The 143,370-nt window shown below is 41.4% G+C and overlaps 9 protein-coding genes and 1 long non-coding RNA gene across 12 annotated transcripts; 4 read left to right on the top strand and 6 right to left on the bottom strand.

Annotated features, from left to right (window-relative positions):
- Window positions 1–30,665: 30,665 nt before the first annotated feature.
- On the bottom strand, window positions 30,666–33,380 carry LOC139433097 (uncharacterized). Its single transcript, XR_011642662.1, has 3 exons — window positions 33,281–33,380; window positions 31,261–31,342; window positions 30,666–30,719 (listed from the first exon to the last, which is right to left on the bottom strand). It is a non-coding gene; the product is annotated as an uncharacterized lncRNA (long non-coding RNA).
- A 2,136-nt stretch (window positions 33,381–35,516) lies between these two features.
- Window positions 35,517–38,348, bottom strand: eif2b2 (eukaryotic translation initiation factor 2B, subunit 2 beta). The gene is made up of 8 exons (XM_034076105.2): window positions 38,060–38,348; window positions 37,234–37,354; window positions 36,713–36,864; window positions 36,412–36,575; window positions 36,216–36,311; window positions 36,001–36,138; window positions 35,855–35,921; window positions 35,517–35,716 (listed from the first exon to the last, which is right to left on the bottom strand). Exons 1-8 carry the CDS (start codon window positions 38,229–38,231, stop codon window positions 35,559–35,561), a joined length of 1,068 nt encoding a protein of 355 aa, XP_033931996.1. The 5' UTR covers window positions 38,232–38,348; the 3' UTR covers window positions 35,517–35,558.
- Window positions 38,349–39,490: 1,142 nt separating this feature from the next.
- On the bottom strand, window positions 39,491–45,424 carry tmed10 (transmembrane p24 trafficking protein 10). Its single transcript, XM_034076114.2, has 5 exons — window positions 45,177–45,424; window positions 44,039–44,159; window positions 43,673–43,746; window positions 41,387–41,513; window positions 39,491–40,907 (listed from the first exon to the last, which is right to left on the bottom strand). The coding sequence occupies exons 1-5, from the start codon at window positions 45,351–45,353 to the stop codon at window positions 40,786–40,788; spliced, it is 621 nt and encodes a 206-aa protein (XP_033932005.1). The 5' UTR covers window positions 45,354–45,424; the 3' UTR covers window positions 39,491–40,785.
- Window positions 45,425–50,150: 4,726 nt separating this feature from the next.
- LOC117440362 (protein c-Fos-like) lies at window positions 50,151–52,516 on the bottom strand. The gene is made up of 4 exons (XM_034076687.2): window positions 52,266–52,516; window positions 51,680–51,901; window positions 51,462–51,569; window positions 50,151–51,339 (listed from the first exon to the last, which is right to left on the bottom strand). The coding sequence occupies exons 1-4, from the start codon at window positions 52,398–52,400 to the stop codon at window positions 50,665–50,667; spliced, it is 1,140 nt and encodes a 379-aa protein (XP_033932578.1). The 5' UTR covers window positions 52,401–52,516; the 3' UTR covers window positions 50,151–50,664.
- A 3,976-nt stretch (window positions 52,517–56,492) lies between these two features.
- On the top strand, window positions 56,493–59,741 carry LOC117440361 (protein c-Fos-like). The gene is made up of 4 exons (XM_034076686.1): window positions 56,493–56,706; window positions 57,248–57,466; window positions 58,043–58,150; window positions 58,308–59,741. The coding sequence occupies exons 1-4, from the start codon at window positions 56,578–56,580 to the stop codon at window positions 59,010–59,012; spliced, it is 1,161 nt and encodes a 386-aa protein (XP_033932577.1). The 5' UTR covers window positions 56,493–56,577; the 3' UTR covers window positions 59,013–59,741.
- Window positions 59,742–69,619: 9,878 nt separating this feature from the next.
- LOC117439951 (jun dimerization protein 2-like) lies at window positions 69,620–80,791 on the top strand. The gene is made up of 5 exons (XM_034076100.2): window positions 69,620–69,750; window positions 70,800–70,852; window positions 77,640–77,857; window positions 79,229–79,333; window positions 79,893–80,791. Exons 3-5 carry the CDS (start codon window positions 77,663–77,665, stop codon window positions 80,082–80,084), a joined length of 492 nt encoding a protein of 163 aa, XP_033931991.1. The 5' UTR covers window positions 69,620–69,750; window positions 70,800–70,852; window positions 77,640–77,662; the 3' UTR covers window positions 80,085–80,791.
- Window positions 80,792–81,591: 800 nt separating this feature from the next.
- On the top strand, window positions 81,592–91,885 carry LOC117439574 (leucine-rich repeat-containing protein 74A-like). Of its 3 annotated transcripts, none has more exons than XM_034075518.2 (15): window positions 81,594–81,845; window positions 82,195–82,389; window positions 82,487–82,662; window positions 83,070–83,177; window positions 83,329–83,422; window positions 83,547–83,596; window positions 83,716–83,797; window positions 84,560–84,645; window positions 84,732–84,926; window positions 85,018–85,113; window positions 89,509–89,637; window positions 89,807–89,911; window positions 90,027–90,112; window positions 90,492–90,568; window positions 90,701–90,719. In XM_034075518.2, exons 1-14 carry the CDS (start codon window positions 81,755–81,757, stop codon window positions 90,511–90,513), a joined length of 1,515 nt encoding a protein of 504 aa, XP_033931409.1. In that variant the 5' UTR covers window positions 81,594–81,754; the 3' UTR covers window positions 90,514–90,568; window positions 90,701–90,719. The 3 variants fall into 3 exon arrangements, with proteins under 3 accessions (XP_033931410.1, XP_033931409.1, XP_033931411.1); XM_034075520.2 differs by lacking the exon at window positions 81,594–81,845 and adding an exon at window positions 81,993–82,065; XM_034075519.2 differs by lacking the exon at window positions 85,018–85,113 and having other exon boundaries at window positions 81,592–81,845; window positions 90,701–91,885.
- A 1,657-nt stretch (window positions 91,886–93,542) lies between these two features.
- On the bottom strand, window positions 93,543–101,192 carry LOC117440035 (dihydrolipoyllysine-residue succinyltransferase component of 2-oxoglutarate dehydrogenase complex, mitochondrial-like). Its single transcript, XM_034076242.2, has 15 exons — window positions 101,043–101,192; window positions 98,509–98,542; window positions 98,215–98,257; window positions 97,893–97,957; window positions 97,734–97,808; window positions 97,583–97,638; window positions 97,359–97,467; window positions 96,685–96,810; window positions 96,505–96,578; window positions 96,313–96,410; window positions 96,059–96,189; window positions 95,857–95,930; window positions 95,680–95,763; window positions 95,392–95,559; window positions 93,543–94,706 (listed from the first exon to the last, which is right to left on the bottom strand). The coding sequence occupies exons 1-15, from the start codon at window positions 101,103–101,105 to the stop codon at window positions 94,572–94,574; spliced, it is 1,335 nt and encodes a 444-aa protein (XP_033932133.1). The 5' UTR covers window positions 101,106–101,192; the 3' UTR covers window positions 93,543–94,571.
- A 989-nt stretch (window positions 101,193–102,181) lies between these two features.
- LOC117439570 (prospero homeobox protein 1-like) lies at window positions 102,182–109,161 on the top strand. The gene is made up of 4 exons (XM_034075515.2): window positions 102,182–103,408; window positions 103,795–103,896; window positions 104,472–104,666; window positions 107,550–109,161. Exons 1-4 carry the CDS (start codon window positions 102,182–102,184, stop codon window positions 107,778–107,780), a joined length of 1,755 nt encoding a protein of 584 aa, XP_033931406.1. The 3' UTR covers window positions 107,781–109,161.
- A 1,907-nt stretch (window positions 109,162–111,068) lies between these two features.
- Window positions 111,069–136,536, bottom strand: ylpm1 (YLP motif containing 1). Its single transcript, XM_034075690.2, is given in 23 exon segments — window positions 111,069–111,352; window positions 112,214–112,390; window positions 112,585–112,706; window positions 113,264–113,315; window positions 120,158–120,241; window positions 120,330–120,413; window positions 120,520–120,603; window positions 120,690–120,866; window positions 120,965–121,084; window positions 121,232–121,294; window positions 121,390–121,544; window positions 121,637–121,827; window positions 122,669–122,849; window positions 122,934–123,023; window positions 124,384–124,522; window positions 124,715–124,838; window positions 125,120–126,722; window positions 126,787–127,985; window positions 128,206–128,717; window positions 128,945–129,133; window positions 133,320–133,544; window positions 135,664–135,783; window positions 135,785–136,536. Coding segments are annotated over 22 exon segments (6,132 nt in total). The 5' UTR covers window positions 136,256–136,536; the 3' UTR covers window positions 111,069–111,352; window positions 112,214–112,243.
- Between the last annotated feature and the right edge of the window lie 6,834 nt (window positions 136,537–143,370).

Below are 143,370 nucleotides of genomic sequence, written 5' to 3'. Positions count from 1 at the left end.
CAGTTTAATACTGGCAACTTCTTATTATGGGAAATACGAAAACGTCTTTTAAAACTACAACTCCCAGTAGAGACGTGCCATAGATAGAGAACATGTTGCGAAACAGAATAGCCAGCATGTGTAGTTCTGGGGACGGGGTGGGGGAGGGGGGGACGCGGTGGACCCGTTCAAATCCAGTTTTGGACAGTCTGCCGTGGTTCCATCCCATTTCAAGTGCTGTTCGAAGCTCGGCGTAACCCTCGGAGCACACTCTCCAATCACAGAGCTTGAGGACTATCATGGGGTTTGTCAAACAGAGCACATGGTGTAGTCCAAACGATAGCTGGGGATTCTGGGTAGTGTAGTGTCTTCTGCCATCCTTTCCTCCGAAAAAATATTTGTTTCTCCGAATCGAAGGGGGAAAATACAAAAGCATTGCACACAATTTAAACCAATCAATGTTGTGTAATTAACAAGGATAATCTGGTGTTTTTTAGTCGATGAGTAGTGCAGATATCACTGTAAAATTAATCGACAGTAAGGGGAATACTTACTTCCGGGTGTACAATTCTCCGTTATCCAATGAGAATGGACACTCACATTGCCTTTAAGGGCAGCTGACACAAACGAATGCCGTGCTTCCATGAGCGTCCATAGAAGCATATGGACATCCCGGAAAGCTGAAAATGGACGCTAAGGGCCCCCCCCTTGCGTTGAAAATGGACGCTAAGGCCCCCCCCCCCCCTTGCGTTGGAAAAAGCCGACACAGGGGAATTGACATAACGTCAACATAGGCCGACCTGGGAGTGAGGATGTGTTGGTTTAGCATAGGCGGCGCGTGAGGCTGTAACGTCTGAATGAACACAAGTGGAGGACTCAATAGCACGACTCGGAGACAGAGGATTAGGATGCAAAAAGGTCTTTATATCCAAGGTTCAGTACACGGGAGATCAGTCAATAAGGCTAACAAAACAGACGAGGAGTAGACAGGAACCGGGTCAGGACACGAAGCTGGGTCAGGTACACGTGGAATCAGATACTAAGCAAAATACTGCTGGAACGCTAGGAATAACTAAGACGAACTGGCACTGAAGGGACTGTGGATGCAGACTAAATAGACAGAGGGAGAGATGATAATGGGGCACAGGTGAGGCTAATTAGGGAAGGGAAGCAGGTGGAGTTCAATCAAGGGCAGGAAAGCTGAGACTGAAATGAGAGAAACAACAATGAAAACAGGAACAATAACAAAAACATCAGCATGCTGGCTAAACCCTTACAGTACCCCCCCCTCTAGGGATGGCACCTGACGTCCCAGGTTGTTCAGGATGTTGACGTTGAAAGTCTTGGATGAGGTCCTTACTGACATTACTGGTGGAGACCCATGACCTCTCCTCAGGACCGTAGCCCTCCCAGTCAACCAGGTACTGACGTCCCCGGCCTCTAGGTCGAACTGCCAAGAGACGTTTCACAGTATATACAGGTCCACCATCAATAAACCGGGGGGGTGGAGGGGGTCTGGAGGTGGGGACCAGTGGACTCACTTTAACTGGTTTGATGCGTGACACATGGAATGTAGGATAGGCCCTCAAGGATCGAGGTAGTCGAAGCCGTACTGCCACAGGATTGATGACCTTGGATACCGGAAAGGGACCCACAAAACGAGGAGCCAGTTTGCGAGACTCCACTCGAAGGGGCAGGTCTCGAGTAGAGAGCCACACACTTTGTCCAGGTTGGTAGGCAGGAGCAGAGATACGTCGGCGATCGGCCATCCTTTTATAACGGGCTGAACTCCGTAGTAGCACCTGGCGGGCCCGGCTCCAAGTGCGATGACATCGGCGGATGAGGGCATGTGCAGATGGAACACTGACCTTCTTCTCCAGGTCGGGGAACAATGGTGGTTGGTATCCATTGGCACACTGAAAAGGTGAGAGACCAGTAGCAGAACTAGGCAAAGTGTTGTGTGCGTACTCCACCCAAATCAGATGCGTGCTCCACGTGGCAGGGTTCTGAGACACCAGGCAGCGTAGACAGGTCTCAAGCTCCTGATTCAGCCGCTCCGTCTGGCCGTTAGACTGCGGATGATGTCCAGAAGAGAGGCTGACTGTGGCACCGATGAGTGAGCAGAAAGCCTTCCAAAACTGTGAGGTAAACTGTGGGCCCCGGTCTGACACAACATCCCTAGGGAAACCATGGAGACGGAAAACATGGAACAACACTGCCTCTGCTGTCTCTCTGGCAGATGGCAACTTAGGCAGCGGGACAAAGTGGACCATCTTCGAAAATCTATGCACAATTGTCAAAATAGTGGTGTTACCTTGAGACGGCGGCAACCCTGTGACGAAGTCCAACGAGATGTCAGACCAGGGCGATATGGCACTGGGAGCGGGCGCAGAAGACAAGAAGGGGGCTGACGGAAGTCTTGTTCCGGGCACAAACTGAACAGGCTGCCACGTACTCCTTGACCGACCTCTCCATGGAGGGCCACCAGAACCGCTGCTTAATGAAGAACATGGTGCGGCGAACACCAGGATGGCAGGAGAGGAGGGAAGTATGTGCCCAGTGGATGACCTGTGAGAGAAGAGGGTCAGGAACAAACAACCGGTTCTGTGGGCAACCGTCGGGAACCAAAACATTAGCACTCGCCTGCCTGACCCTCTCCTCAATGTCCCATGTGACTGCCCCCACTACACAAGAGGGGGGAATGATTAGTGAGGGAGTGCGAGGAGCTGGATCGGAATCAAACAGGCGGGATAGAGCATCAGCTTTAGCGTTCTTAGAACCGGGACGGTATGACAGGGTGAAGTTGAATCGGGTAAAGAATAGGGCCCACCTGGCTTGTCTGGAGTTGAGGCGTCTTGCAGATCTGATGTACTGAAGGTTCTTATGATCGGTCCAGACTAGGAAAGGGTGCTCGGTTCCCTCCAGCCAGTGGCGCCACTCCTCCAAAGCCACCTTAATTGCCAACAGCTCCCTGTTACCCACATCATAGTTTCTCTCGGCTGGGGAGAGTTTCCGAGACAGGAAAGCACAGGGGTGGAGCTTGTTGTCCTTCTTTGACCTTTGAGAGATGACTGCCCCAACGCCCACATCTGAAGCGTCCACTTCGACCACAAACTGCTGAAGTGGATCAGGAAGCGTGAGAATAGGGGCCCGAAGTGAAGCTCCTCTTAAGCCTCTGAAAAGCCTGTTCTGCTAGGGGGGACCATTGGAACTTCACCTTGGGGGAGGTTAAAGCATGCAGTGGGGCAGCCACAGAACTATAGTTTCTGATGAAACGTCTGTAGAAATTTGCAAAGCCCAAAAATCGTTGCATGAGTTTCTGATTGGAAGGTGTAGGCCACTCAGTGACTGCACTGACCTTTGCTGGGTCCATCTGAATGCTGTTCTCCGAAATGACAAATCCCAGGAAAGAGACGGTGGAGACGTGGAACTCGCACTTCTCTGCCTTCACAAAGAGTAGATTATCCAAGAGACGCTGCAACACCTGGCGGACATGTTGGATGTGGGTCGTCTCATCCGGAGAAAAGATGAGAATGTCGTCGAGGTAGACAAAAACAAACTGGTTGAGCATGTCACGGAGAACATCATTAACCAGAGCCTGGAAAACAGCTGGAGCATTGGTTAACCCAAATGGCATTACGAGGTATTCGTAATGGCCACAAGGGGTGTTGAAAGCAGTCTTCCATTCATCCCCCTCCCTTATCCTTACCAAATGATAAGCATTTCGAAGATCAAGTTTAGTAAAAATCTTTGCATCCTGTAATAGTTCAAATGCTGAAGAGATAAGAGGAAGGGGGTACCTGCTCTTTATGGTAATGTCATTTAGCCCTCTGTAGTCGACACATGGACGAAGAGTCTTATCCTTCTTGTCGACGAAGAAGAAGCCTGCTCCAGCCGGAGAGGAGGAAGGCCGAATTATCCCGGCAGCAAGGGAGGAGTCAATGTATCTCTTCATTGTTTCCCTTTCGGGGCCAGACAAGGAGTAGAGATGTCCCTTAGAGGGAGAGGTCCCAGGGAACAAGTCAATGGAGCAGTCATAGGGTCGATGGGGAGGCAGGGTGGAAGCACGAGTCTTATTGAAAACCTCCTTCAGGTCCCGGTAACAGGTGGGCACCCTGCTAAGATCCGGAAAATCAGAGTCTGCTGCAGCTTGGAGAGGGGTAGAGACAGCAGTAGTCAGGGCAACAGTCACATGGGTGGAGGGCAGAGGTCTCTCTGGAGCAGGAGCAGAAGGGAAATATGTGGCCAAACAATCCTTATGCCAACCCAAAACTCTCCCGGTGGACCAGTCCATGTGGGGATTGTGTTTTACCAGCCATGGGTAGCCCAAAATAAGAGAGTGTGAAGGAGAGTTAAAAAGATGAAAACTCATTCAGTGTGGCCGTTAGCGATGATTAGTTGAAGGAGCCGAGTACGGTGAGTGACTCGGCACAATAAACGTCCATCCAGAGCCTTTGCTACAAGAGGCCTCAACAGGGGAACAAAATGAAGTCCAAGTCTCTTGGCTAATCTCCAATCAATGAAACTCTCATCTGCTCCGGAGTCAATTAGAGCAGCATGCGACAAAGTCTGAGTAGGAGTAATTAGCTGAGCAGAGGTGAGAGTACGAGAGGGACAAAAAGAAACAGTTCGACTCACCAGGACCCTCCTACTTACTGATGAGCCTGGTCTTTTACTGGGCATCTGGCTACAAAGTGACCCCTCTGTGAGCAGTAAATGCACCTCCCCTCCCGTAGGCGGCGCTGGCGCTCCTCAGGAGTCAGCTTTGCTCTTCCCAACTGCATGGGTTCCTCCTGGGCAGTAGGCGGCGCTGGAGAGTCGGTCGTCTGGAAACGCTGCTTGGGGAAAAAAGGACTGGCCTGAGACTGCCCTCTCTGGCCTGGCGGAGAAAACACAGCTCTCGACTTCTCCCTTTCTCTCTCTACGAGGCGAGTGTCAATTCTTATTGCCATAGCAATTAAACTATTCAGGTCAGAGGGAAGCTCTAGAGGAGCCAACTGGTCCTTGATGGGGCCAGACAGTCCATGGCGAAAAGCGTCAAAGAGGGATGAATCATTCCAGCCGCTGTGTGCAGACAAAGTGCGGAACTCCACGGCGTAGTCGGAGACACGTCTCCCTCTCTGGTGTAAATCCATTAGAGCTCTCGCTGCTTCCCTGCCTGGAGTTGTGTGATCAAATACTTTGCTTAAAGTCTCTGTAAAACCTCTCAGGGAATTACAGACTGGGGAATCTCGAGCCCACTCCGCCGTAGCCCACACTTCCGCTCTGCCGGTGAGGTGGGAAACGATGTAGGCTACCTTAGCCCGTTCAGACTGGAAGGAAGATGCTTGCAGCTCGAAGTGCAACCCACACTGGACCAGGAACGCACGACAGTTATCCGAGTCTCCGGAAAAACGCTCTGGTCTGGAGAGGTGAGGAACCGAAGGCAGCGGTGTCGGCACGGTGGCAGGAACAGGACCGGGAGCTGTAGCCGGATCCGACGCTGGAAGCGGAGTAGCAGAGCGTTGTGGATTGAGATTTGCCACCAGCTGCTGGATCTGATCTGCCAGCTGGCAAACCTGGCTGCCGATGGATGACTGGAAACCCTCATGCCGATCCGACAATTCTCTTAATCCCTGGCAGACAGCGGTAAGTTGTTCATCTTGTAGGTTAAGACGAGCCCCCTGGGATCGAATAGCAGACCGCAAAATCTCAGAGTCGGCTGAGTCCATGGTTCTGGCCAGTTCGTACTGTAACGACTGAATGAACACAAGTGGAGGACTCAATAGCATGACTCGGAGACAGAGGATTAGGATGCAAAAAGGTCTTTATATCCAAGGTTCGGTACACGGGAGATCAGTCAATAAGGCTAACAAAACAGACGAGGAGTAGACAGGAACCGGGTCAGGACACGAAGCTGGGTCAGGTACACGTGGAATCAGATACTAAGCAAAACACTGCTGGAACGCTAGGAATAACTAAGACGAACTGGCACTGAAGGGACTGTGGATGCAGACTAAATAGACAGAGGGAGAGATGATAATGGGGCACAGGTGAGGCTAATTAGGGAAGGGAAGCAGGTGGAGTTCAATCAAGGGCAGGAAAGCTGAGACTGAAATGAGAGAAACAACAATGAAAACAGGAACAATAACAAAAACATCAGCATGCTGGCTAAACCCTTACAGAGGCTCAGGTTTGGGAAGGCTAAATCACTTTTTTTACCTGACGCTGCCCGCCTCCGGCGTCTATAGAAAAGAGATCAACTCAGTGAAAGCACCGCCTGCTGACCAATCAGAGCTCAGTGTGCGGAGTTTAAATCTATCAAGTCATATTACAGGATAAAGGAAATACAGTTTAATCTGCTGTATGCAGAGAAGACGCCGACGTGTCGCACTTATCATTCATATCACATTCAATCAGATCATCGATCATATAATATCATAGCCTATATTATCTCCTTATCTGAGTCAGCTGAGCCGTATCTGGCCGTGCAACACTCACAGTGTCACATACTGCATGCAGAAGTATTATTTTAAGCAACACATTAGGTTGACGAAACACTCGACTCAAATGTAATTAAAGTCAGATCCACTCGTGTCTTAGATGGGGCAGTGATATCATAAAACTGTTACGCTTTCAAACACTCAGTAGTTTATTTATTTTGTAACCGTTCTGTATTCACCTTGCAGGTGGCTTGTATCCTGGATTATTATGTTTAAGTCATGGATGACTAATATTAGACAAATATGAACTTTAAAGTTCATATTTGTCTAATATTAGTTTACTTTTCATTAATGAAGTATGACGCTGCGCTGTCAGTACACTTGTCCCTGTTTGTGATTGGTCAAATGTTGCTAACCCCACCCCTTTCACGTGAACGCGCTCTCAGCTGGTGAGAGAAGCCCTGGCTTGATTTACCAAGTTGATATTAACCAGCGTCGAGATCTCGTTTGTTAGGGTTAGTTTAGATAACTCAAACATATCCAGGGTTTGAACTGGCTTCGTAGTACAGGGCACAGGTGGCTGCATAGCAGTGCTAATGTCAAAGACACAAACATTATACATTATATTTTTATTTTACCAGGATGCAGTGACACAAATATTTGGGAAAGCTTAGCCTTCCCTAGCCTACAGCACCCGCCGCCCCTGATGTTTAGTTACTTTTAGATGTAGGCATTCACACCTAATAGTCCGCTCTCTGGTGCGCACCAGACAACGTTTGTTACATTGTTTCATTTTTCAGAAGGTTCGGTTTGCGTTCACACGGGCAAAACTCGAACGGACTATAAACTTTAAACACAAGTCATGTGCTCGGAAATGCTGTTCAACCATTGGTCTGTAGCGCCAGGAAAAGGGAGTCGGAGGCGGTGTATTCAGAACGGAGTTCCACTCTTTATTATCCATTAATCACAGAGAGGTTAACACATCAACTGCTCTGCTTGACGAGCTAGCAGGAATGGAGGCTAACTCTCCAGGTGTTCCCACTAAAGGGTCCGTGTGGCAACACAATAAGAGAGGTGAATTATGTCCCATAACGTGTCACCACACAAGCCCCCCCAGAATTCACGTGTAAACAAAATCCGTATGGCGGGGAGGAACAATCCGCCTGCCCCCACGAGACCTGCGCACCGGAGTCAGTACAGCGACCTCCGCCCGTGCGGCCCCTGACAGAGGAGGGACCGGAACAACAGGTCCACACTCCCTGACAGGAATCAAAGCCGGAGGTCGGCCCCGTCTCGGCGGCCGAGCCAGCACCACCGGCCGGTCCACGTCCAAGTGAGCAGCCTTTACCCGGTCAACCGAGACGTGCTCAGCCTTACCGCCCATGTCGACCACCAGGTGTTTTTCACCGTGTTCCAAAACCCGGAAAGGTCCGTCGTAAGGGGGCTGCAGGGGGCCTCTGTGTGCGTCGTGACGGATGAAGACGTGCCCAGCCGAGCGTAGCTGAGTAGTCGGGACTGGAGCGAAAGCCTCCGCTGCGTCACGCAGAAAAACTCGCTGGGCCGTGGCAGACCAGGGAGCTGAAGCATTTGGGAGGAAATCCCCCGGAACTCTCAGCGGCTGACCGTAGACCATCTCCGCTGTAGAACACTGCAGATCTTCCTTAGGTGCGGTCCTCAGGCCCAGCATCACCCAGGGCAGCTTGTCGACCCAGTTACCGTCCGTAAGGCCGGCCTTGAGGGACGCCTTGAGGGACGCCTTGAGGGACGCCTTCATGGAGCGATGAAAGCGCTTGCAGAGGCCGTTAGCCTGAGGGTGGTAAGCGGTAGTCCTGTGCAGCTTGACCCCCAAACTGCCTGCCACAGCGTTCCAGAGCTCGGACGTGAACTGAGAGCCCCTGTCTGAGGAAATGTCTGACGGGGTGCCAAAACGACAAACCCACGTTGCAATGAAGGCCCGGGCAACATCTGCGGCTGATGTCGAAACGAGCGGAACTGCCTCCGGCCAACGGGTCGTTCTGTCCACCATGGTGAGGAGGTAGGAAAACCCCTGAGAGGAAGGCAACGGACCAACCAGGTCAATGTTGACATGATCAAACCTCCTCTCAGGCACCAGGAAACGCTCCAACGGGGCCTTCGTGTGGCGGTGCACCTTAGCGCGTTGACAAGCCACGCACTCCCTGGCCCAAGTCCTCACATCCTTTTTCAGCCCATGCCAGACGAACTTCGCGGCCACCAAGCGCACCGAAGGTTTAACGCCGGGGTGTGATAGGCCGTGCACCGCTTCGAACACAGAGCGCCTCCAGCTGGCAGGGACGACAGGCCGCGCCAGGCCCGTGGAAACGTCACACAGGAGGGTAATGCCCGCGTCGCCGAACACTACGTCCTCCAAGCGCAGCCCCGCGCCCTCCACCTTCAGAGCCTGGACGCCGGGATCTGTAACCAGGTCCGCCGCCATGCGAGTATAGTCCAGGCCCAACTGGACGGCACCGATGACGACTCTGGAGAGGCAATCAGCAACCAGGTTTGACTTGCCAGCCACGTGCTTAATGTCCGTAGTGAACTCTGATATGTAGGAAAGCTGCCGCTGCTGACGTGCCGACCAAGGCTCCGCCACTTTTGACATGGCGAAGGTGAGCGGCTTGTGGTCGACAAACGCCGTAAATTCACGGCCTTCCAGCATGAAACGGAAGTGCCGCACGGCCAAATAAAGTCCAAGGAGCTCTCGGTCAAAGGCGCTGTACCTGCGTTCTCTGGGCGTCAGCTGGCGGCTGAAAAAGGCAAGCGGCTGCCAAGCGGCCTCCACCCACTGCTCGTGCTCGTGCACTGCGCCGACCGCGTAGTCTGACGCGTCCGTGGTGATGGAGATGGGAGCCGTAGATGATGGGTGTACCAGCAAAGCCGCCTGAGCCAACGCGGTCTTGACCTCAGCAAAAGCGCCGTCCGCCTCTGCTGTCCAGTCGATCGCCTGGACGGGGGTCTTGCCTTTCAACGCTTCATACAGCGGCCGCATGATGTGTGCGGCCCGGCGATGAAACGGTGGTAGAAGGTCACCATCCCCAGAAACTCACGGAGCGACCGGGCTGTGAGCGGGCGAGGAAAAGCCGCAACAGCCTCCACCTTCGCTGGCAGAGGTGTCGCACCGCCCTTGGTGACGCGGTGCCCCAGGAAATCGATGTCCGACACCCCAAACTGGCACTTTGCCGGATTGATGATTAATCCGTGTTCGTTGAGCCGTATGAAAAGGGCTCGGAGGTGGGACAGGTGCTCCTGCACTGAAGCGCTGGCGACGAGTATGTCGTCGAGGTAGACAAACACAAACGGCAGGTCCCGCAGTACCGAATCCATCAGGCGCTGGAACGTCTGAGCGGCATTCTTGAGTCCAAAAGGCATCCGCAGGAACTCAAAAAGTCCAAAAGGTGTTATCACTGCCATCTTGGGAATGTCCAGGGGGTGCATGGGCACCTGGTGGTATCCACGCACCAGGTCCACCTTGGAAAACACCCCCGTACCGGCCAGATGAGCCGAAAAGTCCTGAATGTGCGGCACCGGATAGCGGTCAGGCGTAGTGGCGTCGTTGAGTCGGCGGTAATCCCCGCACGGGCGGAACCCGCCGTTCGGTTTGGGGACGACGTGCAGGGGGGAAGCCCAAGGACTGTCAGAGCGGCGGACAATGCCCAGGCGCTCCATGGTTGCAAACTCCGCCCTCGCCACAGCCAGCTTAGAAGGGTTCAACCGCCGGGCCCTGGCGTAGACAGGAGGCCCCTCGGTAGTGACGTGGTGCTCCACGCCATGCTTAGTGGTAAGCGCAGAGAAGGTGGGCAGCGACAGGTCTGGAAACTCGGCCAACAGTCTGAGAAACGTGTCTGCCCCTGACAGCGAGCCCGACAGCCCGTCGTACGCTGCGCTGCCAAGTGTGCACACGAGGGAAGAAAACGTCAAGGCATCAATCAAACGCCTATTCTTAACGTCCACTAAGAGTCCATGAGCACACAAAAAATCCGCTCCGAGGAGGGGAAAAGAAATGTCCGCTGTCACGAAATCCCAGCTGAAACGCTGTCCTCCGATGCACAAACACATAGGCCTCACGCCGTACGTGCGAATGGGACCGCCGTTAGCCGTCGTCAATCGCGGTCCGTGCCCCCCACGGGCGACGTCTTCACTCGACGCTGGAACTACGCTCCGTTGAGCGCCCGTGTCACACAGAAACAGGCTCCCCGAAACGCTGTCGCTGACGAAGAGGAGCCTGCACGTGCCGCCGACGCTCAGGGCCACTACCGAGCGCCGGCCCCTCCGTTTCCCGGGGGTTTGTAGCTGCACGGAGCGATGCATCTCTTCGCCCTTGTCCCGAAACGTGCGTGGTAAGAGCACTCTCCGGTGTCTCCACACCGGCTTGCCACAGCCGTGTCCGGCCTCCGCCATGCTGTCTTGACTGCAGATGGGCTGCTGCGCGTCGCGGCTAACGTCTCTGCACCGGGCTGTTGTGTAGCCAGGAAAAAACGATCCGCTTCCTCAGCCAAGGCACGCGGCTCCGTGACAGGCGTGTTGGCCAGCGCCGTCTGGACCCGGGGAGGCAAGTGACGCAGGAAAATCTCCGTGAATAAAATCCGGGGATCTTCCCCCCCTAGCAGATTTAGCATTTTCTCCATTAGCTGAGATGGCTTGCTGTCTCCCAGGCCTTGAATGTCAAGTAACTGGCGGGCCCTCTCCTTAGCAGATAAGCTAAATGTCTTAAGGAGAAGGGCCTTAATCGCCTCATATTTGCCATGATGTGGGGGGGCTGCGATGAATCCCACCAACCTGGACGACGTAGAGCAGCCCAGCGCTGCTACCACATGGTAGTATTTCAGGTCCCCGTCACGGACCTGTCGGCAGGCGAAGTGCGCCTCCACATGTGCGAACCATGCCTCCGCGGCGTGCTTCCAGAATTCCGGCAGCTTTACGAACACATCGCGTTCAGCCATGCTCGTTAATTTTCCGGAAACTTTCTCGGAAACGTCAGGGTCACCAGTGTAGCGCCAGGAAAAGGGAGTCGGAGGCGGTGTATTCAGAACGGAGTTCCACTCTTTATTATCCATTAATCACAGAGAGGTTAACACATCAACTGCTCTGCTTGACGAGCTAGCAGGAATGGAGGCTAACTCTCCAGGTGTTCCCACTAAAGGGTCCGTGTGGCAACACAATAAGAGAGGTGAATTATGTCCCATAACGTGTCACCACAGGTCAGACATTAAGGGGGTACAAACGCAAACCCCGGCAATTTCTAGCGGAGCCTCCGCCATGGAGCATCGGCACTTTCGGCAGGTTATTCTCATGCTGCTGTTAGTCTGGAGATCAACAGACATATGATTATATAATCAGACAACGTCCGTTAAAAAACATTATTACATGGCTTTGTTGAATACTCGATTCTGATTGGTCAATTCAAAACACGTGACACGTTTTTAATCCAGAACAGACAGACCGCTGTCAAGGATTTATTGACCGTTGTTAAGGACGCTCACATCTGCACAAAGAAGTCCGTTCGATTTAACTGTAAACAGTTTGGCTGAAACTAACTGACAAGACAAGAGCGACAAGAAAACAGTGGAGAAGTAACGGGCAGAAACCCTCCTTTTTACGCAGCGGTCCAGACTAGGTCAGACGGCGACACATATTCAGTTGCCAGTTACTTTGGCATTAGGGCAGGGATATCTAGATACTTCCCAAGGTTTGACATAATGAATTGTGCTACTTTTAAAGCAAGCAACGATTTTTTAAAATCTGTAATCAAAAAGCTACTCAAAAACGCTATCAGTTCCTGCCGTTGCTACGTTAGTTCAAACAGGAACAACGGACTATTTTTCTTAGCGGATGCATGTACATTTAAATACATACAACTATTTTTTAAATCAATAAAATAATTTTCTAAATCCACAAAAGCATTTCAATTAATATTGGGAGTCATGTCGTTACTTTGTTGAGAATGTGGCTATGTAATAAGCGGGTTAATGTGCAGCAGCGCGGTCATTATGGGGAAAAGAACACCTTCATGCCGATCTAGATCCCTCCGCTTCGCGTCGGGCTCCTGATCAGCCTGTCGGTGTTCTTTTCCTGCTTATCCATGATGCGGCTTTCACACCAGCGCTTTTCAGTTTCTAGCTCCGAGCGGGAGCTTTTCTGGTTCAGCTCCGGTTTCCCTTTTCAGCTCCAGCTCTGTGCACACCGCCCACTGGCGCCCCAGAGCTGCCCTTGCTGCGTCATGACGTCACCGTTTACATCGCTGATTTGCCCCCCAACGGCAGCTCACAACAACAACAACAACTGCGTCGTGTCGATGATCGTGTTGTTTTTAATCACGAAGCCAGAATAAATTGAATAACGACTTCTCCAACCTTATACTTTGCTCCAGAGTGCCGTGGTTCATTGTTTATTAATGTGTTTCTGCAGCATTTACCGACCGCTGCAGTGCTGGCTGCTCTTCCACAGGAGTTTATTCTCCCGTTAGCTCCCGGTTAGCTCCCGGTTAGCTCCCGGTTAGCTCGCACTGCAGCGGCCGCTCTAAAGTATTCACTGTCCGACTCACACAAGCAGCTGATGCATATCCCCAGTTCCCTTAGCCTAAGTGAATGTGTGTCAGTCTGAATTGACACTGTTTGGTATCACAACGCTGTTATGAAAGTTTCTCTGGTATAAAACGGGTGATGTTAGCATAGCAACCGAAGCTAAACTGACTACTTGCATCCGATAGCTGCAATAATACAAAACAACACGTCTGCCTCTCTCCACAATGATCGATAACAGCGAACGGATGGTCAAAGTAAGGCACAAATAAACAGAATCACACAAAGCCTGGTTAGAGTTGCCTGACTTTATAAAGTGTGTTTATAGGCACTACTGCTTGTAGGCAGGCATAACAGTCGACCCATGTTCAGGGGAGGTGGGTTTAGTTTCCTGCACGCCTCGACGTAAGAGAGACGTAAGCGACGTCACCATTTTTTGGAGCTGGAAATGAAGCGGATTCCGGAGCTAAGAGCCGGCGCAGCTCCGGTGTGAACTGGAAAACCCGGCGCTTTTCAGGCTCTAGCTCCGAGCCGGAGCTGAAAAGGCGCTGGTGTGAAAGGGGCATGAGAGACGTTCTGCAGAGGAGGGGCGTTTCACCGACGACAGGTGTTCTTACTTTTATGTAGCGGACGGAGAATTTTTACTTTTTACACGACACTGTTCAACACTTAATTCTGCTTTACTCTTTAACTAAACAACCGCGGATGTCTTGAAAGACTCTTTCGCTAAAGATTTTTGAAGATATCCGCGTTCTTGTGACACGTAAATACTGCGCTTCTTATGTTTTGGTGCGGACTGCGTTCACACCAGCAATGAACTGCTCCAGAGTTCGCAAGCAAGCGCTCCGAGACCACCTATTTTAGCGGACCAGAGTCCGGTTATTTAGTTCACTTAAGAGGTCTCGGACTGCGTTCACACCGACCCAAATGAACCGCACCAAGCGGCTAAACGCACCAGGGTTCGATTCAACCGGACTATACAAGGCAGGTGTGAACGCACCAAGTTGTTAAAACAAAATATAAATCGACACATATTATAGGCTAACCCAGTGGTGTATAAAGTAATTAAAATGAACCCCACTGTTACAGTTCAACATTGAAGTGATGAATACAGGGTAGATTTAGTAATTTACCTTGGGTGCTTAAAGTACTTTCTTTTTTATGAAGGTAGATATGGTGCAAAATGCGAGAGCGTGAAAACCTGATGTGAGCACTTGCAGAAAAAAAATCTGAGCTTGTGTGCATACATTTACACTTGTATAAAATATCCACGTAACTGTGAACCAAATTTACACTTGTAAAAAATATCCACGTAACTGTGAACCAAATTTGAAGTCACAGAAGAAAAAAAAAAGTGTTGTAGCTTGTAGAAAAAAAATTAACTTAGTGATGAAATGTTCACTTGCAGAAAAATACATATTTTTTAAATATATTTTCCATTACAACTGCAACTTTATTTATTACAACCTCTCAAATAAGTCATTACAACTTGACGAATCTGCTCTGTGGCAGTATATATCGACGAATCTGCGGTCTTGACTTTTGCTACACTTCTTGCGATAAATGTGTCGCAAAAGTAATTTTCACCTGTAGATGTGGGGGGAGGGAGGGGGGTTGGAGCGAAGGGGCGGAGCTATCAGAACAATCAGGCTTGGGTCAGTCACAGTCACAGTCAGGTCGAACCGGATGACAGCGGGGCTAACTGTTCGCTAACGGTTCGTGTCGCTACCAGTCCGCTGACATGGCGCGTCAATCAACGGTAAGTTTTGCCCATTACTTGTCCAGTATTACTTTGAATATTATTATTGTGATTGAGGATTAAATCCGCTTTGAAGACCACCGTTTTATATCGTGCAGTTTAGCGGCGAAATAACGTCAGTCAGCCAGCTAACGCTAGCTTTGTTGAGTGTATGCTAGCTAAACAAGTAGTGGTTGTAGTCTATACAGCAGTAATTCATATATTATAGCCTACTGCTTTGGCACTAACGGTTGATAACCGTTTATGAACATAAAACCAATTGAACTGTACTGAAATAATGACAAGTTTTATAATTGTCTTGGGCTCCTGCTGTGTTTTTAAAGCCTTTGTAAATTATCCATGCTATTTTCTATTTAGAACGAAGACTTCAGAATCTTAAAATCCCTTAACGTTTGTATGCAATTGTGCTAAATTCAACTCTGGAATCAAGCAAATATTAATATTTTTGCATGACATTAGTTATTTATATTTTGCCATCACTGAACTATACGTTTAATACATTTAAGTCAAGCTAAGGTACATGTGTTACATGTGTACAGCTAGTTAGTGCTCTTACCTGTGATGCCTCCTCCAAACAGCATAATAACCAGACTGTATCATTAAAACTAAGTACCAGTTCTAGATCCTTGACTTGTATTTAAAGACCAATCTTTATTTGAAGGTGCCTCTTAACCTGAGATATTAGTTATACAGTAATAGTATTGACAATCTAAAAAAACTGAGCAACTCAACAGTCAACGAGAGACAGCAAGCGCATTTCGTGGCATCTGCAGGCAGTGGCAAGTACTTCCGGCATATGCCACAGAGGCCGCTACTCTGTGGTAGCTGTGGCAAGTCCTTCCGGCATATGCCACAGATGCCACAACTTTCCGAGGCATCTGCCGCTGCTCAACGGGAGTTGCCACAAGATGCCAGAGTAAGAAAAGGTTTACTGTAGCTGCCACTCGCCTTCCGTGGCAAACGCTGCTATTTAAACCCGTATTTATCGTGTAAAATGTTGCTGTTTAGGCATGACTTTATCGAACTGATCTGTACACAGGACTGATGTGCGATCTCTGTTTTTCAAAAAAGATTATACATTATCATTTCTATTCAATTTTACTTGGAGCATGGTTTGCTAAAATAAACAAACGTGCTATATTTATGATGAAATATTGGCAAGTGAGGGTTGCAACGCCCTTGGCAATTGTCGCTTCTTGAGGGGAGTTTCCACTGCTTGCTACGATAAACCAGGTGTAGCCTATGACTAGTAAAGACAAATAATTAACAAATACATATCTGTATTGACACAGCAACGTGTACACTGGTGTTATTAGACTTGGCTACAGACTTAGGGCGGCTGTAACTGATTGCAGTTGCCACTGCTAGTGAGATACTAAGGTTTACTTTATAAATTAGGCAAAGGACTTATATTTGCCCCATGCCTTCAGCAGCAGCAGCATTCACTTTGATTTTATCCCGTTATGAAATGTCATCATTTCGACAATAAAGAAATGCTATAAACGTTATCTTGCACGTTTTATCGAACCATCTCCGTTTCTAACTTTCAATATATTTAAAAAGAGATCTCTCTCTCATCTGCGTGCGGGGGCGGGGCCTAACAGACATGCTGCTGCGCTGTGCACACTCTTATTATACATCCATGTGGGCACACAGTTCTGCCGGTAATGAATATTAGGATACATTTTGTGAGGAAACTTTTCCACCAATAATTCCAATAAGTATTCCAAAATGTATTCACTTCAGGTTTACGAAAGTAACTGTATTCGGATTAGTTGTTTATCAAATGTAACGCGAGCTGAATACAGTTAGGCTACTTGGTTTTTGTATTCTGATTACGTAACGCCGTTACATGTATTCCGTTACAACCCAACCCTGTGTACAGATCATCAATCCTGTGTACAGATAAGTTAGATAAAGTCATGCCAAAACAGCGACATTTTACACGATAAATACGGGTTTAAATAGCAGCATTTGCCACGGAAGGCGAGTGGCAGCTTCCGTAAACGTTCTCTCTGGCATCTTGTGGCAACTCCCGTTGAGCAGCGGCAGATTCCTCGGCAAGTTGTGGCATCTGTGGCATATGCCGGAAGTACTTGCCACAGCTACCACAGAGTAGCGGCCTCTGTGGCATATGCCGGAAGGACTTGCCACTGCCTGCAGATGCCACGAAATGAGCCAGGCCCTACTGCAGTCAACTTTATATTTCTTATTGTCTAAAGCAGTGGTTCTCAAAGTGGGGTCCGCGACCCCCCGGGGGTCCGTGGCACTCTGCCAGGGGGTCCGTGAAAATTTTTCAGATTCATTAATTTAAATTATCATGATATCATTTTTTTCTCATTTTTTTTTTTTCAACAAATAATATTTTATTTTTTTTATCTAAAATAGTTCATAGATTACGTTCTAATCTCACAAATAGATACATTTAAAAATCAAGCGCGTCACCCATTACCGTGGAAACAACAATAACTGTTACGTCAGTCAGAGAGCGCCGCTGCAAGCATCATAGAGATATAACACGGCTAGCATACTACGAAGATGGACAGATTTTTTTAAAACGACCGGTTACGGCTACAAATGAAGTAAATGAAAAACAAAAAACAAAAGTAAGGAAATACGATGAGGAGTATCTCCAATATGGATTTATTGAAGTGGAAGGGAAACCGAAATGTCTGATATGCCTGCGGTGTCTTGCCAATGAGGCGATGAAGCCTGCCAAATTGAAGAGGCACCTCGAGACCAAGCATCCAGATTATGTAAAAAAAGACCAGGCTTTTTTTGAGAGGAAGGTGTACCTCTGTCAAATGACACCATCAGACGACGAATTGAGGACATGTCTGCTGATATCAAATCACAACTGATGGAAAGACTGAGAGGGTCTAAATTCGCGGTTCAATTGGATGAGTCCACTGATGTGTCCGGCTCTGCGCAGCTCATCGCGCTGGTTCGCTACCCGTGGGAAGGAAGGATTCAGGAAGATTTTTTATTTTGTCAAAAGTTGACAGGGCGAGCAACAGGTGAGGATATTTTCAATGTTATAGATATGTTCATGGAGACTGGCACTGTGAGTTGGGAGAATTGCATTGCAATTTGCACGGATGGGGCAGCTGCCATGACCGGACGCAATAGTGGGGTGGTTGCTCGTGCCAAGGAGCGCAATCCAATGATGATAGTTACCCACTGCATGCTGCACAGGCAGGCTCTGGCGTCAAAATCGTTGAGTCCTGAGCTACAGTCCGTTCTCAGCACGGTGGTATCTGTGGTCAACCACATCAAGTGTAAGCCACAGTCCCGTTTATTCGGCCAGCTCTGCAGGGAGATGGGCGCAGGACAGGACACCCTGCTGTTCCATTCAGAGGTGCTTTGGCTCTCCCGTGGAAAAGTGCTACAGCGGGTGTACGAACTGCGCTCAGAGCTGTGTGAGTTCATCCAGTATGACAAGCCAACTACTGCAGCACTCTTCTCGGACCCCGAATGGATCGCACAGCTCGCCTACCTCGCAGATGTGTTCAACTTATTGAACGATCTCAGTTTGTCCGTTCAAGGCAGATATGCCTCTATCCTGGAGGTAAGCGACAAAATCCAGGCATTCCGTGCCAAAACAGCGATCTGGAGAAGGCAGGTGCAAAATGGCATTACAGACATGTTCCCCCAACTCACAGAGTTTCACATAACTAAGACTATAAAAGTGTAAAAAAATAGGCTACGTCAGATTATTCCAAGGGACATACATGTCAAATCAATTTTTATTTATATAGCCCAACATCACAAATCAGAATGAGGGGGTCCTTGGTGTATTCTCTATCTTGTAAGGGGTCCTTGGCTGAAAAACAATTGAGAACCTCTGGTCTAAAGCATTTATTATTTTCATTTTTCCCCTCTCATATTCAGTGTGGACGGATTGAGACAGTGTGGTGTCCAGAGGGCTGCAGAGACTTCAGGGAGAAACCTCCGTGTGATGGACGTCCTGTCTGTTGGTTTGGAGAGGACTGAGGGTCTTTCCTCAGCGAGGAGGACCAGGGCTGATGAAGGAGCCCATGCTGGGCAAAGCTGATACCAACTGCACAGGCCTAGTCTGTCACGTTATTTGACTAAATGTGTTTACTTATACATTTAATAGGTTTACACCTTCTGTCCATATGTGCTTTTTATTTAAAACATTTGATTAACTTTTGGTTCACATTTCAATAAATTGTATTTGTATTTGCACTCCTTTTGTCCATTATTCTTACTGAAAATGTTAGATTACACATTCACATCTGACTGAAGATTGGCCCCATTTATTTGTGACGTTGCAAACTCTGCGGTACAAGGCACAAGTGATGTGAAGCTCATAAAGTGAGGCAAATAGAAATAATCAGCTGATGGAGTGTAGATGTGGAAATAGGTGCATTCGATCAGCTGACTATGTTTTTCGCCACACTTTATAAGCCTGACTATAACCACCCCTTCTCTGAGGTGCAGGCAGCGTCACAAACAAATGATGGTCCTGATAGACTACAAAAATATTCGGTGTGCAGATCAATCAATCAATCAATCAATCAATCAATCAATGTTTATTTATATAGCCCAATATCACAAATGTTACATTTGTCTCAGTGGTCTTCACAGTGTGTACAGAATATCAGTATGACAATACGACACCCTCTGTCCTTAGACCCTCACATCGTACAAGGAAAAACTTCCAAAGAAAACCCAGTTTAAAGGGAAAAATGGGAGAAACCTCAGGGAGAGCAACAGAGGAGGGATCCCTCTCCCAGGACGGACAGACGTGCAATAGATGCCGTGTGTAAATTGAAAAGATAATACATTTGCAACATAGGTAGTCCAAATGTTTGGAAATGCATGTGTGTATAATAGATCTTTGTTTTCACAATAAAAGTAGTTTCTTAGTGAATGTCCTGTACTGGTCTTAAAATGTCATAACATCAGCTTTTAATGTTCCTCTTGGATGTTCTTCTTGACCCTCAGAGAAGGAGAAGATGTCGTGTCTTTCAGGCATGTCCTTTCCTAACAAAAATTACAGGAAACATAAAACATTATTGCAGAACAAGTGTGTTATTTATGAAAGAGGTGTGTTTGTGTGTTATGGGGCTGTTGATATAATTATTTTTTAATTGTAATCAGATTATGAATGAACAGTATGAAATTCATCAACATTGAAATATATGTTATTATCAAAATAATATTTAACTGTTATCAAAACGTAGTGCAACTGTAGAAGCTTGCTCTGTTGTCTCACTGAAAGAATAACTTTTACCACGTTTTTTACAGACAATATTGAGAGATAAATAGTAGCAGTTCTCACTATGTGTTAAATATCTTTGCCTTCAATACATTAAATTAGAAAGCTGACAAAGTCATATTGCTTGTTAACATCTAAATGTGACTTTTTGCATGGAAAAAACCCTCAACTTAACTGATGTGTAGGTGATCTAGTATTTAGTATTGTTTAATGGAATGTATATCAGTGTATTAAAATCAATACTTCATTCATTTAAACCAATATCTTTCTTGATTCTGTGTACAGTATGAAAAAAGAGTCTTAGTACCTTTGCTGAAGTTCACTGCTGTGAGGAGTCCAGTTCTGTCTCTCACTCTCTGGTCCAGCCTGTCTGCATCACCTGGACACCTTAAACAAACAGATATATATGTAAAGTACCATGTGTACAAACAATATAACTGATTCTCTTCTGTTGAACATTTTGGATTGTGTATTGTCCGAGTCAGGGTCCTTTTTATTTTACTGTAACTTTAGAAATTGTGTTACCAATGCTTACTGTTTATTTGATATCAATTTGTAATACAATTAATAAAAACAACAAGGTTTGGGTTCGTTCTTCAGATGACTGTGACGTTAACTTGTAAGCTCAATAATGAACTCCAGCTCAACCAACCATATTGTAATATCTAAGTAATCATCTTGAAATATGACATTAATAATTGTAATATACACACATCTTATTGTGAGGTTGATTTCACATACACTACTTCGACGTTAGCTAAATAGAAAATAGCATGGATAATTTACAAAGGCTTTAAAAACACAGCAGGAGCCCAAGACAATTATAAAACTTGTCATTATTTCAGTACAGTTCAATTGGTTTTATTTTCATAAACGGTTATCAACCGTTAGTGCCAAAGCAGTAGGCTATAATATATGAATTACTGCTGTATAGACTACAACCACTACTTGTTTAGCTAGCATAAACTCAACAAAGCTAGCGTTAGCTGGCTGACTGACGTTATTTCGCCGCTAAACTGCACGATATAAAACGGTGGTCTTCAAAGCGGATTTAATCCTCAATCACAATAATAATATTCAAAGTAATACTGGGCAAGTAATGGGCAAAACTTACCGTTGATTGACGCGCCATGTCAGCGGACTGGTGGCCGTTAGCCCCGCTGTCATCCGGTTCGACCTGACTGTGACGGAGCGTCCACACTACAGCTTCAAAAATAGCTTGGAGCTGGGCGTGTCTGGAGCTTGGGGATTTTATTCAAGCAACGCGACCAACAACCAATCACATGAATCTCCCGCCCCCGACATACAAAGCAAAAACCCCCGGGGATTTTATGCGAGCAATATATATATAAACTCCCCAAACAGGCGAAAACCTACCAGTTTCCCCCACTGTCTCTGCCACCTCCCTCCATGCCTGGTTCCTCCGGTTTGTATCCCGGTAGGTGAAGAGGGTCTGGTCATACAAAACCGGGTGATTTGCTACGGCGATAGTTAGTTTCTCCTCCGACTTTTTTTGAAATATAGAAATGAACGGCGGGATATCTCTCCCAGCTTAGACGCGGTTTGATTGGCTACGGCTTCAGCTGTCAGATTTTGGGAAACGGGATTTGATTGGCTGGCGCTGGCTACTCAGACGCCTGAGACGGACCGCTCTGCTACCCACAATTAAGTTCGGCGAAAAAGCGCGGCTACGTGACGTCACCCCATTGAAAGTGAATGGGCAGATTGGAGCTTTCGACGCTGTCGACGCTGTAGTGTAGACGGGCCGTGACGGAGCGTCCACACTACAGCTCCAAAAATAGCTTGGAGCTGGGCGTGTCTGGAGCTTGGGGATTTTATTCAAGCAACACGGCCAACAACCAATCACATGAATCTCCCGCCCCCGACATACAAAGCAAAAACCCCCGTGGATTTTATGCGAGCAATATATATATAAACTCCCCAAACAGGCGAAAACCTAAAACCGGGTGATTTGCTACGGCGATAGTTAGTTTCTCCTCCGACTTTTTTTGAAATATAGAAATGAACGGCGGTATATCTCTCCCAGCTTAGACGCGGTTTGATTGGCTATGGCTTCAGCTGTCAGATTTTGGGAAACGGGATTTGATTGGCTGGCGCTGGCTACTCCGGCGTCTCAAGCGACAGAAGTTGAACATTGTTCAACTTCTGTCGCCTGAGACGCCTCGCTCTGCTACCCACAATTCAGTTCGGCGAAAAAGCGCGGCTACGTGACGTCACCCCATTGAAAGTGAATGGGCAGAGTGGAGCAGATTGGAGCTTTCGACTACACTACAGGCGTCGACTACACTACAGGCGTCTCAGGCGACAGAAGTTGAACAATGTTCAACTTCTGTCGCCTGAGACGCCGGAGTAGCCAGCGCCAGCCAATCAAATCCCGTATATTTAAAAAAGAGTCGGAGGAGAATCTAACTATCGCCGTAGAAAATCACCCGGTTTTGTATGACCAGACCCTCTTCACCTACCGGGATACAAACCGGAGGAACCAGGCATGGAGGGAGGTGGCAGAGACAGTGGGGGAAACTGGTAGGTTTTCGCCTGTTTGGGGAGTTTATATATATATTGCTCGCATAAAATCCCCGGGGGTTTTTGCTTTGTATGTCGGGGGCGGGAGATTCATGTGATTGGTTGTTGGTCGTGTTGCTTGAATAAAATCCCCAAGCTCCAGACACGCCCAGCTCCAAGCTATTTTTGGAGCTGTAGTGTGGACGCTCCGTAACTGTGACTGACCCAAGCCTTGTTGTTCTGATAGCTCCAACCACCCTCCCTCCCCCACATCTACAGGTGAAAATTACTTTTGCGACATATTTATCGCAAAAAGTGTAGCAAAAGTCAAGACCGCAGATTCGTTGATTTATACTGCCACAGAGCAGATTCGTCAAGTTGTAATGACTGATTTGAGAGGTTGTAATAAATAAAGTTGCAGTTGTAATGGAAAATATATTTAAAAAATATATATTTTTCTGCAAGTGAACATTTCATCTCTAAGTTAATTTCTTTTCTACAAGCTACAAAACTTTTTTTCTTCTTCTGTGACTTCAAATTTGGTTCACAGATACGTGGATATTTTTTACAAGTGTAAATTTGATTCACAGTTACGTGGACATTTTATACAAGTGTACATTTGGTTCACAGTTACGTGGATATTTTATACAAGTGTAAATGTAAGCACACAAACTCAGATTTTTTTTCTGCTAGTGCTCACATCAGGTTTTACACGCTCTCACATTTTGCACCATATCTACCTTCATACTTTTTTACCAATACTTTTTAACTTCTAGTATGCAGGACTTTTACTTGTACCTGAGTATTTCCTGCAGAATTGCTACTTTTACTTAAGTAAAGTGAGTAATTCGTCCACCTGTGATTACATGTATGAGTATGAGTCATGTATGAGTTATCTACTATTAAAGATATATTATTAATTCCCGACAACTATTGAAAAACACATTTGAGGTAGTATCAGTCTGGGTCAGGGATGGGGTTCTGCCGCGGTTCAGCTCTTTCTGTCTGATCCATCTTTGTCTTTGTTTGAGGCTCCAGAAATGGCTCTTCTAATCTAGCTAATTGCCATTTCCCAGAGCTCGGCATTTAAGAAGAAGAGCTGGGTCACCAAACAGCCGTTGATCAAAACATCCTATTAAAGTGAAGAAACAAAAGGCTCTCACAGTCCTAACAATGTGCCACTGGTGATTCAACAGTTTGCTTCGTGGCCACAAAGCATTAATTAGGGCAATAACTTCATGCCATTGCCGTTCTATAGTCTCCATTTCTGTATGAGTGCATCTATTTGGGCTCTGAAGTTTGCCGGGGACTCTGACTTGCCGAGTGTGCCACATTCCCTTGTCCCATGTGCAGATGTGTTATTGGCGTAATGAGGAAAATACTTTGGGAAAACGTGGGAGAGAGGCCCCCATACCCCAAAACTTTCCTGACAAAATAATATTCCTCATTGCGGTTACTACCTAACGAGAATTGACATAATTACTCGGGCCCATTTCTTGTCTAATTAGCACACTTCCACAGCGGACAGGGCCTAGCAGCGAGACAGGAGAAGGGAATCGGACAGGCATAGCGGTAGCAACACAAAAAGGGGCCTCTGGTTTCAGCGTAATTAGGTGAGACAATGCCCCTGACTGTTTTGAGCTATGGCTGGGCTCAGAGCTGGGGCCGAGCAGGCGAGCGGACGCCCCGTGAGCAACGTCTCCCAGAGACCCTAATAAGCCCCTAATTGTCTTTTTGTGTTTCACAGGGGCAGCGCTGGCAGACATGAAGACAACCCACTCTTGGTGTCCTGCAGAGAGCGTTTCCCTCGTCCAGCAGGACCGGAGAGATTTGAGTTGACTCTCCCAGGACCTTCACTGTTTGGCCCTCAAACTCAGGACAACTTGTGTTAACGTCCTGCGACAGCTTCCCAAACCTGGAGAGCTGCAAGCATGTTGAAGACAGAGATGCAGGGGCAGCTAGGTTTCTTCCCAGGCAGCCATGGGGTGTCCATAGAAAAATGTCAGATTATTTTTCCGGTTTGATGCTAAGAAAAAAATCTTCCAATCTTTAGATAGCCTTGATAACTGTGTGTGAACACTTTAATCATTTGAATATAGTTAGTCTTGGAATTACAAACAAGACTTACATCGTACACATCCAGTAGACAATGAGCATGAACAACTTCTATTTTAAACTCTTAATAATATTCAACTGTTCTTTAAGTTTTGTTTTGGTTTCCACCAACTCCTCAGGAAACATCTGTCTCTTGCTTCTAAATGCTTCACTGTGTTCCCCAGCTATTTACTAGTTTGGTGCTGGGCAATTAGGGCTCATAAGGTTTATCCGTTTTTGTTTTACCAAAAAAGACGCATAGAGCTGAGGTAAACTGCAGGGATGGTTGATAATCATCTGTGGGGTTGTCACTATCACAACCCCTTTGCTATCAAGTATGTTTGTATAGAAATACTAAAAAGTCAAACTTTAATTGTGGGATGACAATCTTTTTCCAGATTCTGCCTATTTCAATTTGAAATCCATGTTTTTTTCCCACACAATGCTGTTAAAGCCATGGTGATGTTTGTTGTATATTAATGATATTAACTTAATTCAAATATTGAATTTTCTTATCCAGATCTGAACTATTTCTACGATTAGAATCACTTTCTTTTCCCCTTGCAGCTTAAGAAAACTCTTAACCACAAGCAGCTGGACTCTACAGGCTGCATTTCATCACAGTGTTTAACCAAACACACACACACACACACACACACACACACACACACACACACACACACACGCACACACCATATGTTTGAGGCCTCTTCAAATGGCAGGTGGTGTCCAGAAGACTCAATATTTCATCATTCCCTCGTTCTAACATCCCCTGCAGTCACGGACTCTCCGCTCAGAGGACCGTCAATCCGATGTGCCCTCACTCCTTTAATTAGCTGTCAATTAGTGCAAATGAATCAACTGTTCGCCTAATTAAGCAATGCCACCAGGCAGCTCCCAGATACAGGCCATTGTGTGGCAGCATGAGAAAACCCCAGCTAGCAAACTCACTTTGGATCAGGAGTGCAACTTAACGATCACACTTACACACTGTGTGCAGTGTGTGTGTGTGTGTGTGTGTGTGTGTGTGTGTGTGTGTGTGTGTGTGTGTGTGTGTGTGTGTGTGTGTGTGTGTGTGTGTGTGTGTGTGTGTGTGTGTGTGTGTGTGTGTGTGTGTGTGTGTGTGTGTGTGTGTGTGTGTGTGTGTGTGTGTGTGTGTGTGTGTGTGTGTGTGTGTGTGTACTACACGCTACAATGATCTTGCAGAGCTTAATTATTTTCCTAAATCATGTTGAGTTATTTTGTGCATCTTGAGCACCATGGCGGCTTTAGTCCACACCGTTATGGATCTAGGGAAATATTGTTCTTTTAACTTCATCTACTGCCAGCTTCTGTTCATTGGCATATTCAAAATAATGGTATTTATTAGAGTATATAATTAACAAATACTATATGTTTTATCTATTCATCTATCTTCATCTATTTATTTTTTTATATAATGAGTACATGAGTGCTTGTTGTACATATATTTGTATTTTTACTTTAGCAAGTTTAAGTACATTTTTAGCTTCAGGACCTTTACCAGACTAAACTATAGTACTTCTTAAAAAAAAGAAGAGATCTGAAGCCTCGAATAACCTCGACCTCTCAAACCTTTCTGACCTCTTGCTCAGACATACGACAACTTTAGATCATCCGACGCCAACCTCCACACACCTCTCACCCCTTCCCATCTCCGGATGAGGGGGAGAGGGTCTCCTCCTTTACTGACTCCTCCCCCGACACCTCAAACACATTTCCCTCACTCCCCCTTTTTTTTTACATTACAATACATTTCATTTGGCTGACACTTTTATCCAAAGCGACTTACAATAAGTGCATTGAAACCAACTCAAAAGCAAGAATCCTGCAGGTACATTTCCTATTTAAGTATAAACCCAACCAGATTAAGTGCTACTGCATTAGCTTCACTTAAAGCCAAACCCTTTCTAAGTACAATTTTTTTTCTAAATTGCACTCAAACGGTTGCTGTTTTTATCGTTTCAAATGGCCTTCGAGTACCTTCTAAGTGCTTTACAAAATAAAAGTATTATTTTTAACCCACTTTCACGTTTAATAAGGATATACTAAACAGAACTAAAACAGACTCCCACACAAGCACTTAACTCTCCCTTTAGGCCTTTAATGTTTTCTAATCTCCCAAATGTTTCATGTGTGACCCTCTGGAAAGATTTACTTTCACCAAACATGTCACCCATCCCATGCCGGATTATTCAAACTGTCACTGTATTTGGTGATGCATTTAAAATATAAGCTCATGAGCATTTTCAGTATGATTTTCCATCTTTGTCTATAATATTTGTTCTCCTGGTGTCTGACCCTTCCTCGGTGTTGGATAACTTTCTCATTTTCTCATTTGAGCGTGACATTTTTGACACTGATCAGAGTTGTGATTCATACTCTGAATTTGTATGACTTTCCTGGGATGAATACTCTTTGTTTTGCTCCCACTGAGACTGCAGAAAAGGAAGTTGCCATGCAGTCCACACACTTCATTTACAGAGTTGAAATGTAATATCTACAAACATCTGTTCACTTCTGACTCTCAAGACAAGAGCCTGATCATCTTGTGTTCTTAAGAGACGGATCTTCTTCTTTCTGTTGCGTGAATACAATTCTGACTTGACTTTGATTTCCGTCAGTTTGTCCATCAGAGGCATTTAATTAAGCTCTTACATTTTTTATGTATACATAATGGTTGCTTTTTTAACGAGGATGGATTTATAACCAGAAAATTAATTCTAATTCTCACTTAAAAAAAGGGACATGCTTCTTTGCACTCATACACACGATGATAATTATTGATTAACGAATCTGTTAAGGTGTTGAAAAAGGTCAAGTAGGCTACTAATTAAACGATCTGCACCTCACTGTGCTTTTTTCTTTGTGTCGAGAGCATGAGCTGCATGTGTGCCCTGAACAGTTAGCGCAGTGATAAATCAATTAGTGAAACATTAGATGTAAAAATATACCAAATGTTTGTTTTGGAAAGGATGCAGAGCTGTAAATTCAGGATTTAATAAATGCTGACGTCATGAGGGGAGGCCACCCCAGACATGGAAAATAAATTGTTCAGAATAGTATGAATCAGTTATTAGATATTGTTGTTAAATTCTACTTTTGTAAGCTTTATTGAAATTGGGCAGGACTTTTCTCACCTTGATTTCCTCAAAATCAACAGCAAAATGCTATAGCGTCAAATAACTGCCTGTGATTAGTAAGGTACATAATTCTTTGCAGGAAATTAAAACAAAAGGTTTTGTTGACCTGCATAGAAACCGGTTGAAAAGCAGGTTAGTTGGTTTGACTCCAAGTTCATTAAAAGCTTTAATAAATGTTTGGTAAGAGAGTTAGGTTAGGTGTCAACTGTGTGTAGTATTTTTAGTAAAAAGTGTATACTTGTTGGATTCCTGAAATCAATTTCTGGTTTCCACATGTATTTCCCCCTTTTCATTGAAGAATTTCATTTTTAGATTATGATTACTTTGTAACTGTCATCGTTTTTTTTTTAAATCAGGAAGGCTCCTGAGCTAACATCCTCTTGGAGTTGTAACAGTTACCAGTCTGACTGGTTTGTTATATGTCCTTTTGCATGAGTAATCAAGCTAGTTTCCTCTTAGGGACGTATTAAAGTTGTGCAGTCCAAGCAATTCAACAAAAACATTTAAAAACCCTTCTCCACACAGCCAGGAACACATAGGCTACATTGGCCCTAAAATAGTCAAATTCAACATTTGAACAAGCCCTAAAATCCTCCTCGGTAAATGTTTCCAATACTGCAGAACATCTCAAGATTCCCTCCATACTAAAACCCGTCCCATTTTCCACCATCATCACAAAGCTTCATTGAGTCTCAAGCTGGTTCCCTGAACCACAGTGATGAGGAGATGCTTTGTGTCATGAAGAAGCAAACTCATTTTCAGGCACGTGGGCAGTTCAGCCATGCTGCCTCCCTTCCTCCAGCAGCCACTCTGGACCATTACAGGCAGTAATTGTTATTTAATGGATTAAACATTCATCCTTCCTGTGCAAACCCCCAGAGGGCCCGACGACAGCCCCACCGTGTTCACACCGCTAAACATCCCCCCCACACACACTCCAGGCAGCGCTCATTTGACGGCAGTGTTTGTGCTTAAAATTCAATTACCCACTTATTGATAGCTCTCAGGGGTGCTAAAGAAGTGGACACGGTGCTGGTGGAGGTGTGGATGATTTCCCAGGAGGCCTCAGTCTGCTCCACACATCTCCAGCTGGATCTATTTCATGGCTTTACTCATCAGCGGCCGACGCAGATGGAGCAGAAGCAGCCGTCATACACCTGCACACACCAGCGCACGCAGACACACACAGACACACACAGACACACACAGACACAACACACAAACAAGTCATTTATTATTGTACATGCTGACAGTCTTAGAGTCACTAGACATTAAGTGAGCTATCTAACGGGCAAGAAAATGGCCTTTGAAAATATGAAATGAAATAAAAAAGAAATAAAAAGAAATGTATTCATATAAAAGAATATATCCCCAGAACAATTGACCTAACATACAGCAGGAATATATTTTATTTAAAAAAGGGTATATACACTACACTGTACATATATTCTGAGTGTCAGTCTTTAAATGTTAGCGTACAATGTTAGTGTAATGTTTGCATTCATTTTATTTACCCGAGTCCACCATTATTTCTCCACATTGTTATTTTATTAGTCTTATCTATTTTTGTTCTTTAAAGATTATATGATATTTCTTGTACTTTTGTCCATCATGAAAGGGACATCTATGATTTTGGGCAATGCAAGTAACATTTCCTTGACTAAATCTACTTTATAAAATAAATATTGAGTCCAAACCTTACATACATTATATGATATCTAAAGAAAACACAACAAACGTTTGACCTGGGCGCACCACCCTGGCACATGAAGGCAGCCTTGACATACATTATGAATTCATTCCTTACAACAAAATCGACTCCTTGGTAATCCCCCCCTTCTCTGATAATGAGTGTAAAATTGATAATCTATAAAAACCTCCATAAGTCTCCAAACGTTTTAAGGGAAAACTGTTGGTTTTATTGCTGTAGCTTTAGCTCATCAGGGCTTGGCTCAGCACAAAGCCACAGGTAGCCTGCAGGTTAGCCACGCGTCTGAAAGTCCCCAGAGGAGCCTCGGCTTGCCGCTGGCCTCGTTCCCCCCGCTAATTACAGCACTCATCTCCGCTCTCCCATGAGACGCAACCACTCTGATGACAAGACGCCGCACTGTTTGCAGCTCTGCATCAGCAGGCAACAGCTGGGGCCGCCCGCTGCACGTCAATACTCAGAGGGGGGGGGGGGGGGGTCGAGAGGGGAGTAATGACAATGTGTGTGTATGTTGGGGGAACCATGATGCATTCATTCACACCAAGCAGGGATGATTCAGTTGCTTTTTGCAGATAACTCTTGCTACTAGGGCTGCCCCTTCTCAGATGATTAGGCAAGTAATTGGTCGCTTTGCTCTTAGACAAGTCTGTTTTTATGTTTTAACGCTGAATGACTTACAAGAAACTCAATAGCAAATCTTTGTGAGAGTCAAATTGGACAGACAACCATTGGTCGACAAAATGGTATAAATGTTAGTCGATTTCGATTTTTTTTTTTAAGGAGAGGGCAGCCCTAATTTCTTCTCAATCTGTTGAGATGTATTTCTGCTTTGACTCCAGAACTCAATAACATGCAGCCTGAGGTCAGCTATGCCACATCATGTAATCTAACATGAGTTTTGATTGGAACATAAAGATGAATCTTGTTGTCCTTTCATGTGACAGGGTCAGCTTACAGCCTACATGTCCCTAAGGATGTCAGGGGATCGATGAGCTCTGTACATACTGTACTCCTCGCAGTGTGATTGCACTGACTGTTCATTAGCAGGACGCTGGGCTTTAATGGTCTGCACGCTTCTGTCGGCCGTAAATCTCCAAGACTCCACCCAGGTTTGCTCCCTTGTCTCATCAAAGGGCTGTGAAGAATGAAGTCAGTGTGATGAAAAAGAGAATGAGATTTATCTGCCTTCCTCCTCCTCCTCCTCCTCCTCCTCCTCCTCCTCCTCCTCCTCCTCAACGCACTAAGACGAGTTTGTGCCACTGGATGCGTTTGAGATGCTGATGAGCCTGCTGCTGGCCAAAAACAGGAACGTCAGTGTGTCTTTCTGCCATGTCCAAAGTGAGTAAAGTGAGGAGTCAAGAGTAGAGACTCAAAGCAGAGGAGGAAAGACACAAGTGAGGTTTACTTTGTCTGTTTAGACCAGGAGGAAGCAAGAGACAGGCAGCCGCCAAAAGGTACAAATCATGTGGTTGCAGCACAAATACATGCAGGCATTTATATACAAATATATATAGACACAGTAAGTTTATCTAAATATCCCTCCGGCATCACTTTACCCAAAAATCAAGCAAAGACCCACTATCTTAAAAGACATGCTAATTCCTGAACAGCACTTGGACAGCTGGCTGAAATTGTGTGCAAAAACTCCTTTAATAGCCTCTTAAACAATGTTTTTTTTTAGGGGACAACTTGACATTTGACTTCTATTATTACTCCTCCCTTCAAAGTTTGAATGTACTGTATTAGGGGAACCTTGTCTAATAAATATACGGGTTCACACAAATGTTATCCTAAGGAATTTCTTCACGGTGGGGCGTCAGAGTAGCTCACCTGGTATCCTCATAAGAGTGTGTCCTCACTGCAGGGGCTCGGTATCAAATCCTCAGCTGCATGTCTTCGCCTCTCTCTCCAACTGTTCTATCAAATCAAAGATGAAACCAGGGAACAATATAAACAATAGTATGAAGTACTGTCTGTTTTAAGTTAGATACTGGGCCAGCTTTCTTTGCTATTTTCCCCACCAAAAAAAAAATCGATATTTTCTTCTTTTATTTAATTTTTTTAAAACCCTCTTTTAAATATACACCTTAATGACGATTGATGATTTTTTTTGGGACCATTTATCAGATACCTGAATCTTGTTTCATATATCTGCACCAGATCACATTTTTTGTTTTAATTGATCAATTATATTTTTATTTTCAAATATGAACAGCGCGCCCCTGTTGTTGGTCCTTCGTCAGTTGTATAAAGGCAATTTTGTAAATATTTCTTTAGACATTATTTCATTTCATATGCAAAAATTCAAAAATATGAATCATGATCGGCACTTTAACCAAGAGATAACTTTTTTTTGCAGCGAGAAGCAGAATGCTAATAAATAACCTTATGTATTGCTGCATTAAGAGTCAGATTGAATCTCTCTTTGTATAATCCACCAATAAGTATGCAGTAACAACAACAACAACAACAACAACAACAACAACAACAACCTATCAACACCAGTCGGATGAATCATTATGATTATCCATAAGACACCAGATATGTTTCAATGCTGGTTGCAGGTCTATCTATTCATCTTTTCAGAGGGGCTAATTGTGAGAAAATGTTGTTTGACAGTTGGATGATGTCATGGTCTGTCCAGCGAGTGTGGAGCAGTGGAGAGTGAAGACATGTTGCTGCGACCCATTCATTCTGACCTTTTTCATGCAGTTCCAGGTCAAGAAATTTAGGTCAGAGAACAATGCACTCTCTCTGTTAGACCGTAGCGGGGTGCCAGAGACCCTCTCATGCTCCCCTCTGACCCCCAAGCCTTCACATCCAACCACTCAACACAACGTAACTTGGCAGACACATGAAAACACCCTGTGGATTTGAGTTGGGAGAGATGCTTCAGACCGTTGAATAAAGCAGGGTGGGGAGGCACCTTGTGGTTAGATATCACAACTACACGATCTATCTTTCTATCTGTGGATGATGAAGTCAAGTCTTGTGTTTGTGGGAATGTGGGGGTCTCAAAAAGAGAGTTACCTTCCACAATAAAAAAAATAACACATCATTAATAATATATAGGCTGGTTCAGGTATTTATAAGCAGGCATATTTAAATATTTACCCACTTCAAGAGGAGACTAAACAGTATTCAATTAGCCTACATTTTGGTCTATACAATGAACAATTACAAATGAGTTGTTTAGTTGACTGACATTGTCAGACTAATACATTTTACAGCATGATCTACAGTGCTACAATTATTCTAGTAAATGCATTGTTACTTTGTAAAACATATGGGTCATTTAAAATGTGCCCTGGTGGCCATTTTTAAAAGGGAAAGAGGGTAAAGAGTAAATAAAGAATTACAAATGTTCTTCAAGGTTGTGTCTTCCTATTGTAAGTCGCTTTGGATAAAAGCGTCAGCGAAATGCAATGTAATGTAATGTAAAAAGAAAATATATAAAAAGGTGAAATTATAGTCCTGTTAATGTTAAGTTAAACAACACATTAAGGCTACTACACAAGTGCATTCAAAATTATCCCAATGTACTGTATACAAACAGATCCCAAACAAACACAGTTAATTTTCTACAGACCTAACGTGGCAGCCTGAGCATAAAACCGATAGATAAATAAAGATGTCTTTCCAATAGCTTTACCGGAGTTAACCAGAGGACACTGCTCGGACATTAAACAATACATAAACAGCGGCATTACACCTCTCACATTTTAGCAGCAGAAGAAAGAATCACCATGTCAGACAAATTAACATGTATAACAATAAAAACTCCACAGCTGGCGTATTGCAGCTGCAGGTTAGCGTACATACATCCCAATGTGTTTGTTGTACTACTCACCTGTTTGATGAATCGCATGTTTTTAAATGTATGAGGAAGTCCTGCTCCAGGCTCAGTCATCTCGGCCTTTGTGTTTTTCAAACATTTTGAGCTGAATACATCTCTGTAGTCACAAATACAGAGTCCTCTCACACACCTCTCTGAAGGGAAGGTTCTGCAGTGGACACAGGATCCACCTGAGGAGCCACCATTCACGTTAGCATTGTAGCTACGTGAATGGTGTTGGCAACGTATTTTTTTGTTGTGTCTTCTTCTTTATCGGTTTTATGGCGATGTGTTCAGATTGTTTATGTGAAAGAGTGACAATTACAGACAAATATAAACATGTTTTTTGGCTGCAGTGTTATATCCCGCCACTAGATGCCACTCCAGTTTGCTGCTTGATGACGTCACGTTTGTCCAAGTCAAATACCCTATGAGCGAGACTATTTCTCGCCGGGTGCGGTGGCGCGCGCCTGTAATCCAAGTTACTGGGAGGCTGAGGCTGGCGAAGCGTTTGAGCTCAGGAGATCTGAGCTGCAGCGGACTATGCCGATCGGGTGTCCGCACTAAGTTCGGTATCGATATGGTGCTCCTGAGGGAGCTCGGGACCACCAGGTCGTCTAAGGAGGGGTGCATCGGCCAAGGCCGGAGACGGAGCAGGCCAAAGCCCCCGTGCCGCTCAGTAGTGGGATCGCGCCTGTGAATAGACGCTGTAGAGCAGCCTGTGCAATACAGCGGGACCCAGTCTTTTTAACAAAAAAATAAAATACTACAACAACACCACACTCAAAAATTATATTTGTCCACCACACAGCAGCTTCATGACTACCTTTTTATCTTCTTATTCTCATGAAAAACCCTCGTGAAGCAGTTGATCTGCGTGTCCTACACTGCCTCCACCCGGAGGAAACCTGAAACTACATCAACAACACAATACTTTTTTGGACATGACGCATTTCTCAGTAACCGAGTTTGAGTAAAGGAGTTTGTTTCAGTTATCCTGTTTTTGATCATAATTTGGATATGGCGTTTACATAGAATATGAAAAACGTGTTCCTATCCGTGTATGAAGTGGTGGCATGTAGATAATTAGATTTACTCAAGAACTAAGCTTAACCCTTCTCTTGCGTTAGGTCATACCCCCCTTCCCATGCTATTTTCGGTCAAAATAGATGGTTGACATCTCATTTGAACAGTCAAAGCAAGTAGAATCAAGGTATGACAGACAGAATGACACCAGGTGTGAATTTCATATTAGTTTTGGCAGTAAGTTCAAAGATAGTGCTTATTTTACATTACTGTATATTATGAAAATGCTTGCCATGTAGGCTGTGTTTACTGGAGATGGAAATGCTTTAGTTAGTGTTGTAGCTTAGATTCTTCCCGTTCCAATGATGTATGGCATGTATTGATTTGATACAAGCAAGCCAGTGTTTCATGTCATGGTCCGGACCCACCGGTGGGCCCATCAAGTTCAGCATTCACTGTGATGAATATAAAATAAGGCACTGATAATATTTTCCTCAATGAACATGTATTGAAAGAGAAATATACCATAACAGAACGTGTGTGTGTGTTCACGTGTGCTCACACACATGATTGGCAATGCAAAATTGTGGAATGTCACCTCAGGCTCCTCTCCCTCAGGGGCTTCTATCTCAGGGGCCTCTCCTTCAGGGGCCTCTTCCTGGTCTGTTGTAGGCTCATAGTCTGGATCACTGTTGTCTTCCATTTCTGAGACATCTTCCTCTATCTCCTCTTCATCTGGTTCAAAAATGTGTCCCGAGCCCCTCACGCAGAAAATAGCCTAAAGAAATATCTCCACATTTGGTAATTGTTCTGATAAACTGAATGTTAGATGTTCTTTTATGGGTTGATAAACTTGGCTTACTTTTTCAGATATATAAACTATTAAAAAGAAATGTACTTTTTAGAAAGGGGGAAAAATACACATACATATTTGACTGTAGTTTTAATGCATGAACACACTGCTGCTACTGAAACGAAATCATTTCCCAATTTGGGATCGATAAAGTACCTATCTATCTTTAATATAGTAATGGATTATAATTGCATTACTTTTAAAGATAGTAATTTCTATACAGCAGTATGATGCTGAAGAAGGAATAGAAGAAAAAAAATGTTGCCCCAAAATACCTGAAAGTATTACAAAATATTAGCACGTTTCAGAATCTCTCCCAGTAGAACTCATGTGATACAGCATCGTTTTCCTCATCGAAAGAGACACCAAACACTGGATCAATCATTATTTTATTTATTTGTTAAATTACAATGGTTAAAGTTCGTGGTCTTCTGGGTGGTAAAGTTCGCTCATCAGACGGTAGATGTACGACGGTGCATGTCCTCCGATGTTAGAGATGAACAGTGTGATGAGTTCAGGGGGGACATAGTCAAAGACCGGACAGTGCACGTTCACCTTTGAGAGAATCTCACCTGAAATACAAATTGTAAAATGTGAGTTTCCCAGAAAATGTACTAAAAGAGGTACATACATTTTCAAAGTTTATTTTCTAGAAATAAATAGTTAGTTGATTGACTGTTAATAAGCACTTTGTAAGGAATGTCAGTTACCTTCAGTGAAAGGAAGCACTTCATGTGGAGAGACAAACTTATGGAAGGTATCTTCTTCATTCGGGAACTAAGGACACCAAATAGTTTCATCGTCATTTTGCTGTCAGCAGAAATTACAATAATCTGTGAAACTATTGTGTTCTTACTTGAGGCGAGAGCTTGAACATGGGAGCACAAACAATCAGCGGTGTGGAGTGGTGCTTGGCGGCGAGGGCCAGGGTGTGCGTCCCGTTGACGGCCCTCAGACCTCCGTTGGCCAGAACTGTCTGCGTCCCGATGATCACCTGTAAGCAGATTTCCACGCAGGTTAAACCGCATGCTCTGACATGACTGTTTTAAAGCCTTCTTTGGTGTTAAATACCTTATTAACTCGAGACATGACTGCAAATATGGCAGCGTCTGCGATGACGGTTGTTTCAATTTCTGCTTTTGAGAGACTGGTTGCCATCTCATGTCCCTGGTAAGAGGTGAACAAATCAGATCATGTAATCATTCATCTCAAAAACACCATTTGTTATTGTTTTTACTAGCTTAACGAAATCTCTTGATTTTCAAACCTGGCAGAACGGGGCGCACTCTGCCACAATGACGTGGAACTTGCGTTTGCGTGCAGCGTCCTTCAGGAAGGCCTCCACGGTGCGAGAGCGGCCGATGGTCATGATGACCTCGTTAGAGTGGATGTGCTCCAGGGCCTGCATCGAAATGTTGTCAGTGGTTCCCTCTGAAAAGCAAAGTGGTGAAGGGAGAAGCAGCAAAACGTTTTATCCTCACAGAATTAACACAGACATCACATCAATTGTATGAAAACCAGCTGACGGATAATGACCTGATTAAAAAAAAATAATAATAATAACATACCCAGCTCGGTTAGCAGCTCATTGATGGCCTCGATGACGTTTGCTTTCAGAGCGGAGAAATGCTGCCCGAAGTTCTCCTCGCTGAGTTCTCCAGACGTCAGCAGCTTGTGGAGAGATTCCTGCTGGTCCGTTTCTTCACTGCTGCCTCGAGATCTGATCAAGAAATGATCAAATAAAATACAAAAATCTTATATCTCTAAACACAACATGTACTCTTTCAACATTAATTTCCTTTTATTTGATAAATATCTTCTTATGAAAATTATAATGTCATGGAGACCAAACAACTTCATACCAGAAACAAGAAACCATAATAAAAGCCAAAATGTCCTATCAAATATAACGGGCATCACTTTGACTATAACTTATCAGCATCGACTCACATGATTCTTGAGTGTAGGTGCCTCCTATGTGCAATCAACTCAGATATTATAATATAGGGAGTGTGTATAACCAATGGCTTTAATCTTTAACCTCTCCAGCCCAGTGACTTTAACAGCCGTCATACTGTTTAATCCTCACCTGGCATATTCCTCTCTGATGATCTTTAACACCCGTCTGATCATGTTTCCAACAGTGGTCTCTGAAGGCTGGGCGGCAATCATTCTCCTCCCCTCTTTACGGATTATCTCCATCAGATCACCTGAAACCAAGTTCATTAGTTTGGAAAAATGTTTTTTTAAATGTTAAAACTTCTGAGGATTCCACTATTATAGATGACAGTATTAGTATCCATCATTGTTTACTCTATGAGAAAGAAGTGTGGGGGGGGGGGGGTTACCTTGGTTGGTTATTGGCTAATGGTTACACAAGCCAAAAAGACATTATGACATCATAGAGTGGCCAAAATCTGATCAGCTCATTTTCAGACAGGTTTTTATATAAATGGATCAGGACTAAAAGTGAGCGAAGCTTTTTTTCTTGAAACTTTCCGAATCTATTTACACAGAGGGGACACATTTGTATGTATAAAAGACATGAAAAAGTGGATTTCGTCTAATAGGTGACTTTTAAGAATTAGAAATACTGGCTACATACTTGTTAACATCGTTTGGTTATCACATTATCTAGATCTATCTATCTGAAAATATAGGTAACTACGTCTATTTGCTCGCTCAGCAGTTAACTGACAAACTCCTTCCCTTGAACAACAACTACATATTGTACTACATACTATTGAACTATAAGTTACTATACAAATAAGTAACCACATTGTTGACAGCTGTTGTCGTCGTCACAACAGGTTTGCCAGAAGTCCTCACTGTTCAGCTACGACAGCAGGAACTACGTTAGCTAGCTGTAATGTTGAGTTAAACAGTGAATCAACAAAGGGAGTAGCATGAATCACCTGCGCTGCTCCACCGAGGCTGGGCTGTGATTCTGCGGAGCAGGGACGTCGTTTCTCGGGCTGTCTCGGCCGAGCCCCGCAGCGGTCCTGTCCCGCAGCCTCCACGCTTCAGGTCGGACAGAAACGCTTCAATTCTCTCCGTCAGGTCTATTTCTTTGTCTGGGCCCGGCATAGTTGATATATAAAGGACTTGCTACTGTCAGTTTAAAGGCTCGACAACTGAAGTATTTCTACCATGCAATGTTTTGACCATGAGGAAGTACTTTCGGAGTACATCCGGGTGACTTCAACTACGCTTTCATCTGATTGGTGGACTGCTGCACGCATCAATCTGTGGTGTGTTAGCAAACAAGACATCCTGAACAGTGTTTAATGAGTTATTTGGGACTACCTTCGCTACAGTTAAATGTCAATACAATTATATTGTTCGTGTGAGTTTAATTGTTCGTGTTTTTCGATGTCTGACGAGGCCAGGCTAAATAAAACAAGCAGAGAATATAATGAGAGCCAAACACCGTTGTAACATCCAATTCTGTAACTCCTTTATGTTTCTCTTTTGAAATAGATGCGAAGGAAAGGAAAAACATTGACGCATTTAATTTAACTAATCGAAACACATTGTCAAATTGTCCAAGAGTATTTTTAGATGTTTATTTCAGTTTCATGAGTTTAGTTTAGTGCTATGACGTATTGGTTATGTTCATAAATTAAGTCAGGTTGAGTTGTCTTCAGGGGCCCTTTCCACCTATAATCCAGTTGTGTTGTGTCATGTGTATTAATATGTCTCGTAACTTTCAGATTTATCTACTTGTGTCAAAAAGGGTAAGTGTGGGAAACTATTGACACGAAGGGCTGTGGTGGGTGTTATAACCAGATAACTCATTGTAGGATTAAGGCAGAGTCGTTGTAACAGGTTAGGTAATTGAAGTCTATAATTTCCCTCAAACAACTTCATGGTTTGCAAAACCAAATATTTGCTGGCAAATTGAGAAAGTAATGAGTCAGTCATTTTTGGATTTCAGGCTTACCCATCCCTAAACCTAACCCAATGTTGCAATGTTCCTCTGAGGGTTCATTTTGAGATAGGATATCCAAAACATTCCTTTGATCTAAATTGATGGGAAATAAAACACATTGGTTTATTCCCAAATGTGTATTTGGTCCCTAGTTACTTTTCTGAACGACAACATGGATAGCTCTTATTTAATTCTTAAGTATATATCGATGGACCACTTAGATGCATCAGAGTAAGAACGTAAGCTTACTCACCATGTATTGTGGAGCTGTGATAAAACATGAGCAACACCATCACATAATTGTATTAGACACAGTGTATTTAGTAATATTATGAATATTTTAAACTTGAATTCACAATAGTGTTATATTACAGCCTGTTTGTTGTGGGATAAACAAGTTAGACCACACCACTACTAATGTAAATCCATCCAATATTTTATTGAGTAAAAGCCCAACACAAATTTACAAAATGTATCAGTCAACATAAAAATCATTGATTGCGCACAATGCGCATATTCATTGTTAAAACTGTTCCCATGACAGATTCCTCAATAAATCCCTTTCTAAATCAATCTGAATATTTGCAACCACCCACCTTCTCATGTAACCCAAACCTCAAAAGTATTCTAAAGAAAAGAAGCACGCTGGATGGATCGCCACTGTAATTACGATGTGATATTTCAAAAAATGCTAGATAATTAAATATATGAGTGTAAATAAAAGGGGCGCACGACTGAAAGGGAATTTCATAAAGTGTTTGGATTGCCTTCTTCACATTTCCTGTCAAAAGCTTTATTTCTGATCCGACAAAAGAAACTTGCACAACTATATATGAATTGAATCATAAAAGTCAGGTGATTAAATTACTTATAGCCATGCAAACAGTATAATGCTGCAACCTCATCCTAAGGACAAGGTGTTACACTTTTGATCGGTGACAAATTAATGATCAGGTGTTTCAAAAACAAAACTACAACGTGCAAGAGATCATAGAAGTGACCTAATTTATAAATGAGAATATTGCTGACAACTCAAAATCCCCCCCCCCTCCCAAAATATACCTGTAGAAGCAACTAAGTAGCATTTACAATATGAAAACAAACTAAAGACACGGTTAAATTTAGCTACCAAACAAGTATGCAAATTAGGTGACATAACACAGAAGTTCAGTGGTTGCTAATTTTCTCAACAAAGTAACAACAAACCACTTTTTCAAATAGCCTTCACTTGATAAAAGGGCAGCAAGGATGTAGTATGCTTGGCATGGCAAAGAATTTGAATATTAACAGAAGGGCAAAAGACATTCACTCATGGGACATCCATTCGAATGAGCTCAAAATCAAACAACTGTTCAACTGGTTGAAGGAACAAGTTCTTATTCACTAGACTGCAACATTCAAAACAGCGCAGACATAAAAGTGAAGTACCATGAGATGGATGCATCACACTAGTGCAGTGACATACACCTGCCTGGTCTCACAGTGCATTTCTCCCTACAGCGCTTTTCATGTTTCAAAACACTAAATAAGCAGGTGATTTATTTTTTCAGAGGACAACCTTGGTTTCTTTTACAGACCTTGAAACTAGAATTTGAGCCCCTCAACCCCACTCGCTGTTGTTTGCTGAAGTTAGTCCAAGGAGGGTGGATGTTGGGATGTGTTGACTGACTGGCAGGCAGCTTCCTGCAGTGTAAGGAGCCACGAGCCGCTTTACTCGATCAGCTTCTTTGCCTTGAAGAAGCGCCGCAAGTAGAAGACCTGCCATGTGGCCAGGCCAATGAGACAGCACATGGAGAATATGCTGAAGTACAGCACACGTGTGTTGGTGGACTCTAGAGATGGGGGGGGGGGGGTAACAGTATTATTGATCGGGGACAAAAACATTTAGTTTAAGTTTCATTCCCTAAAACCTGATACTTGTCAACACTGGACAGACACTTTGCTTTTTATTAATCTTATATTTCGCTGCTACTAATTCACGATTTAAGCTGCATGTTAAATACTAGAAATATGGGAAAAGCATTTTCAAACTGCAAGACTGTCAGCCATAAACTCTGACATGCTAGAAATCATTGTCAAAGGAAAAAATCCAGGGAAAAAAATGTAGGCGATGTGACCCCTCATGAATTGTACATCAAACAACAACCATCAATAGGGCAGGAATGTACAGGTAGCTGTGGGCAAGCAAAACAGGATGAACATCTGGCCTAATCTTAAGTGTCTGTCGATTTAAGGAAACTAAAAACACATGCAAGGAAGATTTGTAAGTACTTGCTCAGCTCCAACTTCATGAATTGCATTATTTTGTTACCATTGGTGTCCCGCATCTCCTCCTCTCTCTTCTTCATGTAAGCAAAGTCATTGACGATGGACTCCGACAGGTCCTCCAGCCGCCTCAGCTCCACCTCGAGAGGCTTCAGCTTCTCCACCTTGGCAATCTGGATCGACAAAAACAGAAGTTCACAAATTCAGCAAAGTGATGGCAGAGATGTCAATGGTTAAAACGCTTGTGCCGTTATATACTTTGTCCAGCAGGGGTCGGTCTTGGGCTTTGTATTCAACTCAATTGTACAGACACATATTGGACATCAAAAATGTGCCTCTGGGGAATGTACACACCTCGGGTGTTAAAACAAACGTTGTTTTGCTATTTGCTCCCATTTATTTACACTGAAGAGAAGGCTGCATTTGAACTCTGGTGTGAACTGAACAGCTGCACCCACTGAGAAGGTGGAGCAGAGAACAGACCAACCACAGCATTATGAGATACTGATGAACGTGTGACGTGTACAAATTAAACTGTGAACTAACTTTTAAGACTTTTTGGCTAGTTGTGGCAAATATTTTCCCCCTAGAATGAAATTTTCTTCTGTGAAGTGTTGATCATGCAGGACAGGTTACAAAACCTGTTCAGTGACTAGTTTACCTGTCAGTCCATGTGACTTATGTCAACTTGTGACATTTTTGTGTGCGAAGCGTAAAACTAAAAACACCACATTGGTCTCTCTCTTCCCTGGCTAAATTGACCTTACTCTAGCCTTGAATTGTCCAATAGCAACAGACATGGACATTTTCCAATTATTGAATTTGCAAAGGGAAATGTGCCTGATGTGGAGCATGCATCTGCCAATGAACACATGCAAACACATTGTGTGACAGGCAGGAACTCTTTCAGGAAATGTACTAAATACCAAGACATCGTGTACCGGCCAGTTTGCAAATGTGCTCAAAAGTAACACACCCTCCTACGTAGGAGAATACAATCTCAGCTCCACCCTCTTGCCCACAGACAGGAAAGCCCACTTGAGCTTTCCCTGAACAACCTCCTCCTACACACTTGCTCACCGAGTGTGAAAGAACATCATTAGTGCACCATGTGTGGGAAGGGGGGCGATTCTCAGCAAACAGTGCTTTCTTTTCATCACCTCTCTGCTTATTAAGTATTGCCTAGACAGCCACAGTGGAACGTAAAATCTATTCTCTGAAGAAATGATGATGCACAACAGTTGTGCCTATTTTGGAAAATATGAAATAATTTTTGAGGCAAAGAACCTCCTTCACTGATGTTCCTTTTTATACACATATGGATTTCTTGATGTCATTATCATGTTTTGAGAATAGAAGCATGCCAATGCCACTAACGCAGCCCTAGGCACCCACATTGCTGCCGTCAGCCACAAGTATTTAATGAGGCCAAAAGGTACCGGAGAAGAATGTTCTTGTTTCCAATCCTCAACTTCATTTATTAATCTCATTAAGTCATTGCATAATTTGATGTTGTGCAGCAACAAGGAAACAGTGAAGGGATTGTATGTCTCTTGCATCTCTTCAATGGGAATTTATTTAGTTTGTAACGATAGTTTGATGAGTGCCTCTATCCTGACGAGGGATGGAGGCAGCAAATGTAACCAAGTGGTTGAGTCAGCAATTTTTGTATTTAGAACATTTGGGTGCATTCTCACACAGGCTCATAACATATGGCCATTGGTTTAAATGAACCTCTAGCTTATTCGTTTTTCAAACCTGAATGTGTAGTGAAACCTAGGATGCGACCAAAATGACTTTTATACTTAGGAAGGTTCTAACCGAGTGATATGACCCAGAAATATTAAGTCGAGGCCAGGAAAAGAGCAGGTCAAATTCTCTAAATGCTAAGGAAATGTGCTTCAATGCCTTCTAGACCAGCCTTAACTAATAGAAAAACGATAATGCTGTCCCACAGTTCCTAGCGACCGCACACTTTAGGGGTGTGATTGTATATTGGTTAGGCATCCTTACTAGAATTGTACGCCATTGAGTGTGTCAAGGTATCTGTGTTGTATGCATTATAATCAAGTTGCTCTAAAAATGAAAAACAGTTGCATAATTTAAGTGCAATGGTAATGCTTGGCTTCTTCTTATTCTTTAAGAATTGTCAGTCCCCAATCCTAATGTTTTTGACATCAAGGTCAAGGAAATGCGGTTCGGAAAAGAAATAGGATGTAATTATATTTGACTATTCTACCACAGTCCAGTAGCTGCAGACAGAACGTCTTTATCTGCAGTGTTTGATTTATACTAACAAAAGCAAGCAAATTGTTTTGAATCCAACGCTTACCTCTTCATAGTTTTTGGCTTCCACACCATGCTTCATGTCCAGATTGACCAGCTGGTCAGGCACTCTTCCAGTCCCTGATTAAAAGAGCATATCATGCAATTCATTTGTATAGAACATTTAAATTGCAAAGACGTTCTACCTTTCCTATGCAGATGTAAATCATATATAAAACATGCCACCATTTTTGAATTTCTATAAAATCTTTCCATATGACCACAACAGAAATATCAGCTAAGGGTTACATGTCACTGTATGTGTTGTTAGCAGTTGTAGTATGTATATCTATTATTGAAAGAATAATGTCATTGCATTTCTTCATAAATGTTGTGCAAAAAAGGCGTCCTGGTTTTCACAGTTAACACTTACCCATGGGTGACTTGCTCTCAAAGCACACTTCAAACATGTCATAGTCCTCTGTGGTGAATGCAAACTTTCCTTTGATTGCATCTTCCTTGGAGTAAAGAGTGTGGCTGGAGGAATCTGTGATCTAGAAAGAAAGGCAAAATATGTACATTAATAAACTTCATTACTGAAATCAATTCATATAAAATAAATCCTCCATCAAAAAACGCGAGCCAATTATACTCTGGTTACAGCATCTGGAAACTGGGGATTTACTGATATACATTTTATATAAGATGAGGTGTTTGCATAAAAAAAAGCAACTTAAGGATTTCCTCTTCAATTCTTTGAAATTATATTGGGCATTGTTAAAAAACACTTACATTTAGATTAAACTATTTACAAAAATTGTAAACAAATATAACTGACTTGCAGCCAAAATAAGCTGCATGAAACTATTGTCAAACTGAATACCGGAAAACCCAGAAATGGTGGTTTACATTTCACAGCTGTTAGAACATGGAGACTATTTTATAGAACTACATCAGAAATGTTTGTACGATGATTTAACGGGTTCATAATAAAGTGAGGACAGATGCACTTGTATAATAAATGGAAGAAATCTTGAGACCTAAGCATTTAAATGGATAAATAAGAGTCTATTCAAGCTGTCATTGTAGCTGATGTGGCTAATGTGCTAATGCTAGCTTGTGACTGCATTAGCTGAATGGCCAGTAAGACTGACGTGTAACAGCAGCAGAGACAGTGACGGGAATACTTCACATGATAAAACACAAAATAACCGTCACATTTACACCTACAATGTGTGATAAAGAGGACGTTAATTGGCGCCAGAGTAATTTGAGTTTATGTCAGGATGAATTCTTAAAGGATAAGGTTGGCAAGCCCTGACGTTAGCTAGCTTACTAGCAGCTAAAACCAGGAAGACGTGTTTTCGGGGCCTTGGTTAGCTACAATGCTAACAACAGTTGCACACACTTCATCCGACCCCTATCGACAGTTAAGACTATATTAACAACATATATGGATAGTACTTGTAACTGCTAGCCTGATACAACATAGACTTTAACACACTGGCGTCATTTCGGCCTCAACATAGGCTGGTTACGTTGACTGGAGCTAGCCGCAGGTCTGTGCTTACCTTCAGATTAGTTTTGGTGTTCGCCTGTTCGCTTATTTCATACTCCCCCGTGACGAGGACGTCTTTGTGGATCTCCTCTCGTAAACACTTTCTCGAGTTGACCGGTAAAAAGAAAGAAATTGAGAATACCGATTCCATAAGAACCGGTAACAACAGTAGCGCAGCAAATCGAGCCATGGCTACCCCTCAACCAACCGACCAACCAGCCCGTGCCAGCCAAACAGTTTAACACCGAGTTCCAGCTCACACAGCCGGCCGGATGGAGCTCTGCAGCGCCGCCACTGACCCGGAGGAAGAACTACCGTCTCTAACTAACGACTCTCCTAGGTTACAGTGAGATCACAGAGTAAGACCAATGCATTATGGACAGTTGTAGTCCAGCAGCCTCACATGTTAGTGATTTTAAACATTATTACAAATATCGAAACATAATTAAATTGGTAAGGTTTGAAAAAATATCCAGTACACATTGTTATTGTGGCCTACACTTTTGCTGTAGGCTACTTGCACCTCTTTTGGATAGCCTACTTCCATTGTATGCTATTTATATATTCAGTGATGTAAAGTAACTAATTACATAATTTACTCAAGCACTGTCCTACTTATGTACAATTGTGAGGGACTCATACTTTACTTGTACTTTACTTGAGTTACTCAGGTCAGTTTTTTTTAAAATGTATGAAATTGGCAACGTTTGAAAAGAAAGATCCAGCACATTTTCTCAAGTAGTCATATGCTATTGTGGCCTACTTAATTAGGCAGTACGATACTTGCACTTCTTTTGAGTACTTACATTGTATGCTACTTCATTAATAGTAAAGGCTATTTTTAAATTCACCTCATTTAGATATATTATAAATTAAGTAATGAAAAGTAGCCTGTCCCCGTCGAGCTGCAAAACTAGTGATGAACACATTTATTAATCACTCATTTAAATTGTGTAATATAGCCGAATATACAGTATATGACTTTGACAAGGGTTATTCTTCAAAATTAGTACATTGTACTTTAATTGAATCCTTACACTTTATATTTGTTATACTTTGTACTACGATTTGAATACAGGGCTGTAACTTGTAACAATAAAACTTCCACTTAAGTTAAATATCTGAATCTCTTTTTGACCTTTCAATCCCATCTCAATGTTTTCATCAGTAAAGCTGGCTCCAGTGTTATCTCATGATGCCAAGTGGTCTTATGTGGCAGAGTTTGGAGGGAGGGATGATCTTTGGCTACTCTTTTATGTTAGTGTGGGGGGCCCACCTGAACAGAGGACAACATCTTGTCAAGGAGGAAGTAGTTGACAAAAAAAGGTGTACACAGAAGGTACGAATATGTTCCACCATTATAGAAAAGGCCAAGCAATGCAATAAAACAACACATCATGGTGAGATAACAAAAAATAGCAGGTGCTTTTACAATATAACATTACTAAAAAACACTTTGAGACAACCACAGGATTTTAGAACATTGAGCCCCCTAGTGGGTCACAAAAGGCCATATTCCTTAGAATAATTAAATGTGGGAAGACATGTGCGGACATGTTAAGTTGATAGTGAAAGTAGTGAAAAACACTGTATGTTTAGGGGCTTTTACTTATTTAAAGAAAATAATAATCTTAAAAAAGTCTGTTCTTGTTTTACTCCAATCAACATGAGATTTAGTCAAAATTAAGTGTAAACCTGTTTTTCAATAATGTCTGAACAACCATGCTGATGCTGAATGAGCAATACGTGATATACTTCTGTCATTGTACACATTTTAAACCTGCTCCCATAGAGAGGTATACATACTGCAGTATTAAGATTAGAAATCGTATATTCATTTTGTTGGCTTTGTCCTCTAAATATTCACCATATGCCTATTGTTATTTACAGACTTTCACTGCTCATAAATGTCTTTAACATTACAGCAATTGCAGAATAATACATACTGCATGTATTATGGTGAATCTTAAGTTAGAAAGAAACAGACATATCATGCTCGTTGTTGGCTGGGGTATTTAAAAAAAATCCCAAAAGCTATTGTTTTTTTTCTGAAGCTCAGGGATGACCCAATTACATATGATAGAGCTGTCCAGTTTCCAGGGAAACATCCTTGCTACTGATCCCACGAGACGAGACGCGGACACGCTGCTGTGTGTGTGGAGTCTGGCACCAAGTGAACAGCAATTATTGGATAGAGAAATCTCTCCAGTATTGTAGCTTAGTGCGTCAAATAACTGCTAAGAATAGCACGTCACACACTCCTCCATGCAACGGTGCTTTTAGGCTACAAATTAAAGTTTCATATGTGACTACTTTTACACTTTAACATCTCCTAGCACTTTCAGTGATTTTCAATCCTAAAGTATGTTCTGAGAAGCATTTATCATGGACTAAATATTTCTAGGGGTGAGGTTTAGTTTTATGGAAGGATACGTCAATGCTTTTACTATCTATTGACTCATCGCTTATCACCTCTGGGCACTGGTTCAGAATTGCATTTCATAATGAATGTCCTTCTTCACAGAGAAACACTTCCTTAAATCTGCATGCATGCTGACGCAAGTGTCACACCCTTTAATCAATTGCTCACTACGCAAACACAAATCAGACCTCCACTGATAAGAACAAAGAATCCAAACTGAGTTTCTGACTGGTCATGCATGAACACACAGACTGTGCTGTTTACATTTTATATTAAGGACTATCAGCAGTGTGTCAGATGGGTTAGTCTCACTCTGTTGAAAGTAAAACAAATACAGTTAAGTCAGGGGCAGAGGTCATTTTCCTAAGTGTATGTGTAGTTTGGTGTCATTTGAATGTCATCTACAGACTTTTAGCCACAGGTTGAAGACGCTTATGTATTTGTGGTTTTGTAAGCTTTCATATCCTCTCTGGATAAAATAAATGCATCAGAGGATGGGTTTCTGTGAATATGGAGCTCTTGTCGTTGTTGCATGTAGGCGAGCTCGGCTGTTTCATCATCCCTGCTATCCTCGTGTACTCATCATATTCATCTCTCCTCCTCATCCCCTCTCCTCACTCTTACTTCCCCTCCTCTCTTTCTATCATGCTTACGCTGCCTGGTTCCTCCCCTGGGTTGCAGCACCGACGCAGGTTGGCGTCATAGTGGTCTAATTTTACTGCTGTTGATGCTGATGTTAAAAGAAGCAATAGGCACCTGCTATTTCTGCTGCTACCCTTCTCCCTGGGGTTGGCAAAGAGGTATTAATAGACAGAGTTATTAGGGGCTGCATCGTCGCACATAGAGGCTTTATTGAGGAAAAGGGGCTCTGCTTTTGTGCTAAGGAAAACAGATAGGTTCTCAGAATGAGCTGTTACACAACAGCACAATGCTAACAAAACAAGAAGCTTTGTAGAAAGCACAGTTTCAATCCAAATGTGTTGTGCAAGCAAGAATTAAGGAAGTATCATTGTCCTTTTTCAACATTAAATGATATGTATTTTCATTTGGTGATGTTGTACTTTTGTGGAGCAGGCATGTATTGCATAAAAAAGGTGTGTCTGCACTTGAAGGCCACAAACGTCAGAGTGCGTACGTTTTTGTGCTGATAGTCTCTCATCTCGGCATGTGCCTCACGTTCACGCACGCACGTCCTGTGAAAAGACATTAGGCAATCTGCGTTCTGATGAGTTTACACATGGTGAAATATTGATTAAAGTTGAAATGAACAAGTTGGGTGGCAGAATTACAATTACAAGGGAGCGGAGGGAATGGTTTGATGACCAACTGCATAACAATTATTATGGAATTAAAAGATCACCCGAAGTTACCGATTGCGTCACAGCTAACCTCTGGTTTCATTGGAAATTAAATTCCTTACAGACTGTTTTGTTTGGGGTGATTTACTGTCTTCCATTTTCTAAATTGTTCTTTTAACCACCATTTTCTATTTAGAAATTATTGAGAAAAGATGCCAAACTGATTAATTTAACTTTCAAATGTATGCACCTGGACCATGAACCAAATGTTTTAAGTTGAACTACTTCTGTAAAAAGTTTCTATGCATACCTATTGCATTTCTTGAGTCCATCTTGAGTTTCTGGGAATACAATGCTTCATTTTCATTATGCAGAACATCAGTGCATTAACAACACATGGGCAGAAAATATCATCATTCATGGCACCTCAGTATTTATTTTGGCCAAGATGTGCTTCCATGGCTCCATTTAGAGTCTGGTGGGAATGAAGAGTTAAGACAGGCTGAATAAAGCACCACTTTGAGCAGACAGACACTTTAACCTAATGTCCAGCTGTCTGCATGCCATGTCCATTTGCAAAACACAACTGAAATAAATTCACACAATTATTCCTGGGGACTCTTTTCTTGCATTGTGCTATAACTCACAATGTGCGTCTTTCACTGTGGGATTTGATATTTTTGCAATCATCAGAGATCACAGCATACAGGGATGCATGCGACGCAGATCGTGGTTGAGACGTTGCTTTCGATCTCTTGCGAAGTGTGTTGTTTAACCGTGTGCAGCGGTTGTCATCGAGCACGACTGAATACATTTAGATTAGGGAAGCATCGCCTCGTCGGTTTTTGCTCGTTCCACTATTCCGAAAATCAAATGTAATTTATCTTTAGAGAGAAACTCAGACGGGTATTTAAGTGTTTTAGTGGAAAAAGCCCGCCTGCAGTCTCCTCGCAGAGCAGACAGCAACAGCGATTCTTCGTGTTGTGCTATATTTGGGCACGGAAGTAAAACGTCATCGCGCTTGCAAATAAAAAAAATTGGAAAAAACGCAGTGACGTAGGAGCCCTGACGTATAGTTAACCTTGGCAACAGACGGAACAATAAATAGAGCCAGTGGAGCTGCAGGAAAAATACTGCCATCCCTTATGGAGGCTAAAATTAGAAATGATTTTAATTATGTGCTGAATACCAATGTTAATGTATCTAAATCCAAGGGAATTGTTAATGTATGTGTGTGCATATAATAAGAAGTGTGACAAACAGATAGTTCAATTTAAATACCACTATTTTTATTTACATACTTTAAAAACAACATTCATTTTTACTCTCTCTGTAAAAAAATAAATTGAAATTTCATAAATTATAACCAATGTTTTCACAGAAAACTTCAAGATAGACCACTCAGACTATCATGGATGGACAACAAGCATGTCAGTTTTTAAGTTTTTCACAGACAGTTCACATTACTCTCACATTCCATCAACCAGAAAGAAACTGGATCAATAATAACTATTGCTCTGAAAACACATCAACACTACAACAAGTTTTGTTATCTATAGCACCATAAAATCATATATGAACTCATAAAACGACTAGGTGATATAAGTTGAAACATGCTTTTTAACTTGCTACATTGTTGTTATAGGCAAGTATAGATAAAGGCAAATAAATTCATAAATAATTTGCTTCCTGGTTAAGTCCATTCCATAGCCCTGGGATCTGTACATAATTCAAGAAGATGTGCTCAATAGGAAGTACGATTGTTTTTTGTGGAAGAGTCTTTAAAGGGCCAGCAGTGTTGGGGAGCTGAGGGAATCGGAGGACTGGTCGTTGCTGTTGCTTCCTCTCCTGTGGGCAACGCCACAAGTGGAGAAGGTCTCCGCCTCTGGGAAGGTGAAGACAAAAGAAGAAGTGTAGGTGGTGCAGGCCGGAGTGCAGGTCACCACAGGCGTGCAAAGAGACTCAAAGTCACTGCTGTTGGCTGAGGCGTGAAGGGGCTCCCAGTCCTGAGTTGTGTAGAGGGAGTTGGACAGGTCGACCTCTGGCACTGACCGCGCCGTCTCCATCTCTGTCTTCGCCAGCAGATCCAGAGACTCCTCCAGGACAGAGGAGTCCAGGTCTGTCATCTTGACCGCACTGTTGGAGATGGTGGAAGTGGAGAGGATGGAGCTGCTGGAGAAGATGGAGTTACAGGTGGAGGTGGAGGTGAAGGTGGGCTGGCTGGAAGTGATAGTGTTTGCCTTTGGGATGGCGATTGACCGGGAGGACACTGTGGTGGACAGGAAGGGATGAGCAGGAGTAATGGAGACCATATTGAAGTCTGAGTCCAGGTCTGAAGGGATTTTGCAGATGGGTTGATGGGCAGCCAGAATGAACTCAAGCCTTTCCTTTTCCTTCATAAGATTAGCAATATCATTCTGCAGGAGGGATTTCTCATCCTCAAGCTCATCAGTTTCCTGCAAAGGAGAGAGAAATAGAGGAATTAGCTTCACTGCTGGTTTACACTGCAATAAGCATAGACAAGAAATACATTTTGAAGAATGATGGTAAACCGATGGTAAATCTATGGCAAACTTACAGTTTGCAGTGTGTCTGTAAGCTCTCTCCTCCTGTTGCGGCATTTAGCTGCTGCCTGCTTATTTCTCTCTCTGCGAACTCTCTTCTTCTCATCCTCCTCAGGGTTCACCTGCACAGAACACAAGAAAAAAGTTAAGTCTCCAGCTCGTGATAATCAATATAGTGTCACATAGAAGTTCCCACATGTTATGTAACACGTGATGGTCAGATGGTAATTACCTGTTCCATTCTTCTCTTGTTAGAGGTATGAGTCCTGGAAGCAGACCTCATGCCTGGTCTGGTGTATGCAGGGCTGGGTCTGCTGCTGTAGAGGGGGGGTATGTGAGAAGGGGCCACTGAGGAGATCAAAGGCTGGACCATCCACTGCAGATCCTGGCTTGTCGAAATAGCTGTGACGGTGGGGATGAAGGAGGCACTTGATGCTGTCAAGTCAGTGAAATCCTGTAGGCAATGAGAAAGAAGATCATGAGTACATCTGATATAATTTCAGGAGGAGGGATACAGCGTTGCAGGATTGTCTATAAAAAGCTGTGTGGTTTAAAAATATCCATATGATGTCAACCATGACGTTCCAGGTGGATGAATGAAACCCATCTTGCACTGTGTGCAGTGCAGGTCAATGGGCTATTTCAAGCACAACGTCATTGGCTATCTTAATTTTTAAATAGGCTTGTGTTCATTAGGTTAAACTTACAGTTTTATGAGAATAATGTAGTGAGCTATGATGAGTTGTATTTGTCTAACTTGCATTCAAACAAATAGGCTACATTGTAATAAAAGTTGAATAAACATGAACTGGACATACCTGAGACTGGGGAGATCCCATGCTGGAGTAAGATCCTGCCGGGGAGGGATAATATCCCGCGGTGTCCCCGGATGGGGAAGCGGTGCTGCAGCGGGAGGAGGAATCGCACTCCGTGTTGAAAGTGGTAAACATCATCTTTACCAAAAAAAACAGGTAGGAAGATCCAAATAAATGTGAACTTGAGGAAATCCCTCTGTAGGTTTGAGAAAATCTCTTCACTTGCTGTTCCTGATATGTATTGCTCCTCTCGTTGTTCTGCTACTGAAAGTTTGAATGCCAACTGTGAGAACTCGGAGCTTTTTATAGCTTGAGAAGGCAGAAGGAAGGGCTGATGACGTAGGCAAAGGGGCGCGCTATTTACTTGACACCGGGAGGGAAAAAAACACACGAACACACACATAACAACGCTAAAATAAAGCCATATATTTCTTAAACATTGTTTTTAAAACACTAACACGTGATTATACAACGTATATCAGTGATTTGTTTGAAGTTGAAACGTAACATTTAGAAATATTTGTTAAACTCAGTCTCGAGAAATGGAATATTCCAGGGATCCCCGCTACGTCATTTCCCATATATGGTGCATCCTGTAATAAAGGGGCGGGTCCTGATGGGAAGTGGGCTACACCATGTGAGATTGGCGGACAGCGACATGACGTTATGTAAGACAACAAACACAGCGGCTGTTGTGAAAACCAAAGAACAAATGTAGACATCCTACACAGCAAAGTTCATCAAATATTCATTCGAACATTTATATTTGTCAAACAAACGCATTAAAAAACGGCTGGTGTTTTTTAACATTCAATATGAACATTTTGTTATTATAATTATTAAAATAGCCTCTATAGCAGAGCAGCAGTTCTTTTTTTTAAACGTCTCTTAAAATAGCCTTAAATGCATTTGTATAACTCAAAGGCATGAACCAAACCAAATTACGCAGAAATCCCAGCATGCAATGGTGAAACAGCATATTTGGATCTATGCAAAGAGATACCAAAACTAAAAGCTGTAGTCCAAGAATGTATACTCTACATCACCGTCACGAAACAAAAAATTAAAACTAAGATGTGAAAGGATGTCAATTCTTAGATGGAATGCTTAGACCACTTTGCCAAAAACACAACACTAGTTAAGTATGTCTATAACTCTCCTTATTTTTTAGGGTAAGACTCATGCGTAATTTGAATCAAATTCAAAACAACTAGGCTATCTAAACGAAATGGCAGGAACATCATACGAACATGTCAGAGCAGGGGTGATTGCGTGTGCTCTGCCCGCTTGTACATTGTGCGTGCAATCCTCTCAAGGGTGTGTTTGGCAGCAGAGCAAGCTGATAACTGGTTTGGTGTGTGTACTTTTCCACAACAGCAGTTTACCTTTCTCAACGATTTCGTTACAGGCGTGATCATAAAGGTCTTCCCTACAACATGTGGTAAAGGGAATCCTCATGATTTACATAATGAGCTATACCTAGGCTATATGAATCACTAAATGCCACTAGGCATGGAGCAAATATTTTGACTGTATTGCTCTTCAAATTAAGTGTTTAACTTAATTAGCCTACTCTTCACAACTGATTTTCCTGTAGCTCTTAATAAATAGGTAGGGCATTGAGTTCAGTTTTCTTAGTGAGCAATATTCTGCAGTTAATATTACTGTTGACTAAGCATTTATAGAAAGTAAAGAATGAGCAGACATAAGCTCTGGCCACAATATTAATATATACACAACATTTGCATTATGTTTTCCTCTTTCTTTGTATTCTTATTTGTCCTATTGGGGTTGTATCTTTGTTTGATTCATTGAATTTAATGGTATTGAATGTGAAGCACTTTGTGTCAGTGAAAGATGCATTATAAATAAAAGAGACTTACGATGTCCCTCAGTTGCTGGCTGAGTTGTAAGAGAAAGTTTGAATTAGTGTTAACATAATAAAAGGTACAAAGTGTTGATAATGTGTTTTGGTTTAATTGTGTCAAAGTCCAAGTGCATCAATGTAGGCTAAAGCAGTTTTGTTTCCCGCGCTCATGTTATGTTGAACATTCCTGGTTGTCCTAGCAACGCTCCACCCATTCGCGTCAGTGACGTGCTAATTTTGCATAGCAACAACGATCGTTTGTGTTGTCATGACGGCTCACTCAACAGAGTAAAACAGAAACCGTCTCTTAAGCAGTGTCTCATCATAACACACGTAGTAGCGCTCCTGGTTCTGAGATCAGCGTCAGAGTGAGAGCTCTGTCACTGTTGAGGCTCTCAGACAGACAGCGGCGGAATGACAGAGGACTCCGACCAACCCGTTTACCTCCAGGACTGCTGGAGTAGTTTGTTTTACTGGTTGGCAAGAGCAGCAGCTTCCAATTAGCAATGCTGACCTAGACTTTGTGTTACCTTAAGAACAATGTTTAAGTTATTCAGAAATAAGAAGTATTGCCTTTAGAAATAAAAGATTGGTTAGCCTAGCTACAAATAATCCCCAAACGTGTTCAAATTAAAAGAATAAGATTGCAGAAGCACATCTGGAAATAATGGGTGAAGTTGTAGGCTATTAAAAAAGATTGGGGAAAGAGTTCAGTTACTCCAATACATTTTCCAACTGTATTTTTATTTATTCGTGCCTTTTCATTTGAGGACAAATTCCCTCACATGGCAGCAAAGGCATCATCCAGTAGCACAGTTAATGATCTATTTGCCTAATTTACATGACCTTTTAACGCTGATGTCACGGAGTCTATAAATACCCTCACGCATTCACGCTCAAGTTGCAATGATGAAAACAAGACTTTGAGCTGCGAGAGGTGTCTGGCGTGCATGTCCGACCTTTGAACCCTTTCCAGTCTTCAGCCGCCGGCGAATGAATGGGCTCAAGCCGACCACCTAATGATGTACCGGTAAACGAACCCAAAGGGGGCTGTGACTGCCGGGAAGCAGCCGGGAGCGCAGCCCGTCTCTGAACTTTGAGAGGCCCCCTCTATTCACCAACTATCCCTTTCAGAGGATCTGTGAGGTCATGTGAAATCTAAATATAGCATACTATACAATCCCTGTTGTTATAGATGTGCGGGAATACGGTTTACACAATTGGTTTCGATAAATTGCATTAGGAAAAGAAACAGTGCACATTGCGAGGAAATCAACCACCACTCAATTAGTTATTTACAAAAACAGAGGTTTAATATGTTGTCATTCTCTGCAATAACAACCTAATGGTGTGTATTTATAAATGCATTAGGCTACATATATAGATTTTCTGCGTAAATATGCAGTGTGCTATTTATTTTTGATATTAAACCGGTGGGTCAAGTGCAGTGGGCTTCCCTCGCCTCCATGTCCTAAATGTAGCACAATGACGCTTGTATCAGGTACAATGCATGACAAGACTTTTAGCGCTGTTTCACTTTCTTTGTGAGTGTGAGTGAGTGGGCTACACACAGCCACACGTCCGTCTGCGCGTTCTCCGTGCGCCTTGCATACCGGAAACACCATATATGGCTCGGTCGGTCCAATCGGCGATTGGCTGCTTCACTAAAGCGACAATTCTGTTGCTGGAGCTCTATTCATATGCAGAGACAGGTGGAGAAAAAAACAGGCAGTGTGATATATGGATCCACTTCATTTAGCAGTTCATAAATAATGAGCTGGTGTGCTGAAAGATGTGTGTGTTAATTTAATCATGCTGGGTTTTGTACTATTGTTCCAAATAATGTGTTATATAGGACACCTTTGATAATGCACATTTTTGTATCAAGTGTTCTTATCTCATAAAGGCAAATATTTTAAACTGTGTTTTATTGCAATCCCTTATCCTGCAAGAACAGTTCTGTTTCCATACATCATCGGATTATTATACGGTGTATGTGGACGTATGGGAACATAATGTATATGATGCAGATGCTGCATAAATAAAATGACGTAGGCCTAGTTCATTCATGGCGATAGGCACCTCATGCAGGCGGGGGTGTCACTAAATATAGGCTCGATATTTTTTGATACACGATTTAATAAAATAAGTAAAAATAAAAGGGCTGCTGAAGTTGTTGTTCAGACATTCCACGGATTTAATTGTTCAATTGTAAAAACATCTGCTCGCTTTTTTTCATATTCTCCTACCTCTCCCTCTGTGCGATGGTTCGGTCTCACCACACAGATTTCATTCATAAAATTCCAGCTCACTATAAAAGGCAGGGCCTCTCCACTATCTGCACACCATTTATGAACGTGGCAAATGGGATACAGTTAGGGCTTAAGACGACTGTTTTCTACTTAGATCAGATATACTAATCTATCTTTGTGATTATTAGACGAGAACATGCATCCAGACTCCAACACTGAGTTCGACTCATCGTCCAGCTGTAGCACAGCATCGCCTGGCGGGGACACCCCTGGGTGCAGCCAGCATCCTCCTGACTCGCTTTCATCATCAGTGGACAGCGCAAAGGTATAGACGCGGATCTGATCATTCACATTGTTTGTATCCTCACTCATCTTGCAGGATCATTCATGAATAGGGATACGGCTAATTTAGGTTGCAAAAGTCGTTAAGGTACAGGATGTTTACACATATTCAAGAACATTTCACAGCCTTTTTCTGTCCCGTGCTGAAAACGATTCTGTAGACAGTCAATCTATATTTTCTATAGGCCTATAGGATATCTGCAAAGACACCCCACGAATGTGTATTCTTATTTGAAGGGAATTGTTTGTAATATGTTTACTTTGAAAAGACACGTTTTGTTCGTGACCTTTCATTTGAGTGATGATGGTGATGAAGAAAGCGAGTGATTAGGACGTGACGACAAGTCATGCATCTGATTTTGATAGATAGATAGATTTTATGTTTTGGCATCTCTTTGCCAAATGATTGATGTACCATTTAGACACATCTAAAGGTCAGCCACGAGCGTGGTTCCTCACTCATCAGATAAGCTAAATTAGTGTTTGACTGCATGCATATGCCTTTCTGGTGTGGGTTTTTCCAGGATACGGAGACCAGCGGAGCAGACTCCTTTGTTCCGACTGTGACTGCAATCTCAACCTCGCCGGGTCTCATGTGGATGGTGCAGCCGACAGTCATCACATCTGTCTCCCCATCGGCGGCCGGCCGAGCAAAGACCAAATCTCACGGCTCGTCCAAGTCGTCTTCCCCGGCAGGTGCAAAAAAGACAAAGCCCTCCAAAAGGAAAGGGCTGAAAGACAAGGTATGCAAGAAAGCAGGGGGAGGGGCTACTGAAATGTGAGTTTCAGAGATTACAGGTTAGCCAATAAATCAACCAAACAGTCAGTAAAATAATCCGTGTCATATCCCTCCTCTCCCCTGACAGCATTTAATATGAAACATGTATATCGCGATATTTTTTAAATAACGTAAAATAGGAAAAACATGTTTTAATTTGTTTCACTGTTAAAACGTAGTGAGAGTGCAAATGCATTACTGCGGGAATAGCACATGAGGTGATTGGATAAAGTCTAATTGGTGCAGCGAGTGATCACTTTTGGAGTAACGAGCACACAGCGCTGTTTATGAATGGGATGGGAAATTGCATAAAACTGCGCGTTCACGTGTTCGACTAGACCGTGCCAGTGGTGCAGCATTTTAACGCCTGAACTGGAGCAGCGGCTGCACCGAGCAGATCAGTATTCCCAGCATACACTGCAGCGAACATCTTTTTTCTTCCTCTTTTTGGCAAGTGAAATGGTGCTGGAGAGCCAACTGCTGATATGGCAAACCTCAGCAGCAGGATGTCGATTAATAGGCTATTTCTCATTGATTTCAGGCGTCCAAAGAGGAGGAGGAAAGGAGGAGGATCAGGAGGGAGAGGAACAAAATTGCTGCAGCAAAGTGTCGTAACAGACGGAGGGAGCTGATAGACACTCTGCAAGCTGTAAGTATGCTGTTTTATGCCATCATATAGAGCACATCTGCACACAAGCTGAGGACATACAGCACTGCATGTAGTCATTAGGCAGGGATGAAAAAAGAGCAACCAAAGGCAGAAGCCATGACAACTAATTCTTCTGATTTGTTGCTCCTCACCTCAGGAAACGGACAATCTCGAAGACGAGAAGTCTGCCCTCCAGACGGAGATAGCAGAGCTGATGAAGGAGAAGGGGAGACTGGAGCAAGTCTTGATCTCCCACCAACCATCCTGCAAGCTCCCTGCAAATGACAATGACGATGAAGATGATGAGGAGAAAGATAATGAAGATGATGTTGACACAATGCTGCAGGATCCTCCGGCTTCCCCACAGTTCCTGTCCATCTTAGAGGATGAAAAAAGCCCAGAGAGCACTGCAGCCGTAGAAGAAGCATCTATTGGCCAAGACATGGACAGTGTCCCTTGCATCCCTGCTGCAGCCATTTTGGGGAACTCCAACATCCTGCTGTGTTCGAGTGCAGAGGAGGAGGATTTGGAGGATTTAAGAGGAGATGACTTGGATGACTTGGTGCCCAGTCTGGAGATGGCAGAGACTATAGAGATGGCTGCATCCGTCCCTGACATTGACCTGAACGGGCCCTTCGGCCTCTCAGACTGGGAAACGCTGTACAAGTCTGTGGCCAATGACCTTGAAACTTTGAGCTCTCCAGTCATGTCTTCCAGTCCCACTTGTAGCAATTACCGCTCAGTGTTCTCGTTTAATTACTCTGAGATTGATTCCTTCGCCGAGGGCTTCGAGAGCCTCAAAGGCAGTGCGTCTGAGTCGATGAAAGATAGTCTTAACTCTCCGACACTTCTGGCCCTGTGAATGCAAAACTAATTATGCAAAGTTCTAACCAGCCAGCAAGCTATGATATCTCCCTCGAAAAACAATGTTTTGTAGTGTGAGTTTTGATGTTGTGTAAAACTGAACATCAGAGGTTGTGTACATGACATGTTTAATGTGACTGTAACAGGGTTGACTTCCTCCATACTGCTGGTGCAATTCTCTGTAGTGAGACTTTGCGCTGGCGACAAAAATGCATGCAAATATAAATCATCTGTAATCCAAGAAGAGGTGGTATCTTGTGTTTCTAAATGTGATGTGGAGTTAGATCATGTTTAATAGACTAATGTATGTGTAATGCTGTTGAAAAAGTTGTGTTGTAACAAGTGAAATAGCAGGCTTACTAATGTGTAGTGTGAAGGTGTCACATCTTTCTGTAAGGTGTCCCCTAACATGATATTTCCTTTCAAGTTTTTCCATTAAAAAAAGATCACTTCATGTATTTTATCGAGATGTATTTTATGACATAGTTTATTTTTTTACTTATCAAATATGATCAGATGCAAAAATTGTATAACGCTGGAATTAAAATATACCAAGACCAATATCCTGCTTTTGTTATAATTCATGCAGTTTAAGGTAGCAGTCATTCAATTGTAGATGTTTAAAGTGTTTTTCCAGAGCATTTAAAGGGTTTCTTGTCTTTAAAATGTCTAAAATTGTGATCAACTTGTCTCATAATCTGATGATAAATGCATGGTCTATGATTAAACGTTCAAAGAAACTGGTTCTTAATGGACCTTAGTGAAATGCTTTCTTGACTCAATTTATTATTTTGAACCTCGACTTTTTAAGCTTACAAGAAAATCTAAAAAAAAGTACTAGAGAAAAATAGGGAAATAGGAACATACATTGAATTTATTAAGCAAATTACATTGAGAAATATTCTCAATAGCTCCAGAACAGCTACTTAATGGACCTGGCTGCTTTGTGACATTTCCAAGGTCGAGAATGAGCTCAGTTTATAAGCCAAGAGCAAAACAATTGATCCTGAGCATACATTTATATGATCACTGTTTAATTTCCATCTGCTCATAAAACAGATTTCAATTCAATGATAGAATTTAGGCTACTTCATTGCGTCAAAAAGACGGTCAACATAGAACTGAGGAACATTAATAAATTCAGCTGTGTCCATAAAGATGTCAGTGAATCTATTTTTGGATTCAGTGTTACATAAAGTAAAACCACCGGGGATTGAATCGTGTTTAAAATGAGTGGGAGCAGCCGAAGCAGCAGGTTCATTATTTATTCATAGCTCTTTCTCAGCTCCACTATTGTCACGGTCAAGGGAATCCGAATCATCTACAGCGGCGCAGTGCGTGCCACGCCTGACGTCAGGACGCACTTGTCATTCACGTTTCACTTCCGTTGACCATGTTTGGGTAATTGCAGTTGTTTTGTTTCCATGGTGAAGGGGTGTCATATTTCGGGGCCGCTCGGAGAGGGTTACCGGAAAAGCTCGAAGCAGGAGCGAGCAGAAGAGGAGACTTTCTCATCAATTACAGAGTGGTCATCACGTGCATGGTGATAAGTGGTCTAGTTAGTAATGTAACGCTGCCAAAGCTTTCTGGGAATAGCAAAAAGGGCATTTAAAGACCACAGCCTGTGTTGATTCGTCCTCACGGTAGCAAAGCAATAACACCGCAGTGGATGCTTAATGTAACCACAGTCAGACCAAACCAGTAAGCCTTCATTTTATGAATGCATATCAGAAGGCATGGCAACATCTGCCATGTTTCCATGTCGTTGTTTGTGCCAAATGCAGTCTTTCTTTTTCATCAGTAGGGGGAGCTACAACTGTGGGCTTCTCTTGATTTTAGCAACTGTATGCAACAAACTATAGAACATATTGGCCCTGAACAGACTTCCAAACCACAGCAAAAATAGACATTGACAGTAAAGCACAGGTCATTTAATATCATAATATACATACACATTTCAATATCACGTGCATTCTTGTTTAAAATGACTTTAAATAACCATTGTGGGCATATTACTTTGCTAGTCTACTTATTGTAATATATATATCCTACTTACATTTTTTTGGGTTACACAGGTTCAAACCCCACTGCAGTCAGCATGTCATTGTGTCCCTGAGACACTTCACCCCAAATTGCTCCTGTGGGGATTGTCCACAGTATTGAGTATGTAAGTCGCTTTGGATATAAGCGTGTAATGTAATGTGTATATTATTGGATATCATTTTATCCATACTTGATCTCTTTGTTATTATAATAACCTACACAGTTAGGTCACAGATTATGTCTGGCTAATAGAGCCTATTAAATGGAAAATGTTTTAATTGTGTACGCAATAGTTGTACCCAACTATTTTAGAGCGATGATAGATGAGCCTGTTAACATCTGTGATACTGACTCACTCTTTGTTCACATGTTCCAGCAAACTGTGTGTAAAGGAGTGCAGTGTCCTCCAATGCCTGTTTCAAAGCGTTTTATGAAATGTTCCTTACCACCTGTATTCAAGTTGAATGCTTTAAGTATATCTTGATGCTTATTTTGGACATTCACTCAATGAAATAAATGTACTTAGTGTTTATTTTACGTTTACTGAAGTTAAAGATCTGAGCACTTCTTCCACAACTGTTCTGAATCTGCAAAGTAAACAGCATAGCTTTCAAATAAATGTAATGGAGAGAAACAAGGTACATTCCTCTAAGAATAATTGTAATATAAGTACAAAGTGGAATAAGATGAAAATATATTGCATGCCATGCAAACAAATGTACAAGTATCTCATAATGGTACTCTATTGCAGTTCACAGGTATATCATGTACTTTTTGTTTTTTTGACTGGCAGTCTGTGTACACAGAGTCTATATTGGTGTTTATTGGTATGTTTGTATTATTATATATCGCACCATGTACAATTTGAATTCATTGTTAAGCATGGACTTGCCCTGACAATTAAATAAGGAAGCAAAGATGAAGATGTGGTCTTACTGCAGTGATGTTAAGGATGGGATGGCTCACAGCAGCATCAGCACTCTGCAATATGTCTCACAGTCCCTGGTTACAGATCTCTATCCCTCTATTATTTGTTGTGTGCCCACCTCTGTTATCTCATCCTCCTACACCTCCTGACCACTCAGGTTCCTGCTTGCTGTGATATTCCCAAGGAAGTGCTATATTTACAGCAATAAATCAACGTCATACGGGTTTGGTGAGACTGGGTCACCTGACATGAGGAAGGCTATGAGAGAGCACTTGTAACAGAGCCATAGATAGAGTTGCTGATGTGAACATGAACTCAAACAATAAAAAAAAATTCCAGCGGTACACTCAATACGTCATGGGAACAATAGGAAAAACAGGATCTTGAGATGATTTGGTACTTTATTTTTAAATTATTCCATGTAATCTCATTTAGTTACTGACAGTAAAAAAACTCCAAAGGTTGTATTCATTGTGTTCTTCTACATGATACCAGAGAATCTAGGCCGGAGCAATAATAACACTGGGATCTTTTACCAAAAATGTAGCCTGTTTATGTGAGAGGGATGAAGATGAAGAGGGTTTAAAGGCTACACTTGCACACAATTGGTGCACTTAGTGATTGATTTAGTATATTTGAAGGGAGTGGATGTGAGTCTGCTTCAGCATCACAATTCAATCCATTAAGGAGGTCATGTTTTTCTATAAGTACACAGGAGTGTCATGTAGAGTATTTGTTTATTTTTGGAAAAGAGGAACTTTTATATTGAAACTACTTTTTCATTAAGGCACTGATTGTATATATAATGTATAGTCATTTTAAGCAAATAACACTATTTGCAATATGTTGACATTCACCGACTTAAGTATGAAAAAATCCTATTTGCCCCTCTTTACCATTGTTGTTAGAAAAAGGGAAATATCATAATGCACCGTTTCCAAGATGTAGTACAGTGTTTTTATAACCTGCATAATTACACATCGTTAGACATATTTTGACGAGTGTCTGGGATTATTTTGAAAGAAAAAAAGGGAAGGAGGGAAGTGGATTCATGGAGTGGTGGTAAAAATAATGTTTTTCTATAGTACCATCTGCATTGTGGTGAACGATGAGTCAAGACTGTGTCTGGAGGTGTCTGGTTTTGTGGGTATTTCCCAAAGATGTGGTTCAGGATAATATTGTGACAAAAACAATTTAAACTTACCCTGCAGATGTATATCAAGTAGAAGAACTATGAAAAATATGACTGACTTGTTCACATCTTCAAGTAAAGAGCACTATAACATGTTAAGGATATGCTGGTGTTTATGCATAACAAATGACAACACGTGTGTGTGTAAATACCTGTCATAAAACGTTAGAGAGACAGAAACACACATTTCTTAGTTATAAGAAATAAGTTAAAAATCTGTTTCATTGTTTTTAACTTGCCTATTGTTTTTAACTTGCCTTCAGACGCCCACGCAGTAAAGACTCTGCAACAGTTTGGCAGAGCTGCAAAACCACAAACTGCTCTCAGTCGCCTTTCATCATTCAGGCAGCTGAAGGAAAGTGCAAAGAAGATTATGTTTTAATGCAAAGGCTTGCTGGATGATCAGAACAGACAAAAACTAAATGTTTATTCAAAGTTTTTACACATAAAAATGAAAAATAACTCATCACATATTGCCAAACAAACATTACAATTAATCATGGCATCATGTGTATTCAAAAAGGGTCTCTTAAAAAATAAATGCAATATAAAGAAAATCTCAAAAAGAAGCAAGAAATACAATGAAGTTAATCAGTAAATAAAAATAGCTAAAAATAAGGGTTCATTTTGGACATTATTAGAATAAAAGCAGTTTAGCACTTCATCACTTTGTTACATTTATGATAAGTATTTAGAGGGTCCATCAGTTTAAAAAATATGTCTGACTTTATATGAACTTTTGCTGTATTGTTTTCCATTAAGTACACTTTTATTCACGTGTCTTGCCATTAGTAGATTTGGGTTGCATTGACTTAAGCACAGATAAAGTTATATGGACATGCAGCAAGTAAGCCTTTCTACAACTTTCCTATAGACGCTCTTTAAAAACGTTTGTGGGACAAATTAACGTGCTCTGCATACTTGGTCTGCATATCCTGAATGGTATATTTTTTCAGTGTGTCATTATCAAAGCTTATTGTTCTTGGCAGGGACCATTCCCCTCTTAAAGGCTTAAAGTGCCAAACAGGGCAGCACCATGTGTGTGCATGTACTGAGTGACATCTCTGGCTGCCCTCCTGCAGGCCCGAGGAATTCAGCTGAAAGTCTACACCTGCGACAGGAAACCTTGAAACTGTCTACAGATGCACATTTTAAGGGACCCTCCTGTTTTATGAAATATGTCTGCTTTTCGGCTCAGTTCTGCTTTATTAACCCCAAATGCCCCCCCTTTAGAGTTTGTCATCCATGTAAAGTGACGGTGACGCACCCCCCCCCGACCTCCCCTCAGATGCGAGACATAAATCACAGCAGAACCAAATTAGAATCTAAAAAAAGGAACAGAGTGGGGTATTTCGGCGAGCCTCTAATAACTCAGAGGCTTGTTCTCGGTGGAACAGTTGAGATGGCAGCGTGCAAAAAAGAAATCTCTCCTTTGATAATAGTAATGAATCCAAACCTGAGACTTAATAAAAGGTGCACAGGATGAATGGGTTGTTTTTTATTTAAATAACACTAAAACACAATTTTTCTCAGGCAGCTGGAGGATACAACTTGTATTTTTCTCTGAAATGTAAATGCAGTTCAGATGTGACTTTGATATTTGTAAAGTAATGCACCGGTAGATTTGATCTCTCAGGCAAAAAGCACTTTCTTTCAAGATAAGATCCAATCTATTTTCCATCTTTTCCACCCTCTTAGAACCCCCCAGAGCCCCTTCCCCCTCCTCCCTTCTGTCAAGCGACTTTGTTAACTACTTTGAAAAAAAGGTGGATGATATTCGCTCTTCTTTTTCTGACTCACCTTTACTCACCACTGGGTCACCAGTCCCACCGTTCACCCACACAATAACCTCTTTTTCCCCTCTCTCTCCAAGTGAGGTTCTTACCCTCATTACCTCTGCCCGTCCTCCCAGTTGTCCTCTGGACCCTATCCCCTCAAACCTCCTTCAGACTATCGCTCCTGATATTCTACCGTTTCTCACCCATCTCATTAACACTTCCCTAACTTCTGGTCACTTTCCAAACAGTCTCAAGGAGGCAAGAGTAAACCCTCTCCTAAAGAAACCCACTCTCAACCCGTCCGATGTTATAAACTACAGGCCTGTCTCTCTCCTCCCATTCCTGTCTAAAACACTTGAACGCGCTGTCTTTAAACAACTCTCCTGTTATCTCCATCAGAACAACCTTCTGGATCCGCACAAGTCTGGTTTCAAGGCAGGTCACTCCACAGAAACTGTTCTCCTCGCTGTCTCTGAGGAACTGCACACTGCTAAAGCAGCCTCCCTCTCCTTTGTCATCATCCTTTTGGACCTGTCTGCTGCATTCGACACGGTGAATCATCAGATCCTCCTTCACACTCTCCAAGAACTTGGAGTTTCAGGCTCTGCACTTTCCCCCCTCACCTCATACCTCAAAGACCGCACCTACAAGGTAACTTGGAGAGGGTCAGAGTCCGACCCTTGTCAATTAACTACAGGGGTCCCTCAGGGCTCTCTTCTTGGTCCCCTCCTCTTCTCCCTGTACACAAACTCGCTCGGATCTGTCATTAGCCCGCATGATTTTTCATACCACTGCTACGCTGACGACACCCAATTAATTCTGTCCTTTCCCCGCTCAGAGACCCAGGTCGTCGCACGCATCTCTGCTTGTCTAGCAGACATCTCTCAGTGGATGTCTGCTCACCATCTCAAGCTCAACATTGACAAGACTGAACTGCTTTTCCTTACGGGTAAAGATTATCCCACTCTTGACCTAACAATCAACATCGGCCCCTCTGTTGTTTCCCCGACTCAGACTGCAAGGAATCTGGGTGTGACCCTAGATAACAACCTGTCCTTCACTGCAAACATCGCTGCAACAACCCGCTGCTGCAGATACACGCTTTACAACATCAGGAGGATACGTCCCCTCCTGACCCAGAAAGCTACGTAGGTTCTGGCCCAGGCTCTCGTCATCTCACGCCTAGACTACTGCAACTCCCTCCTGGCTGGTCTACCTGCATGTGCCATCCGACCTCTGCAGCTCATCCAGAATGCAGCGGCTCGTCTGGTCTTCAACCTTCCAACATTTTCCCACACCACACCGCTCCTCCGCTCACTTCACTGGCTTCCAGTAACTGATATAATCCACTTCAAGACAATGGTACTTGCGTACCATGCTGTGAATGGATCTGGCCCTTCCTACATCCAGGACATGGTTAAACTGTACACCCCAGCATGTGCATTCCGCTCTGCATCAGCCAAACGGCTCGCTGCACCCTCGCTGCGAGGGGGACCCAAGTTCCCATCAGCAAAAACATGTCGGTTTGCTATCCTGGCTCCAAAATGGTGGAATGAGCTCCCCATTGAAATCAGGACAGCAGATCGCTTGCACATCTTCCGGCGCAGACTGAAAACTCATCTCTTTCGACTCCACTTCGAGCGATAGAATTACTAACAAAGAATTGCTAACAAAGCACTTATATACTAATACAGGACTGGCTTATCTAAAGCCAGTTGAGTAGCACTTGAAATGTTTAGCTCTATGAAACCTGATGTATTATATGATTCTGTTTTCTTCAAGTTTGTATCTTCTTGGTCGAATGCACTTATTGTAAGTCGCTTTGGATAAAAGCGTCAGCTAAATGCAATGTAATGTAATGTAATTTGGCACCATTTATACAGCTATAAAGATGGCTATATTGAAAAATACATCTAGGTGTGCAGAACTTTCAACATTCAAATAGAAAATTAGCAAGAGAAATAGCCAAAATCAATTAGGAATTGTTTTTCAGAGGTTTGTTCTTTTAGTGCTTGAAGAAGAGTATAACTTCATGTCCCCATAATGTGCTACAAACAGACACATTTTAGTTCAATAAAGGCAGAGCAGCAGGATGTAGTGACAACAGGCCACACTAGAGGGAAGCAGCAGAGGGAGATGTTCAGTTTCAGATTTCTGGAACTTTCTGAAGTTTCTCCTTTAGAAGCCATTATTTTGTGCATGTGTGTTTAGTGTGTGTTATGAATCAAGTAACCGCTTTATTAAGTTGAGAAAATAAAAATGGATTTCAGCAGCTAAAGCTACATGTGCAAAAACTCTTCAAGATTTACTGCATTACTTGGGCATTAAACTTTCTGCACCTGAAATAATAAGAGTTCTGCTCTCTGTGAATTTGTCTGAGAAAAGTAATAGTGTGTTTCCCTTTCAGTCTTATAACGCACAATAAATCTACTCAAAAGTCCAAATGCAACGTTGAAAGCATAAAAACTTCCGGGTACAGGATGACAAACAAGGTGAAATACTTTCATTTTTGCCTTTGCATGAACAATCACAGTTAAGTTCTGTTTACCAGATTGAATGTTAATAGTTAACAGGGATATAACAGGAAGTGGTGACTATGCTCTTCCAAAAGATTCATCACATAAAAATGCATATTGATTTTTACAGTAGGTCTTAAATTGGTTTGTGTTTGTCATTTGTAGACTGAATTTTTTTTGAGTAATTTCGGGTTGTTGATAACTCTCATTTCCCTGTAAGAGCTAATTTCCCTATTTTGGGGTAACGCAGTCATTTAACAACAACTTCTGAAAGTTATCGGGAACAAAGCCACATCCTTACACATGTTTGAATAATCTCAAAGACATACTGTATTAGAAAGGAAAATAAATACTTTTGTTGCTCAAAATCCTGTTGATCTCACTGTAAAAATATACTGTGACACAAGTACTCATTATGCAGAATGGCTCATTTAAGAATGCCATATAGTATATAATTATAATGATGCATTAGTCCATTCATCACTTAAATGTTGCAGCTGTTTTTTATTTATAGCATACACTCCTAGTTTGCAAATTACCTCCATGGATCCACAAAGGCAAACGTCCTGTTTTTATCAGAGAGGCAGACTTCCTTTTTAACAAAGCCTTTAGTTAGAGCTGGTTTTAGATTATTCCCTATGTACGTCTTCCTGGTTCCTACATTTTATTGTATTTCTATTGTCTTTTCTTGTATCTTAATTCATTTTATTTACATGTTATACTCTATCTTGTCTTTTATTATTTTCCTGTTTTGTTTACAATGCCGTTTGTTTCTGTAAAGTCCACTGAGACCGGTTTTGGGTTATTGGGCAACTGTGCCACTGTGTAATATGCCATATTTGCTTTTGTTGATTCTATTTTTATAATTTATCTGGATCTACAAAGAAACTTAAAAAGTAGAATATGTACCTCTGAAATGTAGCGGAGTAGATAGTTTAATACAGGGCAGTCCACACTTTTTTTCACTGAGGGCCACATACAGAAAAATATACGAAGTGCTGGGCCACTCACTCGAGTAGAGGTATATTGCTTCATGTGTTAAGTTAAAGGTGGGGTATGTAATTGATTTCAGAAACACTTTTTGTTATATTCCATGGATGCTCTTAACATCCAGATAGCAATGATGAAGTGCTTTGACAATAAATACATACAGAAATGTTCATCTATGGAAGCCGTAGCGCTGTAAAAGTCACGACCAATCATTTTAGCCGGCCCAGGTCAGATAACTGGATGGCCTACCTGCCTGTCAGCCTTCCATCTGTGCACAAACTTATCTCGTGCCCTCATTGGTCATGTGCGCATTTGTGTGTGTTGGAGGAGGGGCTCTGTAAGGAAGTGGCAGATTTGTATATAGATATTTTATATTCTATAGATATTTTCAAATTCTAGCGCACTCGAGCTGGTTTCTCCAAAATTACCTATCCCACCTTTAAGTTATTAGCAAAATCAATCAAAGCCTACATCCCAGTTCTCTATCGGGTTTCATTTATTTTGTAACAAAAGTATTGGCAGCTCATTCCTTGAAACAGAAGCATCAGATTGATTATAATAAGGGGAAATATGAAGGTATATTTCAAGCTTGTCATTTTTATCAACTAAGATTTGTTAGAAAAAAATGTCAACTTTAATTGACAGAATATATTTTAGATGGCTTGGAAAGGGCCTACTAACACATGAATACTACTGTGTAATGTATGTCTAGATATAGGCCTATATTTAAGACGTACAATATAAGAAAAGCACAAGTTTCAGGTGTGGGCCGTAGTCCAATCCCATTAGACTTTTATGGACAACAGGCCGCATTTGGCCCCTGTGCCATAGTTTGGACACCTGTGGTTTAATACTTCAGTACATTTACTTTCCAGCACAATACATACGTTTCCTTAATTATGAAGCATGGTGATGTTAGCTCTAGAGTTTAACCCAAATAATAAAACACCTGCAGCTAACATGAGTGTATTTGTTTACAGCATTATTAGTGACTGGTTTTATGGCTGGAGGCGTGCATTCACTCTCCCTGTCTGCCTCTCTATCTGAAAGTTTCCTCTCCTGCAGTCTGTGTGTGTTATTTGGTTGCTAGGGGTGGAGCAAACAAACCTCCTCTTACATTATTTTCATCTATGCTTACGTCTGGGACAGCAGTTCCGCATTCCTGAGCCCTCAGACAAGATCACACAGTACTTAAACGGGCTGATGCAACGGCCCCTTTTAGTCCCAAAACCTGCATCCGACTCCCAACACCGTTCCAATATTACTGCGGATTTTTGGACGCACACCAGGTAAGACGGAGTGCCATCGCTATTGTTGTATCCCTTTCTTGTTTTAGTGCTAATAGTTAGCTAAATGTTGGTCCAGGCTTGACATTATTGCATATTTTCTACACTTTTCCCACCACGTTGTTAGAGACACGCTGGATATGGTTTGTGACATGTATGCTTTTTAATATTACATATTAATATTTTTTAAGAGGATGTATATTGACTTATTTCTGCAATAAAAAAACCCAGTTTAAATAGTTTTAAAGTTTTCCGTGGTGTTACGGCAGAAGTCTTTTATTTTGCTAATAGGTTGTAGTTATCACTGTTGTAGCAACAGTCGCTTTGCAGCTCGTTATTTGCAGACATGTTTGCTAAATTAAACACCAGCTTGGGACGAACTGGAGGTATTTTCATCAGGGCAGTTTTAATGTCAGTGTTGCTAAACAGGAGAAGTGTCGGTTAGCCTTGTGAAGACGATTATGTAACGCTACACACACTGTGGGGTTTCTACGTAACTGCAAGCTAAGCTAGTCTGCTGCACCAAACTGCACGCGTTTATCCCTTTTACATTGAAGAAATATGCATATTCAATTGTTTTAATGCTGTATTTTTCATGCCATGTGCATATTATGTTGTAACACTATAATCGGCTAGCACGTATACTGTTCATCTACCTTTGTTTTAACTACACTGGAGAGTCAACACTTTGCATGCAGCTGCAAGATGCATACACTAATAATACCAGATTTGCAAAACAAACTGTATACCAGTGAGTCTCATAATAAAAAGGGCTTCAAGTAAATTATCAATTGTATTATGCATCATTTTTTTTAACTAATGATTATTCAGTTTTCCAGAGCCTAAGGTCAGATCAGATCAACCACAGAGAGAGTACATTTACTATGACATAACATAGGAAAAGGTAGAAAATCCTCACATTTAAGAAACAGGAAAAAGAGGATGTTTAGCACTGTTGCTCGATAATTCACTAATACTATTAATCAGTTGTGAATATAGTTTTTGTTCTGCTCAGTACTCACACTTATTCATATCTTATTACCTCTCTACAGCGTCCAAACACAGTTGCATCATTGACAGAAGACGACTGACAACTTTCCTCTGAGTAAGTACCAAGCCTTCAGAATAGTTTAAGATACAATTATTCAGGGAAGCTCTCTTGAGTTTTTACTTCTGAACAGAAAAAAATCTTCTTGGCAAATCTGTTTCTCCTTGGAACACAAGTAATGTAAATTAAGTGTGAGGTTTATTTGGCAGCATGTGAGTAAAGCGAAGAATCTGAGCTCTGATTTGTAATCTTTGCTTTGGCCGATAGTAGTGCACATGCTTTTTATGTTTTACTCCACTGGATAAGGGAAACTGTGTGAGTGATCTCTCCTGTGAATATGCATACTAGAAACAGACTCCAGTATTACTCCTATATCACCACATAAATCCTTTTCTCACTGTTGTTGTTGTGATGAGCCAGTAAATATTGTCCTCTTGTCTACATGATGGTCTTTTAAAAGATTTACACTTGGCTGTGTATCAGTAACTCTATCCAGACCAGAGGTAGCGTTAGATATCTGCCCTTGTTGGCCTGAGGGTTAAAGGCCAATCATGGAATGGGAAATATGATGGTGAGGGCGGATCATATGCGTGCGTGTGGGTTTGTGACTTGCAAGTTCATAGGTTCAATGTTTTCCTGTGGAGCAAGTGCATGCTCTCCAGCTGGTGTTGTGCACGCTCATACAACAACATGCCATGCAGGGGAAACTATTTGTATGTTCTTTATTTATGTGGTTCATTTGTGTCTTTATCTATGAAGTGAAGGAGAGTGTGTTGAAGAGGGTTTAAATGTCCCAGCGCCTCCGGGCACATCCATACGATGGTCTCTGCATAAATGGAACGCTGCAGTCAGTGGATTAATGGGGAAGGGCTGGCGAGCCGACAAGCAGCGCGGGGCCGACAGGGCTGAGAGACTGGACGTGGGCGCACAGGGTTTATTTTAAGTAGAAATGCCTTCCAGTGCGTCTCTGGAGAGCTGGAATTGCCGAGCTGCACCCCAGTACACTGAACAGACAGCAGACGCATTGCAGGCGAGAGAGCCAACTATGCAACAGCCAGGCTCAATGATACTAATACTAATGCTGGGGGGGTGCAGCTATTCACTGTATCACATTATCAATATCACATTGTAGTCTCCATGAGCCTTTCCACATGGTCTGTAGAAACAGTGTCAGGCTAGATGTCCACTATGGAAGCAAACACCCAAATGTCCAAAGGTGTAGCAGAGAGACATTAAAGCCAGTGTAGTTTTAAAGAAAAGAGCACAGTGAAAGGCTAATTTAAACAGTTAGGGTTTCCGTTTTCTTGAAATAATTTTGGACTTGAAGTCAGCTATCTCCTTTTGCAGTCCAGACTCAAGATGTCGACCTACACATTGACGCTTTGACTTGCAGCCTCAGGGATGAACAAAAGCTTTGCAAATCTCATTGAAGACACTGGGGCTTGCTCTGTCAGAGCAGGCGTGTGCTTGACGTGCGGCAGATGAGGAAATATCGGAGGAAAAAACATGAAGCGGCATTAAAGTGAAAACCACATGTTACATAATGACGGTGATTGCTTCAACAGGCTGTATTAAGTCTGATTTTCTTGACTTTGTTGGCCAATATCTTATTGTCAGGGATTACACATAACTTGCCTTGGATTTGTCATTGATGCAAAATCCATACGTTTGAACTGGCTTTTGTCTGATTTTTTGTATTTTGATTCATTTAATCCATGTCTGAGCCAAGCCAAAGCTCAGTGCCATGCAAAGTCTAATCCTGATTTACAGCATGGAGAAAAATAGCAACAATATAATAATTCAACCAGGACCACCCAGATGCAGAATATAGATGTGTGACTGTTTGCATGGCATGAAGCAGGCCGAGCAGGAATCCAGCCAAAGATCACATAGTAATGTTCGAATGAAGGCAGCCACAGTCCTCATGCCTTGTGCAGATCTGCAGGTGCTTTGTGTTTCCATTTGACTGGAATATTGTTTTCATTATAAGGCTGCAGTCTAGTCTACAATTAAATGCAAAAGCTAAACTACCTGGCCTTGTGCTTTTTCATTTATAACCTCTGCATGCACTGTACAGAGGCGGTGGTGGCGAAGTCGATAGGGACTTGGCTTGGCAACTGGAAGGTCACCAGTTCAAGTCCCGGCAAGACCAGGTGCTACCAAGGTGTCCCTGAGCAAGGCACCGTTCCCCACACTGCTCCCCGGGCGCCGTTCAAAATGGCAGCACACTGCTCCTAATACTAGGATGGGTCAAATGCAGAGAAACAATTTCCCCACGAGGGATTAATAAAAGTCCATTTTATCTTATCTTACTCCAGCTCGCAAACTGTAAATGTGAGGGGGGAAATGAAGCTCCCTCATTACCATTGATCTTCTCATCATCATTCACAATTTTGCACAAGGTTAAATGTTCATCATTGTGTTGAATTGCTATAGGAAGGTTCAATTTTTAGCCTGGAAGACTGAAAATAAATAAAAGCTCAAATAAAAAAGGATCCTATTTTCTGTTGTGATAATCACTTCCACTCCCACACACCGTCACCTCGGAGTTTACTGACCAGAGACGACCTCGGCACAATGAGAACAACAGGCGTTATTACGGAGCGCCTGTGTCTTGTCCCTCCAATGAAAATATAATGAGGGGATGGAGGAATGTAGATACTGTATATTTGGACTGTCCCGTCCTCGAGGAAAGTCGGTGCCAAATTCCCTGGTTTCCTCTGAGGATTGCGAAAGGCTGTAACTCAACACACAGCCTGACTGAGTGCAGACGATAATGATGATCGCTCAGACCTTGGCCACAGATTTAGAGAGCATGCCTTGGCCCGAGCCTTTGCGCTCATTGTTCACTTTCAGCACTCGTGTCGAGCGCTGGGGAAGTTGTTTGCAAGAGTTTTGCAAGATGTTGGTGGTATGTGCGCCATGCAATGCCTTATTTAAAAAGCAGCAGCAGTATATAAAGGTAACGAGTAACCTTTGAAACCCCTCTGTAACCCCCCCACCCCGTCTCTATAGGGGCGAGGATAATGGGGCCTCCAGTCGTGCTGCTAGCTATTGGTAAAGGACTACATTCCTCAGCACTGCTAATTGCTCTCAGGAAAGACTCCGGAAATGGACACATTTGGTGGAGTTGAAGACAGATCGAGTGTGTGAGCAGAGAACGCAGCAGATTGTAGACACAGTATAGGACATGCTTACATATAGGGACCCTCACACACACCTCCAACTATCTGCGGCTCACATGCAGTTAGATTAGTTTTGGATCGAAGCCAGAGCTCTCGTTGTGTACGTTCCTATATTTCATAACTAATACATGACATTTCCGCTCCCCGCCCTTGGCTTCAGCTCGTCTCCTCTCGGTGCCGGGCTGTGTAGGTGTCTTTGTTTGAGGCCAGTGTGGGCCTAAAAGCTGCAGCACTGGCTTTTCTGCTCGACTGCAAAAGCATAGTAACGGCGTTGCATCATCAAACGCTGACCACTAATCCAGCGGACAGCAAACAAAAAGAAAAGAGAAAAACACCCATCTTTTGAAAAATGTAAAATTCACTTAGACTCATGCTTTTTGTCATAATTAGGCAGTGCGAGACACGCATCAGCGAATGTTCCCCGTGTAGCGATGAGACTTCTTAAGGGTTTCATGTCTCGAGGCTTGGCGGGCTGTTGAATTTGCAAGGGGGATTTTGAGACACTTGAAGGCAGGTTGAAAGAGACGGAACAGCTTTAACATATGCACACACTGTTATAACAGAGTCTGTGTGAGTTTACAACAGTTTCATGAATTGCCAGGATTGGTGTGTTAGTCACTTTTATGTCTCATAATTAAAAGGTGTCTTGCATCAGACATCAAATCACCTTTGTTTCGGAGGCCGCTGGAAAAACCACCCCTTAGGGTTTCTGTGTGATCTGATGTCATGCAGACACATATGAGGTTTATGTATTTAATACTGAAGTGTGTGTGTGTGTGTGTGTGTGTGTGTGTGTGTGTGTGTGTGTGTGTGTGTGTGTGTGTGTGTGTGTGTGTGTGTGTGTGTGTGTGTGTGTGTGTGTGTGTGTGTGTGTGTGTGTGTGTGTGTGTGTGTGTGTGTGTGTGTGTGTGTGTGTGTGTGTGTGTGTGTGTGTGTGTGTGTGTGTGTGTGTGTGTGTGTGTGTGTGTGTGTGTGTGTGTGGAGGTCTGGTCTCCGCTGCATGCTTCAACAAGCCACAGCATTGACTAGGGGCTTTCCTTGCAATATGTCTGACTGAGAAGGCTTGCATTACAATGTACTGTATATGAGCTGGTCTGATAGACATAATACATGATTATTCCTTATTTCTTTAGTGTGAATTCCATTGACATCTTTTTTTTGTCTGGGACAGAACCCAAACTGAGTTTGTTAACCAGTCCCGAGTGTCTGGCCAACTTGGATATTGGACTCTATTTTGGCTCTGAAAGCGATGTGCTGTCATTCCTAATGGGCGCTTCAGTTCCTGTGGCTGTTCTCCCGGCCCAGGGGTTACTTTGCATTGCATCTTTTGAATTCCACCACAGTTATTGGTCAGCAATGAGCAATGTAAGAAAAAGCCGGGCTTACTCTTTTGTCACAAGTCATCAAATCTGATGGACCAAACAATTCATAGTAAATGAAGTCAATTCAGCCCATGAATAGTTCTTTCTCTTTCATTCACCCGTGCATTAGCTCTCATATGGTTTGTCTTGTTCTTAGACAGCCTCTCTGCAGAAAGGCCTTGGCACTTTCCAGTCCTCCACATCTCCCGGGAGTTTAAAAGAGAGGGAATTCTGTCTGAGAGAGATTTTTACCAGGGCTGTCTTGTTCTTTTCCTCTTCAGCAAAAACAACAGGCTGCTGCCAAGTGCAGTGTAAATGGGAGTATACATACAGAGGGAGAGAGGGAGGGTGGGGGCAGTCAGGATTTAAATAATAAAATGGCTCATTGGACACTGGCTCCACACACCAACTTGTCCTTGGAGCGAATAAATCATGCAGACTGGAGGTGGTGGAGAACGGGTCAAAATAGTGTTGACATGTGACTTTTGACCGTCCATGTACTGCAATGCTTAATGTTTGAGGTACTAATGAAGGCTTTAGATGCTACAGGAATCTCCCACCAACAATACCCATCACTTTGTGCCTACTGATTGTTAACTAGTTACGATTTTGACGAGAAAGAAAGAAAAATACATTTAAAGTATTGTGTGACAGAACACTTTTGTGCTTCAGGATTGATTCCCTCTCTCTAAAAGTGGGCTGATTTGGATTCAGCCATGCTCGACGACAGTTAACTCCAACTGTAAAAACACTTTGAGACCAGCCCATAACCAGGGTGGAGTACATTAGAATAGTTACATAACCTAGTTTTTTTGTTCACTACCCTCCTCTATGACTTTTGTATTAGAGCGAGTCTTTCAGCTGTGCAAAAAAAAAAGTAGCAAAGAAAGAAAAACTTGGTTTGACTTACAATACAGTGGGCCTGTCAGCTAGTCACCCACCAGCAGAGTCAGCTGTTTCCGCAGCGCCCCACAATACTCGTCTTTGTTGGTTCCATATGAGAGGATCTTTGTTCGGTTTGTGCCCAACATGTAGAGGTTCATATTCATACTCTGCAGGCAAATGGGAATCAAGCTGTTCGTAGAAGTCACACTGATAACATTCATCTTTAAAAAACACCTCGTTGCTTTAGGTTCGGCGGATAATCCCAGTTGCCATTTTGTCAGCATGCCAAAGTAATTGAAGTAGGAGTGGTTTTTATTTGCAAAATTGTCCCACAAAAGCATAATTTCATCATCAGAATATGATAAATAGCAGCTTAATGTTTGCCACCATTCCTCATCTTCACATACTGGATATGTTGTACTTTATTCCTTTATAACTACTGAACAATAAGAGTGTTTCTTGTCAGACCTTTCTAAAATCCTCTGGTCTCCTCAGAGATTGCAGGGATGGGCTGGGTACAGTCGGCTCATGTTTCACTGCTCCCATCTGTAACATTTGTTTTTTATTTGGCGAACAGAAGTTTTCCAACTCTTGGTCTTACAGTAATTAGAGAGACGTCTTAATTCTCCAGCCACTTCCTTTAAGCCTGCACAAGTTCTCCTCTTTCTCCCCTCTTTCCCTCATTCCTCCCTGATTACATTAAAAAGGGCTGTGGTCAACCCTCTTAAAACGACCCAAAATTGTTGAAAGTGTTTAGGAATGCATGAGCGTTACCCCAGTGCTTTTGATATCCTTTGAATCCCCTCTTGCAAAACGAAACATTCAAGACGAAAGCCACTCGGTTAATTATTAGTTGCACAAGTGTAGATGGTCCTGTATTTATGCGTTCATACAGACGGCTTCCCTCTGCGTGTGAAACTACAGAGATGAGTGTGAAGCTGCCGATGGTCTGGAGTTTGTTTTTTCATCGACTGCTGACTAAGAAGATAACACAGCTGTCAAAGCTGTCATCGTTTGAGTGCATTCCTGGAAACGGCAACCCGTATCTACTGTATACAATGTCCGATGACAAGGAGAGACAACAGTAAATGAAACTTGTTTTGGATGGAATGCTAATACTACAAGATCACAATAAAGATAACAGAGGGCAATTTGATAAAGGGAACTGGGTATAAACGTATGGCTCACGACCATAGCAGAAACACAAATGGGTAATACAATATTCCTCTTCAAAATCCCAAAAATTATCTGTACTATGAACTTAAGGCAATAAGAAGTAGAACATTTAAAACATGTCTTTAAATGCTTTCCACTGCGTATACAAAAAGGGGTTATTTGTTTTGTCAACAACTGCCTTTTAAGGCTTACTTCTCTCATCCTAATCGTTCTCTCCCTCTCTTCTCTCTCCCGTAGCGGCGGTGGTGGCCGGGTCGGACATGATGCCAGGACAGATACCTGACCCTTCGATGGCGGCGGGCTCCCTGCCCTGCCTGGGCCCGCTGGCGGGCATCTCGGCCACCACACTCACTGATCAACTCAAGCTAGCCGACTTCCACCAGCTGGGCACCATGCTGTCCCCGCTGCACTTCCTGGGGCGGCTGGGGAAGAGGCCGCTGGCCATCAAGACAGAGGTGAGGAGGGGGAGAAAGAAGAGCTAGTGCAGCAGGAGGTGAAAGATGTACATCGAGTCAGACAGTAGAGAAGAAGAAGGAGGGTTTTAGACTCAGGATGTTTTAAGGCAGTTGTTATCATAATCTGTAAAATATACTTAAGTTTACAGTTGTAATTGTAATCATTCTTAAATTAATCAAACGCAAGCAATTCAAGATTTATGTTCATTAAAATAAAATAATGGAAAGAATATAAAAAGAGAGGTTTATAATTACGGAAATACTTAAAGGTGGGGTAGGTAATTTTGGAGAAACCAGCTCGAGTGCGCTAGAATTTGAAAATACACAGCCGGAACAAATCTGCCACTTCCTTACAGAGCCCCTCCTCCAACACACACGAACGCGCACATGACCAATGAGGGCACGAGATAAGTTTGTGCACAGATGAAAGGCTGACAGGCAGGTAGGCCATCCAGTTACTTTAGCCGGGCCGGCTAAACGGATTGGTCGTGCTTTTTACAGCGCCACGGCTTCCACAGATGACATTTTTTATGGATTTTTTGTCAAAGCACTTAAGATATTCATTGCTATCGGGATGTTAAGAGCATTCCATGGAATATAACAAAAAGTGTATCTCGAGCCGGTTTCTCAAACTTACCTACCCCACCTTTAATATTCTGGTACCAGTTAATGTCCTGACAGTAGGCTTAATATATACGGTATGTTGGTATAAAATATATATTCTATCCATAAAATGTTATTGTCAGTAGTTGTAGGTGCATTGATCTGAGCTTGTTTGAGGATAGAGTGTGAAGACAATACAAATATTTCTATGCAGATTACTATATTAATGTTGATGATCAGTAAACATAGTATGGTAAACTGAAAATACAGTATACTTTGGCTTGTTCATTTTGTATGTTGAATTTCCCCCCCTCCAGTGCTCAACAATATTTACTATTTTTTCATTTCAAACCTTTATTTAACCAGATTGGTCCCATTGAGATCATAGATCTCTTTTTCAAGGGAGACCTGCAGCATATAGGTTCCACATGAAACATAAAACAATAAAGGACATTATACATTATATTTACAGGATACATATTTATAGACATTTACAAGTGCCCATAGTATCAGCAAGCATTTCATTTAGCCTAGCTTTAAAAACATGCAGAGGAATGAGATTGCTCAGTTTCAATTCTTGCTGAAGATTGTTCAAAGCAAGTGGAGCTGCGCACATAAAAGCTGTCTCACCTGAGACAGTCCTTGCTCTTGGCACATCTAACAAGACTACATCATGTGATCTATAGAGGTTGCACAACATGCATGTTGTTTTGGTGAGGCAATTACCACTATTGGTTGTAGGTTTATTGATAAAATGTTCGTTTGCAGATGGATGAAGATGATGATAGGAGGAAGCGAAGACGAGACAAAAACAAAGTAGCTGCCGCGCGATGCCGAAACAAAAAGAAGGAACGGACTGACTTCCTTCAAAGGGTGAGTTCATGACACAGCATTGCAGAGGTTAAGAATGGAAGCCAAGAACGTGACAAAAGATTCTCTCACTTGTTGTCCTGATCCATTTATATAAAAACCTGTCTGAAAATGAGTTGATCAGATTTTGGCCACTTTGTGATGTCATAACGATATTTTGGCTTGTGAAACCATTAGCCAATCACCAACCAAGGTAACCCCCCCCCCCCCCCACCTGATCACCTGAATCTCCTCCTAGAGCACCAGTGTTCTTTTTAACCAAATATCTCTCAGAGGGGCGTGGGGAGTGGCTCCTTATTTTCATCTAAATTAACAGACAGAGAATCAGCACTTTGGAAACAGGGCTGAAACAGAGGGAATTATGGGATGCTACAATGCACGATCAGTTTGGTATTTCGAGCCAAACACTTCAGAGACATGTTTTGTATATATCTGATACCTATAATATATTGATGAAAAACAGTATAATAGGGGACCTTTAAGTTAACCTGAACAGCTGATGAAAGTACTCTGAACATTGTATTTGTCTGGTAGTATCTCATAATTCAACATCTTTGTCCAGGAGTCGGAGCGTTTGGAGGTGGTGAACTCCGACCTGAAGGCCCAGATCGAGGAGCTCCGTATGGAGAGGCAGCAGCTAATGGTGATGCTCAATCTCCACCGGCCCACCTGCATCGTGAGGACCGACAGTGTCAAAACTCCTGAGAGTGAGGCCAACCCCTTTCTGGAGCAGCTGTCCACCGACGCCAAGTGAAACCGGGAAACCAGGGACGCAGGAGTCCCTGACGCCCAAACTAGCACCACGTGGTAGCCATTTCAAATGAAAAACATAACTGGCAATATCTAAACAAGCACTTGAGCTCCAAGACTTTTGGAGACTCTGCCCAAAGACCTGAGGTTGTAGGGCTTCCTTAGTACTGCTACATGAGCTGGCTCTGTCCATTGGAAGACTGGAAATATCCAGTTTCATCTCCACATTAACTGTTGTTGTTGTTGACACCCGCTGTGCCTAATGTTACTTCAACCATCTCTACATAAAAGGGACCAATGGAAAAAGAAGAGTACGACTGGAAACAACGCCGAGGAAACACACTAATATCAAAATGGTGCTCTGTTACAAAAGCCCTGAGTAGATTGTGTGGCATTTTTGAATGCAGATACCCAAAAAGGCTTATGCAGCTTCCCTTTGTATGCTAGCGGAAATATACAGGTGTAGAGTTTTTAGGACATAATACTCAATACAAGTACACCAAACAGAGTAGAGTTTTTTTTTTGTAATGTTGATTTCTTTACCCTGCCTTCGACGATGGCAGTTACCGGTTGATCCGATTTGTGGTGACGCTGGCGTCATAAAAAGCACATATACACAAAATGTTTACACCCTTGTTTTTAGGACTTGTTGTCTGTCCGTTATGTACTTGTTTTATACTGCTTTGTATACATAAACATATATGAAATGCTTGTTAATCACTTGATGTGATTTGTCTTTTCAATCTTTTCCAGTCTTTGTCTGTCATGTTGCGCTGTCTAACAGCTGTGAAAACAAGCAGCACTCTTTTCAGCTGAGCAGTATTTCAATGTCTGTTATGGACCTGCATCTGCTATGTATGACTGTTACCCTGAATAGATTAAATTTTATTTTCTAAACTACAAGAAAGAGCATGTCATGTTGTTTGCAATTACCCCATCAGACATGCAAGATTTCAGTGAAAATTCGTGTAGGTTATTACTTCCTCCCAATCATGACACTTAAACTATCAAGTGACGAAGGTTGTGCAATCATGTTTTCTTCGGTTGAGGCACATTGCCAAACACAGGGCTTTACTTTCATTTGCAACTCAGTAAAGGTCAATTATGAATTTATTTCTACCAGGCATGATTATTACCACATTAATGCAATATTTTAGAATGCATCTTTACATTACTTTCTTTAAAGCATAAAGAAACACCTTTAATTGTAAACATGCTTTGACCTCTTTTCTTAATTGTGTTTTTGATAGAAGACTTGGTAGCATTGATTTGTTTGTAGAATTGTATACTAATATTGTAATGTTATTTCAAGACTAGTACATTTGTTGCTGATGGACAGCATACTCTCTATTTCACTACATTTTAAAACAGCAGAATTTGTTGCAATTGGGACCATTTATACTCATTTTTGCTGGGAGAAAGTACACCCTAAAACAGAGTGAATTGTGAAATGTGTGTGGTTTTTCTACTGCAGCATTAACTATAGCCTGTTCATGGCTCGGCTCAGATGCGGTCAACGGCTCCATCTAGTGGTATGAACTGCATATTTGCAGTAGACACGACAACTCACCTAACAATATTGGCTGATATATTGTCAGAGAGGCTTAACGTAAATATAATATTAAAATCATGTTTCTTTAAAACTTTATATTCAATCGAATTTCCATTGAGAGTATGAATTCCATGGCAACAACCGTTGGTTTCCTGCGGTTAAACCATCTTTATTTTGGTGAGGCTTCACTTTCAAGTGTCAAAACTGGTTCAGGTAGGCAGTAGTGTTCTTTACTAATACAATCTTACGTGGCTTTCAAACAGAGAGCAAATGTTTGTTTTAAATACTTTGCAAAATTAGGTTTAATTTGGTATTTTTCTGCTCTAACCGTCGCTTTTTATGAATGACAACAGCTGATAAACACGAGAGCTAAAAGCTAATCAATGCTAACGCTAGCTAGATACGACTTTTTTTTGGTCTTCAACAAATACAGGTTAACTAAAAATGAACTTTGCACTCCTGTATACATTGAGTTTAATCTGTTGTATACCATATTTCCTCACTTGTTCAGTTTATACTGCTACAGAAAATATTTTAACAAAAGCTCACATCTTCTCCTCAGAGGTTGTGCAGGTACAGGTTAGGTGGACTTGTGGTGTGATGATGGAACAGTTTGAGGAAGAGGAAGAGCAGCAGCTATCTGATCAGTCAGACCTGCTCACGGGAAGCCAGGATCAGGTGGAAGATGAGGAGAAGCCAAGCCAGGGTCAAGAGCGCAACAGTGGCGATGAGTGGGACACTGATCTGGAAACAGACAGTAGGTTAAAGTGACCATACAGTCTTATAAACATGGATAATCTTCAACGCCCTCACCTCTTCTCTCTTCCTGTGTTCTCCTGTGTTGTTCCTTCCAGGTGCCACCGATCAGAAGCAGAGTCAGTCCCGTGCAGAGCTGTACCTGCAGGCCTGTCAGAGGACGGGCTCAGTTCCTGTATCATCCTTTCTCCGTAACTTGGGTGACACCAATCTCAACCTAAACTACTATGGTGTAGGACCTCTGGGAACCAAAGCTCTGGCTTTCGTTCTGCAAGTAGGGTGGCTTTGTTACCTTAAACTATATTTACTGTTATGAAATATTTTAATTATCATGAGTAAGGTGATGGTGGGTCTGTGTTGGGTTAATGACTTATTTCCTTTTCAACGCAGTCTTTACATTTAGACAGAGAGACTGCTACTTGGAGAGGTCCCAGTTCACCTCCTGGGCCCTACCGTGGTGCCCTTGAGCAAGGCACCGGACACCCACCCCCATTGCTCCCCGGGCGCTGTACAATAGCTGCCCACTGCTCCTAGTACTAGACTCCTGGTACTAGGATGGGCCAAATGTCACTGGGTGTGCTGTGTGCTCTGCATGTGTGACCGTTAAAGAGGGTTTCATCCCTCCGATTCTATTTGATCTATTCTAATATCATTATTTCAGTAATTTTATTGTTTTTCCAGACTGACACTACTATCACTAACCTTGAGCTGGAGGAAAACTCACTTGGGCCCAAGGGGACACGCTATCTGACGGAGATGCTTCAAACAAACATCACCATCCAAAGTCTGGTAAATATTCTATAACTATGGAATAAAATTATTTCTGAAAAACTGTACTGGTAATCATCTGCTCTTAACTGCAAGAGGAATGACACATTCTTAAAATAAATATTAATAATACACAAATGCTTGTTTAATCTCTTAAATCTTTTTGTATCAGAATCTTTCCAACAACCAGCTGGGCCGAGAAGGAGCGTACACCATCTCCAAAATGCTGTCAGAAAATTACTATGTCAAATCCCTCAAACTTTCAGGTAACCAACTAAGTATTTTAACCATTTAGGATGTTGTTATTGAGTCCTTTGCATACCTCTCGCTGTAACACAATGGAAATACGTTTTATACTAATCAATAAATAAATGTCCCCTTCTTCCCTAGGAAATAATTTTGATGATGTTGCAGCAAAATATTTTGCTGATGCTTTAAAGGTTAGTACAAAGTATTGAATCTGAAACATTTTTGCAATTATTTTATGAATATATAGAATGAATCAATAGTGTATCTGGTCTACATTTGCATTAATCCTCAACATTCTCTTTCGTTTTAGGGAGACTATGTGATCAAAGAGCTGGACCTCAGCCACAACATGTTCAGTTTTACAGGAGGACAACACCTGGGCCATATGTTAGGTACACTAGCTTATTTCTAGATAGATAGAATTGGAGGGATGACACCCTCTTTAATGGTCACACATGCAGAGCACACAGCGCACACACAGTGACATTTTGTTCTCTGCTTTTAACCCATCCTAGTACCAGGAGTTTAGTACTAGGAGCAGTGGGCAGCTATTGTACAGCGCCCGGGGAGCAATGGGAGTGGGGGGGTGTCGGTGCCTTGCTCAAGGGCTGACTGTATTAGGAGAATTTCACTGCAGAAGCCAAATCCGTCATATAAATAAACACGTCATTCAATTACAAAACTCATACAGATATCACAAATCAATTCCAAATCACATTTTTATAATTTTAACTTTTTCCTGCAATAAATATAGATTTAACTCATCAAACCTTTTTTGTTGTTGCATGTTTTCTCTATTCAAACATGGATAAAACCATGTCTTGTACATAATGTACACTAATTTTCGTACCAATTATATTTCAATACCGTATTCCCCCTTCAGTTTGTGATTTGTCTGGCAGAAATAGGAATTAAACTAATATAGCAAACAATTTGTCGGCCCATTCTTATATTGCAATAATTACATCACAGTACAGTGACAGTGACAGTCAATTCCAAAAACCCTCAAAAATGTTAACATATATTTAGCAGTCGAAACAAACTGAGGATATATAGTTTACAGCTTATTGATGTCATTGCAAAAATGAAATATTTATATTTTTTATTTGTGATACGTATTTTGTACTTTGATATTTGTTTCCCCTTTCACAAAGCTGCAAATGTAGGTATTGAAGTCCTAAACCTGAGCTGGAACCCCCTTCGTCTGGGTGGTGCTATGGCTGTTAGTGCGGGGCTGAAGGTGACCAGAACAACACACTCATAATGCATAGTGTCTATATAACGCTCTGTTTCCTACCACAGACATTTCACTCACATTTTCCTCAGGTAAACTCAACTCTGAAGCAGCTCGATCTGTCGTGGAACGCTTTTGGCCAAATGGAGGCGGAGTCACTGGGTCAGGCCCTGAAAAACAACAGGACGCTTGTGCTGCTGGACCTCAGCGGTAACCATGTGGACGATCAGGCTGTGACACTTCTCTGCCAGGGTCTGATCACCAACGGCACCCTCGGGGTCCTCAAGGTGAGCATGCAAACAGGTGGATCACTGGTATTTATTATGCAGCATTATGGCACTCTAACTGTTAGGTTTGGTGTGTCTGTATTTTGTTAAGCTCTCACAAAACCCCCTGACGAATATTGGAGCTCTCACGCTGCTAAACACGGTCAAAAAGAACCTGAAATCAGCCTTGGAGGAGATTGATATTTCTGTAAGTGCTGTACATTTCCTCTCAGAACATGAATACTAATATTTATCTTGTATTGAATGCCTTAACCCTCCGGTATCATTCGATTGGACTACGCAAATTAGTCATTCGAGACAAAAATGTCCACTGCAAAAGACTTTGATAAAAACATTATATTAAAAGGTTTTTTTCACAACTTTTTTGGGTTCAATCTTTAAAGCAACTTCCGCCCTAATAGAAAATACCAGAAATGTAATCATTTTCAGGATTTTAACCCTTTCAATGCCATTTTGAAAACATGAAACCGCTGTTTTTTTTCATGATGAAAACAGAGAAAATGAGTTATTTTCCCAAAAATACATATCTGGAGACTGGCTCTTTTTTTTTATATAACAGTCTTGGATATGTCAAAGATTAGCAACAAAATGGATTTTTTTGCATTATTAGTTTTTGCACAAAATCAGATTGAACAAAAAAGTTACAAATTAGTCATTCGGGACAAAAAAGTCCACTTCCAAAAACTGCTCTAAAAGGACAACAGATTAATGTTTTTTAAAACTTTTTGGGGTTAAGTCTTTCAATCAACTTCAGTCCTGATCAAAAATACCAAATGTTAAATTATGTTCAGGATTTTAACCCTTGAACTGCCAGTTTGAAAACATGAATTTGCGTTTTCTATGAAAAACATGCACAAAAAGGCAGTTATTTTACATATATTAAATGTTGGGGGGGTCGGCTTTTTTTTTTTTTATCACAGTCTTGGATATGTCAAAGATTAGCAACAACATTTATTTTGGTTGATTATTAGTTTTTGCACAAAATCAGATTGAACAAAAAAGTTACATATTAGTCATTCGGGACAAAAATGTCCACTTCCAAAAACTGCTCTAAAATGACAACAGATTAATATTTTTAAAAGCTTTTTGGGGTTAAATCTTTCAATCAACTTCAGTCCTGATCAAAAATACCAAATGTTAAATTATGTTCAGGATTTTAACCCTTGAACTGCCAGTTTTAAAACATGAATTTGCGTTTTCTATGAAAAACATGCACAAAAAGGCAGTTATTTTCCATATAATAAATGTGGGGGGGGGGTCGGCTTTTTTTTTTTTTATCAGAGTCTTGAATATGTCAAAGATTAGCAACAACATTTTTTTTTTTTCATTATTAGTTTTTGCACAAAATCAGATTGAACAAAAAAAGTCACACATTAGCCACTCGTGTCCCATCCACTCCCATTATAACCACATCTTTTGATCTCTCCGCCATACCGGTATATAATCATGCATTTTATAATGTCAGGGTTTTATATTGGAGGAAAATAGTTCAATGTGTCCCTTTTTACTGTATATCACCAGATGTGACATTTTACCATTGAATTATATGACCTATAAAAACACTGAAGTAATACTATTTTCAACTTTCTTTGAAATCATTTTTAAATCAGCATCAGATGTATCAATGTCAACATTTATTTTCCAAACAGCAAACTGCAATCAACATTCATGAACAAATGAAATTGTCAAAACAGAACAATGATATGTATGAGTGTGTGTTGAATAAAATGAGAGATGGATGAAGATAGAGCAAGTATGTGTGTTAGAGACGGAGTAAGATAGATGGAGATAACAAATAATGTGTGTGTGTGTGTGTGTATGTGCGTGCGAGAGAGAGAGAGAGATCAGTTCATCCAGCAGAACCTGCAGCAGGGGATTTGGTGATCTCTGCAGGTGAACTTTTCCCAGTGCACATCCAGCACAGTCCCCTCTTTTTTGTGGAGCCGCTTGCGGTTGTGCCGGTGTCAGGGGCAGCTGCCGAGGCCTGTATGTCCGCCACTATGGTAACAGCAGCCGGTGTACGAGGTGGATGCTTTCTCCGCATGATTTTTGCAGACACCAGAGATCTCCCCAACTCCTCCAAGAAAAGCCTCCTCCTGAAGGACTTGGCTTGCTTCCAGGAGGGATCCACAGCAGTAAAAAGCACAAGTGCATATGACGTGAACAAATTGTCACAAGTCACAGTGATCCCTTGGAGCCCCTCTGTCATTTCCAGGACGACACGCTTTCCCTGGCCCACCTCGGCAGCACTGCCAGCAGCTTTACCGGTGTAAATCTGGCACTTCCAGGCATAGGAGGTTTCAACGTCAGCGGTGATCCAGATTTTTAGCCCATACTTTGCTGGCTTGCTTGGTATGTATTGCCGGAATTTGCAGCGGCCTCTGAAGGGGACAAGCTGCTAATCCACACACACATCTTCACCATGGTTGAAAAGCATCGGAAGGCGATGTGTCCACTTCTCCCAGAGAGAGCGTATGGGGGCAAGCTTGTCTTCTCTGTGACAGGAAGGTCTCATCAGCTTGTCGTCAAACCAGACGGTGGTATTCATCAACCGGAATTTGTTGTGGGTCATTGTGGCACGGAAGATGGCACGTCCACTGTGGTCATCCCAGGGGCTGCGGGTGGATTCGCCCTTCGATTTGTACACTCCAGCCAACATCAGGAGACCGATGTATGCACGAATATCTGTGGCATCCACATCACTCCAGTTTGCCACCGAACATCCCCCCTGCAAGTTTGTCATGTCGACAATACTACTGATGATCTCAGCAGTGAAAAATAAATTGAAGGAGGATTCCACGTCATCAATTCTTGTAATGGCATAACGCGTGGCCCTGGAACCAAACCTCTGGCAGCGGGAATGTAGCGCAGCGTGTCGTTGTTAGAGGCAGACCAGATTTCACAATTTGTTGATGTCCACCCACTGCCAGGATCTTCTGTTTCCTCTGCAGTTTCAGTGGAAGGGTCAGAAGAAGAAGGATCAGACTCCACTACAAACTCCACATCACATTCTTCTTCTGAGGTTGTTTCTGATTCAGAAGAAGAGTCAAGCAGCTCGCTGGAGGTTGCCGGCTGCATCACCATATCCCTAGCTTCTTCCACAGAGAAGCGCCTCTTCATCTTACTCGCTTGTTGCGTATCACAGGAATGAAACGACCAGCCAGCCAAACTACACATATTTATGGATCTGGCTTTGCAGCCAGGTGTTCGCTTATTGACTTAGTGCATGTATGGCTGTGTATGTTTGTATGCTAAAGAGACATTATCAAAGCCTTTGAAGTTCCAAACAATTCTAAACAAAAAGGTCAAGCTGGGTCAAGATCATACCTCTGTTTACCTCCAAGACACATGAGACAGCACAAATGAAAAACAAAATGCCATGAGAGAACACTTACTCCTACATTCTCACACACATCAAAGGTAAAGAGATGAGGGGGAAATTGTGAATGCTGTAAACTGTAAACCAAGACATGACAAGCATGTAATTCAATGTAAAATGTCACATCTGGTCATATACAGTAAAAAGGACAAATTGAACTATTTTCCTCCAATATAAAACCCTGACATTACAAAATGCATGATTTTATACCGGTATGGCGAGAGATCAAAAGATGTGGTTATAATGGAAGTGGATGGGACATTTTTGTCTAATCTGATTCTGTGCAAAAACTAATAATCAACCAAAATAAATGTTGTTGCTAATCTTTGACATATCCAAGACTGTGATAAAAAAAAAAAAAACCGAACCTCCCAACATTTATAATATGGAAAATAACTGCTTTTTTGTGCATGTTTTTCATAGACAACGCAAATTCATGTTTTAAAACTGGCAGTTCAAGGGTTAAAATCCTGAACATAATTTAAAATTTGGTATTTTTGATCAGGACTGAAGTTGATTGAAAGATTTAACCCCAAAAAGTTTAAAAAAATATTAATCTGTTGTCCTTTTAGAGCAGTTTTTGGAAGTGGACTTTTTTGTCCCGAATGACTAATTTGTAACTTTTTTGTTCAATCTGATTTTGTGCAAAAACTAATAATGCAAAAAAATCCATTTTGTTGCTAATCTTTGACATATCCAAGACTGTTATAAAAAAAAAAAGAGCCAGTCTCCAGATATGTATTTTTGGGAAAATAACTCATTTTCTCTGTTTTCATCATGAAAAAAAACAGCGGTTTCATGTTTTCAAAATGGCATTGAAAGGGTTAAAATCCTGAAAATGATTACATTTTTGGTATTTTCTATTAGGGCGGAAGTTGCTTTAAAGATTGAACCCAAAAAAGTTGTGAAAAAAACCTTTTAATATAATGTCAAAGTCTTTTGCAGTGGACATTTTTGTCTCAAATGACTAATTTGCGTAGTCGATTTGTTACACAGTGAATTAAAGACCGATTTGAATTTTTTTTAATTGAATTCCAAAATAGATCGAGAAAATAGCCTTGTTACAAAAATGCAGGCCGTTTGCACCAACACAACCAAAGTTATTGCAAAATGAAAAGTGAAAAATTACCCATATGGACAAAAACGTCCACAGTGATACCGGAGGGTTAAGAGCTTCTTCTAAGCTCTGACGTGTTTGTGCAGACGGTGTTTGTGAAGGAGGAGTTTGTGGAGCAGCTGGAAGAAGCCCGTCAGAAGCGTCCTGCTCTGGATGTTCGGTACAGCGCCATGAGCTACGTCACCAGGAACCTATCTGTCCTCCAGATCTTACGGGTCAGTGGTCAGGAAAGAAGAGACATCTGGGGGGAAATAGGTTAATAGTTATAACTAGGATTCCAGTGTTTATGCTCATAATGTTACACAAATAACATCCTAAAAGAGGTCCCAGAGATATTTTCTTTAAATGTATAATCTTGAAACTTAAATTTGGATTCTTAAATAGAAATTCCTATCAGAGCGAAATGAGAGCATTATGGATTTCTTTGAAGCTTTGGATAAAGAAGGAACAACCAACGTCTCCACCTCTGACTTCAGAAAGGCTGTGAAGGTCAGGCTTACTTTCTCACAGCAAACAATCTATCAAAGAAAAGTATTTAACTAGTATTCAGATATTAACTATTGTATGGATGAGTATAGTGAAAATAATGTTATCATGCATGCAGGAAGCGAACATACCTCTGGATCATCAGCAGCTCAATTGGTTGCTCAGGAAGTTTGACAAGAACTGCACCGCCACCATTATGTACAGGTCAGTCTGTGATGGTGTCAGTAGGAATATTTTGTATCTAATATTTACCATGCAACATTCTTTTATAGTCAAGAAGAGATAAGTAACCATTTTAAGAAAAATAGTCCCATTTTACACAATTTTCATCATTAGGTCCAAACCAGCTGAAGTTTAGAACATTTATTTGCCTGTGATTTAAACGTATATACATTTTAGACATCCCTCTTTTTTAGTGGGAAAACAGGTTTCATTTATTAGTGTAAAACAGTTTGAATAATCAAACAGAATAATCTTAGCTCAAGCTTTGTCTAGGTTTGTCATGAAGGAGATTTTAATTGGTTTGAAAAGTAATCCTTCACTTTTAACTCTTTGTGAAGTCAGTGGTCTCTTTTTGTTGCAGTGAGTTTGCTGAGCTGTCGTAGAAACAGAGGACGAGGAAGACATCTGGGAATAAAATGTTACGGAGTCAGTTATTTAGTAGGTCTTCCATTTTGCCATACAAGTCTCACAATGCTACATTTTTGCGAAAATATAGAGATAAGGAAGCGGAACTGACACACAACCAAGGACAGGTGTATCCTAATAACAACCCCCCCCCCCCCTCTGTAGTCCTTAGCTCAACCCAGTTCTGCCCAGTGTGAATACTTGAACCGCTGACACCAACCAGCTGCACCCACCTGAGCGCTGCCAGCTGTGTCTGCGGTTGGGACACAGGGTCCTCCACCTCATTCTCTCCATCCAAAAATAATCTTCAGGTATGACAACAGAACATAGGAGGAAGAAAAAGAGCTGGCATCCATATCAAAGGACCGAGAGGAGAGAAAGAATAGAGCCAGATGGAAGCTAGTTGTCTCGCCCACAGTGGTAAGCTTTGAATGAAACAGCCTGTAAAGGAAACAGCACGTCGATGAATATGGATGTGCAGCATTACTTATTCAGGGCCGGCAGGGTAGGATTATTGAAGGTGAATTGTCTCAAGGTGTGAAATCCGACAATCAGATCTGTCAGGTGGCTTCAGAGGTAACCACAGAGGAGACGCTGACAGGAAGCACCTCTTTATTAACGCATATGGAAACGGCATGACACCTAATATTATGAGTCATGAGAAGACGGGACCGCCCTTTTAAATGTATATCCTATTTCAGATAGAGCTCCTAAGATGAATTAATGACATTTCAACTATTAAATCAGTCGGCCACTATTTTGATACCCGATTAATTGGTTTGAAAAATTATTTAAGGAGTCAAAGATTTCTGATTCTAGCTTTTTAAATCTGAAAATTCTGTTTTTTTCCACTCTTGATGATGGTAAACTATAGCCGTTGAGTTTTGGACCTGACAAGACTATAGGAACATTTTGACATTCTATAGACATGGTTCTCTTTAAAACCAAATGCACCTCAACTCCCTCCATGTTTCTGTCTCCACTTCCTCTGCCGTGTCTTTTCCGTCTCCTCATCCGTTCAATCACACACTGAAAAAAGAGAAATTGTTGAGAAAACCAGAAACATTTGCATTGTTCATTACATAAGGTAATATTTGCAATGTGGCTCATGTATACAAAATTCAACCGTGACATTGTTTTTGAAGTTCTTATAAAACTGTAGATCTTTGTAAAATATACAATTATTAAGGCCTATAAACCTACCTTATTTGGATGTGCCTCTTGTCCCAGTGTAACTAGAATGATCCTTCACCAATGCCATGGTGCATTCAAGTGCATCACGATGGTCGTACTTCCAGAAGTTGAAAATGGTTCTTCCAACTTTGATGTGTTCAGTAAATTGATGTCGTAATGTAGAAATAACAGAAGCTACAAAGAAGATGGGTTTTTATCGCTCAGTGTTTAAAGGAGCTTTTGATCTCAGTTTCCTAATAGATTCAAATTATATTAAAAGAAATTAAGGTTTTGAACAGGCTACAATTATTTATATTATTTGTCAGTGACTACATTCACAGGGAACGCATACAGAATTATCTCGTACATGTGAAACAACAGGTTAGTCAGAATTACTTTGTCCTTGAATACAAAGATTATTCATTTGACAAAATGTGTGAGGATGTTCCAATAAACGAAGAGCACTTCAAAGCCTTTTTCAGACTCTTAAATTATCGAGTACCCCCTGTAAAGTTTGTGTTTGAGAATCAACATGCAAATGGGCAATCTTTCTTGGTAATAAAAGTCTCACCTTAACCTCAAAACACACTTTTACAATCGGACTAAAATACAATTATTTCTACAATGACATTGATATAATTAGCTATTTAAAAGATAGAAAAAATAACTGAATAATTTAGGTAAATAATCTCTCTGATGTGGCTTAATGAAAACAAACCGCTAGCTGCCAATTTCTAATGGGCCATCTTTCATGTGAATGGACACAAGGACTTAAAACCCACGTCTTATTGAGCGGTCCGATTGGAAATTCACAGATTTGGCCACATTTTGAAGACGGAACAAAAACCTGCCAACAAACCCTTCAGATATCTATGCACCCACTGGCACACGCTGCCAATTAGCATGATCTCGAAAGCGCTAATGGAATCTTGAGTGGTAATAAAAGTAAATAATTAAATTAGTGTCATTGTTTGCTGTATTCAGGCCCATTATGACCTCCGGTATTCTCATGGTAATATAATGTTTGGGCTTTTTTGTGTCCTCAATGAATTCAGTGTTTTTTCTCCAAACTGTGTTGTTCAGACATTTATGTAGGTGCTGGCAGAGAAACAAAGACGTACATTAGGACCCATTGTCCCCTTGTGATTATTAAAGTAAACAGAAATACTGAAGGGGTATCATACACAGCTGCACACACTCCAGCCTGTGTTTGTGAAGTGGGAGAAAGGGCCAAGCAACCCTTAAGACTTTGTCAGAGAGGATCCCATTATTTGGAGCTTCTCAAGAGCCGAGCGGTTGGCGGGCTAATGAGGCTTTGAAGATCGCTCTTCGCCACAGCATTCATGCGCAGGAGCAAAATGGATTTGGCACGAGATAAAATGCTTCGAGCCAAGATCGGCCATGAAGACGTTTCCTGCCCCTGGCTTTTATTTTGCCATCGAGTCCTTTTTAAACACAAAGTCCATTCTTAGAAGATGAAACTGAAGGTAAAATGTGCCGTCAACAAATTCTCTGCTGCTATACAAATTCAGAAAAGCCGAACACAAGTACCCAGAGCTCAATGACATCTTTGTCCATTGTTTTGTGCGAAAAACTATTTTAAAGCCCAAAGACTTACAATGATATCATATAAGACAAACTACTGTAGGAAACATTCCGATTCTAGAGCCTGTGACTCTAAAACATTAAACCAATTGTCAAAGTTGTTGTAAACTAATGGATCATTTAGTTAATGGAAAATTGAATGGAGGGATCGTTTAGCGTCTTGAAAATCATTATGTACAATGTTATTAGTAGTCAAAGTAAATGTAGAAAGACACATTTCAGTACATAAAACTCTTGAGATGTTTAATGTTTAAAACTGTTTCTTTAAATAGATACAAGTATTTTATATATAGGATAGCATAATGAAAATCTCGTCCAACATTGAAGCTCAACCTGCTGTCAAATTGTGCGTTTTGAACATTTCTCCCAACAAATTGCCCAAAAAGAAACAATATACTGTAAAAAAACATACAGTGGTTGGTTTTTGTTTGTATGGTTGAATAGTGAGTTCATGTGTGTCCGTTTTACTAAAAGCTTGTAACAGTTTGATCAACATGTTTATACTTACATGGACAAAGGATCTGCAATGCAGGTGTAAATAAAAAGGATGCAAGACATGGATGAATATGTGAAGCAGGAATATAACAGGAGTCGCCTCCAGACATAGACACGCCATTTATCCAAAAACCTGGTTTCCTGGTTTTTTCGTTAATCAAGGCTGTCGGTAGTTACAGTTACAAGCCGGAAACCAAGGAATTCTCTCAATCCTTTGTTAACATTAAAAGACATCTTGAACTCATTTGAATGAGCTCCGCTTTGCCCGGCTGTGGATAAAGTGGCTCAGGAGCTCCAAGTAACGAGAAGGGGAGAAAGCCATGAAGGTTATTGTTGCCAGGAGAAGCCATTTTGTTTTATGATTTCACAAATGTGTTCATCTACTACTTCATATGTCCATCTGAAGAGCACATGGGTATCATAACACACCCGTATGACTTATCTTAAACATCTTAAGCATGCGTGTGCCAATCTTAGTCCTGAGACGTTTAACTGTAGAGTGACATGTCTCAAATTTAGCAAAACCAAGTCAAGATGCTCTGTTGATCTAGCCAAAGCCCATTTTAAGTATATTCTCTAAAGATAAAACCATATATCTTAGCTCCATTTGGTGTTTAAACACTACTTTAATATCCTCCTGCATTCTGAACAGATGAAGGGACAACCAAAGTCGTTTAGTCAATTTTGTACGATTTGTGCGTGTTTTGTGAGGTGGAGTTCATTTGATGCAGCTTTGAATAAGAGTAATGTGGCTGGAGAAACATCACATGTCCAGAAGCAGCACTCGTGGGTCTTCCACCACGGCTTTGATCTTGCGGAGGAAAGTCACCGCTTCTCTGCCGTCGACCAGTCGGTGGTCGTATGTCAGAGCCACGTACATCATGGGGCGGATCTCCACCTGCCAGAGCAGAAGGAGGTGTATTACTTATGGTTGAGTTTACCGTGACACTATTGAAGTCACTCTTTTTTTAGTGATACTTTTACAGCAAGACGTTACTGTAGGGCTTTGCAGAATGTCATTTTTGTACATGTTAAGCTTCTATTGAGGTTTTCAAACAAAGCTTAAAATGCCGGTCTCCATATTGTATGATGTCATTACCCTAAAACTAATGATTTGTCTTTATTGTGGTTATATTAATAAGATGCATGGTGCCGTTTGATTAGCAAGCTGTTGTCTCCGAGGCAAAATAACAACATATTGATTGCAGCTTAATCGGTTATCAGATAAAAACACATTGTGAAATGTAAGAATAATTACATATATCTTTTTCTTAATAATTTGCAAATGTTCACGCTCTGGAATTATTGGAAATATTTGAATCACACAAATCAGAATTAATCCGACTAATCTGGAATCCAATTCTACAAACAGAAAAATACTAGTTATGTTAGTGTAGACTACATTTTCTCTAGAACTCGGCAATAATACAGGGTTTAATCCTCATGATAATAACAAAAACAGCTCAGAAATCAAATATTGATTCAAAATAAGAATGTTAACATTATGTACGAGAGGCTTTGAACTATTTGGTACTGCTCTACATAATAACAATAATCTGCGTCTACAGACACACAGCTCCCACCTTGCCGTTGATGGCCACAGGACGGTCGAAGATGCCATGCATGCCGAGGATGGCAGACTGGGGGGGGTTGATGATGGGCGTGCCAAACATGGAGCCAAACACGCCGCCGTTGCTGATGGTGAAGGTGCCTCCGTCCATATCTTCAACAGCTAGCTGATTGCCACGGGCCTAAAGCACAACAACAAATACATTTCACATTTTTTCTAATACATTTAAAAAGATATTGGTTTAAATCAAAATAGCATAGCATTTTAAAATGACACATTTCTATTGCATAAAGATGTGTACCTTTTCTCCCAATGCATTAATGGTTTTCTCAATGTCAGCGAAGTTCATGGTCTCAACATTACGGATCACCGGCACAACGAGCCCCTAAACAAACACAGGTGTACGAAGCATTAAGAGGCTTAACAGCTGCAATTTAAAAAGATTATATATATATATTTTTTTCTTATCCAAAAATACCTTTGGAGTTGACACAGCGACACTGATGTCTACGTACTCCCTGTAGACGATCTCTTTGGTTGAATCATCGATAACTGGTAAAAGCATATAAGGATGCGAGTAAGAAAAAAGAAATGGACACATTTAAAGAATGATTCTAGGCAGGGAGTAAACTACATTGGGGAAAGTAAACATTTAAAGTGAAAGAAGAACATTGTCTCACCGGCATTGACGGCAGGCTGGTCGGTCAGAGCGTGAGCAGCAGCCTTCACAAAGGCCGACATGAAACCCAGCTTGATGTTGTGCTTCTTCAAGAAAGCATCCTTATGGAGTTTCCTCATGTCCTGGATGTTGCTGAAGCAAAATGAAGGAAGTATTAAGGAGTGTGTTCGGTAGGAAAACCTCCTGAACCAATGGCATGTGTCCATTGAACTGTATACACTATAAAGACAGATAGAATCACTGGTTCCAGCTCACCTCATGTCCACCTCGTTGAAGGTGGTCAACATGGCGCAGGTTTCCTGGGCCTCCTTTAACCTCTGGGCGATCCTCAACCTCATGCGGTTCATCTTCACCTGTAGAGAAAGAGAAAATACATCATTCCTATAACAATGTCAAAGAACAATCAAAACAAATGACCGAACATCAGGAGGGTTTCATGTGTGTTACCCTGTTTTCTCCTCTGCCCCCTAATGCTGGGAGAGGGGGGGCGGGAGCTGCCACTGTGGGCTTGATGGCAGACACTTGATAAAGAAGGAAAGACAGAATGATATGTTAACAGTTTGCTCGTATATAACGTACAATGCTTTCTGCAGGATGTGGATTTAGATGCTACAGAAGGAAACTCACTGGGTTTGGCTTGGGCAGCCTGCAGTGGCACTGGAGGCATGGCAGTGAGGGCTGGAGGTGGTGGGGGGGGAGGGGCTGCAGCTGGGGCCTCTGCAGCCGGGGCGGGGGCAGCTTTCGCAGCAACGACTGGGGAGACAGAAGTGAATAAGGACAAATGTAGTATGGGCCTCATGATGACGTAGTATCATGCTCATTTTGTATTCATTTCTCATTTCATAGTTTATCATTTTGATTTTATTAATCTGTGAGAATCTGTGCCGTGTTTCATCGTGTTGCCGTTTGAACTACTGAATCCCTCACGGGGATTAATAAAAGGTCCATCTTATCTTAGTACACTTTGGCTCAATATGCGTCATAATTCGATACAGTCAGCAGATTCACAGCAACACCTGTAATGCTACAGCAGTCGATACATAAATGTACAGCACAGTGGGAAGTATAGACGTCTGCTCGGCTGGAAGTAATACATAGTACCAAGAATAGAAAAATGGCTCGATGTTTCAAAAACGTTAACTGATTGCGGTAATTGTAAACTGTGTATTATTAAGGGAGAGTAAAGCATTAGTGTGAAGTTTAAATTGCACAGTATCAAAAACGTAGTGTTTCATGACTGAAACTCGAGCATATTAAAAGTTTGTTGTACAGGTTTGTTTAGTGACGATAACTACGCGTACCTCCTTTCCGGAGTTTGAAGAGCGGCATCCCAGATTCTACTTTCTCTCCATCAGGCACCAGCAGCTCCTCGATGACACCAGATGCTGGAGCGGGGACTTGTACTGAGGTCTGGAAGTGCGACAGACCTTTTTACTAGTAAATATTTGTCATGCTCTGTTCGAAGGAAACATTCATCAAAGGTCATAGCAATGAATTAACAGTTGATTGTCTTTCTTGTTCATACCTTGTCTGTCTCAATTTCACACACCACTTCATCTTCTGACACCGAGTCGCCCACAGCTAAAACACAAACAATAAAAGATGATGCAGTTCATGTTCATGGCTACGTGGGACACTTAGACCTGTGACATTCTGATATGTTGAGGAGTACTAACCCTTCTCCCACCTCACGTCCCCCTCTGTAACAGACTCTGCAAACGCAGGAGTGTTGACTGTGACCACCTCATCCCCTGTGCAGAAACAAAACAGCGGTTGCTATAAATTCAACACTCGGCATGGTTGTCTTCATGACATGATGTTGTTGCAACACGTACTGTGGACAGCAGATGTCCTGAAGTATCTGATGTGGAAGACATTCCCTGATGATGGAAATTCACATCTAAATGTTGAGAAAATCACGGTTACTTTTGAATTCTGGACAAACTAAATGATTGTGTTAAAACAGACACACACAGAATACTGATCAACAGCCTTCCTAATTAATCTACATTACATTTAAAATCCCTTTTAACATACTGTTATGCATTAATACATCCACAGATCTAACACTGACAATGCTGAAGAGTTTTGAAACATGCAGTAGTGGTTACGGAGAGGCATTCAAAGACAGACAACAGAATGGGAGAGAGCACTTACGGCTGTGAATTCCTGTAAACTACCTGGCTGCAGACAGGTAGGCCTTCGGAGGGAAAAAGAAAAGAGAAAGTAAATCAACCCGTGCTTCTCCTGAGGCTCCAACACAGATGTGAGTTCTCCGAGCGCTCGAATGAACCACTTGTGGGTTTCTAGGGCATCTTACTCACTCAACAAGCATCACTTACTCTGCTTTGGGTAATCCACTCAGTTTGTTTAATCACGAGCGATACCATTTGGAGTGCGGTTACTGATAAGGTTCTTAAAGGTCTAGTATACTCTCAGAGGCACACTTACCTGATACACTTTGTCGGACCAGCACATTATTGGCCTAAAAAAGAAAGAAAAGGAAAACAGTCAAAATCTGTTTCATATAAATTATATTATACCGGCAGCTTTTTAAATCCCATTAGTGTGATTATGATTAGTGGCGCTCCCCATTCTGAACCTGTATTTAGCTTAAAGTAAGCTTTAAAAACAATAGATGACTTTCCCCATAAATCTTGCACAGAGGTTAAAGAGTTATTGAGCCTACTTAAACTGCTGCAGCAACAAGCTTAAGTAAACTCCAAAGTGCTTGATCTTTTCAATGGTGGCCGAGATGTTGACTGCGCCACATTGCTTACTGTATGACTCATGTGTGTGGGTGTTTTGAGGGCAGAGCCTCTTGTGAAGACGCCTGCCTAGTTCTGGCTTCTTCACCGATGTCTATCTGGTGGAGTTGTTTGTTACTTAATGCGAACTCTACAGATGTAGGATGCCAGAGCTGGGTGGAGTTGTCAGAAATGTCATATTTACACTAGGTCAAAGCTTGTGTTTTCACTGCTCTGACTCACTAGAACAACTGGCGCTGAAAATGTAACCATCAAAACGCCTAGTGTACAACATTACACTGGCCGATACACAACAAACATATAGGTTAAAGCCTTCATATTGTCAATCCCTTCCATTTGAGTTTTTCTCCTCAAACTCTAGGATTATTTAAAAAAAAAAGGATAGATTTAAAACAAACAAAAAGTTTGCGTTATTACAGATGCACATTTGAAAAGTTAATGAAGGCAGTATAACAGAACCACCCTGCAATAAATAGAACTTTAAATACATATTACCCAGTATACCAAGAGCAAAAACTATTTTCGATTCAAGATGTCAAGATCTGATCTATCAATTGAAAGACAAGGTCCTGAGGTCCTGCAGGACATTCATTGATTTAATATTCAAAACCAAAACGATAATGAACAAATAATTAGTTGCAACCTTGACTAATAAAGTCAATACATTTTTATAAATGTTTTATTTTGTACACCTCATTAAATGAATACCCTGCAATAAATCCTGCCTCCATGAAGGTTATTATGTTCAGATTCTTTACTGTAAGTGTGTGAGAAAGTTAGCGGACATCAATTGGGTGGACAAATGTATAGCAACACCTCAGTATGAGACAATACAACTCAAACACCTAGGGTTGCAAAATTCCGGGAATTTTCAAAGATAGAAACTTTCCATAGGAATTAACGGGAATTTATGGGAATAAACTGGGAATTTTCTAAATTGAAGGTTGGCTCTTCATAGGGAACTTACATTTAGTTGGGGAAAGTATATTTTAGCATAATCTTGACTAAAACAAACAGATGCCATTCAAGTACACTTGAATACCCATGCCATAGCACACTGCTTACTGCATGGCTATTGAGACCACACAAAGGTTCGCAACAGGCTCACAAATGTGAGAGTGGAAAAACTGGTTGGCATTCGGGCAAACCTAAGGCTCTTTGAGCCGGACACAGAGCCATCCTCAACAGGCTGGACAGTGACACTGAAGAGGAAGAGGAAGAGTTGGTGAGTTGTTGATGAGGCCCAGGAAGAGCGGAGGATTGCTTGAAGGAAGATTTGCATGTTTAAATGTGACTTTTTGGAGGGAGAAGGGCTCTTTTCATTTAAAATGTTGAATGGGACTTTGTGGTGATTTTTGGATGGGGGGTGCATTTTTGTTCACTTTTTATCGAGTGGGGTTGGGGGGATGAGTAATATTTAACTCAACATTCCTGTTTTCGTTCTTCAATGAAACAAATAATTGTTTAATAAAATAATTAAAACTTGTTTTGTTCTACCTACTTAAAAAAAAGAAGAAATTGTTGAAATGTCATGTTTTTTGTTTAATTTTGCATCACATATTTCCAAAATTCCCCAGCTTAACTTCCCATGGAAACTTTCCGGAAATGCCCGCTCCTTTGCAACCCTACAAACACCACTATCTTGTCATTTTAAAACAAACACTCGGCCTTAGTCCACTGTAAACACTAGCACAAGTCTCCTTGAAGTATGGAGAACTACACTTCTTAACCCTGACAAGACACACAAGCTGACCTCCTCGTCAACACTCAGTTCAATACCTGCTCAAAGCAATGAAAAGACAGCTGAAGCTTGTGAGGGCAGAGCCAAGCAGCACATATATGTCTAACTTGACATTGGCTATTTCTGTCAGGTCAGCTGAGACATACACCTCAGTCTTACAAACACAGGACACCAAAACATGCTAACATTAGCCTGTCAAGAGGGCTAAAGTAGTAAGCCAGGTATTGAAACAAAAATAATATAGTTGACAGCGACATGAAATACATATATTGTTTTAATAGTCAGATATAGATACTGTTCTCTTCAAACGTAACGTCCCAAGCCTCCTCTAAAGCTGTCAGTGTGTCTGCCCTTGGTAGGTGAGGCCTCTTCACAAGCTAACGGTAGCTAACAGCTAGGTGCGTCTTGTTTTATTCAAGTTTTTATCATTACAGAGTTATTCCACAGAATCAGTTCAGTGTTTCTTTCCAACATACCTGGCTGACCGCTGACAGGGAGCGACCAAGCGTCCTGTAAGCACATCTGGATCGTGATAACATAGCGCTAGCTTGCAGCTGTGTTCCTTGTTATCTGACAGCAGTTGAAGAAGCGGTGCGGAAGCTCCGAGTGGGATGAACCATTGCGGTTAGAATGGGAGGGGTGTGTGAGGGACCGGCATGTGTACCCTTTATATGTACAGCCTATGGTTAAACCAAAGCCTGTGGCCCGTCAAATTCCGCGACTCAAACAGCAATTACAGTTGTTTTATGTTTTATCCATTTTTATCATGCATTGTTACATACCTTAATATGATTGCTATTACCAAAGCTGGTGCTCGGTAGAATGTAGACAGTCCAAAAATATTGATAGCTGTAACCGAAAAGGGTTTGTGGAATTGGGCTACTCAATACACAAATCAAATATATAAAGTGTTGTAAATGTTTGATGTTATCTGAAAACTGTTAGGAAGATGCTATACAAAAAAAAGTAGTATGGTAAAACATGTTGCAGAAGCAGTGTAGCTGAAGATCCTGCAAAGCTCCATACTGAATAACAACTACAATCTGACAAACATCATAAAAAGGACAAAATAAAAGTATTTTTTAGATGGTAAATGTACCAATACCTGCACAACAACAGAAACAGGACAAGGAAATATATACAGTGGGTTGTCTTCAGTTCACATCAACTTAATTATGTGCAGGTCGGGATGGGATAGGGTGGCATATTTGGCCACACCTCCTATTTTTTGGAGGGTCTTTCAGCTGGACCGCTACAAATAGTCACTCCTGCAACAGAAAGCTCCAGATCTGCAGCCTTCTGGGGTCTTTTTCTACAGGCAACAGGTGGGTTTCATAATACTGTGTATGTGCTCTTTATTTTTCTAATGTTCACATTTTAGTTTTTAATATTTCTTTACTGTCATATAAAACTAGAATGTGATATACTTTTTACATTTTTGAATCAAGTCTGAAATAGAGAAATAAAGATCCATTATTGTTGTGTTATGTCTTAAAGTTGAAAAGTATTTCCGTTCACTTGAATGACATTTTATTAGGAATTTCTCACCACACCTGCATCAGTAATTAATTATGTTTTTCCATCACAGTACTGTCTTTTTTAAACCCCATAAGGCATGAATCCAAGTGTTTGGAGTGAAGGTATGTATTCTTCTAGCAGCATTTGCCTTGACGGCTTTCACGCAGAGCATCTCTCCTCTTTTCAACTGGACCCTGTGCTATCAAATGTAGATGTGTCAGCACACAAAAACAGTGAGGACCGAAAAATGCTATCGGAGAGTGCCTATTACAGAAGTGGGGATGCTGGTTCAAGTTTGATGAATCCATCCAAAGACAGCACGACTGGACATTCACCCATAAGAAGGCACCCGTTTCCTGCATCCAGTTCCTGTGGTCATGATGAGTGGAACTTAAACAGTGGCCATCAGGCAAAGCGTGCCAGAGTAGAACATATCATCAAAGGCATGACCAGCTCTCCAGGTATGCACTGCACCAATGTGACCAGAAACCAATGCGTGAAGACAGACGGCACGCAGGAAAAGGAAACGATACATGAGCAGGACTACGTGGAAACGAGTGGATTTGGCAGCCAGAGAGCAGGAAAGCAGCTGGAGAATCAGCATCTCAGAGCAAGGTTCGACCATGTGGACGAAGTAATCGACACTAAAGACGAATCTCCTGAAACATCTCCAAGGGACGCATTCACAGATTCATACAGTGAGTTTCAGACCAGCTCAAGTAGAGAATATCAAGGACGCAAGTCGGTGATGAGCTACTTCCAATCCCAACCCGAGAGAATAAAGCTGATGGCAGAGGTTTTAAAGTACGAGCTGTCCAGAGCTGTCAGTAGGAGCGTTGACTCTATTTTCAAAAGCATGCCACTTATACAAACAAACATTGAGGGGAATGCAGAGACAGATATACGTCTTCAGTCATCAGTTGGTGAAGATGAATCAGGACTAACCTGTTGTGGAAATGCAGAGGTGCAAGTCCCAGATGTTCAAACCGAAGCTCTGTCTCTGGTCGTACAAAAGCCTCAACTGGAAAACAAGTTTGTCCTTCACCATCGTCCACAACCTCCAATCCTGTTCGGGAATCATGACTCTAAAGATCAGCCGTCAGAGAGGAATCACGAAGCTGTCCGTCAACATGCCCTCAGGTGCTCTCAGGATGCATGCTCCAGAGTTGGTCCGGCAAACTTTGACACCCTTCGGAATTCAATCAAAGTGAGGTCGAAGGTCAACTCCAGGTCTGTGGACCCCACGCTGATGGAAAGCCCTGGTCTCCCTCATGTCAATATAGAGTCTGACTGCCTAGTGAAGACCAACCTGTACATGCTGAATGTATCCTTTACAATGCAGTCATACTTTTGATATTTGATTCTGTTTTCTTGAGAGTTTAAGTCTCAATCAGCAGTGAGAGAACGTTTTACTCTCTCCTTGTATAAGCTTCTTAATCAGCTGTCTTTACCTACCAGAAATATCTTTTCATTGGCTTATTACAGTTCCAAATCACAACCTTTTCTTTGACGGTATTCTTTCTTCTTACTTAAATTACTTTTCACCTTTTAGAATCCAACAAGTTATCTCTTTGATCTTTCACATTTTAAACAACATTTCCAGTTGACTTTCTATTTTTCCCAAGTTGTAACGATTTAATGGAGGGACAATGTAACCAGTCCAGTCATGTTTAGGGTGTGTGTGTTTACCCTTAACACTGGTGCATACAGGAGGGTCTGACCACAAATCATCTGAAGAAAGCAAAGCTCATGTTCTTCTACACGCGCTACCCGAGTTCCCTGGTGCTAAAGATGTGTTTCCATGATGTGCAGGTAAGAAATATTAATCAAAAGTGCAATTCTTACACATGTGTGATTTTAATAGATAATTTTATAAAACATGACTTCATTTTACTGTAAGGAATACAGATTCTTAAACATTTTTGGAAAGTCACCGTGTTTTGCTTTTAACTGGACATATTTTTTGCTGATTCTGAGGACAAATATAACATTTAAGCAGTCTGAAAATGTCGGTTTTTGAACCTGCGGCTTGTTTTGATGATCCCAAACCAGTTTGATTCCTCAATAGTGCATCTCTATAAATAAATAATCAGTCCCAGACAAGAAAATACAATTGTTTTTTTATTTGTCAATAGCAATAACATCAAGCAATCAGATCAGGATTATAAACACATCACTATTGCAATTCCGTAAATCTGAAAAACTGTAAAAATGGTATCAATGTGGTAAAATACTTTTATTAACGTTTATTCATGTTTTATTTGCTTTATATTTTTAATACAGTAAATAATGATTATCCCCTTCTCTCTCACATAGAAACAAATTATTTATAATATATTAAATTACCCACTTCATTTCACTCACCCGTCCCTGTGTTTTTTCCTCAGTTCTCGCGCTGCATCACCTCTCAGCTCATCAAGTGGTTCAGTAACTTCAGGGAGTTTTTCTACATCCAGATGGAGAAGTTCGCCCGGCACGCTCTCACCGAAGGAGTCTCCGACGTGCGGGGTCTGACTGTGGAGAGACAATCAGAACTTTTCAGAGCTCTCAACATGCACTATAACAAAGCCAACGACTTCCAGGTAAACTGCTGCTACACTGAATGTCTTACTGCCCTGAGAGCATTACATAGTGGTCATATTTGCTTCATTGATTTGTCACTCAGTTATTTGTGTTGCTTTGGGAGCTTCCAGGGGGATCATGTCATGGTCTTATTTTTGTACAGTCCAACACATTATTTACTTTTATTAGATGTGTGTGTGTGTTGAATTGTTTCAAAGCATCATTTTCTTATGTCTGCTCGATGCGTCTCCTTATTTATAACTTGCATACATTATAGTTCCTCTTCAAGATTAACTAAATAGAAGTGTTCCTTTATTTGTTTACGTTATAGTATACACAGTAAATAGTAATGATGTAAAATACACACATAATAAATTTGATTATTTTCATTCATGCTTGCTTTTTACTGAAAGTATAGAAAGAAGGTGACTTTATTTTAGCCAGAGCTACTGCATTATTATTTTCAACATGAGGAATAAACCACAGAAATATATATGTTGGGTAGCGAAGCCACTCTCTCAACATTCAAATGTAATCACATTACAACAGCAAAACTACTAACAGACACACCAAATACATAGATAGTTATACTTATGATAAAGTAAACACTAGGCAGAAATAGTTATTTAATATTCAAGAACACATGCTGCAAAGAATTGTGGGACTCCAAGTATATTTTGTCGTATTTAGTATATTGTCCTAATTTCTATTATAGCACAGTTAATAATGTTCACAGACTGTCACATATTTAACATAAAGCAACATAGCTTTAATATTATTTCTACTAACTAGTACAAATAGTACACAAATATATTTCAGCAGCAGTGAGAAAGATAAAATAGAGTGATAGGAAATTAGTTTTAGAAGTAATTTACTTATATTTATTTCACAAGAGTGAATACTATGATAATGAACACAGCTGATTAATACACATAATAATGGCTGCCTGGAGTAGCATGCTGTGAAATACATGTCAAAATAATTTGTGTAATTTTTTACTTTGTTAAGTTTAAATATAAACATATTTTGGAGATTTTAAGTCATTTAGTTTGTTCCATTTGTGTTCAGTATAACATTTACCACTGAAAGAGTTATTTCACACTGTGGTTGATGTGCCATCAAAATGTTGACTTGTCATTATATTACTTTTTTGGTGTATAGGAATTATAAATCCATGCACATTATATAAAATAAAAATATTTGTGATGTTGAATTAAATATGAAATTTCTCATGCATTAATGTGTTATAAGGAAAAAGCTTACTGCACATTTAGGAATATATACTTTAAAACGGATATGAATTACGAATTCAAATAAGGTTTTTGGAGCCAGATAACTCTTTTTAAAAAAAGAAAGAAAATACATTAATAAATTAACATTATTTATTATTATTCTAATGTTTTACATTTTCTTTAAAGTGACTTAAATCACCAAGCTCCACACAAGAAGGACGAACAGCCTCCTGCTCTGTACTCTTTTAAAGCTGCATAACGCTCAGATTAATTAACACATTTAAGATGTGTTAATAAGTAAGATTTTTGTTGGATAAAATTGACGTTGACATTTCCAAGTATTTTTACACGACTTAAAATGAGTGAAAAAGGACCAGTGTAATGGAAATAATCTGAAAACATTCATCTTGAAGTGTCAAAGGTTAGAGAAAATACTACAAAGGACAACAAAACAATTGAAAAACAACATGCCTAAACATAACATGACCACCTTATAGTTTCTAGGTTTGTTTTCTGATGAGTGACAGACTCTCAACCTTCCCTCCTTGAGTCTTCTCATGAAACACAATTAAGATGTTATTGTTCTTCAGTTTATCTCCAAATTTTTGTTCAGCATTATAATCACAATGATTTGATGACCGTTTGGTCTCAGGTCAGACAGATTACACACATGGACACCCAGCAGTGATGTTGGGTGTGGGCGCTGAAATCAAATGTGCATGATAGACGGAATGAAAGCAGAGACTGTCTTTTTTTATTTATCAGCTTGAGTTTGCACAATTTAAAGAGTAAATGCTCTTTTTAGAGTTGGACCTCAACTGTTTTTTTAATGAATCACACACTGGCACTGTACTGCAAAGCATCAACATGCACTCAAACAGTACATACTGACATCTCATGACCATAGAGGAAACCCTTTCTCAGGCCTCATTTTGAGTTGAAGGTTAACTGTTAAGGGCATGGCCAAACAGTCTGTGTGCACAATGGATTTTCAAAACATAATAGGGTCCATCCTCTGGGGAGCACAAATGTGCTCACAATATGTCATGGTAGATTTACTCTAAGCTCTGATGTATGTAAGTAGGCCTTTTGATCAAATGGTGGTGAGGAAAAAGCTGGACAATAACCTGTACACCAAAGTATGTTTGTTTTTTTACGTTACAATCTTGAATATTTCCACGTTGCTCTCCTTGGCGGCACCAATGAATGATAATTGCATGTGTTTTGGATCAAAGTATATCAAAAAGGCCACTGGTGTTTTTCCTGTCAATCTCGCCACATACACCAAGCCCGTAGTACTGCAAAGGCTCATCTTTGGGCCATAGCCTCAAGATCCAGTGTGTTACCTCATTTTGCTAAACATTTGACAACAGACAATTATTTAATTGAAAAACGTCATGCTTTTGACTTGATTGGCAATTTCATATTTTCAGAATTAGCATTCGTCATAAAACAATATGATCAACTGAATCCATTCTTTGGTTACTGTGGTAGAGTTTATTGATAATTTGAACTGGTTGAATATTGTTATAAATAACCGTACTTGCTTTGCTGTGTTCAGACTGGTTACTTACCTTATGGTCTTCCAGGCATCATAACGATTCTGTAAAATATAAACAGTATGTGTGCAAAAGTTTTTGACATTTTCAATCTTCTACTGTGACACCACAGGTCCCTGATCGTTTCCTGGAGGTTGCAGAGATTACATTAAGAGAATTTTACATTTCCATTTCAATGGGCAAAGACCGTGATCCCTCGTGGAAGAAAGCGATCTACAAGGTGATCAGTAAACTGGACAGTGACGTACCAGCTCAATTCAAGTCATCACTCTGCATGACAACCAATCAGAAGACATCATGTGCCGCAGTGGCTACTGTCACCATGTGTACTTACTCGCCTTGATTAGCAAAGTACTTAGTTTTTAATAAAGAACCTGCTGTATTTTACAATTGAGTTATGTACATGCTTGCACATATCCAGTCTCCACACATACAACAGACTGATTTAGGCTTCTATGGCTGTTTTTTTTCATGAGGTCATTTGATATTAGTATTTTGCTATATCAACCTTATTGTATAGCAATAACGCATAATAACAATTTTATCTGTGAAATGTGTGCAACAGAAGAACACATTTTTAGAGTCATTGTTCTTTAATAAGGTCAAAAAAAGCTCCACACAACACAAGTGAAAAAACACATTTATTATACAGCAGAGCTTTATTGTCAAAATATATGTATGTACTGAATATATTAAGATTACATTTCAAACATTTTAAAATTGGTAATTTTCAAAATAACAGTGTTTTGGTTTTTCTTCCATACTCACTATGAATACCCATCCACTTTGCAGATGATGCACTGAGGCTGGATGTCCGCAGGAAAATCAAACATGGTCTTCATCAGCGGTGCTGTGTGTTCGGTAATTTTCGATGATCCATTTTTTGTCTTCAGTGCAAATACAAAATTCTCAGCAGGTAAAATTGTAGGCCATTTGCTTCACAAGTGTAACGTTTGTAAATATAAAAAGTATATTCAAAACGGAATTTAATTGCTTACATATTAACCATGATAATCACACTCAGTGAGACTGAAATTGTGCACTAAATACGAACAAGCAGTTTGAACATAGGCATTAGAAATAACGTCTTTGAATTATTTCCCAGGTCACCTATTATGCACAAATTAAGTGTCCCCTCTAGGAAAGAGATTCGGAAAGTTTCAGGAATAAATATTCCCTCTCTTTTTGTCCCGATCCATTTATATAAAAACCTGTCTGATCAGATTTTGGCCACTTGGTGATGTCACAATGTTTGTATGGGTTGTGCAACCATTAGCTATCATTAATAATCAGCTGAATGTGGTACAGGTAACATTTTTGTATCTTTACTCTCGATGTAAAAATGGGGTTTAAAGTCTAAAAAAATAGAATTAAGACAAACAAATAAAATACTATTCTAGTCATGCAAAGTCACTGTGGGCTCGACTTGTCATTGAAGTAACCAGGGTTTAAACCAAGCGGCAAACTCTGGGGAACAGCCGGGAAGCCAATACGGAAGTGCCACATACTGCAGTTCATACATGGGCCGCTAGGGACTGGCTGCAGAAAGGAGCAATTTCCATAGACCCCCATGTTAAAATGCCCAACTTTACAGCAGAAAAAAACATGTTTCTACCCATGGATGCAATAGATATTATTATTGATATAGTTAGATTCCACCTTCATGATCATGAATCTGTGAGTGAATTGTTTTCTAACACGACCCTTTTATTTATATTGGGTCTTAAAGTGTTTGCATAAATTAGGGCGTGGTCACGTTGATGGACACGTACATGCCTCACTGTCAGCTAACAGCAACTTGTCCACTCTGCTAGGCTACAACCATAGAGGCTACAACGTTAGTTAGTCATAGTACTGTACTTGACCCTTTAGCTTTAGCCGTGTTCGTGGTGATTGTGCCTTAGCTTGTTACTTATTAGCCAGCTAAGGACGTAACCCTTTATGCATACATATACATTTTAGTTTATGATTCAGCCTTGGGTAAGACTTTTATAGTCTATGGCTATGACGCCCATAATGCTAAACGGGGGCAAATGTTAATAGGGGACCCAATTATCCCAGTGGTGGCCGCCGGAGCTAACGGAGCCACAGGGGGCTAGCTCCAGCCGGCGTCCCGGAGCTAGCCCACTGCGGCTCCATTAGGTCCGGGCGGTGGAGTCCGTCTTTTCTCAACGTGTGAATGACAAGCATTAAGAATAACAAAAATATAGCAAATTCTCTTGCAGATTGTCTCATTTGATTATGAATGTAACGTTTATATAGGGGAACTACACTGTTAGCAGTAACTTAGTATGCATGTATTTCATGTTAGCTTCTTAGCCTGAGCTAGCTCTGTTTACTTCCAGTTCGGAGGCAGCAGGTCCAGCCTCGGCTCCGCCTCTTTGCCCTTATTTGGAGCAGGCGGGATTAGACTCTGACGTCACAGTCGAGCCGTTAGTGGCCGACTCCGCCTACTAAGAGCTTCACGGCAACTCTGCAGAATCCTATGGGTGACGTCACGGACACTACGTCCATTTATATATACAGTCTATGGTTTAAACACTTGATTCACAATATTCCCAGTATTCCCAACTTCCCGTAGTTCATCAGGACAAATTGTGGTTCTATGGAAATTGAGAGTTGTTGACAACATTGAGGTTCTCCAATATCATTTACTGTTATGGTCACAGGTTAGAAAACACCCTTTTCAATCCCGCAATTGTGCATTTTCATTACACTTTATTTTGTGAAACTCTCCGTTCAAGCTGAAGTGAAGTTCAAGTTAGGCTAATTCTAGCCTAGACAATACAAGTACATAGAACTGTATTGATTTACAAAATACACAGTACCATTAAGGGACTGAGAGGCAACCCACAAAGGTATAAAACTGTTGAGCTTTGCGTTATGAATGTTGCCCATTACTCTTTCCTTTGTTCTCCTCACTTAACCATGCACACTGAGAAACATAACATTACTTCTTTAAAAAAAACAAAAAACAGGGTCAATGTGTAATATCTGGCCACATACAAAAAACAAAAAAATAGGGGCAGCAATTCATCTCTAATACTTGGTTCATATAATCTAAATGTAATCATCAGTTATTAAAACTGAATGAAAAAGCAAACTAACAGCAGGTCAAGGATACGCAATATTGACCCGATGGTACGAAATGTGCCATTTTTGGCTACTTTCAATTTAATCCAATTAGCGAACTATTAAAAAGTCACATGGATCCTTTACCTTTAATGTTATTGACGAGTCATTCTGGACTCTTGGTTCTTCATCATCGAAAGTTGGACTGAGGGCAGACAGACGCTACATCGACTCACTATCGCCTGCTGAAGTACAAGAGGTGTTACGGTAAAAGACTGTCGGAGACGAGCTGGTTAGCATGCTCACTTCAGTATATATCTCTGCAACACAACACACGAAGATTTTGACATAATATCAAAAGTGTTATGTGTTTGGTTAAGTTCTAAATAAAAAAAAATCTGGCCATATCTTACACATTGCCACTTTAAAATGTCACAGGGGTGAAAGAGGTGAAGTCAGAGTGATGCAAATAATACTTCTTCCGCCCCAATGATGAATCTCCAGGACATTCGGCCAGTTGTTCATCGAACCCTTACGCAAGAAAGACTCTCCAGGTTGGTAATTTTGTGAACGTTTATTGTGTTTTTTCAAGAATTCATGGACCAAAAAACACGGCTACAGTACAGAAAGCATGAAGAGTATAAAACAGTAACATAACTGAATACAGACCATGACCAGAAGATGCACGGTTACAAACTACAAATTGAACAGCAAATAAGCAGTGTCTCATTAAAAATAATGGATCAAATAACTAATAATTTGATAACAATCGGTGATCTTGCCACCTGGATGGGTCTCTTGTTCCACTACAAGCGAGCTTCAGTGGTTTCACATTCTTGAAACCTTCAGAGAAAAAAGGAAATGATTGATTACTTGGTTAAAGACAAACTTATTATTGATCAAGTTAAACTTTTACATGTGAAAACTTTGATAATTCCCTGCCATAAAATGTAACTTTTATAAATTCGGAAATACTGATGAACAATCCCTTTATGCAGAATTAAGTAACAACTGTATTTGTATCATTACAGAAGGCAGTACAGGTTTTTTCAAGTGAAAATATATGCCCGCAATCAAACCTATTGAGGGTTTTTTCAGTTATTCATAGCATTTGATTCCCTATTATCTGCGCTTAAGGTCGGAGATGTAAGACAAGCCTTTTTGAAGAATTGGCTTCCTGATCAAAAATGAAATCGCATTTAAAAAACATTTGATTTGTAAAGTCCATTTAAAATTGAAGGTATGTAATAAGAAAAGACAAAACATGTCGCCATCAAAATTACATAAATCCAATACAAACATTTATTTGGAGCTTCGGCCGGAGAATTACATATTCACAAGACATGTCACGGGCCACGAGTTGACCATACGGTTGAGATGCCACAATCAATTCTGAAGAACCCTCCTGTAGCTCGAGGTTTTAACTAGTTCAGAGTGTAATAATCAACATTCTTCAATAGATAGACTAAACAGCTGAGGACACTGAATCACAGTTGTTGTTGTCGCCGCTTATGGCTCGGGGTCATCTACACTGAGAGTTTCCCGGTCATAAACTGGCAACATCAACAAAATGCTAGGGCAGCCCCTCCTTATGGGAGATAACGGCTGCTCAAGGTTGGTCAGCTGCGTCAGAGGGCGAAGGAGGACATGCAGGGCAAATTATTCCCCAACACTTACAACAATATAAAAAAGAGTGACACATACCTTTCAATGAAGGGGGAAAAGATTATCTTCTTAGAAATACTTGGTACGGTTAAGAGCTCTTTGTGCCATCTGGCCGCTCTCGTCCGTTATTCTTTCCCAGTCCGTTTGACCCACCACAAAGCCGATAGCGCGCTTTCGATCTGCTTCCTTCTTCTCTTCGAGATCAGCCCAGCGAACCTTGACAAGACAACCACGGTGTTATGACCAGGAAGTGGATCATTTGAGATAATAATTTATATTATTTTACATACATTTTATAAAAAAAATTGTTTTTCCACACTGAAAGCCACCCTGGACGACCTGTAATTGTTTTCCTTTAATAGTTCACGTCATTGGCGAATCTACAAAGCAGCTGCTCTGTGGCAATTTACCCTTTTCTTTCCTGGTTGTGACATGCGCGTAGCATAATCGTCTGGCAGCTGAAGGTAGTCCTCCAGGCCGGACATGTCTTCACGTTTCCTTTTCCCACCGCTCCCCAGACCATCCAACCTGTCTGTATAAAGATCACTGAACTGGTCAGTTCCCCCTCCACATAAGAACTTAAAATGTATCATCCTGACATGTATTTGTCTATGCAAAGACAGCTAGTAGATCAGCATTATCTGTTATCCTGCTTCACATTCACACAATTAAAACTACTCTGAGGGGTTCTTATTTACTTTCCCCCCTAATGTGCCTGGCTTTGGATGTGTAGAAATTATTTAGAGAGTATAGTTTGCATGAGTATGTAGGCCCACTTTGCACTTTTTGGCCTTGGGTAGAAGAACCTTATCTTTGCATTCTCTCGGGACATTCAACCAAATGTTTTCTTAAGATGCAGACATTAATTAATTAAGTAATTGTGCTAAATGTGAAGCCTTTGTCAACACAACATGAATAGCATAGGTCGTTGTCCTTCTGTGTGCACAGACACACAGCTATACAACATAATAAACATCACAAATCAAAGCATTACTTTCTTAAGCCTCTCGAAAAAGGTGAAATACTGGGAATTCAGTCATAAAACAAAGACTGACAATACTAACAGACTAACAAAAGAAGAATACCTACCAAGTTTTGCCTCGGACGTGTCCATCTCCCATTTGCTTTTTGGAATGTAGCCCTATATTATATAAAGAAACACTTCAATGGTTAAACATCTGGGTGACACGGGGAGAAGGAGAGAGAAAGCAGGGAGGCGGCTGAAAAGAAAGCAGACTGGTTTATCAGAAGTTTAGAGACAAACATAACTGAAGGATGAGACTGCGGGAGGACACATAATGTAACAGGGGCATGCAAATAGTTTTGATCTTGCAAGTTAGAAGAGACTCATGTTTTTAGACTTAGCATTTATCTCGGTCACATACAAAAGAAAAGTAGGAATGGACAACAGCTGTGCTGCTTTGAAGAGCATTGGTTCTGTGCTTTTGCTTTGAAAACTAAAGGTCATTAAGATAACACTGTGAGTTAATGATAATGTGATCGACATATTTTACATTACACAGAACAATGCCCTTGTGTCTGAGTCTGAAATGCCCCTACTCAAGCTTTTACTTAAAAAGAAAACTGAACATATAAAGTTTCCTGGTCAAAAGCAAACTGAGGTTTCTGACGAAGCTTCAAATTTCCCTAACCAATCATCAGCTGCAGAGTCACAGTGAGGCCATTTGGTCGGCTAGCACTAGTCAGTCCCAGGTTTATGGTTTATGGCTCTTTAAGGACGGTATCTCGGAGTATTGCATGCTCCAATTTTGATATCATGTAAGTTTCTGGTTCAGTAAATCACTTAAAATCACAAACTATTTTATTTTAACAATCTAAACCATGGCCTTTTCACCAAATCCTAGAACAGATTAAAGATTGTCTGCAACAAGTAATGAATTAAAATGAGTCAGGCCGATAAGAGTTGCATCTGTGGCACGTTCTGTCAAAGTGCATGCCTAACCAAACTTTTTCTGGTTGAAAAACAATGCATTTAGTTCAATAATCTCCTTTGTTCAAAATATATATAGTTTTGGTTCATACATATGTTGTTTTTACTCTTTAATATTTTTGTAAGGCTTTGTGCTAAAGGCTTGTATCTGATATGTATTCAACAAAATATCAACTTCTTTCTGACATTTATTCGTTTTTGGTCTGTGTTTATTTTATTATTTGGTTTAGTTTTGTATTTCTCAATATGCATTCACATCAGTCAAAGTATACATTTGTGTACCCCCTGTATTTTTAGTGTTAAATGAAACACAGGTGTTTTCAACGATTTGTTCTGATTAGACCTCTGCTCGGGTTTAAGGTGGGCGGCGCTTTGTGTGGACATACGAGAGTCAGAGATGTCAATAGGCGCATTCACACTGCGGTACTTTTCCCACAAAGGTTCATGCGAACTTAGTTCATGCGAACTCTTTAGTTCGCATGAACTAAGTACAGATCGCGTTCACACCGGAAAAAGTCCCTGGGGGTGGATTAGGCAAATGAAGCCGCTGACGCCACTTCTTCTTCTGCTTTGGGTTTACTGGCAGGCCGCAAACCACTTCACGGCGTATACTGCCGCCCAAAGTCCCCGGCCGGAAGTCCCCGGAGTTGGGGACTGGCTTCAGTAGAAGCTGCTGGGAGTCCCAGCAGCTTCTACTGAAGCCTTCCGAGTAAATCGCCAGAACGCCGACACCTCCTCATCTCCACCGCTCCCATGTTTTATTTTGTGTTGCCATAAGTTAGTCTCTCTGCGTTGGGCTAATGCTAATAATGCTAATGCGAGGATAATAAAATGGCGGCTTCACAAAACTTTTTGGGAGTTTTACGGGGCGTGGTTTGCAATCCGCCCAGCCAATCAGAAATATAGCTCTTTCTCACAAAAGAGCCGCTCGAAAGTCCCTGCTCTCTAGCAGGGACTTTCGAGGGGGTAAAAAGCTTCGCATGAACTAATTTTAGTACCGGCTCTTTTTGGTGTGAACGTGATCATGAACTAAGTTCGCATGAACTAAGTTCGCATGAACCTTTGTGGGAAAAGTACCGCAGTGTGAATGCGCCTAATCAAGTGCAGGCTGTACAGGAACCCTGACAGAAGTCTCATCAGAAACGTGAGAACACCTGTGTGGGCGGAGCTTTAAAGAGGTCCATGTTATTTGGTATATTAAAATGCGCATTTTGTATGTTTTTTTCTAACATTATTTAAAGTGTGTAAATTATGATAAATAAACCCGTTTTTGCTCGGCTTGTATGCACATGTGGCACAACAAAACACGAATGATAAAGATATGCAGCTGGAAACTCATCTTCCAGTAGCATCTGCTCAGGTCAGGCGCTTTGGATTTCAGAGTTTAACATACAACTCGAAGTTTGATAATTGAATAGAGAAAGGTGGCAACATTTTAAGAGAACAGATGGATAAGTCTGTTTGAATTATTAATGATACACATTTAAGGCACACTGCATAACAAAACAATTAAATAAACTATATACAGGCTGGATATCCAGCTTGTACTGCCAAGAAGCAGCTTCTGCATACAATGTGCAGTCGAGTCCAACACTACATCACTGATGGATGTGGTTGCAGATAAAACAAGCCATATCTGACCACATTCAACTGTGATGCTGGTGTGATAAATCAAAATTGTAAAAATATATTGTATTAAGAATAGGGCTGGGCAAGTAAACACATTATTACTGCGCTAACTAACCCATTAAATAATAAACTGTTTTTTTTATTAATATCATTATTATTTTGAAAGTCTGTTGCTCACTGGCTCTGAATACACATACAGTATTGGTATCAGTATTGGCCTAGGATGGGCGTCATCAGGCGTTTCAACCAATGAGAGCATTTGGGGCTGGCCTAAGATTCTTGAAGTTGAGATTTTCAATATATATTTTACCTGCGACTGTGTGAAGGGAATACTGCTATTAAAAAGCACCTTATTTGTTTAAAGTGTTTCTTCAAACCAAATCTTATTGCACATTTGTTCATAGCAGTACTTTTCAAATCAAAAGTGCGCTATACACTACTTTTGAATTCATTATTGAATTAATTGCAGAAATCATGTGATTAATCACAAAAACATTTTTTTATCGTTGCCTAGCACTACTTAAGAACAGTAAAATAGTGCAGCATCACAGAAAGAAATGTTTTGAATTGTGCTTACTTTGCTACACAATAGTAATCTTATTAATAATTATTTAAACATTTCCATATGAGGAACAATTTGTAAGTATTTAGCTTAAAGTGCACCTATCATGCTATTTTTAGACAATAGCATAGGTCTCAAATATATAAAAAACATGTCTATGAAGTGATCACCCATTCTAGCCATGCCTCATATCCCCTTATATTTTCTGACGCTGTGTGAGTTCCCTGACACACCGGGGACACATATTTATGTATAAAAGACATCAAAAAGTGCATTTTGCATGATAGGTCCCTTTTAAGTGTGCCTAATGCCAGCATTAAGTGGCTTGAACAAGGTAGTAGCCTTTACTATAGGAAAGATTAAAGGAGACAGTGTTCATTTTACAAAAAATAAAAAGGACAAGAAACGTTCCTCATCGTTTTTATCAACAAAATGTTTCATTCCCAAAAAGAGAAGATTACTGAATACAAAATAATACATGTTGACACTTTCTCCAATGAATAAAAACAAGACAAAAAAGTTAGGGAAGAGTTAGAGAAAAGATCCTCTGATAAATGAATGGCATTAATTAAATCATTGTATTAATTAGGGATGTAACGATACACTCAACTCACGATTCGATACACGATTTTAAGTTCACGATACGATTTTCTCTAGATTTCTTTTTTTTTAACAGAATGAGCTGCGGACAAATGACTGAAAAATATTTCTGTAAAAATCCCTTCAAGAATAAAAATAAAGTGCAGCTTGAAATGTATGCTCTGCTCGATCAAGAGACTAGATCTATGGATACAGCTTTCTACACTCTGAAGTGACAATTTAATAAAAATACATAAACAGTATTTACTTTTACAAGCTAATCAACAGTTTAATCTCCACTGTACATCCGGGTCTCAGATTTGATTTAGTTCCAATAAATCGTAATATTCTAACCTTTTTTTTTGAAGGGGGGGACACAGGTCAGTGTTACAGGGGCACTGGCCTCTGTTGCCCCCCCCCTAGAACCGCCCCTGCGAGTCTCACACACGCGCACACACACAGAGAGCTTGAATGAAAAACAGACCCAGTAGTACTTGTATTATCAGTATAACAGATCGCCACTGGGCTTTCAACTAAAGACACAGCCACACAAAAACTGTGGCATTGCGGCATGTGTACAGCTCCTTATGGGTAGTGCAATGTTTGAAGTGCTGGAGCGGCGTTCCGGCAGCGCTACACGGCATCACGGATGTCCGAGTTATCCAGTGTGTCGATTTCACGGGCGTTTCGTCGGATGTCTGCACTGAGGAGAGCAGCTGCCACGGCAAGTTGTTGTTCTTGATAGCGTTCAATCATGTCCAGACTGCTGTTCCAGCTAATCAAATCAAAATGTGTTCACGCCCTGTGCCGTTTAGAAAAGTACATCGCGAATAATTTTTTAGCTCAACCAATTTGAATCTTAACGCATCTGTAGCGATTTTTAACCGATTCAAGATGCATCGTTACATCCCTAGTATTAATCAATACCATTCAACAATATGTCAATATATATTTTTATCCTGGAATATATAATGACTGAAAAGTATAAATACATGCATCTCCCTTTACCATTCAAATAATACACTACATCTGAACTAGAACAATTCGATCTAGTCAACTAAAAATGTTGTCCCATTCAACATAAAAAAGACAGGACGGTGCAGTACACACCAAGACACACCAATCTGAGTAGGGCGACACGACGCTCATCGGCGGCCCGACATCTATCTACGCCGAAAATCAGCTTGGTGTGTAAGGACCTTTAGAGAAAGCGTTTCATGTCCCTGGATCAAGCTGTTCTGGAGATTTAAGAAAAGCTTTAAATTGTTGTCTATTCTTTCTTGTTTTGGCTGAAGTGAGCATAATATGATTATGTGATGCTCACCAAAAGCATCAATATAAATGTTGCTTGTCGGAAACACAATCAACATTGATTTTGTATTGTAAAATAATTGTGGAGAAATCCTTTTGGGAATCACAAACCCAGGGTTTGGGAAAACCTGATAAAAGCTTCAGTACAGATACAGAGGCACGTTAGATCACTATTTTATCCGTCTTTCCTGAGAGTCCCTTTGTTGTACATTTTCTTGATTTCAGTCACAGTAGTTTATCTGTGACAGCAGGAAAGATTTACAACAAAAGAAGAAGCCAAAACTGGTTAAGCAATATAAAACAAGCTATTATAAGAAAGTGTTTGAATATAATAAACTTTATATTTTTGACTTTTTCTTGACTTTGATAAAAGACTACAACCTTTACATTTTGAGTTGCTTCCACTTAGTGCCATGGTATAATTAGGAACACTGCACATCATGCCTCCATCAGGGCTTTGTGGACATTATTGTTATTACCATTATTACTCAAATCTATTTATCTGAATATAATAAACTATAATGGATTCATCAATCAAACCTAGAAGACCTCAACGTCTCACGTTGTGAGATTCACAAGCTCAAGTTTGTTTTACGAGGACCAGAAAAGTATAATTACTGTTTCTGTCGATGGAGTCTTAGTGGTTTTAAGCAGAGCTTATTCATACGATCTACTTGATGAAATCCCTGTTGATACTATTTATTTTTGTATTAAGCCTTCATTTTCTATTATGCACAACTACATTTTTGCATGTTGTCATCTGAAAAACCTCAAGCCCTTTTATATCTCACACTTTACAAAGTTGTTTAATGTTTACATACATTACAGTCAAATCCAAGTCAACTTATGGAATCTGGCCATGTTTAAAGTAAGTGGTTAATGGTTTACAAAAATAAAAATACCATAAACATGAAGATGCACATTCAGTGCAGATCTTCAGTTTGTGATATTGATAGTTAATAGTCTATGAAGACATTTGTAAGTTACTACCGCATTTTCATATGCCAGTGGATATCATGCTATTGATGTACCATGCTAACAAATCATGCCTCATGGAAGAGTCCTGCACGGGCACAATTTTTCCAACCGGACGACCCATTACCGCAATTATTTTCAGGTCAAACGCAGACCCCATTTTTCCCTGTGCATTCGTAAAGATGTATTTTTCACACACGCGCGTACCTGACCCCGAGCAGGACTCTCCCTCAGGGCACGGCTGGACCCTTAACAGGATTTAGTTTGTTCAAATGTCACCAGAATGGTTGTAGAGCGACTTTTTGTCTGCTTTTAAAAGAATCAGCATTTAAGGCAATATTTACCTCATCTCTGTAAATGCATTTTAAAATCACCTATATGTAAAAAACAATTATTTGATTTGTGTTGTTTGAGTTGTTATATTATAACAACTTAGAATTGTATTTATTACATATTACATATAAGAACCTTTTCAAAAGTTTGAAGCAGATGTTGTTTTTCAATACTGATTTTTTAATTTAAATACAATTTTGTCTTTTGATAAAAAAAGTTTTTCTTTTCTGTGAATTATGAAAATCTGAGTTTAGCAGAGTGGCCTCTCCACTTTGACAGAGACTAAATAAATGAATTTGGTACTTTAGCAACAATAATATTTTTTCCAACTTTTTTGAAGAACCCTTGATATGAAGATGGAAACTATTTCAAACTAATTATAAGGATGAATCTCATAATGAAATCGAATCAAAATATTGTTCAATGAACAGGAAGCCCTGAAACCGCTCCTTTAGTGATTGGACTGTTGCCCCTATCATTTCATTTGAGCTACTTATCTTTATCTCACTGAATTATATTTTTCTCTGATATTTTCTAAATGATATATTAAATAACTGGATTAGCCTTATGTGGTGGATGGGAATACAATTAGGTGAAAATTATTCTAAAAACTATGTGTCAGTTTCAAGATTTCATGTCCTACCTTATCACCCTCTTCTTCCTCCTCTCTCTTCTCTCTCTTCGGCTCCTTGGGTTCGTCATCGGGGTTGAAGTCTTCCATTTCGACCTAACAACAGAAGCACATGTTAATTTAGCTCAGTGACTACAAAAAGGACGAATATACCATGAGAACCGCAAATTCGTGAAGACCTCACCTCCTCTATAGCTGCATCCTGAAGCAGGGACCGGACATCCAATCGCACCATATGCCGAGGTGAAGCCTCCCAGTTGTTTGACATCTGTAAACAAAATTGTCTATTTAGAGCAGCACTCTATTTACATGACGCTCTGTGGACATTACTCCCGTAAAAAATCTATCTGAGAAAGTAATTTTATGTGACAAACCTTCAAAATATCCTTTAGCGTGCGCCCATGGTTGTTTCTCTTTGCACAAGTCTGAGTGTCTGCAGTTATCTCAGCAAGATATACCTTCAAATAATAAAAAGCAAACCTCTTTAGCACAGGGCAGACTGAAAGAGGAATAATAATACGAGTCATTCATGAACAGAACTCACCTCAAAGCCTTTTGTTTTGGCTGCGCTCCAGAACTGGTCAAAATGTTTAACCTTGTCATTAATAGTGTCTAAAATGATGAAGGGGAAAAAGCCGTCATCCAGAGTTTTCTTAAATGTTTTCAGCATGCTGTTCCGGTACGTATCCTCCATCTCTGGCTCATATTCATACTCAAGAACCTGCACGACAGATTTCGTTTAATTAGAGTTTATATTATAACAATAATAATTGTAAGGTTGATACTGTTCTCCGATGTTTTACTGCAGGTCAGACTCACCTTGCGTTTCACTCGTCTCCCTGTGTCTGGGTCTTTCTCTACTTTCTCAACCTCCGTCATAAAATAATCGTCCAAAACAAGAACTCTTGGGGGTGCACCGCCACAATCCACTTCCTTATCCTTAATATCATCAACAAGAGAAAAAAAGCAATATTTGTATGTTTCCATTTGGTATTACTGTATATTGTTTATCAACATTATATTACATGATAACATTACATTACATGATAACATTATATTACATGATTTTCTGTTATGACTACTCACCCGTATCAGCTTTGCCACGTGGCTTTTTCCGCTTCCTGGAAGCCCTCTCATTATGATGACAATCTGTGAAAATGTATTTCACAAAAATGAGTACTAGATATCACACAACTAATAGTCTGTGATGGTACATTGGGAAGCTTTGCGATATTGATAAGTACCCTTTCAGGCCGAGATGATCTTCCAGGTGGTTTGAGGATATCGTCAATATTCTTGATTTCTGGCTTTTTCTCAACGCGCGGGGCTGGCTGTGGGGGAGGTGCGAGGGGTGATGCAGTGGGAGGCCCCCTTTCCTCTGGATAACTTCTTCTTTCTCCTGTAAGAAATAATTGCAATTGAAGTTATTTCTGAATGGCATTTTGTTTAACCTTTATTGACTACTGTTACCAGATCCAGGGTTGACCATACCGTACGGTGAGGAGCTATGGCCGTACCGCTCAGGCACGCCACGGTCGGGTCCGCTGCGCTCATATGGAGGTCTGTCATAGCCCGGCCTTCCATAATGCTCCTCTCGGTCACGACTGTCACTTCGGTCTCTCTCTCGAAGTTCCCGCTCTCTCTCCCTGTATCCTGAGCGGGGCGCAGGTGCCAGTGGAGATCTACACAGAGGAGGAGCATCGTTTTGTCAACAGAATTTCTTTAAAGGTCCCATGTCATGCTTTTCCGGTTATTATCCGTCCCCTTGTGTGTTATGAAGGTTTTTCTGCATGTAAACGGTCTGCAAAGTCACAAACCCTCAAAGTACACCCTGTAGGGAGTAAAACTCTAACACAGAAAAGACCTGTCTATGCTGCCCCAGAACGCCTCGTTGGAGATTTGTCTTTTTCCATTGTTTTCTTCCTGGGTACAGTGACGTGCCCATACCCAAATGGACTAATCCGTGGAGCTGTTACGTTACATCCGCGGAGCCGTTAGGTTCCTCACACACAATCTTTTCTCAGCTGCAGCTCCGCCGATTTCTCCTCCCTGAGACGGCGGGACGCGGCGAGGCTGTGAGTCGGTATGTGAGCACACACACAAACTCCCAGCCAGGCTGCGGGGGTGTGTGTGTGTGTTCGGGCTGGGTTTCGCTGTGTCCCACTGGGCTCATAGGGAGTGGGGGGCAGGAGCTCCAACAGGCCGTTTAGGACAGAGAGTGAATACACATACTATACAGAGATGCTGTATGAGAAACCAATGCGATTTTGGAAAATTGCACAATATAAATCTATTTTAGTAGACCTCAACAATGGAATTATGATCAGTAGAAATGGCCATGACATGGGACCTTTAAACAGGCACACTAATCACAATGTATTGAAACAATGTGATAAAGTACCTTTCTTCAACCATCAACTGTGTGCTTGAATCAAAGCAGACACATAGAAAAATAAAATGACATATGTACGGAAGCAGCTCACTTCCCTACAGTTTGGAAAAATAAATGAGGAAATATGTTACCTGTCATCTCTCTCTCGTGGTGGATAGCGCTCCCTCTCATATCGTTCTCTTTCATATTCAGGTGGGGGCTTCTCTCTGTATAACTCCCTCTCTCTGCTGTACTCCCGGCGCTCCATGTAAGGGTCTGATCTTCTTTCATAATATGGATCTCTGCCGTAAGGATCCCTGGGACCAAGGGGTTCTAAGAGAATGGAAGAGTTTATCAATGAACAGGGGTAAGAGCTAGCTCTGTTCAAGTTGAGAAAGATAACCTGAAGAGACATACCTTTTTCATAGCCCCGGTCTGATAGAACTGGGTCAGGCCTCAACACAATCCTCTCACCATAAGAGATCCGCTCAACAGTGGCTCCAGGCTCTGAAACATTGAGTGTTTTTGTCAACAACAAAGTTCTGAAACTTAACCTGTTTCATCTGTTAACCTGTTAGGCCCCAAGCCTGTTTTTCAGGTTTCAGACTCGAAAATGACATTCCCAGAACAAATGACCATATCTCCCCTTCTAAAAGAGTTAAATTAATCATCTTTTTTCTCGAAGTAATTATAAACCTGTGAGTTGGATGTAGAAAAGTCAGAATCAATATAGATGTTTTTCATTTTAAAGAAAATTCAGATTGAACATGGTAAAAAACTGTAAATTATAGTGTCTGTCCAAAAAATATTTTGTACTTATAGTGAAAACTAACCTTGGATTAGGGCTGCAACAAACGACTAATTTGATAATCGATTAATGAAATGATTAAATCGACTATTCGGACTATTATGCCTTGCACAATTTCTCAAACGCTCTTATTTAGCCATCAACTTTTAGATTTAGCTTGATCGTATTAAATAATGTGATGACAGAATTGTAAACAGAATAGCTGAAACTTTAACAAACTAAATAACTCTGTTACCTCTAATCATTAACCCCTGTTTGTATAATGTAGTTAACTCCGTGTGTTGCTGCTAGCATACATAACACCTGACATGGAAACGTTACTCGTGGATGGGGCTACAGAGCTGCTAGAAACAGTCCAACCCGGTGCATTCCTCCGTCTGAATGTGGAGCACTTTTGCAAAATGTTTAGACAAATTGTTCGTGTTACCGCCCTTACATGCTAAACTCTTATTGCACTTTTGGCAACGAGTATTGTCCACATAGACACGGCTATAGTTTAACCATACCTCGGAGCGGGTTCTCTCCGCCATCTCCGCAGTGTGTTGCTGCGTGTGATTTTCCATATCTCTGGCCCCCCTTGTTCGATTTTGACATGTGACATCTCTTTGACCGTTAGAGCCAATAGAATCCAAGGGAAATCGTCCCGCACACACTCATGTTAAAAACAAAAAGGAAGGTTTTTGTTGATAACGTCGTGAGTTTGTGTTCTTCAGTGTTGAGGTGGGCACCGTTAGATTCTGTGTCTCCTTGCGATCATAAACGATGTGTAGGATGTGCATCTAGGATAAGTAATAAGGGAGCTAGGAGTGATTATCGGTGCAGTAATAGGTCATTTAGATGCTTCTTATGAGACTTGTGTTTTGTTTTGGTAAAAATGGTTTGTATCGTCAGTTAGCTGAGATTATTCCCGTTAATCTGGTATAACACATTAATAGGTTCTTAAATATTAAGATCCCCTGAGACACAGTGTCGTGAAAAAAAAAACTAAAGTACCCGCCGGCGGGGACCTTGGGGCTTAACAGGTTAATGGTCGAATATGTACATCTTTGCTGCTCATACCGTGGCCATGCCCGTAATCCACAGTCTTTGGAATCACTGAAGGTGTGGCCGCAGAGAGAGATGTCTGGTAACGCGTGGCAGCAGGTTTATCCCAAGACCCAGGTTCGGTTGAAGCCGTCTGTGCTGCTGCACTCATGCCCTAAGGATGACAGAATAAATATGATAAAGACTCAACAGTTAAATAAACATTTATTTAAAAGATGTGTGTGACCACAGTGTTTTAAACAAACTTGCATAATCAGTGATGATACATTCTTTCAACAATGCACTTCTAGTATCAGGGATTAAATTGTTAAGCTAAAATAGCCAAGTGTTATTTGAATTAAATTACCTTCAGAACATTCCTGATGTCTGCTGGGATCTCCAAACCAAGAAGACCAGCAGGAAGCTCGGCTGGGATGTCGGCCGATTCAGGCTGGGGTGCAGTACCAGGTGTTTTCCCTTCATGCAATTCTCTGTAGACCCAAAATAAGTTAAGTTCACCAAAAAGCTCTCCCTTAAATCCATTTGAACATAAAGTACAAGAGGTAATACAGTGAATTGCTGAGGACTGCAGTGTGTAAAGGCAGGCTGGCCCAACTTGATAACATGTTTTTTTTATGATTTTATAAAAAAATATACCGTTCACATTCACTGTTTATGCGTGGTGGCAGAAAACTGGATATTTAGAATATTAGGGAAATAAAAACAAGCATAATTAATTAATTTATGATGAAGGTCTAGAAATAAAGCTTACCTTATAAGTTTAAGCTCTTGAGCAGCTTTCAAGATGATCTCATGTTGACGTTGGGAGAGTGCAAGTACATTTGATCCACTCGATCCTTGTGATTCTGGGTCATGTTCTGGCAAGTTTGTGATGGGTGAAGCAGCAGGTAAGAGAGTTTCTTCTCTGGGATCTTCATAGCGAGGTCTGCGATTCTCATACTCAGCAGGATACCCTCTCACTGGTGATGGAGAAAGTCTTGAAAGCCTGTCCCATTCTGAAGGTGGAGCTGATGGCGGGTATGGTTGGTCATCCTGGCGATATGCTGGCTCATCTCTATACTCCCGAATTCTGAGTTCTCCTCTTCCCCTGTCATGCTCATCATAAGAATGTGGGTGACCTCTTTCTCTTTCTTCTCTGTAGGGCTCTGGGCGTAGCATGCGGGGGGGATAATCCCTCTCAGGAGGAGCACGCTCTCTGTCCCATTCAGACTCATAGCCATACTTGGCCTCATGCCGATAGTCACCAGGAGGATGGTCCTGTGGTGGCCTCCAGCGACCGTGTTCTCCATGACCATAATCCTCCACGAAACCCTCTTTATGTCTCTCTTCATATTCCTCATGTGTTGGACCTGGCCGAGACATGCCTCTAGCCATCCCTCTACCCATAGATCTCCGCCTCATTCCTTCAGGATCAATGATCTCATGTGGAGGCAGAGGAGGTTCTCTACCATGAGGCGGTTCTCTGCCATGAGGCGGTTCTCTACCATGAGGCGGTTCTCTGCCATGAGACGGTTCTCTGCCATGAGGAGGTTCTCTGCCATGAGACGGTTCTCTGCCATGAGACGGTTGCCAGTCTAAATCTCTCTCCATGTCTTCACTGTACATTGGGTCCTCTATAGAATCAATCACTTTGTGAGGTGGGGGTGGCACGCCATGCCTTTCTCTTCCTGCATCAGGATGCATCGGGTGGCTATGAGGCTCATGTCCGGTGTGCATTGTGGGATCCATTTCGGTATCATCCATGTTTATTCCTTGGCCTAACGCCTCATGATCCATTGGGCCATGCGCTGGATGAGGGGGGCGCCCTCGTCCTTGGTGCATGAAACCAGGATGACCAGGTGGGGGACGGCCCCGGCCAGGTGGAAATGGGGGTCTCATGCCTCTCATAGGAGGTCTCCTTTCGCCCCAGTAAGGATCGTCTTCCTCCGGGTACTCTGCCGACTCAGGGTCTTCCCAGTACATGTCCATTGGTCCTCCTCTTCCCATGGGTGGTCCTCCTCTTCCCATGGGTGGTCCTCCTCTTCCCATGGGTGGTCCTCCTCTTCCCATATGGGGTCCACCTCTACCCATTGGGGGTCCTCCTCTACCCATTGGGGGTCCTCCTCTACCCATTGGGGGTCCTCCTCTACCCATTGGGGGTCCTCCTCTACCCATTGGGGGTCCTCCTCTACCCATTTGTGGACCTCCTCTACCCATATTTGGACCTCCTCTACCAAAAGGCGGTCCCCCTCTACCAAAAGGCGGTCCCCCTCTACCCAAAGGTGGCCCTCCTCTCCCCATTGGTGGCCCTCCTCTCCCCATAGGCGGCCCCCCTCTACCCATAGGAGGACCACCTCTCCCAAAAGGTGGTCCTCCTCTTCCCATATGGGGCCCTCCTCTCATCATCGGGGGGGCCTCCTCTCCCCATAGAGGGTCCACAAATTGGCTCTTCATAATACTCTTCCTCTGCTGCGTAGTGATATCCATCTTGCATCCACATTTCTTCAGGGGGCTCCTCTGATTCCTCATCACCACACTCCTCATATGAAGGATCTTGCCAATGATACTCCTCCTGTTCTTCTGGCATCCCCAAGTTTTCTTCAAGTGGCATGTAGTCATACGGCATTTCCTCAATCTCCCCTCCAAGTGGTATAGAGTTAGGTCCCCTGAAATCTCCATGCCCCATTTGCCCACGCCCTCGACCTTGCACAGGTCCCGGTGGCTGGCCTCGTCCCCTTCCAGGAGGATGCCTTGGTTGATCTGGTCTTGACTGCATCTGGCCAGTCTCCTGTTGGATTCCTGAGGGCTTTGGAACCTGTGGGGTTTTGTTTTTTGTCAATGGCCCATCAGGTTTGAGCGAACTTTGTGCAGCAGGATTTTTTGATGCAACAGAAGAGGGAGCAGTTACAGAAGAGGGAGCAGTTACAGAAGGTTTGTCGTTACCAGGTTTGGGTTTCTCACTTTTGTTAGAAGCATGATTGTCCTCTGATTCCTCAGGCTTTGTGCTGGTATTTAATGTCTGAGGAATGGGGTCCTTCTGGACAAAAAAGCCCTCAGTTCCAAGTAAGTTGTCATCTGTCAAGTCATCAGAATTGGCCTTATCACCGGGTTTTGATTTACCTTTTTCTTTTTCAGACTGTAGCTGCCCGGCTGTCTTTCCAGGAGTCTTCAAGTCTGTAGTGGCAGGTTGTGCCTTAGGTTGGACTACTTGCTGTTGCTGCTGGGGCCCAGGTGGGCGTTCAAAAGGCGCAGGGCCAGGAGGCCTTTGGGGCTGGTCAAACCTAGACGGCGGCCCAAATCTGGGGGGGCCATCAAAGCGTTGCCGTGGTTGGTCAAATCTTGGTGGACCATCAAAGCGGTGCCTTTGTTGGTCAAATCGAGGGGGGCCATCAAATCGCTGCTGTTGTTGGTTGAACCTTGGGGGGCCATCAAACCGCTGCTGTTGTGGGTTGAACCTTGGGGGGCCATCAAAGCGCTGCTGTGGTTGGTTGAACCTTGGGGGTCCATCAAAGCGGTGCTGCGTTTGTTCGAACCTTGGAGGACCATCAAAGCGATTTGGCTGGTCAAATCTTGGAGGACCATCAAACCCTTGCTGTGGCTGGTCATATCTAGGGTTGTTTCCAGTAGGAAGAGCAGGACTATAGAAATAGCAAGAAAACATTATTACTAATCATTATTTATCTTAGAGACATTCACTGATACCCTCACAAAATAAGTGAAAACATAATTTTGGTAAACATGGGAATACTTAAATAGTCTGACTAAATTAAATTACCATCAAATTATTTTAATAAACATTTTGGCTGGATTTTTAACCAAAAAAAGCCAATTACAGTACTACAAAACAACCATACTAACCGTGGACCGCTGACACTGTTGCTTGTTGGCTGAATAGCAGGGGGACCTGGGGGTCTGACTCCTAAGCCAGCAGGGCTGGAACCTCTCACAGGGGGTCCAGCAGGTGACTCTGAATGTGGTCCAAAGCCAGTGGGAGGTGGACCTTGAGAGTTTGGACCAACACCAGCTGGGGAATGCTGCAAACCTGGTATTGTTGTGTGCTGCTGCATGTGAATGTCTTGTCCAGGGTAATGGCCAAACGGTCCCATCATCCCACTACTATACTGGTTTGAAGCGAATGGCACCATGGCAGTGAGTGTGGCCACCCTTTCTTGAAGGTGCGCATTGGTGGCGTTCATCTGCTCCTGCCACTGCTTCCATTGGCGTTCATAGTCCTGCAGTTGATCTTTGTGGGGATAGGTCTTAAATTGTTCATACCACAGGACAAAGGAGCGATCCCACTCTTGGAATAAGGGGGTGAACTGCTGCCGTTGCATTTCATAGTGCCTGAGCTGCATTTCAGCAGACATTGACTGCAACAAAGAACATTTGGGTTTGAGTTTTTCGGTAATGATCTTATTGGTACATGCAGAATAACTGGGGCATGAGATGTAAGATGTAAACTAATGTGGATCCACGATGATGCTTGAGTTTGTACAGTACAGGGTTGTTGCAGTTCCTAAATAATATTACCGTCACCATTTGTTTTCCGTGGAAAATATTCAGATGAATAGTAGCTTTCAAATAAACAACCACTTACTGCTAGATTTGCAGGTTGCTGAATCAGCTGTTGATATTTTTCCAGGATCTGCTGAAGCTTTTCGTGTTGTTGCATGAGAGCCTGGTATTGTAAGCCGACTCTTTCTTGCTGCACCTTTTGCCACTGCGCTGCTGCAGCCTGTAACTCCTGGAGGCGGGCAGCCTCCTCTGGGTCTTCCAGAGTATCACTCTTTAAACACAAACAAGATAAGATTGGAGCATATTGATGCAACTCACAAAGACATTTTTTGAAATATATCTAAGGGTAGCTAATAATGGAAATGATAGATTTATAGATCATCAACATGAGGCGCTTTCACACCGGAGTACTTTTCCCCGTACTTTCCCCTTTTAGTTCCGATAGTTCCTGGGATTTTGCGAACAAAAAGAGAACTTAGTTCATGAGAAATGTTCACCCCTTTTCAGTCCCTGCTAGAGAGGTCGCAACAACAGCCGTTGCTCGTCTCCCTTTCCATCAACCAAACGCAAAAGTACGTTCACACACACACTGTAGCTTCACAATCACGTTTACTTCCTCCATGGTACAATTATGAATTATGAAACACCGTGGAAAACGTGTTTGCCTAGGCAGGCGTTCACACTTTTCGCGCCCATTTTACTCTCACAAAATTGTAAACATCCGGGCTAGGTCACATGACTTCCGGTAAGAAAACGTAACGTGTATGTGTGTGTCTCTCTCTCTCTGTGTGTGTTTATGTCTTTGTGTGTGTGTGTGTGTGTGTGTGTGTGTGTGTGTGTGTGTGTGTGTGTGTGTGTGTGTGTGAGTGAGTGTATGTGTGTGTCTGTGCCTAACCCTATCAGACGGAATAGCCCTAACAGCCTGACCGTGTCCCTTCTGCCTGTAAAACTACATGGTGATTAAATAATGTTTCCTCTTAGGAAAGCGCGCACAGGACACACATGATGAGAACTTCTTTGCCACCGTTGAGACTATGGAGGACAGGCGTGCCATGGCCAGCAAGGCGATGCACGAGGACCAGATGATGCTTATGCACGAGGACCAGATGATGCTTTTACACAAGGCCCAGGAAACAGAAGACAGGGTGATTGCGATGATGGAGCGCCAGGATGAACGGGACGCAGTCTTGGCACAGCAAATGGGGCAGCAAATGGAGCAACAAAAGGCTTTTCAGCAGGGGTTTCTGGGAGTGCTTTCAGAGCTAGTGAAGTCCAACAGGCCTTCCTCCCTGTAGTATTGTGTTAAATATTGACACACAGCGGTGTTTCCTGGAAACATTCAGGGATTAGCCCACAGTTCAACTCTTACAGTGCTATTTTTAAAAAAAAAAATTTTTATAAGTGTATTTTTTTGGGTACATTTTATTTAAGTTGATTTTCTATTGTTATTATATATATATATATTGCCACTGTTTTTTAATACTGACACCTAACTTGCACTAAGGTGTGTCTGCTGCTATATATATTGCCACTGTTATGTTTTGATACTGACACTTATTGATCTGCTGCTGATAAATAAAAGATAACCTACATGGCGATTTAACAGATAATGTATCTTGCTTATTTCTCCTCTGACACTATCTTTACAGTGACCTGTGTAGCATCCTATACATCACATTTAAGTGATTATTCTGATACCATCATGTTTCATCGGTTATAAACCTATGGTTATAAACTGGCGAAGCTTTATTTATTGTGTCCCACCCCAAATATGTGGCTTTGAAAAAGATAATTTCATTGTATTTCAAAATGGCGTCCATCAACACAAGCACTATTTATAGAAAGAGAAATGGTTAAGTTTGTAATTACCAGTGTTGTGAGTTCAATATGTACGAAAAGTCAGCACACTCAGGATAGTGCAACATGATTGCAGCGTCCAGGCAGCTCCCGTTCGAGCATATGCCTTGAGTTGCACATAGCTCCAACGATATAACACACACACACACACACACACACACACACACACACACACACACACACACACACACACACACACACACACACACACACACACACACACACACACACACACACACACACACACACACACACACACACACACACACACACACACACACACACACACACACACACACACACACACACACACACACACACACACACACACACACACACACACACACAGTATTGTATTATTGTATGAGAGGTTCCAGGTTGAATTGAGGCGGATATTTGTAATGTTCAGAGGTTGTTGTGTTTAATATTCATGAGTATATTTGTCATTGTTCAAATGATAATAAACATTAGCATAAAGCATATTTGTCCACTCATATGTTGATAAGAGTATTAAAAACTTGAAAAATATTCCTCTAAGGTACATTTAGAACAGATCAAAAATATGCGAGTAATTTGCGATTAACTATGGACAATCATGCGATTAATCGCGATTAAATATTTTAATCGACTGACAGCCCTAATATATATATATATATATATAAAATAACAATAATAGGTAGGCTCAGCAGCAGACACACCTTAGTGCAAAGTCATGTGTCAGTATTAATAACAGTGGCATATATATATAATAATAATAAAAAATTGACTGTCCCAGATGTAGGGATTATTTTTGTCCCGGCATGACTTAGCGCTGTGGACGATTCCCATGGCCGCTAACTTTACCAAAATACAGTCACTACAGAAACTGCCTTCAGTAGAAGTCTCTGGATCGCGTCGTCCGAGTAAATCTCCAGAAATGCCGACACATCATCACTCCGCTGATTTATTTGGTGTTGCCATAACTGCTTTCACAAAAGTAATCTCTTCGTTGGTGCGCTGCGCTGAGATTTTAATGCAAGCAAATACAATTGCAGCTTCCAAAACTTTTCCAAAGATTTACGGGGCGTGGTTTGCAAAATACCCAGCCAATTCGAAAAACCTTTTTCTCCAACGAAAGTCCCTGCTCTCTAGCAGGGACTGAAAAGGGGGTAAAAATGGTTCTGATGAACTAATTTAGTTCAGGGGGCTTTTTGGTGTGAACGCAAATATATCTGAGTTCTGATGAACTATTGTGGGAAAAGTACTCCGGTGTGAACGCGCCACTTGGTGTGAAAGCGGCTATGGCAACTCATTCACCAACAGTTTGGTAGGAAATCCGGGTATGACATGCTAACCACACACACATCAGAAGAACCTTTCAGTGTTATCTTAAAATTATATTTTCCCCATGTTTATATCTTCTTTGCTTCCTTACATTTAGTTATTTGAGTGCAATACTACTGCAATTTGAAAGATTTACTTTTCTGCATTCGTTAGGAAAGAGCAAAGGGGACAACTTATTTTGCATTTGCAGTTGTAGTCCAAACCTGAGTAGAATAGGTAGAGTGTCCCTTTACTCAAGAAAGTTTGAATTGTTACAATCACACTAGGGGTGCAACAACTAATCGACTTAATCGATTACCAAATTAGTTGCCAACTAATTCAGTCGTCGATTCGTTGGTGACGTCATAACGTGTGTTTTACGCGCCGTTAAGCTCCAACGTTATCGGTCTTTTTATCGGTACTGGAGACATTTACAAAATATATGTCATGTATTATTGCTACAGAAGCATTATATCGCAGTCTTAGTGTCGCCAACTCGTTTCTAATATGCAAAAAGACAAAAAAATGCGTCCGATATATTTCCGATCTTTCCAATCCAGAAGAGAGATCTTTCTCTCCCCCGTCTGTGTGCGAGGGGGCGGGGCAGAGATGGCGGAGAGAACACGCTCCGAGGTGGTTAAACTTTACCCGTCTCGATGTGGAAAATGCTCGTTACCAAAAGTGCAATAAGAGTTTAGCATGTAAGGGCGGTAACACGAGCAATTTGTCTAAACATTTAGCAAAAGTGCACCACGTTCAGACGGAGAAATGCACCGGGTTCCACTGCCTTTCTAGTAGAGCTCTAGACGAGCTCTAAACGAGTAACGTTTCCACGTCAGGTGTTGTGTATGCTAGCAGCAACACACCGAGTTAACTACATTATACAAACATGGGTTAATGATTAGAGGTAACAGTTATTTATTTTGTTAAAGTTTCAGCTATTCTGTATTATTTAATACGATTTGTTAAAACATTGTTGTTTCTTTTGATGTGAAATATAATTTATTTACTTTAAAAGCAATGTTAATTTTGTTCAAAATGTGTTTAGTTAATTTAATAATATATGCATTTTTGAATCAAGTATTCATCTTTATTGTCTTCATTGTTAGTTTCCACATGCCTAAAACAACCTCAAGCTACATTTAAAAGTTGATGGCTAAATAAGAGCGTTTGAGAAATTGTGAAAGGCATACAGTAATAGTCCGAATAGTCGATTAATTGTTTCATTAATCGATTATCAAATTAGTCATTTGTTGCAGCCCTAAATCACACCTATGTAAAATTAAAAAGATGCTTACCTTTCCCTCATCAGGTGGTGGAGGGGGTGCTGGAGGCTCCTCTTTTGGAGGGGGTGGAGGAGGTGCGCCTTTTGGTGGTTCTGATGGAGGAGGAGGAGGAACTGCATGGCCAGAGGGGGGTGGTGGCCCATGACCACCACCCTCTTTCTGATTCTGTTTTGCCTTCTCTTGCTTTAACTTTTGTAAATTCTGAAGATGCTGTTTGTACCAACGTTGCTGTTGCTCCTGTAAGAAACGAACTCATTCGTCACACAAATATCATTGTTGTCAATTTAAGGCGAGACACGGCAGGCAAAAACATCGTTTTTCATGCAATGGTCAATTTTGAGATGTTGTGCTATTTCGATTCCATAACATGTTTTCTTTCAGGCTTTTGGAAGGAAAACGTACAAAATACACATTTATTTAGTGTTTATTTTACTATAGTTTGTCTATTTGCGTCTGTAGATATCTCCTAAATTCACCAAAAGTTAGCATTCTAACGTAACATAAAGTACCGCGACCGCTGTGTGCACCATGTCATCAGAGGTATCGTTGGAAAGCTCTGTTTCTCCTGCACAATCTCATTGGATCCAAATATGGTCATTTCCTTTGTATCAGCAACCAATCGTGAAAGTACAAAGGGGTCTTAAACCAATAAACGAAATCTCATTGGCTGGTGTCAATTTCTGACAACGGGATTCGTTCAGATGCGTCACGTGGTGTGCTAAAACACTTCCTGGTTAGCTTTCCGCTGGAAATTTAAATCTCAAAATGGCAAAAAAAAACGGCGAAAAAAACGTTAACAGAAAAGACGACAACAATTGTCACTTGCACGAAGCAAGGTTATACAAAAAACAAATGACCCTGAACATGATGCCCAAGCTGTCATCCAAAGAACAGGAGGGTTTAGCTAGCGCCTCACTGCAATCTTTAAAGGTCGTTTTCTCAAAATGAGTTTTTCTCCTACTCTGAGTTCGAAATGTCCACTTCAGTAGCACGTACATACACCAAACCTTCCAGTTATATTCCTATCAATATTATGAAGGCTTTGACAGAAGGGTTTGTTCATATATCATCCATAGCCTGAATTATATAACATTGTATAGCTAAAAACATGTTGACAGTATTTTCTGATTTATGGAGTGATGAAAAGAGATATCCAAAATCCCTTCTGTAAAAGCCTTAGATACTAATATGACTACAAAATGAAACAAGAATTTTGAACCTGGCTTTATCCAAAGTTCAGATTTCGGTTCCGGAAATGTCTCAAATATGCGCATATGTAATGAGATAATAGCTAATTTGCATATTTAAACATGCTATTTCAGAAAACTTGTAATGCAAAAAACAATTGCCTTATTGTAAGTAATTAACTGGAGAAATTTCTAGCTGATATCTTTAAGTTTAAAAAAGTACCTTATTCACCTGGGGTGTCTCACCTTAACCTTAGTCCCTCAATGTGACATAGGATTACATTTTCATATTTTATGATCAAATCCTGAAACAAACAGTGCCTTCAGATTCATTTTTAGTTAAGCTTTGAGTCATTGGGATTTACTATAAAACATTCAAATACTTAAATGCTCTTTAATTGCCCATAGTTCCCTTATATTAAAACAAAAATTATAGTAAACCAGTTGGGGCAATATGTATGCTCAAATACTGCACATCGTAAATCTCTTCATATTGACCACATTAAATAGATACGATTTGGAATCCTTACAGCAGCTCGTCTTTTATTTATTATGTTATTTTAAATATCAGAAAACAAAATGTTTTTGAGTCGAATAATATCCATATCTTTTCATCCAGCCACTACAACAGTACTTTCAGTTATTATACTTTGAGATTTGACATTGAAATTATCTGCTGGTAGTTTTTGATTAGAAAGAACATAACATGTTAAAGTCTAAACATGTATCACATATTAAATATGTTTAATAGCTAGCATCAAATGTGCCAGGCATCCCTCGTTCCCACAGCCAGTGTTTTTGTGTTTGTGAGTTATGGCAGTTTTGAATACAAAGTAATATACTAGTTGTACTGGTCCGGTCTGCTATTGAATACAATACAATGAATGCTAAGTGGTCTGATTTCCATGAATGTGTTTATTCACTTATCTACCACCTTTGACATATATAGGATGATGCTTGGATGCAATATCTGTATATTGGTTGTTATACTGTATATTGGTACAGGAACGGGAGATATTTTCAGAGTGTCAACAAATGTGATGTCTACTGCTAGATAACGTTTTTAGTCAAATCAACAGAAACAGTACGATGTCTTTCGGTCGTGATATCTGGCAGCAAAGTGGTGAGATTAAGCAACAAAAGCAAACAAAAACAATACAAGACATTACCTGCAATTGTAGGGAGTTGTCGTCCTCTGGTGTGGGTGGGTTTTTGTTATTGGACTCTTTTTCTTTGGGAGCAGCGATGTTCTCCGGTGGCTTAGTCGACTGGGGCTCTGGAGGGGGGGGGTACCGGTTTGCTGTCGTTGGGATGCGGTTGCGGTGGCAGTGGAGGAGGCTGTGGCTGACCCGTCTGAGGTGCAGGGGGACCTCTGGTCGCCTCGTCCTGTTGATAGTACGATTGAGCTCCAGCATTGCTGTCTGAATGTCCTGCACCTTCTGGATGCCACGATGACCCGGAATAACCTACGTTGTGTCCACCACCACCACCTCCACCACCACCGTACGCATTGGCATTAGCATTACTGCCGTGGTGAAGCACTGACTGGAGCTGTTTCTGGTGTAGCATCTGCAGCTGCTGCATCTGCTGCAAGTGTTGCTCCTGGAGGCTGGAGAACATGGATCCGGCTGATGGGGCCTCGAAGCCACCGAACCCCGGTGCCACAGGGCCGATATTTCCGCCACCGGGCTGCTTACGGGGCCCTTGACCTCCAAAGTTTTGCGACGGGGGTGCCCCATAATTTCCCCAGGAGGGATACATGGTTATGAGGCGTGGCGATGGACTCGGCCTTTGTCCTCACATACAGCCGGTCCGGAGTGCCTGAAAAGCTAACAGCTAATGTTAACCTACCTGGTAAAAATAACTATAGCTAACGTTTCACTTTATTGTCCCGACGGTCCTTGGCTGAATTACACACAATGTACACACGCCAGCTCTGTAGCAGGGAACACTATCATATTATATCGTAATACGCACGTATATATTTGTGTTTTAAGTTACAAAACCGTTGAGCCGCGGACGATGCTAAACATGATGCTCGAGCGCACTCACTGATGACGGAAACACGTCACGTCACATCAGACAACCACTTCCGGTAGGATATGTTGTCGAACGTTATGTTCAATGGATCCCAATATGTAAAATGTAAAATGAACAAATATCGTTTTGATATTGTTAATTACCATGTTTATTGAGTAAAATAACATAATGGGACTTAATTTGTTTTATATCAACAAATAGAAACAAATTATGAATTATGTTTAAATATAATTTTCTTACAACTTTTTTCATAATAAGAGAAGAAGTACTTTATTGATCCCAATTTGGGAAATGTTTGCTTTGCAGCAGCATAAAAATACAATCTGAAGTTATTATCATTATACTGTCAAACGTATTATTCTAAGCGCGCGCACGCACACACGCACGCACGCACGCACGCACACACGCACGCACGCACGCGCACACACACACACACACACACACACACACACACACACACACACACACACACACTAACTAAGAACTTAAAACAGAATGGAATGCATTACATTTTATTATTGTTGTTATATTTTGTTTTTCGTGTACGCGTTCGGATTACGAGGTGTTTTCTAATCACTGATTTTTTTTAAATATAGAGTATAGACTCTATGGTGTTCACGGCTGCCCAAGCCTTTTGTCCTTATACCACACGAGGGAGACATTTACAAAGACATTTCTTCTCAGCGAGGAACATTCGGCTGTTAAACAAACCAAAAACAGTAAGGGTCTATGCTTCATGTTAAACTAATTAAAAATAAATAATATTATGAATAATTATAACTTACATTTTTTATTGGGATTAACTACAGTTGAAAATAATTGTCAGGCTGATAATGAAAGTAAATAACGTGATTTTAATTTACAACAACAAAATATGTAACTACTCTGAAGAGAATACATTCATTATGAGAAAATAATGAAAACAGCATTACAATTATTTTAGGCCTACCGCATGCATATGGATACGATATTACAATCTCCAGTAGTTTGTTGTCAGAGACTAACTGTGTGAGTTCAGACTGTGTTTAGCAACAGGGAGGGTAGGGTGGGAGGGCGAGCAGTGGGAGGTAAAAGTGACTTTAGGTTGCCCTTGAGGTCTGATACACATAAGAGTATTTTTTTCTTAAGATCACCAGTAAATCTGTATTAATTTTGACCAGATCCACTTAAAAAGAATCGTTAAAGCGGATTAATCAAGCCCGTCCTGTTTAATGTCTCCCGTTAATTAGTTTGTCAGCAGTGTTTTAATATCGCCTAATGACTTCATATTTCACTGATGACATTAAAGGGGTGTTAAAAGAGGGGAAATGGCCCATTCAGGATTCAGTTATTTCGCTTAAGATGCCCTCGATGAATAAGACAAGGTCACGGAGGCCTAGCCTTTAGGGAGAGATACATTATCAGGGGATGAGGCTGGGAGAAATCCCATAGAGGAAGCTCTCTCCCCTCTAAAACAGCATGACGGGCACAATGTGATACAGTTCTGTCTTAGAACAATACACTGCACAGGGAATTCATGATACAGCTTATGGCAGCCACGCTGTATAGGATGGCAGGATAGCCCCACAATGTACAATAACACTGATACTGGGGACTAATGTGTGGTGCTTTTTGAAGAGAAGAGGGCTGATGTTATACTGTTCATTTGTGTAATGTATTAATAACAATACAATTTGAAGTGTTTCTCGAATGCTTTAGAAGTCAGCCCTTTTAAATCCTCATCAGCACTTTCTGAAGCTTTCTAAGCAAGAACAAAGAAATCAGAAATCGTAAAGTTGTAGCTCACAGTATTGAGGACACTGCATTTTCTCTGTGATGAAAATCCTATGTTAAACAAAATGCTCAATGGAGGCTAATGGATCCCGAACAAGTCCATGCACTGCTTCCAAAATGCTTTGTTTGACAAATCAATTTTCCCATAACCCGGTGAGGAGAAAAGTGATGCGGATTGATCGCCCCCCCTGACTTTGTTTCCAGAATATTGTTTGATGGCTGGATAGATTAATTGGTATGACATTTGAAAGCCTTCTCTTGACTGTCAGCATCCAAGCCTCCATACGCCAATCGAATCTCGGTCTAATTGTCTCCTCTATAATACCTCACTTCACAAATTAGAGACGGTGCCTCTATAAACTATTACCAATGTAAGACCCAAACAAAATCACATGGCTCAATCAGACACTGGTTTGAATAGAGGGTGATGCTGGGATGATAAGATAGAGCGCATTAAAGGGCATCACCCCAAAACGCTGCACCAGCACATCTTGCTCTCTGTACAGTAGATCTGAAATATACAAATCTAATTCAAGCAGCTGCTCCAAGTAAATCTAAACTAGTTAATATCCAGGGGTTCCTTCTATTTGAATCTTAGGTATGAGTCTAATATAAATAAGGACAATTACAGTGAGGAACACAAAGAGAAAAAATCAAATCAATGACCTTGTATTGCTGGTTATGTATGTTATGTCTAACATGTAGTTATCGGGCTTGGTATTAAAATGTGTTGTTAGATTTTTCTATGTAACATTGTTGCCAAGAATATAATCAAAGTCCTCTAAATACTGGAGCCTCTTCACATAAAAAACATTGACATAAAAAGATAAAAATGCAAAGGTGTAAATAATAACATTTACAATAGCTGAATTGAATTTAGCTGCTTCAGGATCGGGGTCCTGGTACATGCTGGCTAACTGTCAGACTGTCATGGCTTACTGGGACACTTTAATAGAACAGAGCCATTGTTATTGTTTTAAACATCATCTTTTCGACAAACATTAGTATGATTGTGCTTAACGACAATATCTTTAACTTGTGAGAGAATACAAAATTATACAACTGAGATTTTTTCACATTTTCCATTATCTGAAGACTATAAATATATAATATATGTATTTCTTAATTATTCAATAGTGGATTAGAAAGAAACAGACATAATAGTCTAGTTGTTTTACGTTTTTAAATCAATTTCCCACCTATACAATTACATTTTGTCATAGAATATATTATCCATATCACCCACTTCTAATTCAAAGTAATACACATTGTGTTTCATCAATAAAATATCAAAACACTTGGATGGACTATTATTACTGCAGCGTATTATAATAACAATGCATTATAATACACTCCATGCAGCACATAATAGCAGCATTCTCCAGTCCTATGTAAGAGGAAAGAAAAATAGTGTGTCAATTGCACCAAAAAAATATTGTTTAGAATATAATTATTTTTGCATTTTACTGTATATTGTGCCACCCATTGGGTCCATGTGAGAAGTTGACACCTAACTTAAATGGTGTAAATTCAGCAAAGAAGGAAAGAAAATGAAAACCATAATCTAGTATTAGTTTCTCAGTTGTTATCTGTCATTTTAAATAGAGTTAGACGCTTCTGCATTAAATCTATAAAAAAAACATACTGTACCACCATGGTCTTAATATTAAATGCATGAAAGAAAATTGGCATAGTTTGGTATAAAAAACTAAGAAGCCTATACTATAGTTTGAATTTTTCCTGAATAAAAAGGACCCTATTTCACTGAATCAAATAGGAACCAAGTTATCTGCCCGCCACAATTCATCACCATTTATTTATCATTCACAATGACTAATTGCCTGACTTGACTTCAATGTTGTGGGCTGGGCTCCTCACAGAGCAAGCTGCTCGGCTGCCCACCTCCCTATCACCCAACACACCCACTCGCCTTTGAAAAACTGTAATTGAATGAGTTTATGTCGTCAAATTGATTAATCATATTAATTTGTACTTATTAGTGGGATGGTTGAAAGCGATGACAATTAGATTAATGAAATTAGTTAATTCTTCCTACCCACACCATACTCCCAACTATAACGAACCACAAAAAAAGCATAGAAAGGGAGACTGTTATGACAAAATTGGCAATCAAGATTTGGCTGCTAATTGAATGTCTGCTTTTATTAATGACGAGGTTCATAAAAAGACCTTGAGAAAGGAATATTAATTGATTAATCAAAGTGCTTCAAATTAAAGGGGGAGTATACAAAGCAGAGGTCTGAACATTTCTCTCACATTTGATTGTGAAGAATGCTGCAGTGTTTTCCCAGGATGCAAACATACCTGATTAATAAACAATGAACTGTTAACTGATATCTTCCCATAAATCCTACTTTTTCTTGTGGACTGAAATATTTGTGAACATTGTTCAATGTGAACATTAAAATCAAATTAATATATTTCAGTATATTGTGATATACATTTTCCAACATAATACTATATTTCTACAAAACCATTTGTGCAATACTGTCTAATTTACATTACTGTGGAGGAAATATTGTGTCTTTATTTGTCAATACAATATGCTGACATGAAGAAGAGGCTTCACTGTAATAAAAACAGACTGGCTCTTCAGACTACACAGTGAAGCTGCATGTTGGCTGACCACAGATCAGTTCTGCAGGGAGCCACGTGTCCCAGTGGGACCGCAGCCATACATCCATCATGCCTGTTTGCCTATTGTGGAACAACAAAATCCACATAAATATATGTAAATATAAGTAAACAGAGCGTGAGATCCCTAGAGCCGATAGACTGCTTTGAATTTCATTACGCAACAAGCTGTCCGGTGGTTATAAACGACGTTCATGAGAGAGAAGTGATTGTTGGATATGATAAAGCTGAAATGTAATAGTTTGTGCCACCATGAATCTGATTGTAACGTCCAAACTATTAGAAAGGCAGATAAAAGCATTTATGACTATTTGCTTTGTGTCATAAAAGGAAGTGGGCTGTTTGATTAATACGAGCAGCTGGCTGGCTCCAGGTTCAACAGTGTTTTTGCATATAACTTACAGAGGCAGTAATGTGTTGGTTTATATACTAAAATGTGAGCTGTCACAAACGTGAGATAAGCAGAAATATGACTAACATCATTGTGCATTTACAAAGTATAAGGTTGGATATGCATGCTGTGTAAATGCAGATGAGTAATGTTTTTGTTTTCGCTGAAGAAATATTCACTCAGATCAGATGGGGAGATGCTATCTGCTCATGTGGTGTATACAAAAGTGTAAAATAGGTTGGTTCCCACATTCAAAAACATATTAATCTTGTTCATATGCTGCAGGAATGAATTACACCATGCTTCTCCCTTTCAATGAATGTATGGGGTCAGTGTTTTTATTTCTCACAACTTACTTATACTACATTCACTGTCTTTTTTTCTTACCAGGGAAAGAAAGGGGAACTGAATTGATTTCACAAATTCAATCTGTTTACAAAATGTAATTGGGCATCAGATAAATGAAAAATAAGTTATCCTTCAAAAATCCATTAATCAAATAAATTGTTGTAACAGCTGTGATTAACAGTACCCTTATATGAATATATATTAACCGGATGCATGTGTGCTTCAGCCTCTTTGAACAGGGCAAGGTGAATCTGCACTCTGGACACCCACAGGATCAGGATGCTGTTATTGGATGCCCATTTGCCAATACCTGCCTGCAACTCCAGATCCCTAATGGCCCCAATTCACCCTCGAGTGACCACTCATCTTTGGACCCAACCCCTATACATTTCACAATCCTGACGTCCTGCTGACAGGGTCCAAACCTCTCTGTTGCCAGATGTATTGACAGCCATCAATGTTAGACTTGATCAAATGCTACCGCACCAGTCAGAGGCCATCAATGGTCAAGGCATCCTCATCGGCAGGATCTATCGTCTCTGTTTACACAGTCCATCCTCTTTAAACTGTGCTATTGATCTTGGCCTAGGTCATGGAGGTCTGGCATCAAGGTAGTGGAGAGGTGGAGGGGTGGTGGATGGGAGAGTAAGGACGGAGCAGGAGGAAAATAAGGACACAGAGAAAGAGGTTTCCCCTGGGTGTCTCCTGTGCCAGTTTTTTCTTATTTAGCATTTGACCCTGCTCTTGGCTTTACTGCTCGATGCGGCGGCCTTATTTTCAGCATATAGTCAATGGCTGCCAATATTTAGAATGAAGACTTGTCAGTGCTCTTCTACAAAAGCTTAAAAATACTCTATACAAATAGACTTGATGTATCTGAGGTCAAAGGTTTCCTTTCATTTCCCTCCAAATTCCTATTCTGGATTGTTTTCAGGTAAATATTTGAGACAGATACAAGATATCCTGCTTTTTACAATGTGGCAGGTGCTCTGTACACTTACCGTTCAGTTATGGGCATTTGTCGTGGTCGCCTGTTGCTGTTGTTATTTTACTGCTCCGCCGCGCTCCACTCCATTAGCAACACCGCTGCCTGAGAGAGCCGATAAACCATCTGGCCAGGCTCCTGAAACAGATAGCAGCCTCTTAATGGAGTGAAAAAGTAAAAGCAATTAATGTCACATTAGCACATCACTAATAAGGCCTGCCCTACAGTATGCTGTGGAGAGAATAATTGGTTGGTTCAGAACGAGATGCATCCCAAAAACCTGTCATTGTTAGCACTGGTACAGAGTCATGAGCAAGGCCATGATAGAAGAAGTAATTCCAGGGACAAATTAAACACTTTAAGGTAAACTGATCCCGCAATTGAAACAATGTCAACAATAGATGTAAGATGTAAGAAGTCTTTTTTTGGCCTCTTTGGGGCTGTGCAAAAAGCACTTTCATATATTCACTTCATAAAGCTGGGGCGGATCCAACGGTTGAAAAAAGTAGTTTGATTGTATAGAAGTCTATGAAAAAATTACCATACCAAACTAATTACATATTTAAAGCCTGATGTTTGCTAGCCAAAATGTGCTTCCTATTGAATATCACAATTAACAAGAATTACAATGAACAAGCTAGCTCTATAGGGTTTGTTATGTTAACAGTATCTGCCCCAGCTGGG

The sequence above is a fragment of the Pseudochaenichthys georgianus genome, chromosome 24 (assembly GCF_902827115.2).
Source record: "Pseudochaenichthys georgianus chromosome 24, fPseGeo1.2, whole genome shotgun sequence".
NCBI classification, from domain to species: domain Eukaryota; kingdom Metazoa; phylum Chordata; class Actinopteri; order Perciformes; family Channichthyidae; genus Pseudochaenichthys; species Pseudochaenichthys georgianus.
This window is presented reverse-complemented; position numbering and strand designations above follow the sequence as displayed.

Bases quoted from the DNA above. Each gene is read 5' to 3' on its own strand.
- eif2b2 (XM_034076105.2), bottom strand. From the start codon at position 38,231: ATGCCGGGCCCAGACAAAGAAATAGACCTGACGGAGAGAATTGAAGCG. The intron at 35,922-36,000 runs GTAAGAACACAA...TGGTGTCCTTAG, and splicing joins TGTTCAAGCTCTCGCCTCAA to TTCCCGAATGAAGAAGATAC. The intron at 35,717-35,854 runs GTAACTGACATT...TTTGTATTTCAG, and splicing joins AGTGCTTCCTTTCACTGAAG to GTGAGATTCTCTCAAAGGTG.
- tmed10 (XM_034076114.2), bottom strand. From the start codon at position 45,353: ATGGCTCGATTTGCTGCGCTACTGTTGTTACCGGTTCTTATGGAATCG. The intron at 43,747-44,038 runs GTAAGTGTTAAC...TCTTTTAATCAG, and splicing joins TGAGAGCAAGTCACCCATGG to GGACTGGAAGAGTGCCTGAC. The intron at 40,908-41,386 runs GTAACAAAATAA...CCCCATCTCTAG, and splicing joins GGAGATGCGGGACACCAATG to AGTCCACCAACACACGTGTG.
- LOC117440362 (XM_034076687.2), bottom strand. From the start codon at position 52,400: ATGATGTTTACCACTTTCAACACGGAGTGCGATTCCTCCTCCCGCTGC. The intron at 51,570-51,679 runs GTAATTACCATC...TGTTCTGTGCAG, and splicing joins ACAAGAGAAGAATGGAACAG to GTGAACCCTGAGGAGGATGA. The intron at 51,340-51,461 runs GTAAGTTTGCCA...TCTCCTTTGCAG, and splicing joins TTACAGACACACTGCAAACT to GAAACTGATGAGCTTGAGGA.
- LOC117440361 (XM_034076686.1), top strand. From the start codon at position 56,578: ATGCATCCAGACTCCAACACTGAGTTCGACTCATCGTCCAGCTGTAGC. The intron at 56,707-57,247 runs GTATAGACGCGG...GGGTTTTTCCAG, and splicing joins CATCAGTGGACAGCGCAAAG to GATACGGAGACCAGCGGAGC. The intron at 58,151-58,307 runs GTAAGTATGCTG...TCCTCACCTCAG, and splicing joins TGATAGACACTCTGCAAGCT to GAAACGGACAATCTCGAAGA.
- LOC117439951 (XM_034076100.2), top strand. From the start codon at position 77,663: ATGATGCCAGGACAGATACCTGACCCTTCGATGGCGGCGGGCTCCCTG. The intron at 77,858-79,228 runs GTGAGGAGGGGG...GTTCGTTTGCAG, and splicing joins CGCTGGCCATCAAGACAGAG to ATGGATGAAGATGATGATAG. The intron at 79,334-79,892 runs GTGAGTTCATGA...ATCTTTGTCCAG, and splicing joins GGACTGACTTCCTTCAAAGG to GAGTCGGAGCGTTTGGAGGT.
- LOC117439574 (XM_034075518.2), top strand. From the start codon at position 81,755: ATGAATTCCATGGCAACAACCGTTGGTTTCCTGCGGTTAAACCATCTT. The intron at 81,846-82,194 runs GTAGGCAGTAGT...TCTTCTCCTCAG, and splicing joins AAGTGTCAAAACTGGTTCAG to AGGTTGTGCAGGTACAGGTT. The intron at 90,113-90,491 runs GTCAGTCTGTGA...TTTTTGTTGCAG, and splicing joins ACCGCCACCATTATGTACAG to TGAGTTTGCTGAGCTGTCGT.
- LOC117440035 (XM_034076242.2), bottom strand. From the start codon at position 101,105: ATGTTATCACGATCCAGATGTGCTTACAGGACGCTTGGTCGCTCCCTG. The intron at 97,809-97,892 runs GTACGTGTTGCA...GTTTCTGCACAG, and splicing joins CAGGACATCTGCTGTCCACA to GGGATGAGGTGGTCACAGTC. The intron at 96,190-96,312 runs GTGAGCTGGAAC...ATTTTGCTTCAG, and splicing joins TTCAACGAGGTGGACATGAG to CAACATCCAGGACATGAGGA.
- LOC117439570 (XM_034075515.2), top strand. From the start codon at position 102,182: ATGAATCCAAGTGTTTGGAGTGAAGGTATGTATTCTTCTAGCAGCATT. The intron at 103,897-104,471 runs GTAAGAAATATT...TTTTTTCCTCAG, and splicing joins TGTGTTTCCATGATGTGCAG to TTCTCGCGCTGCATCACCTC. The intron at 104,667-107,549 runs GTAAACTGCTGC...GTGACACCACAG, and splicing joins ACAAAGCCAACGACTTCCAG to GTCCCTGATCGTTTCCTGGA.